Raw genomic sequence first — 144,179 nt, forward strand, 5'->3', positions numbered from 1 at the left:
TGTCCCTTTTAGTGAATCTGTCAAGAATCTTGGTATTTACTTTGATTCCACTCTATCTTGGAGGTACCAAGTGACCGAGGTTAGCAGGAAGATGTTCGCTGCTTCTGCGTCGCTTCGAAGACTTAGAAACTTTCTACCTACAGCCACTAAAATTTCTCTAGCTCAATCCCTCCTACTCCCTATCCTTGACTATGCAGATGTCGCTTATCCAGATCTAAATATTGATATGCTAAATAAATTAGAACGACTTCAAAACCTCTGCATACGATTTGTTTTTGGTCTGCGCAAATTTGATCATGTATCGCACTATCGCTCTCAGCTTAAGTGGCTTCCCATACGCCGGCGAAGAGATTTACATACCCTCTCTTTGTTACATAATATTCTTTTTAACCCTGGTGCACCTGCCTATCTTAAAGAACGTTTTAAATTCATCTCCTCTACCTATACTTTAACATTACGTTCTTCCGAAAACCTTTCCCTTATGACACCTGCTCATTCCACTAAATTTTATCACAATTCCTTCACTGTTTCTAGCATTAGGTTATGGAATTCATTGCCTGTTGTTATTAGAAGTACAAAATCCATTGATTCTTTCAAACGACAAGTGAAAGATTATCTTTTCTCTATCTGATTTTTCTTCATTTAAAAAATTGGCATTCTTTATTTATGTATTTATATAATTATTTATTTTATGATAGTTTGTTTTCCTTGTGCCTATAATTATTAATATGTATCTTAGCATTGGGTACATATTTGACATATATGCATGGGATAGGTATATGTATGTGTGTATGTATATATGTATGTGTATGTATATGTATGCGTGTGTATGTGTATGTATATATTTGTATGTGTATATGTATGTATATATGTATATAATTTTTATATATTTTTAATTTGCAAAAGATGCTTTTTTTAATTATAAAGCACTATTATACCTACTTGTACAACAATTAGTCCATTACCTTAAGGTTGTCTTGAAAAGATTGCTCTCAGCAATAAGACCGCCTTACTGTACTTATACAATCGTATCGTTATGTTTGTAAATTGTCTTGTTTATTTCCTATATTGTATAATGCAAATAAAGTATACTCATTCATTCATTCATTCATAAAAGTCCAAAGGAATAATATTTTCATATTTTTAATGTTTTTAAACGGTAAGTATTATGTAATTTTAACATCAAATTCGTGTTTCGTTCGGTTCCGAAATTTCGGAAAACATTTCATGGTAGGCCCTCAGATTTTAAGTTAGACCTTAAAGAATACAAGTGTAAAAACAGCATTCAATATTGTGCAGAAGTTTTCGCGTATACCCGAACAAACATCGTCCAGTTGCAATTTACAAATCGCTGGCGGGGCACCAGTGAGAGATGATAGGCGCGGATGAAAAGACAAGTCACTTAGCCCATAGTGATGAATACACCTGGAATTCAGCACGATAGTTTCCAGGGGGAACCACGTGGAGGTCGACCTAATATTGCTAGTAACGGGACTGCTAATCCGCATTACTAATAATCCCTTGCCTCCAATTTTATTATATTATTAAAATTGTTCTATCTATTGTTCGTGTGTAAAATTGTTTTATCAGGTAGATTGATGATACAATTAAATTATAAATAAACATAAACTACCTTTTAAACAATTTATAAACCCACCCACAACTATAAAACGTGATAGAGTAAAAAAACCTTGCATTTTACACGACGATTTGCAAGTTCGCGTGCAAGTAACACCGCGTGATATAAAGTTAGGATCGTAAAATTCTCACTTGAAGGCTCTAATGAAATAACATGTGAGATGTTAACTACAGTCACTGCCAGCTGTAACTTTCTATGTGCTGACTTAGATTTTTACCTATTCAACCGACTTTAAAAGAAGGAGGTTCTTAGTTTTATTTATTTATTTTATTAACTCTTTATTGCACCATAAATAAAAATATACAATGACAAGTGAATAATTCAAGTGAAATACAGTAACATAAATACATATTAAAATATACACATAAAGGTACAAAAGGCGGTATTATCGCTAGGGCAATCTCTTACAGACAACCTTTGGTTAAAGGAGAATGGATAGAATGTTTTGTTATCTCATAATTCCGTCACTTATAAACAGATTTAGAAAGATGTTTTTATCTAAAAAGATATACTTACAGAGGTTTTATCAAAATTAGTTTAGCAGTTAACTTTTAATATCAAAGTTTAGCTACAATTAAAGTCGGTTTTTTGTGGGACTAAATTTAGTCATCTTTTTTTTATAAAACTTTAAATGGCGAACAAACTGACGGCCCACCTGATGGAAAGTGGTAGCCGTCGCCTATAGACATGAGCAGTACCATGGACATAACAGAGTATACTGTTTCGCCCATTATACCCCCCATGCGTTGTCATTCCTGAGGACTCAGGTGTTATTCCTCTGGACCCTGTAAATTCACTGCCATATCTCACAACTATGCAAACACAACTACTTCACGGTAGATACATGAATGGGACCGAGGTGCCCAAGAAAACGACTTTAGTACAAAGTCTCCCTCTGATATATACCCTTAATATAATTTTTTCTTGAATATTTCCATTGTACAGACATCGTTTAATTACAATTTTACTATATTAATAAAATTTAGACAGTGGCTAATAAATTTCATTCGTTCCCTTCATTCGATTCGATTGTCGAATGTCAATTTGACGTTTACGTAACTAATCGTTAAATCGCATTAACTATTGACAGCCACCCGTTTAATAATTGACAGCTATTTGACAATTAAATATTGATTCTATTAATTAATTTGGGTTACAAGTAATGGACGTGGTTAGAACCATAGATAAACTTATACCGGTAGCAAAGAGTACTTCTCTTTGCTCACGTTCGATTAAAAAAAAATATTGCGGGATTATCAAGTATCATGAACTTTTTTTTTATACAACTTAGAATGGCAAACAAGCTGACGGCCCACCTGATGGAAAGTGGTAACCATCGCGAGTAGTACCATGGACATAACAGAGTTGACTGTTACGCCCATGATACCCCCCATGCATTGCCATGACGTAGTGGTTTATTATCCCGTCTGGACTCCAAAGGTCGTGAGTTCGAATTTGATTAATATTTTTTTGTGAGACATAGAATGGCTAAAAAATGACCGCTCACCTAATAGAAAGTGATTTTTTTATAACACAACGGGAAAACGACCATGCGGCTCGCCTGATGGTAAGTGACTACCACCGCACATTGTCACCCATAATACCAATGGCATTACAAGTGTGTAAGGAATACGCTCTTTTCTTGATATTCATGATGTCCCATCGATTCGGAAACACCGCCGCTGGAAGTTGATTCCAAAGAGATTTAATCAGGGTCGGCAACGCGCGGGTAATACCCCTGGTATTACAGGCGTTCATAGGCTACGGTAACCGCTTACCATCAGGTGGACCGTATGCTTGTTTGCCGTTTCAGTGGTATAAAAAAAAGAGTAAGTAAATCTATCATCAATTCGTTCACACGTCCCGAAAGAAAGTCCAGATCGTATCCAGGATATCCTAAATATAACAGTATCCCCAAGAATGTGGGGTGACGAGGCGTATCGGTTTCCTGATGCGCCGACCGGATCCCCGACCGTACAGGTGGTGAAGGACAGACGGTCACACAATAGGGCGTTAAGGAAACCTGCGGTCAGACGGGGAACACAACGTTTTTGCATACATAGCACGAACAATACACTCTACAGTGATGCATGTGCTTAATAATCTTTTGGATATGGTATTTAATACATCACTAATATTAGAGAACTCGAAATAGTGGATTTTGTATTCGATTACCAGAGGGAGACTTTGTACAAAAGTCGATTGCTTGAGGTACCCACCTTTATCTCATTCGTGTTTGTACCGTGAAGCAGTTGTGTTTGCATCACTGTGTTTCGGTTTGAAGGGTGGGATATGCCGTGAATTTACTGGGTACAGAGGAATAACACCTGAGTCCTCAGGAATGGCAACGCCTGGGGGGTATCATTGGCGAAACAGTATACTCTGTTATGTCCATGGTACTGCTCATGTCTATAGGCGACGGTTACCACTTTCCATCAGGTGGGCCGTCAGTTTGTTCGCCATTTTAAGTTGTATAAAAAACAAATTTGTTTGCACACCTCACCTCCAATATTGTAAACCACATAGTTCCCAAAATAAGATTTGTTTCTTTCAAACTTTCTCGTATTTCTGCCGCTGAGCAGCTGTGCTCGTATTGCCGTGTTATGGTTTTAAGCTCACCATTAAATATAGCAGTGAATTTACGAAGTACTAGTACTTTATCCTCAAAAACAACAATCCATGAAGTCCAAAAGTATCACAGCGTATTTTGTAATGTTTATAATATACTAGCCACATCCCTCAGCTTTACCCGGGTGAATCAGTATATAAATCATATAAAATATATGTTAAATGAAGCTATATTTTATTCATATATCAAATTTTATTCAAACCCATTTAGTAGTTTAAATAAATGAAATAGATAGATAGATAGACACTCTTTATTGCTTCCTCCAAAAGATAACAATAGTAAACGTATTATAGATACAAACGATTACAAGAAATAATCACAGTGAGAAAACAATGGACGGTGTCATTGCTAAGAGCGATCTTTTCTAGGCAACCTTTGGATGGAGAGGAGTAATTATAAACAGTTTGATTGGAGGCACGAAACTCTGTTCGTTTTTTAAATACACATAGAGATATACATTTGTACAATAGTATGAATATACTTTATTTTTTAATATATACTAAAGAGTAAGCAAGGCAATTAATAAAAGTTACGATACAATTGCGTAGAATTATTTTTTGCGTAACAGAGTAACAAATTTTCATCCACTCGTCCATCTTGTACAAACTTTAGTATTTATAACATAATAATACGATAAACCCAGACTTTACCAGAGGGAGACTTTGTACAAAAGTTGATTGCTTGGGTACCTCTGTCCAGTTCGTGTTTCAACCGTAAAGCAGTTGTGTTTGCATGGCCGTGTTTCGGTTTGAAGGGTGGGATATGGCGTGAATTTACTGGGTACAGATAAATAACACCTGAGTCCTCAGGAATGGCAACGCATGGTGGGTATCATGGGCGAAACAGTATACTCTGTTATGTCCATGTCTATAGGCGACGGTTACTACTTTCCATCAGGTGGGCCGTCAGTTTTTTTGCCATTCTAAGTAGTACAAAAAAAACACATGGCTTCATTCGCATAAATCGGTCTATAAATTATTCTATATGTTAAGTAAGAATATAACTTATTCGTGTATCAAATTTCATTAAAAACCCTTCAGTTTTTTTGCGTAACAGACTGATAAACATGCACCTAAACACTTTCGATTTGTCACTGTCCATCAGACAAACCGTTAGCTTGTATACAAAAAAAAAAAAAACAAATAAAAATAATAATACGAATAATAAATCAAATAATTTATTTGTTATCGACAACGCAACAAAAATAACTACCAGAAAACAGTGTACAATCATCTTTTCCGACAAACACGTGTTTGCATTTAACTGATGTACCTACATACGAACGCAGTAACTATCATATTTTATTACCTACACGACAAAGGGTTCATAAAATAAACAGTTGACGATCAAAAATGCGGCCGCCCCCGTGCTTGTGGCACGTTAAAATTTTACACGGACAAAAATATTTCATCAAAATGCATAATAATATATATTTGCATTACGACCACTGACTTTTTATTTAAAACTCAATATTTCTTGTTAAAGCGCGCTCAAGTTGTTAAATATAATCTGGTTCGGTAGAAGTTACCGAATTTGATGGACAGCAGCGTCCTTCTTAAAACATCTCTTAAAGTCTTTTTTTTTACAACTTAGAATGGCAAAACCAGCTGACGGCCCACCTGATGGAAATGGGTAACCGTCGCCTATAGACATGAGCAGTACTATGGATATAACAGAGTATACTGTTTCGTCCATGATACCCCCATGCGTTGCCATTCCTGAAGACTCAGGGGTTATTCCTCCGTACCCAGTAAATTCACGCCATATCCCACCCTTCAAACCGAAACACAGTCATGCAAACACAGCTGCTTCACGGTTGAAACACGAATGGGACAGAGGTACCAAGCAATCGACTTTTGTACAAAGTCTCCCTCTAATCTAACTGCGGTTGCTAAACCGCCTGCTAAACGTGGCAACTACTGGCAAAACTCCCCTTATGGGGAAGGCTTATGTTCAGCAGTGGACAGTTAACGGCTGAAATAATAATAATTACAAAATTTAGTTCAAGTTAGTGGTAACTTTTATGTAAGTAACTATGGATAATTCCCAGCAACAATATTTGCGATTTTTTTTTTTATTTAATGGGAGATAATGAAATAATAACCCTACCTGGGCTATGGGTATACGCTGGAAGGACACCAGTGAGAGATGATAGGTGAGGATGAAGCAGGTCAGTTGACCCGTCGTGACGAAATTCACAAGAATTCATTCAAATCATCTTTTTGCATGAAAGACTAACAAACAAACGAATCATACATACAGATCCATTTATATCCATTTATTTAATAGTAAAATATGAAAGAATTTATTAGTTTATTAAATTGTTTGTGACCTCTTGAAATAATTTACTGAATTAGGTATTATTTTGCTGAAGTCCATATCACTGTTTATTTCATTACAATTATTTTGTTTAATTCCGCCAGCATTAGTATGTGTGTGACTGCCAACACTCGAAGATTGACCACCACTATTATTACCACAAGTTCCACAACCTTCAATATCAGCCATCAATCTCCGACTGCCACTTTGTTCACGCACGTTTTGCGCCCCATGAATCACCTCTAAACGAGGCATCTTCAGGCAAATTATTAGATCACAGCTCGAAACTTACTGTTAAGCATTCGCCACCCAAACTGCAACACATGTTGCAAAACATGCGTGAACAAAGTGACAGTCAGAGACTGATGGCCACCTCGTGACATATAAAAATAGGGGGGAAAGGATTGTTAGTAATGCGGATTATCAGTCCCATTGCTAGCAATATCCCCTATCAGGTCGACCTCCACGCGGTCCCCCTGGAAACTATCGTGCTGAATTCTAGGTGTATTCATCACGGTGGACTAACTGACCTACCCTTTCATCTTCACCTGTCATCCCTCACTGGTGCTCCGCCAGCGTATACCGATAGCATAGGCGGGGTTACCATTTCATTATCATCCATTGAGAAAAAAAAAACATATAAAAATAGACTCCAAGAGCTGATAGCTAACCTTCACTAGTTGAGGGGGAAGGGATTGTTAGTAATGCGAACTACCAGTCCCATTGCTGACAATACAATCTGTCAGATTGACGTGGTCGTGATTCCTGGTGTATCCATCACGATGGGCCAACTGACTTGCCTTTTCATCTCACCCATCATCTCTCACTGGTGCCCCGCCAGCATATACCGTTAACACTGGCAGGGTTATCATTCCATTATCATCCATTAAAAAAACCTTTTAATTGGAGATGCACTATAAAGAGGAAGTATAAAAAGCGAATGGAATTACCTCCATTCGTTTAATATATCCATGTATTGTACGATATATGTATAACAGAAAGCTATAATATGATGTTCTGTCAATTATTACTAATCGCCAGCACTCTGGCTGCGAGCCAGGAGTAGGAAAAACATATTTGTGTGTCAATATATAATTTATATGCTTGTAATAAAGTGATATACCTACGTCACGTTCCACTGTGTTTAAATGCATTTTATTTATTTATCCTTGTAATGGTCACCTTTGAAAACAATAATTGTGTTTACTTTTTTAAACTTTCAAATTATAATAAATTTTTAATTTAATCGACGGTTCGATCCGCGTACAATACAAACATTTGTATTCATGAGACATCTGTTTGTATTATGTATTATACATATGGTTGTTTCTATGTATAGTATATTATGTGGTTACATAAAAATATATTTAAGTAAGCGTGGGTAATAGGGGGGAAAGGGATTGTTAGTAATGGAGACTCAGAATCTCATTGCTAGCAATATACCCAACCAGGTCGACCTCCTCGCGATTCTCCTTGGAAACTATCATGGTTAATTCCTGATGAATTCATCATGATGGGCTAACTGGCCTGTTTTCATTCTCATCTATCACCCTTCACTGGTGCTCCGCCAGTGTATCCCGTTAGCGCAGGCGGGGTTATCATACCATTTTCACCCATCAAAAAAAAAACATGGGTAATATGGATACCGATCCAATATCTATAATATTGGGTTTTTCTGAACACTGATGGCGGGAAAAAGGTAATTACCCATTTCGATACCGCCCATATCGGTAGAATATCTGTTTTCGAATATGTGTAAAAGTCTGTTTCAACCGTGAAGCAGTTGTGTTTGCATGGCTGTGTTTCGGTTTGAAGGATGGGCATATGGCAGTGAATTTACAGGGTACAGAGGAATAACACCTGAGTTCACAGGAATGGCAACGCATGGCAGGTATCACAGGCGAATGACTGACGACTGACTGACTGACGGCCCACCTGATGGAAATGGGTAACCGTCGCCTATAGACGTGAGCAGTACCATGGACATAACAGAGTATATGTCCATGGTACTGCTCATGTCTATAGGCGACGGCTACCACTTTCCATCAGGTGGGCCGTCAGCTTGTTAGCCATTCTAAGTTGCATAAAAAAAATTGCTTTTTGTCTCGCCTATATTTTTGTAACTACTGTGCGTTACTTACGCACACAACAAAATTCGTACTACGACTGTGGTTTTGACGCATTGTATACACCGAATCTAAATATAATTTCGTAAACACCTTATCAGCCATGTTTAAAGACCTCTACGAAAAGTCATCAGTACAACGATGTAGTAAACGATGTATCTGATATAGTAAAACACGCTAATGATAAATATAAATAATCAGTAACACAATGACCCGCAATGACTGGCCAATGACTCGACCTCAAAGTGTAATGATCGTAAAATATAGCGATAGGTATAAACATATATTTACTAAATAGTAACAACCAAGTTAAATGCGGTTTAAATCTTCAGACGACAGTCAAGCGTGGTACAGGGTGTTTATGTCTTGTTCTCTTAGAGTTAGGCAGACATTTTAAGTTTCCGGAAGGAACCCTTATGACGCAACTTTGTCTGTCCGTATATCACAAAGTTGATCTCAAAAATTACTAACGTGGCTAGTTTCACATATCATTTGCCAGCACATGTTGCAATTAACATAATTAAAAAAAATCTTTTCTAGGGGTCCGAAACGGACCTCTCACTTAAAATTTCAAAATTGCTCCACTATGCCAAGTGGGATATTATATTAAAGATTATCATTTTTATATTATAAAAGTGAACTTTATTTATTTTTATACTACGTAGTGCCTGAACCAGCCCCTCCCCTCACAGCTATCTTCAAAGTTTCTAAAGCGAAACATCTGAAATAATTATAGGTTATATGTGAATATTACAGGAAAAATAAAACAATGTTTCTAACATCGTATTTGAGAAATTATCAAAAAACTTCCAAAAACAAATTTAGTTACCTATTTAGTTTGATATATATTTCAATGTATTGTTTAATATGTATTTCAGTTTAATTAGTAGTGATTTACCAGAAAGAAATTTTGTACAAAAGACGTTTGCTTGGGTACCTCTATCCCATCCGTTTTATTACCATGAAGAAGTTGTATTTGCATGGCTGTGTTTCAGTTTGAAAGGCCCACCGTTTCACTGTCATATCCCAATATGGCAGTGAATTTACAGGGTACAGAGGAATAACCCTTAGTCCTTAGGAATAGTAACGCATGGGGATAACATGGGCGAAACAGTATCTGTTATGTCCATGGTACTGTTCACGTCTATACGCGACGGTTACCACTTTCCATCAGGTGGGCCGTCAGCTTGTTTGCCATTCTAAGTTGCATAAAAAAAATAGGAAATGGAGTAAAAATATTAGGTAAGTATGCATGATATTTTCATCCTCAAGAATGGTTACGTATGACATCTTATCACTTTCCATCAGGCGGGCCGTCAGCTTGCATTAAAGGGCCTACATACAAAGTTATGAATTAAGGCCAGTTAAAAGAATATTCTAGTCGTTTCTTGCATTGAAAAGCACTTTCGTAGAATCAGGAAACTGGCATATGACGATGTCGCTTCTCAGACAATGCGCCAAGAGCTTTCGTTTATAAAAATATATATAAATACACAGTACTATGCGAGGCCAATTTAAACGTAATCAATTACATACAATATCTCATTTCACAAAGAGCATGTCTTATTAAAACTTGTGTTTATTTTATTTTTTAATTAAATAAATAAATAAAAATAATTTTTATTCAAGTAAACTTTATAATAAGTATTTTTTTTTTTTTTTATACAACTTAGAATGGCAAACAAGCTGACGGCCCACCTGATGGAAAGTGGTAACCGTCGCCTATAGACACGAGCAGTACCATGGACATAACAGAGTATACTGTTTCACCCATGATACCGCCCATGCGTTGCCATTCCTGAGGACTCCGGTGTTATTCCTCTGTACCCAGTAAATTCACGCCATTCAGTATTTTTGAATAGTCGTTTTAATAATCAATTATAAATAATAAACCATTTTATAATCATAATTTTTATTTCAGATAACTAGGATCTATGCTGCTAGAATGTGGAATTCTCTTCCCATATCTGCCTGTGAGAGTCAATCCCTTAATATTTTTAAGAGTAGACTTAAATAGCATCTTCTATCTATGCATATACTTATATATATATATATGCATATACTTATACACACATATACATATACTATATTGTATGTATATGTATATGTGTGTATAAGTATATGCATAGATGTAGGTATATATTTATGTATATGTGTATTTGTAAGTTAAAATATAATGTAATTAATTTAATTTTGTTTAAAAATTGTACACTACTGTATCCGCTGACATTGACGCTCCTTTCCACTTTGGGTGTTGCTGGAAGAGAACTCTATCAGAGTTAAGCTCGCCTTTGTACTTTTGTTTACTTCTGTCATATTTTTATAACTAATGTGTACAATAAAGTATTAAATAAATAAAAAAAAATCTATTTTTGTTAATAATAATAATAATTTGATTTAACTAGTAAAGTGTACTTTGTGAAAAAACGCAATGAAGACGCGTAGAATAAAAATCCTGCTGGAACAGACCCTTCCATATGTTAAGGTTTCTTCGAGGTCGGCGGTTGCACGTGACACCCCTTGTGTTCCTGGCGTCCATAGGCTACAGTGACCATTTACCATAAGACGGATTGTATGCTTATATGCGTTTCCGTGGTCATCATCTTCCTACCCTTATCCCAATGGGAGAGAAAGGATTATTAGTAATGAAGATAAGCAATCCTATTGCTAGCAATATACCGTACCAGGTCGACCTCCACGCGGTTCCCCCTGGAAACCATCGTACTTGATTTATTGTTGAATTCATTACGATGAACCAATTGACCTGCTTCATCATCATCTAAAATTCCTAATTGGTACCCCACCAGTGTATACTGTGCCTGCCAATAGCGCAGGCGAGGATTTCATTCTATTATCCCCCATTAAAAAACCCTTATTCCAATTATTATTTGGAGTCGGCATAATTTGTTATTTATCCATATTACAAAAAGATTTGGCTTATAGTTTTACGACCGGCCGCCCTGTTTGGGAATGCATTTGTTGGTGGTCTCCACCACCTACGGTTTGGAGGAGAGGATTGAAGAAAAAATAAAGGGAACGTTGAAATTGCGTAAAGGAAATTAGTAATTTTTTTTTATACAACTTAGAATGGCAAACAAGCTGACGACCCACCTGATGGAAAATGGTAACCGTCGCCTATAGACATGAGCAGTACCATGGTTATACAGAGTATACTGTTTCGCCCATGATACCCCCCATGTGTTGCCATTCCTGAGGACTCAGGTGTTATTCCTCTGTACCCAGTAAATTCACGCCAAATTCACGAAGTGATTATTGTATACACAAATTATGTATCACTTCCACCTAGTACATTGTTACGGTACAGGTTTTTCGATATTTACGATTTTATTATTGTAGGTATATATATATATATATATATATATATATATATATATATATACATATATTCTTCTCGTCTCGCTGTCTGTAACCGAAATTCAAAGCGTTATATTTTTACGATGTGCACACTTGCGGAGTTTTCCATTATCGGCGCTGTTTTGATGGCACATAAACTGGACGCAGCTGCGACGTATATATGCCTCAGCCCAATAGGCCTTGTTCCTAAAGATTCTTGCGATATTTATCAATTAATAAACCATTTTTCTTTTATATTTGTTAATTTAATTCACTTATAATCGTATTTTCTGATATTGCTCACAACTCAGGTTACATGTTTATTTCTATAACTAATAACGCAACTTTTAAAATATTTGTACTCTAGTGTTATTTAATTCCTTAATATTGTTTACTTCATTTCGTACTGTATAATTATGTTAAAGCAAATGCTGTGAATACCTTTAATAGGATTGTAAGCAATGGAGTTTGACAGCCCCATTGCTAGCAATATGCCTTATTAAGTCGACCTCCACGTGGTTCCCCCTGTAAACCATCGTGAACAATTCTTATTGAATTCGTCACGATGGGCTAACTGATCCGCTTCATCCTCAGCTATCATCCTTCCCTGGTGCCCCGCCGGTATCGTATACCGATAGCGCAGGTGGGGTTACCATTTCATTTTCATCCATTAAAAAAAATACACAATCGGTACTTAACGCGATTATATTTAATTTATTATTATAATTAAATTCATTATATCCTTCTCTATCCTATATCCTTATAATACTATATCTAATAATAATTAGTCAATCAGTTTAGGTGTTATAAGGTAACAAACAAACAAACTCACATTTATAATATCAGTAAGAGTCAAGTGCAAATACCTCACATGATATTTGCGTACCATATAAAAGCGGTATACTGAAATATTTGTCCGCAACACGAAGAAAACAAAACAGGAAGCAGAAACAAAACCTACGCGGCCAAGTCAAAAGCGATACGTTTATAAATACGACACTCTCACACTCTCACCTTCGGTTGTTGTCCAAAATTATCACGTCGCCGGCTGCGGTCTGTTTGACTGGCGACAGCGGACATGTTGAGCAAGGTCAAGGTTTTTTTCTATTTATAATATCAAGATATTTTCTTCTCCATTGGCTATTGATTGTTCGAGCTGTATAAACGATTTGTTCATGACCACTCCAGCTTGCTTATCCTGGGCTTTATCTGTCACTTTAGTTCTTCTGCAGAACTGGCTTGTAATTTGGCAAAATGTGTATAAGCTTATACTTAGTGTCGTGATGAATAACGCGAAGTTATAAATATATCACCACTCCTTTTCAGCGGGACGATGTCGCAATAAACAAACATAATGTGCCAATGGGAAGAAAGGAGGACAGAAAATTAAATTTTATACCAATTCAATTTTCTACCTATCCTACGTAATGTAGTAAGTAGGAGAAGGAATTGCTAATAATGGGGACTGGCAACCCCATAACTAGCAATACACCCTGCAGAGCTCCTCATGCTTCCTCTGAAAACCATCGCGCTAAATTCCAAGTGAATTCATCATGAAGTGCTAAGTAACATTTTCATCCTCACCTATCATCTCTCATTGGCACGCGTTTTATTTATTTATTTATTTAACTCTTTATTGCACCATAAATAAAAATATACAATGAATAATTCAAGTGAAATACAGTAACATAAATACAGATTGAATTATAAACATAAAGGTACAAAAGGCGGTCTTATCGCTAGGGCAATCTCTTACAGACAACCATTGATTAAAGGAGAATAGATAGAAATGGGCAGGAGGCGCAAGAGTGAATTAATAATTTTTCGTGCATAAAATCAAAAATACAGTTTTACTGTTAGGGCAAGTGGAATTACCATTCCATTATCACCCATTAAAAAAAAATCCTCCTTTCAGTCAGCGAGACCTACACATGACAATGAGTAATGGAATATTTATGGGTTGATAGGTATTATAAACATATTCATTTAAACTTCGTCATTCCTTATCTATGTCTTAAAAATACCTACTGCTATCTCCTTTGTTCGCTGATCAATGCTATCTAATGACAAAGTGTGGTTACAAGCAAGCACGACAGCGGTTAACGTATATTCCATGATTTAACAACCAAAATTCGGTAATTTAGGGTAAATTTTTCGGTACAGTTTATAAAATGATTTCTCTTGTTTGCACAACTCTTTACTTTTGGCAGGATCCTGTGTATTTCCAAATTACTTCAAAAAAAGAAGTCGGTTCTCAATTCATTTGTATTTGTTTCTTCGGAACTCCGTCATTTAAAATCGATTTGTTTTACCTGATATTTAACGACTGATATGTCAATGATAATTAATAAACTGTACAATTTTTTTTTCAGTTCGTGATATTTTAATTCATTATTTTCTTTATTTATATATTTATGTTTTTAACGCTACCGCCTGTGCCTTGTGGCACGGCAAAAGTGCAACATACTGCGCGTTGTGGCCCTGACTGGGGTAAGGCCAATCCCCCGAGTGTACGAGTATGTACTCCGGCCGCCGCACAGGAGCTATTACTCATAATGCTACTTTTTTTTTTATAAAACTTAGAATGGCAAACAAGCTGACGGCCCATCTGATGGAAAGTGGTAACCGTCGCCTATAGACATGAGCAGTACCATGGACATAATAGAGTATACCGTTTTACCCATGATATCCCCCATACGTTGCCATACCTGAGGACTCAGGTGTTATTCCTTTGTACCCTGTAAATTCACGCCATATTCCACCCTTCAAACCGAAATACAGCCATGCAAACACAACTGTTTTACGGTTGAAACACGAATGGGACAGTGGTACCCAAGCAAACGACTTTTGTACAAAGTCTGGTAAATTTGCATTTCTTAGATCTGTTAGTATTATACTTATTAATATCATTCTTTTCTCCTACATTCTTCACGACTCTGGAACGCGCTTCCTGATGCCATTAAAAGACTACCGACTAAACCGTCTTTCAAAAAAAAAACGTTTACGCTCACTTTTTTACTTTATCCGAGCAGTAAGTGCTTTATATTATTCTCAATTTTGTGCATAATATAGTATATGTCATATATGTGTAAGTATATTTGTTATTCATATATATTTATTCGTTTATATATGTAATTTTAGTATGTATGTATATCAATAATTACTAGTACCGCATTCGAGTATTCTGACACTTCCCTATGGTTGACTGGGAGAGAATGCTTTAAGCATTAAGTCCACCACATACACATATATGTACTAATGAATAAATACATAAATAATATTATAATTTTGAAAGTCTGTTTGTTTGTTAATACCCTATTTGCGCCTTAACAGCTTAACCAATTACTATGATATACTATACAAGTAATATATGGTATGGAAAAGGACATAGGACACTTTTATCCCGGTTACTGGACCCCGGTGATACGGACGAAGTCGCGGTTAAAAGCTAGTAATAAAAAATAAATATTGTATATTACCCCTCATTTTACCACGAGTGTCATAAGAGACGACTAAAGGAATTTCATGGTGGTGAGATGGACAGCAACATCCCTCTTCAAACATCACCAAAAGCCAAACTGCGGTTGCCAACTCACCTATCAAGCGTGGCAACTACTGGTAAAATCCCCTTTGTGGGGGAGGCTATGTACAATCCGCCCTGGTTCCCATGAGTAGACAAATAGGAAAAAAACATAGTATTTTAAATTATCTTTGTTAGACAAATTTTTCATACCTTTAATAATATTATTGTAATTTTCAGTCGCCTCTCACGACACCCATGGGCAAGGATAAAGCCTATTCTATGCCGGGACCTACACGCCTACATACTACACATTAAAACGATAAAACGCCCATACGATACAAATCATAAAAAAAAACTACCATTTAGTAAAATTTACGTGCGAAAATGCATTCAAATTGGTGATATTTCTTCGCATGTTAACAACTGTACAATCTCACTGCACCTGTGCAGACGAGCAACTTTCAAGCGACTTCAAAAATAAGAGAATCTTTTAATGTTTGTAAACCCCATAACTCCTTGGGGGGAAAGGGATTGTTTGTAATGGGGTCAAATAGCCCCAATACTAGCAATAACCCTATCAGGTCGACCTCCACGTGGATCCCCCTGGAAACCATCGTGAACAATTCTTGTTGAATTCGTTCCTACCTCATCCTCACCTATCACCCGGTGTATACCGATAGCGCGGGTGGGGTTATTATTCCATTAGCATCCATTAAAAAAAACCCATAACTCCATCAATTTGGGACAGATTTGGATTTTTTTTTATCTGAAAGGATATACTTACAGTTTGATTCAGTTGAAATTTTATCCGAATCGGTTTAGTAGTTTTGTTTTTTAATCAAAATATTTAGTTTCGCCACAATTTATTCGCTTTAATATTTTGAAAATTATTCACTTGTATAATATAAATATATTTTTATTATTAAAAATTTTCATTACTTACTTTGTACTTCTGACAGCAAATAAAGCTATCGTCTGGTAATGTCAGAGGCATATCACTAATTTAGGGAACTTCTTTATTAAATAGTAAAGGCCTTATATACGTAGAATATTGGATATAAGTAAATGATGAAATATATATATATAAATATATATATAATGAAATTGTCTATTGATTTAATTTGAACTATAGCAGTATCTCGACGACGAAGAACCGACAACCGATTGGGAAGAACGATTCTAGAGCAGCGACCCCGTACGGGCAAACACAGTATAGGACGACTCCCCCTCTCCTCTCCACTAGATAGAGTAACGATCAAATCACTGTCATCAAATGCACTGCAGCGAGTCAGGGGATGCAGGTAGCTCGGGACCATTTCTTATGGCAGTTTATGGGGGAAGCCTATATTCAGCAGTGGACAGATAATGGCTGAAATGATGATAATGATAATACAGTATACATTCTCATGTGTTTAACAGCATACTCTGTTATGTCCATGGTACTGCTCATGTCTATAGGCGACGGTTACCACTTTCCATCGAGTGGACCGTCAGCTTGTTTGCCAATCTAAGTTGCATAAAAAAAAATTGTCGTTGTCAAAATGTCGCTCGTCTACAAAGCCCCAAATGGAGTACATTAAACCATGCATCACAAAAGGTAAGAAATATTGAGGATATTGCACTATCACGTAATTAGCATATATTATCGAGGACCAGCTAAAGTGCAAGGTGCGTCCTTGACTGCACACTTACGCGTCTGCATCGGCAAGCACTCTATATGTACAGATACATAGATGTAAACTGACATAGATGTAGCATGTGCATTTAGTATTTTGCGTGCCCAGATACAGATAGATGTAGATGTCGCAGGCGTGGTGTGTATTTTACGTGCCAATTTTTAACTGTACTATAATGCATTGTTGCAAAGTATAGCTTTATATAAGATGAGATTTAACCTACTATGCTTTTATCAAAATTAAAGTTTTTATTTTTTATTTTTACGTAGATTTTTTACGTAGACCACATTTCCAGAAGTAAAGATTACCAATCAGTTTATGAAGTAAAAAAACCAATATGGACTCCGTCCGAAATTTCTAAACAGAATTTATATAAAAAACATAAGTACTTTTGAAAGAGTTTGCCATGCAAACGAATTATGGAATGATAAGACACGTTTACTTTTAAAGCGTTTTTAAACACTTGCGCCATCTATATTCAAGTATACCTATGGTAGGTATACCGTGACTCATTTATATTACTATAGAATATTACTCCGACTTAAGACTTGTGGCATTCATGATCACTACCGAGAATTGAAAGCAAACTAACGATATAATTAATCGTAAGGGGTAACTCCCCACTGCAACCTCCTCATGGAAACCATCATGCTGAATTCCATGGTATTCATTGCGATGGGCTAAACGATCTGCCCTTTCATCTCTCACTAGTGCCCCGCCAGCATATGGCATAGTTACTCCGCCTGCGCTATCGGTATACACTGACGGGGCACCAGTGAGAGGTGATATGTGAGCATGAAAAGCAGGTCAGTTAGCCCATCGTAACGAATTCAACGATAAATTAGTTGCGATAGTTTCCAGGGGGAAATGCGTGGAGGTCATACTGATAGGGTAGGTTTACCATTTCATCTTCACCCATTAAAAGAAACTAAAATAAGGGGAGGAAGGTTGTAAATAATGGGAATTAGCAGCCCCATAATAACAAACAGATCCTGATAAATCGACGTTTTCACATTTCGTCTGAAAATCACTGTGGCAAATTTCTATGTGATATTGTACATAATGGGCCAACTGCCTTTAGTTAATTCTGTCGATTCGTCCTACTAGTAACCTGCCATTGGATACCAATAGACGGATACACCATTTCATCTCCATCAATTTATCATGGGGAGTGCTCTGAGGAATTGTTCGGATTGATACCTGCTGCTGATTTTCACCATCGTACAATACGCCATAAACTAAAATTTCATCCTAACCATCTGGACGAGTGGCGGTCCTCCACCGTGCGTTTTTCAAGGCACTTTCTTCCACGCACAATCACTCTTTGGAATCAACTTCCAGCAGCAGTATTTCCGAACCGATACGACAACATAACCTTCAAGAAAAGAGCATATTCCTGTTTTAAAAGGCCGGCAGCACACCTACAATGCCGTTAGTGTTGTGGGTGATAATGGGTGGCGGTAGTCACTTACCACCAGGTGAGCCGCATGCTCGTTTGCCCCGTGTTGTAAAAAAAAATTAAATAAACTAATATAATTTAGGCGAGAAACAAAAAAAAAACTACATAAAAACTTAATTTAGTTTTAACAATAAGTACAATACCCGATCAAGCGAAGGAAAATTCCTATTCCAATACTCAAATCTCTCTATTTTCCTCTAAACTGCATTAGGACTCAACTCTTTTATGCACCATTTCAGAACATCAACGGAATCGTCCAATAAAGGCGCCCCATCATCATTACGTCCACACATTACCATAAAAAAATCCAATCTCCTAAAGAGTTCGCAGCGCCATTCAAAAACATCAACACTGCAAATAGTCTAGAAGAAAAAGCAATTCTCCGATATTGACTTAATTTCCTTCCCATTAAGTTTAATTACCACAGTGTAACGTCCTATTGTCCCTGGGGCGGTGGGCTCTATGAAAAAGTTGTCGCGTCATTTCAACTGAAACGGAAATAAGGCTGCCTTGACTTTAGCGAACGCTAAGATCTAGACTATATTTACGTGTAGATGGAACATCTCAATAAAAACGCTTTGCCCAAAACAGCCCAAAGTTTTCGTCGTACGCATGTACTCGTAATTGGAGAAACAAGAAAGTGAATTTGCTCATTAGTAGGAAAAAATTGTTTATAAATTTTCAGCTTTGTCTTTAAAAAAATGGTAGACAAAGCATCACGATTTCATTATTACATGTATTTACATTATACAATATGTATCCTGTGTCTTCATTTACCCGTGCACCCAGTATATAAAATATCCTATGTGCTAAGTTAGGATAAAGCCTAGCCATGTACCCAATTTAATTCTAATCCGTTCAATAGTTTTTGCGTGAAAGAGTAACAAACATCTATCTATTCATCCCTCTATTTATCATTATAAATTTCATATTTATAACATTAATACAATATAAACTTTATTTATGTGTTACGTGAAAAAAAAGAAGGATTCAAGCTATATTGAAAAATTCAGCTAAAGTTGAGAATTTTGCATCAAATTTCTTGCAACAAGAAACAATGACGTGCATTGTATAGTTTCAAAAATTACTTATTAAACAAAAACTACAATCGGCTAATCGATTATTAGGGGGGGAAAGGGATTGTTAGTAATGGAGACTGAGAATCCCATTGCTAGCAATATACCCAACCAGGTCGACCTCCTCGCGGTTCCCCCTGGAAACTATCATGGTTAATTCCTGATGAATTCATCATGATGGGCTAACTGGCCTGTTTTCATTCTTATCTATCACCCTTCACTGGTGCTCCGCCAGCGTATACCGTTAGCGCCTTTTTCCCCGACTGTGATTCAGTTTGACCAGTAAGACTGTATTGTAAAAATCTTAATTGTACATAATTTACATTGGACATGGATCTGTCCACTGCTGGACATAGGCCTCCCCCATAGACTGCCATAAGCCACCTGCATCCACTGACTCCCTGCAATGCATTTGAAGTCGTAACTCCATTAAGAAAAAAAAAATCGAAACTTAATTCCCAAGCCACGAACTGCCGTTACTTAGAAATAAATAAAAAAAAAAAACACCAAATTCGTGCCGCAAACTATAAAATACAAGTGTCAATTCGCGTTCAAGTATGCGCTTCCATTTCATACGAACATAAACACGAATTATTAGCGTACAAAACGATAAATGGTTTTTCGCGAAGCACACATAAGTACAAACAGCCTTTCTTGTCGTTCGGTTTGTTGTTTTTTCGGAATTCTATGCATTTATATGTTTGCATAGGGCCATCGAGCGTTATGTGGCAACTAATCTATTATTTAAAGGCGCACCGTCACGCGAGCTATGAACAAAATTACCGTTCGTTATTCTCCATCTATGTGTCACTGTTTTAAATTGCAGTTTTTTTTTTTTTTAGTCGGTACATTATGAGGTATAGAGGTTTGGCGTGTTCGGCTATGGTGTTATTAAAATTGCTTAAAATATTGCAAGAGGTTGCATGGTTTTGTACGAATGCTCATTTGTGTACATTTAATAAATGTACCTATTCTTGTTATGATAATATAAAACGTTAATCGACTTCAGAAAAGGAGGTTCTTTTGAACAATTTTATAAGTATATACGTACTAGAAAAAAATTCAAACGAATTCATAATCATAAAATATCAACTAAAAAGATGTTTGGGTGTTTTACACCGTGGTAAGAATTTACACTTGGCGCGAAACGCCCCAACACCCTTCACGCGTTCAACCCCAAGTTTATATACCATTCGACTGAGCAAGCTAATAAATAGTTACATTAAAACGAACCGATGCAACATACAACTCTGCTTAATTAACCGTAAATTTAATACTTACAGTTTACGTTACAGTGAATATTAACTATTTCACAGCAATGAAACCTATTCAAACATAATATAGTTATCTTTCATTAAAATTTAATAACAAAATTTATAGCGTATTAGCTCGGAATGAAATGTTGAAAGCATTCCGAATATTTTCATTAAACCAAAAGCAAATATGTGGGTATTTTACAATCGGAAAGTCCCTTTGATACGAAATAAATTGCATATTTCATATGGATTACGACTCTCAAATAGAGATTTAACGGTATTATATTATTGGGAGCATACCTTTTGGGTTTTTATGTAATTTTTTATTGGTATACAAGGAATTCCTGGTTTATATTGACGTTAAAAGATTTTTTTTTAAATGGCAATCGTATTTAACCTGATTGAAGAAGGTTAAATACGCCTATAGACAGGAACAGCAGTGACGCTGTTTTATGTTTGTTACATATTTTCTTGGGTTGCCCCATTGTGTTTCAATTTAATATTAAAAGAACTCGAGTATTTAATGAGTACTCCTTTATTTAATCAGCTGATGTGAATTACAAATCCTGCTGTGTTAAGAACAATTGCTATTTTCCTTTCATGACTCTGTTCTGACAGTCCCGTTGCGGTTAGGTACAATGCAAACTGCTGTCTACATTTTTTTAAAATTTGCCCCCTCTCCTGTCAATATTAGACATCGCGGGGGTCTGATGCCTTCCATTCTGGTATTTTACCAGTACCTTATTGGCAAATGTGCACCAAATTGTTTATAATTACTCCTCTCCATCCAAAGGTTGCCTGGAAGAGATCGCTATTAGCGATAAGGTCGCCCATTGTTATCTCACTGTGATTATTTCTTGTAATTATTTATATTTATAATAAGTTTACTATTGTAATATTTTGGAGGAAACAATAAAGAGTATCTATCTATCTATTTATCACACTGCAGTTTATACTGCATATAGCTATTTTTAAGACAAATATGCATTTGATAATTGTCACAATGGCGGTTTCTGCACAAAGCTATTTTAGTATAAATAGACACAGTTTGTATGTTTTCACGAAGCATTTATGATTACAGACTATATTTTGTTCCTTTTCACCTGACACCATGTTCTATATAACAGGGCAGACAGAATGATTTTTATAATGATTATTTAAAATGAAACACAAAGTAATTGATGAGCGTCCATATGTAATCTTTTTATTTTTAAAAGTGTTGCCATCTACAATTACAATTTCCAACTAAATGAAATAGTGATGCCATATATACAACAATATGAGACAAGAGATATCATAAAACAAACGTCAAAAATGACATTACTAAAGGATCGTTTACGAAGCGCATTTTTTCATAAAGAAAAAGAACTCAGCCATGCAAATAAAGTTGTTTACTAACAAAGTTGTTTATCAGAGGGAGATTTTGTACAAAAGTAGTTTGCTTGGGTACCTCTGTCCCATTCGTGTTTCTACCGTGAATCAGTTATGTTTGCATGGCTGTATTTCAGTTTGAAAAGTAGGATATGGCCTGAATTTACAGGGTACAGAGGAATAACACCTGAGTCCTCAGCAATGGCAACGCATGGGGGATATCATGGGCGAAACAGTATACTCTGTTATGTTCATGGTACTGCTCATGTCTATAGGCGACGGTTACAACTTTCCATCAGGTGGGCCGTCAGCTTGTTTGCCATTCTAAGTTGTATAAAAAAAAAACTTCATCAGTTGTAAACCGTTTTGAAAATTAATTTTTTTATCCTCATTAGTTGAAGTCGATTAAAAATGTTTTAATTCAAATTTACTTTAATAAAAATATTTCCTTCTTTGTTTTTTAAAACCTTTGTGTCATTTAAGTATAATTAAGTAATAAACATCCAAACATAACTTTCAATTTATAATATAAGTAAATTATTTATTAAAAAAATTATTTATTCATTAGTACAAATATGTGTGCATGGCGGACTTAATGCTAAAAGCATTCTCTCCCAGTCAACCATAGGGAAGTGTCAGAATACTCGAATGCGGTACTAGTAATTATTGATATACATACATACTAAAATTACATATATTAATTTAGATTTTAAGCCATGAAAATGCATAGCGAGCTGGTTTTGTGACCACTATGTGCACTACACAAGAGTGCATATATAGTTCGACAAAATGCGGTAATACATCGAACTCGTGATTGATTTTGCCTACGAGAATTGTGGTTTGTGCATTCGAATTTTGCTCATATACTTTTTGTGTTCCCAACATAGTATGCGGCTTTGAATTCCATATAATCAGCTATATGTCTAACGGGTTTGTTGTATAACCGATTTATTTCGAACTAGGCAATGTAATCGTGTGAATTAAAGACAATAATAAATGCTTTATTTTCTATTTTACTGTTTCGATGAAAGATTACAATAGTAAGCTTATTATAAATACAAACAATTACAAGAAGAGATTAGACTGTGAAAACAATGGGCGGCCTTATCGCTAAAATGGATCTCTTCCAGGCAACCTTTGGATGGAGAGGAGTAATTATAAACAATTTGACCGAATGCATGAATCTATTCGTTTTTTTATTAAACACATATAGAGATATACTTAGATTATATAGATAGAGTGTCCCCATACAAATGCTTCGAGAAAAGCGGGTCAACTTTTTCATACAATTTTGCGTGACAAATAGTTATGAGTGTTTCCTTTATAATTTCTATGTTTATTTTATTTTAAACATTCTACACCTTTTTAATTATGTGCGTAAATATAGAGAATGTATAATTATATAGAGTATAAATGTATATTTTAACTTACTAATATTTTTAAATACTTTAAAAAATCTTTAATATTTGTTTAATTATTTGTAATTTTTGGTCGGTAACTACAAATATATTGCATGTTATTTTTTACGTTTATTATTGTTAATTGTCCAATGCCAAATATAGGCATCTGTCATAAAGGATTTTCCCAGTAGTTGCCACACTTGGCAGGCAGGTTGGCAACTGCATTTAGGCTTTGGTGGTGTTTTAAAAGGAACGTCACTGCTCACCCCACGACCATTAATTTCCCTTAGTCCCCATTCTATGATGGGACATTAATTTTTTAAAATCGATTGAGTAGTTATTGAGTTTGTATGTTACAAACGAACAATCAAATCTTTATAATATTAGTATAAAAAAAATACCTATTAACTTTAACACATTAAATTGATATAATAAATTCTTATTCCCCCCAACACCTATCAGCATTAAGATAAGCAAACACATCATAAGACACCATAATTCAAAGTGTGATCGCCACAAGTAAATCTTCCGTGCACTTTTGGCAATAACGTGCAGATTTTCAGCCAAAACATATGAAAAAATCAAAAGCGACCGCGGCCACCCCGTGATATATGGATGGGGCTTATTATTTTTGCCCATTAAAATTACAAATGGCCAAATTTTTTGTACACATTCGACATTTTTGGCGGTGTGCCGATTTTTGCTCGGCCCTATACGATTTTATTCCGACCGCCCCACCGCACATTGGGTGGTAAATCAATTTTTGCATTAAGTAATTGAATTTATGAGCTGTTTATTGCCACGGGAAATTGTTGTTAAGCGACTATTATTTTATTTTGATTCATACTGCTTTTTGTGGGCCATTGGTGCGTGTCTAGCACAGATAAAGTTCGGTCCACTCTTTATATTTCTTTATTGTATGCATTTCATTCAATACAGTGTTATTTAAATCAGATACAATGTACTGTATGAAACAAAAAGACTGTGTATTATCGGAACTATTTATTCGACAGTCAAAAAATGAAAGGTAACGTGTATATTGCCGTGTGGTCCCAGCATAGAATGGGCCACCCCTTTTTTTTGTACAGAAGGGAAAGGGATTGTTAGCAATGGAGTTTGACAGCCACATTGCTAGCATTATACCTTATTAGGTCGACCTCCACGTGGTTCCCCCTGGAAACCATCGTGAACAATTCTTATTGAATTCGTCACGATGGGCTAACTGACCTGCTTCATCCTTAGCTATCATCCTTCACTGGTGCCCCGCCGGTGTATACTGATAGCGCGGGTGGGGTTACCATTCCATTATGATTCATTAAAAAAAAACCCTTTTTGTACCGTGGGTGTCGTAAGGGACGACTAAGGGAATTTAACACTCGATGGATGGGCAGCAGCGTCCCTCTTAAAACATCTCCAAAGCTTAACTGCGGTTGCCAATTCCCCTGCTAAGCGTGGTAACTACTCCCCTAGGGGGAAGCGTATGTTAAACAGTGGTCAGTTAAAGGCTGATATGAAATGAATAGGTATTAGTAGATGACGAGGGGGGGGGGGAGTGATTGTTAGTAATCCGAACTACCAATCTCATTGCTAGTAATATACCCTGTCAGCTCGACCTCCTCGTGGTTCCCCCTGGAAACCATCGCACTGAATTCCAGCTGTATTTATTACGATGTAGCCCATCGTGATAAATACAGCCGGAACTGTCTAAATACAACTGACCTGCTATCATCTCTCACTGATGCCCCACCAGCGTATACCGATAGCGCAGGCGGGGTTACCATTCCATTATCATGCATTAACAAAAAAAATAAAAAAAAAGCAGATGACGGGTGTAAGGACAAAAGGGATTGTTGCTAACGGAAACTAGGTACTCGTGAATTCGTTAAAGTTTATTCATTCATTTATTTATACAACAACTGCAAAATTATGTTTTACATAACAAATATATTACCTGAAGCACTATGAAATGGCAGATGAGACAAAATCTGAGAGGAATAATGTTTAAATAATGATAGAGCGCTTGCTGTTTTGTGATAACGCATCTTAACGTATAATGCATTTTTAGTATTTACTTTATATAGCATAATTAGACTTTTTATTATTTATATTATTCCAATATTGAATACTCGAATGCGGTACTAGTAATTATTGATATACATACATACTAAAATTATATATATAAACGAATAGATATATACAAATAACAAATATACTTACACATATATGATATATACTATATTATACACGAAATTGAGAATAATTAACTTACTGCTCGGATAAAGTTAAAAAAGTGAGCATGAATGTGTGTTACCATTCTATTTTCACTTATTAAAAAATAGTTACTAACAATCTCCCACCCTCTTTTGTTACTGTAAGTCAATATAACATATAAGTAAAGTCAAATATGACAACAAGGTTGCATAGAAAAAGTTCACGTCGAAAACTAAAAACGTCGGACTCATCACTCGGCATACGAGCACAAAATATTCGAAACACGCGCCTTCATAACTTGCGAATGTAAAATGGTATTCAAAGGAATAATAAATCAGTTTATTTCAGTGCATAGGCCCTGAGTGTCGTTGGCAGTTCGTTCAATGGCCACGGGTCTTTGCCCTAATTTTTATGACAGACGCCCACGGCTATGCAGAGGCATGTTAGTGACGCAAGGAGTGATTATTGTAAAAAGCGACACTGCGAGATTTGTCTCCGCTTTCGTTTCTGTGTATGCGTGAATTTTTTTTTTATTATCATTAATTACAGCATAGGAAATAGTGTGTAAGTCTTAAATTATTGAAATAACAATAGAAACTAAATTGTCATAGGTCATTGTCTTACGTCGACTATTCAGATCAAAGCCACAAGGGTATTTACAGAATCTCTGGCAGGAGATTTGTGTATTTAAAATTAAAAATAATATTACTTCACTAGCTTTTACCCGCGACTTCGTCCTCGTGAACGATATATATTTTAATGGATAAAAATGGAATGGTTTAATGGATGAAAATGGAAAGGTTTACGCTAACAAGACGACACTGAGAGGCAGTAGGTGAAGATGTAAGCAAGTAAATTAACCCATCAGGTCGAATTCCATAGTAATTAATCAAGACCTAATTTGGTAACAAGAATGTGTTTTTTTTTTTTTTACATAATTATACAATACAAAAATATAAAGACAAAAATTATCAAATTACATTTAATCACAAAATAATCAACAAAAACTAGTCTAAGTCTCGATTCTAGCGACATCTAGTGTTTCGTGTCCAAAGTTGTTTAGTGACCGACCACTTTAAATCGCCAGACGTAACAAACAAACTCACTGTCACTCTTATAAAATTAACATATCGTACACATCCTAAGCGTCATTGGCAGGTCAATCAACATCGTCGGGTCTTTGCCCTAATTTTTATGACAGTCTCACTATGCATCGAGCATACTGTAAGCATGTAAGCGACGTATGTAAATAATTACTCCCCTTCAGTTTGTTTATGCGTGTACTTGGCATTTTTTTTTTATTTTAATTACTATACGGATTGATTATGACGTAATCTGCAAGCTATCGAATTTTGCATAAATTCGAGAACAAGTTCAATTTATTTTAAATGACATCTATAAGCAGATGTCTATAGGCAACGGTTACCATTTTCCATTAGGTGGGCCGACAGCTTGTTTGCCATTGTAAGTTGTATAAAAAAAAATCTTTATTAATTTAATTTAATAGTTATTAGATAGATAGATATATATATTTTTTTTATTTTGCATTACTTACACCAGTTAAATAACAACGGACAGATAAAAGAATACATATACAAAAAAAAATACATAAAAATGCGTGTCAGTAATTAGTAACACAAAATGGTCACAACTCAGTTTATTGCTTTGCCCTCAAAAGAGCAAAACACTGATATTCTATTTATGGGCCATTTACCATACAATATCTATTTGAATTTTTTTTTCAACTATTTCGTTTTATTCGCCTCAAGCTGCGGTGTTGAAACTTAAAAAAGATTTATTTTTGAAAAATAAATTTTAAAATTAGTATATTTCTTAGAAATATAAACATAGAACTGTTACTGTGGACAACATAGTGCTTTATGTATGGCTCTTAATTTTTACTAACATAATAAATATTTAAATAAATGATATTTATATATGGGAGATATTTAAGAATAATTTATATTTTTTTTATACAACTTAGAATGGCAAACAAGATGACGGCCCACCTGATGGAAATTGGTAACCGTCGCCTACAGACATGAGCAGTATCATGGACATAATAGAGTATACTGTTTCACCCATGATACCCTCCATGCGTTGCCATTCCTGAGGACTCAGATGTTATTCCTTTGTACTCAGTAAATTCACGCCATATGAATAGTCTTGATAAGAGCAATAGAAAAAAAAACAACAATTTCAAAAAAATTCATTTCTCTATCTAGATAATTGTATAATAGTTTACGTCAGCGGTGTTCTTCTCTAGAAATCTGTCCGATTCTAGAATAAGGGTATACGGGTATTCGACCCCGACCTCCCGAGCCGCTGCAATGTTTCAGTCTTTTCTGCAACTGCAGTGTCCCCCCCTTCCTTTTCCACATAAATCCCTTATTCCTCTCGTTTACTAATTTCCTTTACGCATTTCCAACGTTTCCTTTCTTTTCCAAACCGTATCTGGTGGAAACCACCAACAAATGCATTCCCAAAGAGGGTTGACGTCAGGCAGGCGGCCGGTCGTAAAACTATAAGATAAATCCTTTAGTAATATATATAAAACCATATTACGCCGACCCCAAATAATAATTGGGATAAGGGTAGGAAGATGATGATATCTGGATAATTGTTCTGGAATCCTGCAAAAATAATTAACAACTAAAAAAATCTAACTTAAAATCTGACATATGTTTTGTCTCATAACGCCATCTAGAGGTGATCTATGTAATTAGTTTTCCTACTCATAAAATACGCACGTATGAAGTAGCGAGTAAAAAGTTATTCATAAATATAAATTATTAAATTAACATTCTTTGATAACACTACGATTTATTTTCATATAAAACAATATTAATTGCACCAAAAAAAGGTCACCATTCCTATTCTAGACTGTATTGCAAAGTAATAGAGATCAAAGTTTGTAGTGAAATGTCATTCTTACTCCGTTACAACACGGATATTAAAACAAACATACATAAGTGTATATTTCTGAAAGATTTTCATGTATAATTTAATATCGCATCTTGATGATTCGCCCCTTAATTAGCTCGAGACGTTGAAAGATAAAAATGATCGTCCGCCACTTGCCGCGTGAAGAAGTGTTCGGAAATAAATTCTTTTTGATGTTTGCATTTTGTAATTTCTTTATGTAAATTGTACGTAACACGGTTTGTTTAATATAATGTTTTTTTCTCTTATATTCCGCTTATACTTTATTGCTTTTAAAAAAATATATATATATAGGTAGAAAAATTCCGTACATCACTACGTTCGTTGACATTAATCATATTATTTATTTATTTATTTACAAGAAACATGGTAAGTGTATAGATGTTACAATAAGTAACATAATAAGTCCTTATATTTCGCCATAATTAGACATGCAAATATTAAAACTTAAAAAGAATAAATTTTAAATGAGTCATTAAAATTCGAAATGTTATATAAAAAAAATACATCAAAAATGTCAGACACTTGTCAACAATAAATAAAAATCGGTAAAAAAACTTTTAAGTTAAACGGTTTTATTTTATGTGCACTGAAAACTACAAAATAAATAAATAGTTACTTACCTATCAACCTACGTAGGTGATCTCGGTCATTAATATCTCTGATGGTAGTGGTTGTCATAACATGAACCATGTCAGCGGCCGAAAGGCAGTTCATGAGAGAACACTAACACCAGGGTTTGCTTGGTAGGTAAACTAAGCAGCCCACACTATAACAAGTAGGTATTTTGACCTTCTAGTTCAGAAATATTTTAGTACTAGGCAGAATAGCTTTTAGGCATATTAGACTAAAATAAAAACGTGGGGCCCATTAACTATTTCTGTATTACTTTCTACTATACTAAGTGTGGATTGCATCGACTTATTATAATCGTCATCATCATCATCCTAGCGGTTTATCCCGGTCGCATCCGAAACCTCATAGCTCCGGAGTCCAGGGTTCGCTGAATCGACTTACTATAATCGTAACTGGAGGGTTTGACCATCAATAACCAGCCGTTACGGCTTCACCAGCGAACGCCGAGCTCATGATCTACCAAAGTATAAGATATGCTCTGCTATAGGCATGATTTCAGAGGGGCCTACTTGTTATAGTGTGAGCTGCTTAGTTTACCTACCAAGCAAACCCTGGTGTTAGTGTTCTCTCATGAACTGCCTTTCGGCCGCTGACATGGTTCATGTTATGACAACCACTACCATCAGAGATATTAATGACCGAGATCACCTACGTAGGTTGATAGGTAAGTAACTATTTATTTATTTTGTAGTTTTCAGTGCACATAAAATAAAACCGTTTAACTTAAAAGTTTTTTTACCGATTTTTATTTTCTTGTTTTTAGTATTTAGTGGAATTGTTTACCGAATATTCCTCATTCTATTTAATTCACTCAGTGCATCATTATTACATGGTTTCTTACCTGATAATTTAGTGCAAACTAATTCCTCAATACATAGCCCTTCCAGAGACTTGACTCGACTTAGAGCCACGTATGCTTGTCCTTCCTCAAACCATTTTGAGCCCAAATATACTACTGCATGGTCGACGGTGCTGCCCTGCATTTTATGGACGGTGAATGCTCATGACAAAACTAAGGGCAACATCCTTTTTTCAGCCGTACCATAATTGAATTTTGCTGGAAACTGTATGGCTTTAGGGTAAATAACGTGCATGCCGTCTGTGCCAAAGTCAATTAAAACTGATGATATATCTGTTTCGTACATTTGGGTTCGACGAAACTGAGGCCAAAAAATTTCTGTAATGTGGCCTATAGCGTCATTTACCAATCCTTTTGTAACGTCAATGTTGGACCGCACCATTACTTTTGCACCTACAAATATTTCAAGTACTGATGGTAAGCCTCCAGTCTTATTTATATTTGTTGGTATTTTTTGTTTATTGTTACCATGTTGTTCCCACGATTAAGGGGCATTTTGACGGTCGACCCCCCCCCCCCCCCGCAGTCCAGTAAAGGGGCAAGGCTTAATATACAACAAGATGCGCCCAATCTTGAGGGGGAAGCGCTTACGACATTACATTTTTATCCACCCTAATGTTATACAGTCCTCGGCACGTTTTACCTATTACCTTAACTTGGGTGGTATAACTACCACTTACTAACGAGGTATCTAATTACCTATTTTTTTTATCTGCCCCTCTAACGTCACATAGTCTTAGACGCAACTGTTCTCGATACGACTAATCATGCCCCCACCTAATACGCCATTTTGTAACAGCGTCCATCTTGAATTTGAAATTTTGACATAATGACAGTATTCTGCAGTGTAGTCCTATTATTTGATACCCATATTGTGGTGGTTGTGGAAAAATATGTACCTAGTCCGCCATATTGGAACGGCGTCCATCTTGAATTTTAAATTTTGACATAATCATCGTGTTTTACTAGTGTAGCCCTTTCATTTGATACCCATATTGAGGGGGTTAAGGAAAAATATGTAATCCGCCATTTTGTATCGGCGGCCATCTTAGATTTATAATGTTATTGATTTTATTATATTGTATTGTCATCTAAATTAAATGTGTGTACCAAATTTCAGATCAATCTGACAACGGGAAGGTGCTTAAATTCCAATTTCAAATTTTGACCCAAATAAATAAATACCGTACGGGTCGAGGTAAATAAAACCGTTTAATAAAGAAAGAAATGTCACTGTCAAATCATGGAATATTGATAACAGCTGCATTGTAACACGATAGGTAATTCAAGTAGGTTGTTTACCTTTTTGTATCAAAAACTCTTGCACACTGTAAAAGGACTCCTCAACAAGCCAATGTTTTAAAGAATCTTTAAATTTTCTAAATGGGAGTTCTCGTATACTTTTTGGTATTTTATTATAAATTTTGATTGTCATTGAGTAACAACTTTTATGGTAAAGTGTGCTTCTACAGGGTGGTACCTCCAATTTTGTTGGGTCTCATAAAAACTATTCAGCTGTTTTTAAATGATTTTTTTTATAATTATTGCTTACTCCATCTTAATATATAGATAGATACTATTTATTGTTTCCTCTAAAAGATTACAATAGTATACTTATTATAAATATAAACAGTTACAAGAAATAATCACAATGAAAAAACAATGAAGATGGGATAGTTTTTATCCAAGTAAGTCATCAGTTATGTTTAACTACCTAAAAATTATTTTCCAATGAACCCAAAGCGTAAACGAGACATGAATTTCTAGGGAGTAGTCTATAGCGTACAATAAAAAAAAACGGTATCTACACTATAATTACCTGGGGGGAAGGGATTGTTAAGATCTGACAGCTCCATTACTAACAAACTAACAATATACCTTATCATGTCGACCTTCACGTGGTTCCCCCTGAAAACCATCGTGGTTAATTCTTGTGAAATTTGTTACGATGGGCTAACTGACCTGCTTTCATCCTCATCTGTCACCCTTCACTGGTGCTCCGCCAGCGTATCCCGTTAGCGCAGGCGAAGTTACCATACCATTTTCACATACCAAAATATATATATATATATATATATATATATATATATATATATATATATATATATATATATATATATTCTTTATTGCACTTTTGGTGACGTTTCAAGAGGTACGCTGCTGTTCATTCTTCGACCATTAAGTTCTCTTAGTCGCCTCTTATAACCCCCACGGGAAAAGAAGGGGTAGCCTATTCTATGCTAAGACCATACGAAGTACTTGTTCATTTATTGAACTTAAATCTTATTTTTTATCAGCTACATTATCAACGAGTAATATAGGCTATGAATTATTTTCGAAAACACTATCTACCCGTGCGAAGTCGGGTTGAGTCGCTAATGTGTCACAAACCTGCCTGAGCATACTTGAGCCGGACCAGCCATAAATTAGTTGCGCCCCACTTATTATAACGCGAACAAAACATTGTTCTTTGACACAGAAACCCTTTGTTTGAATGCATTTTTCCGCGAATAAAATGACAAAGTAAGATGAGGCGAGCGAGCCTAATTAAGTGTTTGAACATACGGGAGCCAATTTTGTGCAGTGTCGTCGAATTCAAAATTTGGCGTCAGTGATACGTATCAATTAAACGGCAATTTGAAGATTTTATTGTTTAACCGATTTTTTTAATTATTGTATAATTTATGTGTATTTTATATTGTTATAAAAAAAGTTTTTTTTTTTTAAATTAGGGATTCGTTGTTTCGATTTATAAACAAAGGGGGGGGGGGGGGGGGATAAAAAAAGAAATATCGAAAAAATTTAACCCTCTTGTAATTATGATATACACAATTTTCTTATTTCACTTTATAGTCCAAAATATCTCATCATTATTAAAAGAATTATAAAAAGTATATTTTAAGATTTTGAATCTTAACAATCAGCTCTTTATATGTAACAACCTAATAACTAATCTAACAACTAACAAATTAACCTTGCCATCGTCTGATAAGACATGTGAGAAAACTTTGTATACAACGTATGTGGCCGAGAAACTCTTGATACCAGATATATGGCATCATCGCTCAGAGAACAAAGGAATTGTCAGTAGTAGGATTCAACAATTCCATTGCTAATAATATACCTTATCTGGTCGACCTCCACATCCTTCTGGAAATCAGCATGGTTAATTCTCGTGAGATTTGTTACGTTGAGCTAACTGGCCTGCTTTCATCCTCGCATATTTCACTGGTGCCACGCCAGCATGTACCGATAGCGCAAGCAGAGTTACTATTCCATTTTCACGCATTAAAAAAGCCACAATCAACCAAGTAATTATGATACCAGCTTATTTTCTGGCGTATAAATTTGCCACCAGAGGGAGCCACCCTCGCACGAGCAATAGTAGCGCGCGCCTGTTCATTTTCTCTAACCGTACGTTTTCAGAAGTAAACTGATGTGATATTCAGGATATGACAATGCAGTTTCGAGAATCTTCCCAATGCAACTGGGCTGTAAAATCGGCTGGACGCTTTCAGATCATTAAATGTTTTATTGTTTTGATGTTGTCTTTGTGAAATGCGACTTTCAAGAGAAATATCGTAAATACATATTTATGAAGCATTTATTTATAGAAAAATATCAATTTTATTATAGAATATATTGTAAAATGTATATATAAATTATACTGAATTGAATTTAAATCGACTTATGCAGATATTTCGTGTGGTGATTGATGGAAAGATGTATTTATGCTCAGAATAATATTAAAGGCAACTGAAGAACATATAACCATACGAACATACAGCAGAGAAGAAGAAAGAAAATTCAATATAAAACTATTAGTAGAATAATAATAGTCGGTTACATAATATTATTTCTTACTAATTTTTTTTGTTTGTTCGTAAGGTGGGATATGGCGTGTATTTACAGGGTACAGGGGAATAACACCTGAGTCCTCAGCAATGGCAACGCGTGGGAGGTATCATGGGCGAAACAGTATACACTGTTATGTTCATGGTACTGCTCATGTCTATAGGCGACGGTTACCACTTTCCATCAGGTGGGCCGTCAGCTTGTTTGCCATTCTAAGTTGTATAAAAAAAACTTTCTTCTTGGGATTGGGCAACTCCTTTATTTCCCATGGATATCGTAAGGGGCAACTAAGAGTACTTCATGGTCGAGAGATGGGTAGCTGCATCCTTCTTAAAGCGTGACAACAATTAGCAAAACCCCCCCAATAGAAGGAGACCTATGTTCAGCAGATATATTTATATATTTTACTCTAAGCCTAATTTTCTTATTAATAAAATATATACAAATATAAAGAGACATACATATATACAGACTATGTCCTACAAGCATTCTCATCGTCTTATTAGCCTTTAACCGTCCACTGCTGAACCTAAGCCTCCTGTAAATATTTTTGGGAATCGAACCCACAACTGACGAAAGGTGAGTCATAATGTCAAACCACTATACTATCAACGGAGGTCATTAGATCATATAAATGATACCGATTGTACGGTCATACATAATCTACATTAATTAACATACAAAAATAATGCATACGCTTACCAAACACTAGATAATATTAATACCACTTAAACTGCGCAGTCGGGTATATAAGTTACATATATCTTTCTATTGAAGTTATCAATTCCTATTGTTCTATAAAGAATGCATAATTTCAGTTATGAATTTTAAATAAACAATAAAGGTCAATTTAGACGGACGGACTTCGTTTGAAAATAATTATAAAGTAGTGTCCGACCGAAACGGGTTTTACAGTCAAAACTGAAACCGACAGAATTTCATAAAAATCGGTAAAGCCGTTTCGGAGGAGTTTGGTAACAAACACCGCGACACGAGAATTTTATATATTAGATATTATAAATAAAAATAAATAATACTGTGTGACTTTAAAAGTGGATGGTTGTCTCTGTAAATCGCGATTCCCCTACAGGGTATCCTGTGTCTTATGTACTTACTTATTATAATAACTAATTTGTACCACGTGGCATGCGAATTAATAATAAATAAATAAACTATTTTCTCTTATTTATTTTATTTATTTATTTACAAGAAACATGGTAAGTGTATAGATGTTACAACAAGTATAAGTCCTCATATTTCGCCATAATTAGGCATGCAAATATTAAAACATAAAAAGAATAAATGTTAAATGAGTCATTAAAATTCGAAATGTTATATAAAAAAAATACATCAAAAATGTCAGACACTTGTCAGCAATAAAAAAAGAAAGAAATGTCACTGTCAAATCATGGTCTATTGATAGCAGCTGCATTGTAACACGATAGGTAATTCAAGTAGGTTGTTTACCTTTTTGTATCAAAAACTCTTGCACACTGTAAAAGGACTCCTCAACAAGCCAATGTTTTAATGAATCTTTAAATTTTCTAAATGGGAGTTCTCGTATACTTTTTGGTATTTTATTATAAATTTTAATTGTCATTGAATAACAATTTTTATGGTAATGTTAATGCTTCTACAGGATGGTACCTCCAATTTTGTTGGATTTCTTGATACTAATTTATTACGATAAGCTACTTTTGTTGTAAATAGTTGCGGCTGTGTCTGTACGAATATTCCACATTCCATTATATAAATAAAAGCTACTGTCAAAATTTTTAGTTTTTTAAAATACGGTCTACAACTATCCAAGGGTCCTATCCTACTTATACTCCTTATACATTTTTTCTGTGCAATAAATACTTTATCTATGTCAGTTGAATTTCCCCAGAGTAAAATACCATACCTCAATACTGATCCTACATATCGATAATAAGTTGTAATTAGCGCATCAACAAAACTATGAATTCTTGAACATTAATTTTTAATATGTGCTCTTAAAAAAATTTCTATTTCTTATGGAAAATAAATAAATAAAACAGACAAAACCGTTTGATTTAAATTGATCCTTAATAGGGCCGGAGGTGATATGAACTAATTCAAGGATGTAACCCCGCTTCAATCCTGAACTTTGACATTTATGATTTATTAAGTATAGACACTATCTAATATATAAAATTCTCGTGTCACGGTGTTTGTTACCAAACTCCTCCGAAATGGCTTTACCGATATTTATGAAATTTTGTGTGCATATTGGGTAGGCCTGAGAATCGGCCAACATCTATTTTTAATACCCCTCAATGATAAGGGTGACCCACCCCTAAAAATTTTATTTTTATTTTTTTGACAAACTTTTTTATTTTTATTTTAATATGATTTAGCATTGAAAAATACATAAAACTTTAAATTTTCATCGTTTTACAATCAACCCCTATATTTTAATCGTGATTTTTATATTTCGCAATAAGTAGTAAAACAACGTTTACGGGGTCAGCTAGTAACTATATAAAATTGAGTTAATAATGCGCGTGACAGGGGAAGAGGATTGTCAAAAAGAAAGGAGATTGTTAGCAATGTAGTCTATCTATGCCATTTCTAGTAATATACTCCACGTAGTCTAACTGGAAACCATCTAAACCACGTTTATCTGTTAATTTTTTATATGCATAGAATGGCAAACAAACTGACGGCCCACCTGAAGAAAAACAGTATCCGTCGCCTATAGACATGAACAGTACCATGGACATAATAGAGTACGGACTGAATGGCAACTCATGGTATCTATTTTGCCCATGATACCCCCATGCGTTGCCATTTTTCACAACTAAGGTGTTATACCTCTGTACTCTGTGAATTGACTGCCATATCCCACCCTTCAAACTGAAACACAGCTATGCAAACATAACTGCTTCACGGTAGAAACACGAATGGGACAGAAGTACTCAAGCAAACGAGTTTTGTACAAAGTCTCTCTCTCTGATAAAATTCATCGTGATGAGCTAATTGATCTGCTTCGGGGGAAAAGGATTGTTAGTAATGGAGACTGAGGATCCCATTGCTAGCAATATACCCAACCAGGTCGACCTCCTCGCGGTTCCCCCTGGAAACTATCATGGTTAATTCCTAATGAATTCATCATGATGGGCTAACTGGCCTGTTTTCATTCTCATCTATCACCCTTCACTGGTGCTCCGCCAGCGTATCCCGTTAGCGCAGGCGGGGTTACCATACCATTTTCGCCCATAAAAAAAAAAACATTGATCTGCTTCATCCTCCGCTATCATCCCTCTGGTGCTCCGCCAGCGTACACTGACAGCGTAGACAGGCATTCCATTTTCATCCATAAAAAAAAAACAGTGATTTTCTTAATTCTTTAAGTTATCGTAAACAATAAAAAAAAAAAAAACATAGTCGCATTATGAATTTTCTGTTTGAAGTCGCTTAATAAATATATAACATCATTAGCATACCTTTGATGGACAGTGATTCCAAATGTACGTGGTGTTTTTCCATGTATTTTTTTTTCTTTTTTATTAAAAAAAAAAATACATTTACAAATACTAACATTGGTAATAAGAAAATTGGCAATATCCGATTTATATATACACCGATATATAGATCCATAAACACTTAAATTACATCCAAAGAACCTTTGATCTTATCGCGGCGTACCCGTGAATTATTCATCCCAACGTACTATGTCGTCGTATTATGTTTTATTTATCTCTATCGGGCCTTTTTTTTTTATTTGTTGCCCAAATATTTTGTGTTTACGCACGTTTGTTAAGTACTCTCTTTTACTAAGGCACCTTGTAACAAACCGAATTGTTTTTGTTCACCTATCATCTACAATTTAGATATTGTTGACTGTTACTTGTTTGATGCAACATGTAATAGCAGATGGTAGCTGATGGTGGGGGAAGGGATTGTTTAGTAATGGGGAGGTTAGTTCCCATTGCTATCAATATACCCTATCAGGTCAACCTCCACGCGGTTCCCCCTGGAAACTATCGTGACAAATTTATCATTGAATTCGTCACAACTAGCTGACTGACCTGCCTTTTCATCCTCACCTATCAATTCTCACTGGTACCCCGCCAGTGTATACCGATAGCACAGGTGGGATTACCATTCTATTTTCAACCATAAAAAAAAACAGTATCTGATGGTAAGACGATTTCCGTGATGAAGCGGTGGGCCCGTTGCTTGGCGTAAATAGGGCCGATTCTAAAGCACCATTTCTGTAAATTCCTATCTATGTTCAGCAATGGACAGGTACTGGCTGTATCAACCATCATTTTTTTTTATTTATTTATTCATTAGTACAAATATGTGTACATGGCGGACTTAATGCTAAAAGCATTCTCTCCCAGTCAACCATAGGGAAGTGTCAGAATACTCGAATGCGGTACTAGTAATTATTGATATACATACATACTAAAATTACATATATAAACGAATAGATATATACGAATAACAAATATACTTACATATATATGACATATACTATATTATACACGAAATTAAGTATAATATTAAGTACTTACTTAAGTACTGCTCGGATAAAGTAAAAAAGTGAGCTTGAACGTTTTTTTTTTTTTAAATCAACCATCATCATCTGCTGAACAAAGGCCTCCCCCATAAAGGGGGGGTTTTGTCAATAGTTGCCACGCTGGCAGGTTGACAACTGCAGTTAGGATTTGAAGATGTTTTAATACAGACGCTGCTGCCCATCCCTCGACCGCTAAGTTCCCTTGGTCGCCTTTTACGACAACCGCGGAAAAGAATGGGTGGGTCTATGCCATGATCACGCGGCAGATTGACACATATTCATCATCATTTCAGCCATTATCCATCCACTGCTGGTCATAAACCTCTCCCATAGACTGCCATGAAGAACGGTCCTGAGCCACCTGCATCCACTGACTCCCTGCAATGCATTTCAGGTCGTCACTCCATCTATTGGGGATCGTCCTACACTGCGTGTACATATCGTCATAGTCGTAGAATACTGACGGATCTGACAAAGATTACATATAAAGATCCGTCAGTATTCTACGACTATGACGATATTACTTTAAGAAAAATATTCAATTTCAATAATAGAATACTAGATTGTATCTATCCACCTTGTAGTAAGTACTCTGAACTACTTGAGTGAGAATTGTGTGTTCAACCGAAAAATTACAAGTTTATGTGCATTTATTTGACTTTATATTTTAACTTAATAGACTTTGTATAAGCTAGTTTAAAGTCTGAATAGTTCGAATTTAAATATTCCTATTTAAATACATATGAAAATAAATTGCCTCAAACTTAAAACATACGTACGTATTATATCTTTATTTTTATACCAAACAGAGTTTCGTGCCTCCAGTCAAACTGTTTATATTTACTCTTCTCCGTCCAAAAGTTGCATGAAGAGATCGTCCTTAGCGATAAGGCCTCAGTGTAATATTTTCTTGTAATTGTTTTGTATTTATAATAAGTTTACTATTGTAATCTTTTGGAGGAAACAATAAAGAGTATCTATCTATCTATAGCGCTGTGGCCTGTGGCAGACGGATAGACAGACAGATAGGGTTCCTTTGTGACTTTTTGGCACGTAACCTTAGGGTTTTTAGAAACAATTACTAATTCATTATCATTCCAATCGTTCAACAACATTATCCATAAAATTAATTCAACATATCCAATACAAAGCGTACTCCTCTATAATTGACTCGCTCATAATAAAATTAGGTACTCATTTCACACGTCGGCTCACCCTGAACGATCCTTTATGTACCTGCGTGCGAATAACAATAGACATTGTATGTTATTACAATGGTATAAGATACAAATTTGATTGCGACCAATCAAGTTGTAAAGTTAGCACTGTACAAAGGGGAAACAGATGTGAAACTGATTTGTAGGAATGGGTAATTCGGATCTATTGTACTTATTTATTGACACGCGTTACGACGGGAAATAAGAACGGAAAGGCTTTGAAATGGACATTAAATCTGTTCATTCGTCATTAAGAGATATTTATAAGGTGTAAGTTGGTTTTTATTTAGTTTTATTGTGAAAAAATAGTCGGTTTTATAGTATGTGCGTCATAGCTGGATTTGGAACAGAGATGATATTATAGATTCAACATATTTCAAAAAAGGAATTTTTCAATTAGTTTTTTTTTTTATATTTGTTAACTTATAATTATGTCTTTTATAAACCGATTTGAAACATTCCTTTTTTTAACTGTAAGGATATACTTTCAGATTGCTTCCGTAGTAAGTTTTATCTTAATTGGTTTAATAGTTTAGTTATTAAATCCAAATAATGAAGTCACGATTGAAATCTGAGATTTTTGAAACAAACACTGTAATTATTTTCAGAGTAAAATATTTCTCATCATCATCACCATGTCAGCCTTTATCTGTCCACTACTGAACATAAGCCACCCCCTTTTTTCCAGTACCATACTTAACAGACGGATTGGCAACCGCAGTTAGGCTTTGGAGATGTTTTAAGAGGAACGCTGCTGCCCATCCCTCGCCCTTCTCAGTCGCCTCTTACGACACCCACGGGAAAGGAAGGGATGGCCTATGCTGAGACCATACAGCAAACAAAATCTACTTGTTGAAAATTCTTGATGCATTCAATAATGTTTAATCCCACTTTGGGCTGGTTTTTTTTTACATCAATATTTTTTTCTTTTAAATGTTATATTATATTAATAATATTAACATACAAATACTTCGCCAAAAACAGGTCAACTTTTTAATCCATGTTTATGTAAATAGGTTTACCACAATTTATATTTATTACTCTGCACATGGGATAAATTAGATTAAAAAATTAAAAATAAAAAAAAAAGAGAACAATACAAAATTATTCAAAATATATTTGAAAGAACAAAGTAAACAGTACATAAATATTTGTACAGATGCTTATCTTTGTATAATTACTTTGATTTATATTAAAGCATAGACGTAACATAAATTTTTGGTTTTTAAAACATTAAAAATGGCCGCTTTTTTTTATTTATACACGTATGTTAATTTATAAGCAATGTTAATTTGTTAGAAAAAAAACTTTCCAATTTAAATTTAAAAAATCTGTTTTGGGAAATGTTTAATCCAATTACTTGCAACACTGAAAAAATGGCGCTTTAAAAAAAATAGTGTCAATTTAAGTCGGCTAAATTTTCATTTCATTGTCAGTCAGCCAGACTCATTTGACACAACTGTTTGACCGTTGACTTGTTTTTGATGCTGAATGCTATATTTCTTCTAAGTTCTATATTTAAATAGATATAATCCAAGGTTTACTATATTTAGATATTTTCCATAGGTCATCATCCTCATCATACCAGCCGTTAACTGTCCACTGCTGGACATAGGCCTCCTCGATAGAAGGCGTTCTGACAGTAGTTGCGACGCTTGCTGTCGTTTGCTATCGTCGTTCATAATGTCACTTATGGGCACCACAGAATATCAGCGCTGTAGCAATTCAATTGCCGCAGCACATGCTGAGTGGTGACCGCGTTGGCAATAATAAATGTGAAGTTTTTTTGTTTTTTAATTCATAATTTATGTAACTTTTTGTTGTTGTCAATAAATGTTTTCTTTCTTTCTTTTTTGACAGACGGGTTGGAAACCGAAGGTAGTTTTTAGTATTGTTTTTAAAGGGACGCTGCTGTTCATCTCTCGACTATTAAGTTACGACACCAACGAGAACTGAAGGGGTTGCCATTTCTATGCCGGGACCACATGCAATGGTGGGATAAGGAATTAGAATTACGTAGTCAAAATATCTAAGTCCTCGGGAATGACATCGCATAATGACTTTTTTTAATCGTTTCACAATCATATGAAATCGAGAAAGGAAGAGGTGACCTATTCTATACAGGCAACGGCAACTTCTATAGATATTTCATTTTTCATCAGGCTCACCTGATGGTAAGTGACTACCGCCGCCCATAATCACAACACCAACAGCATTTCAGATGTATAAAAAGGAATATGCTCTTTTCTTAAAAGTTATGATGTCGTATCAGTTCGGAAATACTGCTGCTGGAAGTTGATTCCAAAGAGTGGTCGTGCGTGGAAGAATGTGCCTTGAAAAATGCACGGTGGAAGACCGCCACTCGTCCAAATGGTTAGGATGAAACTTTAGTTTATAGCCGGTTGTACGGTGGTGAAAATCAGCAGCAGCACTCCCCATGATAAATTCGGTAGAATATGCACAGAGATGCAAAATCTCTACGCAGTTTCAGTGGATCGAGTCGGACAGTAAGGCGGTGATCATCAATAATTCGAGCCGCCCGATTTTGTAATTTTGTATCAATAAATAAAAATAAAACCATACAAAATTTAGATAAATTTATATGACACAAATGAATTATGTTTATCGAATTTGATTGACACACGCATTAAAATGGAAGGCATGCTTACATTGAAATGTAGTGTAACAGACAGATATTTAGATCGTGGGCGTGGCCGAGCTCGATATATTTCCGAATATGTTTCACAAGTCAAATATAATGTAATAAAAACGTAACAGATTCTATTATATCAGATATATCCCAAAATATAATGTGTCATTAATCTATATATATATAGATTAATGACACATTATATATATATATATATATATATATATATATATATATATATATATATATATATATATATATATATATATATATATTCCAGAATTAACGTACACGAAGTCGCAGGTGAAAGCTAGTAACAAAAATAATCAATAAAATAACTTAATGCCAAAAAGTTTTGGTTGAATAATTTAAGAACCAATATCTCAAGTACCTATCTCACATATTTTAAAAGCTACTCAAATATAGTTAAACATTAATTATATACAATACAATCATATACATTTGTTATCGAATAGCATAGATTCACAAGTATTTACTTTCGCTTAAAATCAATATATCATTTTCGCATATTATTTGTTGTGGCGATTCGCTACCGAGCTTGTAAACTCATATAAAAGCTATTAACTATAAGCAAGTCATACACACAAGGGATGGGACGGTATAGTGAAATAAGCAATAAATAATATCGATACCGGAACATCGATAGACTAAAACGTTTAAAATAAACGTAAAATAAAAATTATAATTAAAAAAAAAAAGTTCTTTACTGGCAACTTCGTACATATGTATATTGTATACCACGTGTCAATAATATCACAAACTTTCAAATTTTTATACGACTTAAAAAAAAAAAGAATATTATGTGTGTACTTTATACGAAATCTTAATTATTTCTATGACTATCACCAGAGGGAGACTGTACAAAAGTCGATTGCTTGGATACCTCTGTCCCATTCGTGTTTCTACCGTGAGGCAGTTGTGTTTGCATGGCTATGTTTCGATTTGAAAGGTAGGATATGGCGTGAATTTACAGGGTACAGAGGAATAACACCTGAGTCCTTAGGAATGGCAACGCATGGGAGGTATCATGGGCGAAACAGTATACTCTGTTATGTCCATGATACTGCTCATGTCTATAGGCGACGGTTACCACTTTCCATCAGGTGAGCCGTCAGCTTGTTTGCCATTCTAAGTTGTATAAAAAAAAAATATATTTTGATGTTTAAGGTTTAATTCCGTGTTGGTCACTTATTAATTTTGTGGTGATGAAAGTCGCTTTATTGTTAAAAAAAAATATATAAAAATACAATGTAGCGTCACTTCTTTTGTTGGTTAATTCCGTTAAAGCTCTAAATCTCTGAATGCCATTTCGTCCACGTACGTTTTGTGCCACGTGTTTCACCTCGAGGCATCTTTAGACAAATTAATAAATCGCTGTTCGGAAACTAATGTTAACTGTTAGGCATTCAAACTGCGAATCTAATATATTACTTCTAGTAGTTTGTCTCTATTGTCTTACATAAATAAATAATATTCTTGTAAAACGAGTAGTGATTTAAAATTAAACTTTTATCGATATTTAATCGCATCACTAGTAAAGTGGTCCACGATAGCTTCCTACGCACGTCTCGAGCGCAGGTCATCCGTGGGTTTGTTTGCGCATCGATAAATTTATCAACCGACTTCAAACGAGGCGTATTGTGTTTATCTTAATCTTTATGAAGTGGTTATGAGCGTACTTGTATGATTGATTAACTTTTTTGTCTCTTCCATCGTTTTTTGGGTTGCGTAAATTGAAACTCTAATGAGATGCTTTTCTCTTCATTTTTCAAGTTAACATAGAAACAAACAATACAAAAATACTTTAGGGAGGAAGGGATCGTTAGTAATGTGTCAGTTAGTCAGGTCGACCTCCACGCGGTTCCCCCTGGAAACCATCGTTCTGTGTTCCAGGCGTATTCATCACGATGGGCTGACTGACCTACTTTTTTCATTATTCACCTATCACCCCTTACTGGTGCCCCGCCAGTGTATACCGATAGCGTAGGCGAGGTTACCATTCTATTATCATCCATTAAAAAAAAACCTTTTCTTTCCACACAAAAAAACCGACTTCATTTGTGGCAAAACCAGATATTTTGATTTAAAACCTAAACTGCTGAACCGATTCTAGTTAAAATTCTATGAAATCAATCTGAAAGCATCTCCTGTAGGATAAAGAAAAAAAAAAATACCAAACCGGTTTTTAATAAACGCAGTTACAAACAAATGTAAAAACAATACAACCGAATCGAGAGCCTCCTTTTTTGAAGTCGGTTAAACATCTATTTTATGCAAAATCTATTTTCTGTAAAGCAGAAAACGACCAGAAAATGGATGAGCGCATCGGAATGATGAGTTGCAAGATAATATTTGTAACAGCGCACGCGCACCGCACCAACGTCAGCGCGACCTTGGATGCGTTTTAATGCGGAAACTCGTGTGCATGTTTACTCGTATTACCCTTGTAAATTTAAATGGTCACAGATCTACGCGTAATGGAAATGACAGATCTACTATCACATCAAAATTGCAAACGTAGAAAATAAAAAAAAAACCTACTGTCTACCTAATAACTACTGTAAGATCTAGAACTTTAGTACTAGTAAATAAGCTTTTTAATTTTTTTTTTACAACAGGGGGCAAACTAGCATGCGGCTCACCTGATAGTAAGTGACTACCGCCGCCCATGATCACCCACAACACCAACGGCATTGCAGTAGTGCTGACGGCCTTTTAAAAAGGAATATATTATGGTCACAGATGTACGCATAATGGAAATGACAGAAAAACCTACTATCTCATCAAAATTACCGTTTTAAATACTAGTGAACAAGCAAAAACTATATTAAAGACAAACTTACATACATAAAAAAAACTTACATAAAATATATATATTCTTTATTGCACTTAAATAAAAGATACAGCGATTAGTTTACTTGTTAGCAAGAGTGGGCTTATCTCTAAAAGAGATCTCTTCCAGCCAACTCAGTGCAGTTAGAGAGAAAGTATTTAATTGTTTTTTTTTACCAACTTTATTTATTCACTCCAAAGTCCTCCATCAATTTTGGATTCTTTTCCCTATTTATACCATAGGTGACAATAACAACCAAAATACATTGTCAAGGACAATCCTTGTGCAGTGTAGAGCAGCACTAGATGAAGTGACGACCTCAAATGCATTGCAAGGTGTCAGTGGAGTGTTACCAGAGGGAGACTTTGTACAAAAGTCGATTGCTTGGATACCTCTGTCCCATTAGTGTTTCTACCGTGAAGCAGTTGTGTATTTTCATGGCTGTGTTTTGGCTTGAACGGTGGGATATGGCGTGAATTTACAGGGTACAGAGGAATAACTCTTGAGTCCTCAGGAATGGCAACGCATGGGGCTATCATGGGCGAAACAGTATACTCTGTTATGTCCATGGTACTGCTCATGTCTATAGGCGACGGTTACCACTTTCCGTCAGGTGGGCCGTCAGCTTGTTTGCCATTCTAAGTTGCATAAAAAAAAAACCTTAATACGTCCTTGAAGAATATTAAATTGTAGTTACTTATTAAAAATATAACGAATTACACGCAAAATTTAAATTCGTTTTCAATGTCATACCATTGTTTTTTTTTTTTCAATTCCACCATTGCATCATAAAAAAAAAATAATAAATAAACAGACCAAATGTCATTTTGAAGTTGCTTAATGAAACAAAACAGCGTTTTTCATTGAATTTTTTATCCTTCACCTTATTACCTGATTACGAGACAGAAAATGCAACTACTTTACGAATAAATTCTTTCACTAATGTATTTTTAAGTAACATTCTTTTTTTTTATTTACTGTTACGTAAAAATATAAATATTGTGATAATTTATCAATTGTTTACTAAAATATTAACTGAGTATACTGTTTCGCCCTTGATATCCCCCCATGCGTTGCCATTCCCGAGGACTCAGGTGTTATTCCTCTGTACCCAGTAAATTCACGCCATATCCCACCCTTCAAACTAAAACACAGCCATGCAAACACAGTTGCTTCACGGTAGAAACATGAATGGGACAGAGGTACCCAAGCAAACGACTTTTGTACAAAATCTCCCTCTAGTAAAGTAAGGTGAATAAGGTTTCTTCAAGTTATTTAATTAGAATTATTTTGTTTATTTTGTTGGTTTGATTTTTTAGATTTTTTGAAATACATTAAGTCTAGGATGAAAGAAGAATTACGAAAGAGATATATCGAGCAAGAATGAATGGAGATGTCAGTAGGGGCCGCCCTAGACAAGCGTATGTCGACCAAATAGGCGACGTGCTGAAGAAGGACCAAATTAAAAGTACCGGCGACCGTGTATGAAAAGATTGATGAATGTGAAGGAAGCGAAAGAGGTTTGTTTGAATCGAAGCATTTGGCGTTCCATTGTTTCTGTCTACCCTAATGGGAGACAGGCGTGACAGATATGTATTTATGTATTAGGTCTACCTAATTAGGAATAGACTTTTCTAGAATGTGATACAGATAATACTCTTGAGACATATTTGGTATCGAATGTCAAAATGTTGGAAACAACACAACCAAGTTTCAAGGAGTTGTGAATGCATTTATCTGTCTGGAGTTTCGGTAGGTAAAGAGTGGGGGACACATCTATATCAGCTTATAGAAATGAGCAGTACCATAGACACAGAGTATACTGTTTCGCTCATGATACCCCTATGCGTTGTCATTCCTGAGGACTCGGGTATTATTCCTCTGTACCCTGTAAATTCACTGCCACATCCCACCCTTCAAACCGAAACACAGCCATGCAAACACAACTGCTTCACGGTAGAATCACGAACAGGACAGAAATGCCCAACCAAACGACTTTTGTACAAACTCGGGAGATCTGAATCTTACTACTACATTAACATTGTAACATTGGAGCCTCAAAAACGGTTCATATTGTCACGTTCATCATTGTCACACCAGTCTCCAACTGTCCACTGCTGAACGCAGGCCTCTCTCTTTTGGGGGGTGTAACAGTAGTTGCCACGCTTAACAGCAACCGCAATTAGGCTTCAGTCATGTTTAAAGAGAGCCCATCCCTCGACCAATAAGTTCCTTCTACGACACACAGGCTAGGAACAGGTAGTTCCAATAAACTGGTTCTGGGGAGGAAGGGATTGTTAGTAATGGAGACTAAGAATCCCATTGCTAGCAATATACCCAACCAGGTCGCCTTCCTCGCGGTTCCCCCTGGAAATTATCATGGTTAATTCCTGATGAATTCATCATGATGGGCTAACTGGCCTGTTTTCATTCTCATCAATCACCCTTCACTGGTGCTCTGCCAGCGTATCCCGTTAGCGCAGGCAGGGTTACCATTCCTTTTTACCCATAAAAAAAAAATAAGCTAGTTCTAAATAAAAATTACAAATGCTCGATCCAATGTTCGTCATTCTACGCGTCCGTATATCACGGCGACGGTGTGAGTGACCCGACAGCCTATTCTGCACTAGCCGTTCACCCGGCGCGCGGCGAGACGACCTGTTACACAGCTCAGTTGGCATTGATGTTTATACATACTGTCGTTGGCTTCAGGATAGTCTTGCTTATATGTTTGTTGCAAGTACTGTTTGTTATATAGTATATATATATATATATATATATATATATATATATATATATATATATATATATATATATATATGTAGGGTTTCTGGTAGACTTTCGTGTTACGTGTAAGCGTAAAATTTTGCACAAAGTCATTTAAGATTGTTTACTTGATCAGTTTTAAATGGCTAGACTGATTTGCATGATATTTTTTTTATATCACTGAGGTAGCAAACAAGCATACGGCCCACCTGATGGTAAGTGGTTGCCGTAGCCTATGAACACCTGCAATACCAGAGGTATTACGCGAGCGTTGCCGACCCTGAAGAAACCTCTTTACCCCCCTTTTGAAGAACCCCATGCTGTAGTCTCTTGGGAAAACCTCGGCAGGGAGCTCTTTTTTTTATACAACTTAGAATGGTAAAGAAGCTGACGGCCCACCTGATGGAAAGTGGTAACCGTCGCCTATAGACATGAGCAGTACTATGGACATAACAGAGTATACTGTCGCCCATAATACCCCCCATGCGTTGCCATTCCTGAGGACTCAGGTGTTATTCCTCTGTACCCTGTAAATTCACGCCAAACGACTGTACACTTTGTACAGTCATCTGGTCTTGGCTAATTCTCTCCCACTTGTGTTTCTACCATGAAAAAATTGTGTTTACACGGATTTCTTTTGGTTTTTGAAGTAAGAGATATGTCAGTAAAATTACAAGATACATAGTACCATACTTAATAGAAATAGCAACACATGAGGGGCATTCAGGGCGTCACAGTATATTCTATGATATCCTTTGCTTTTCATGTCTACAGGCAACGGTAACCACTTTAGATACTACCACTTTCTTCACTTTTTAGCATAACCATCACCAAATACCAGAGGGCGCCACTATCATATAAATAGTAGTAATGTTAGTGAGATAGATTTATTCTAATTTACAAGAGAACCCGCGGCTTACAACTAGTAACATTATAAAGCAAACCAATTTCATTCATACTCAATATGTACTCAAATACAGTATAGATTTCCGAAATATATTTTCCAATAGAAATAATATTACAAACGTATTGACTCCAAGCATTCGAGGCGTTGGAAATCGATGAATATCTATGAGAGGAAACAGACAATGTATTTTCAATTGTGTTTCGAACTATTTTCACAATAAAACTGAATACGTGTAACCAAATATGTTGTGAACTAAATTCGTAGTTATAAGCCTAGAAAACATCCAAAATCTAATAACACACTTTTTAATTTTCTCATTTGGAAGTCGCCGTTGACTGCAATCAAGAGTCGGCACCGCATTCATGTTGACGAAATTGAAAATTAATCTATGCAGCCATATAAAAACATAAACATAATAAAATAAACGAATATGTATAGTGTTTTTTATAGATGATAATGAAATGGTAACTCCGCCTGCGCTATCGGTATGCACTGGCGGGGCATTAATGAGGGATGATAAGTGAGAATGAAGCAGGTCAGTTAGTCCACCGTGACGAATCTAACAATAAATTAATCACGATGATTTCCAGGGGGAACCACGAGGAGGTCGACCTGATAGGGTATATTGCTAACAATGGAGCTACTGATCCCCATTACTTACAATCCCTTTCCCCTCTATGTATAGTGTTGTACAAGTATATAATTTGCCTGTGTTAAAAATATTATTATCGATATTTAAAAGACAACCATCTTATTTTTTTATGTCGGTAAAAAATATAACGTTCATTGTATTGCGCTGAGCGTTGATATGTCAGCAATTTACCCTTTTATATATAATAATACGTATTATATCTAAGTGACAAAACAAAATGTGTCCCTGAATATTTGGGTCACCCGAGGGACAAGTAAAATATTTTCAGGGATAAGCCTCTAAGCCATAGATAATCTACATAAATGTTTTAGAATTTTAAAAATATAATATTTTTTTTTATTTGGCGCGCGATTTAGTGACGAGACATTATTATTAAGTATATTCTTTTTTTTATTTGAGGACACGCCTTTGGGAAAAAGCATATAAGCCATAAAGAATTTTACTAGAGGAAGACTTTGTACAAAAGTCGATTGATTGGGTACCTCTGTCCCATTCGTGTTTCTACCGTGAAGCAGTTATGTTTGCATGGATGTGTTTCGGTTTGAAGGGTGGAATATGGCGTGAATTTACAGGGTACAAAGGAATAACACCTGAGTTCTCAGGAATAGCAACGCATGGGGGGTATCATGTGCGAAACAGTATACTCTGTTATGTCCATGGTACTGCTCATGTCTATAGGCGACGGTTACCACTTTCCATCAGGTGGGCCGTCAGCTTGTTTGCCATTCTAAGTTGTATAAAAAAAAAGAATCTATATTAATGTTTTAGTAATTAAAAAGTTTAGTGTTATCCATTTGGCGCGCGATTAGTGACAATATTATTATTTTTTTAATTGGTACACTTACGTGCCTTCGGGAATAAGGCTGTAAGCCATAGATAATCTGCATAAATGTTTTATAAATTAAAACGTGTAATATTGTTTTATTCAGCGCTCAAATTAGTGACAGTATTTTTTTTAAATGGTACACCTCTGCGTCTTTGGGAATAAGGCTCTAAGCCATAGACAATCTACATAAATGTTTTAGAAATTAAAATGTAAAGTATTTGTTATTTAGTGCGTGATTTGATGACATTATTATGTTTTGATTCGATATGTACTTACATACTTTTGGAAATAAGCTTCTAAGCTATAGATAATCTATATAAATATTTTATAAATTAAAGATAGTAATATTTTCTAATTAGCGCGAAATTTTGTAATATCATTATTAGACTTTTTGTATATACTTGATAATGCACCCATGAAGGAAAACTCCTTAAATTCCTTCAAATTCGCATAAATGCTTAAAAATATTGAATAAGTAAAATATTTTTCGATCTCTTCTTTAATTTATGACTATTTTTTATTTTATTATATTACGCGTTTTTTGTCAGTCTTATGTTTTATAGATTTATTTCAATGTCATATCAATAATCTTTGCTAGATATTTGATGACGATAGTTCGTGATTGGTAAGAAAAAATATATTAGAAAAAAAGGTTCAGTTAATTCAATTATACATAGGACATTATATTCATCCTAAGTAGAATAATTAACCTAAATAAACGAGTAGTCATTATATAAATAGTGCGTTGCAGAACGACCACTTGAATGCAATTAAAACAAATGTATTTATTAAGATTCACTGGAACAATACATATGTATAATATTTACATAGCCACACTACGACGGAAATATAATAACTGAATAGCAAATAAAATGCCCTTTGTTACCTTCCGTGTGTTCGTTGTTGATACATAAATTAGAACATGGCGCGAACAAAGACTCGAAAGTTGTAACTGACTCATCTTTGTTAATTATGGCGATGTAATTAAGGAAATAATGTGTCCAGATGGATACACAGAATAATGGAGGCACACGATTTGATAGTTTGACACTTATTTGTGAATTATGACTCCTTAATGTAAGCGAGTGCGTCATTTCAATCATGACAGACTGACGCGGTGTGTCATTTATGTATATTTGGGTAGATTATTAGGGATTTATATTGAAAATTGTAAAACCAAAAAGTATATTAGTTTTTTTTTTTTTATTAGATAAATACAGTACTTTTTTTTAATGGGCGAAAAGAGAATAGTAACTCTGCCATTGCTATCTATGATAGAATGATAGGTGAAGATGAAGCAGCTCAGTTAGGCAATCGTGTGCTTGTTTGCATTCAAGCACGTTAGTTGGGGGAAGAGATTGTTAGTAATGGGGAGGTTAGTCCCCATTGCTATCAATATAACCTATCAGGTCGACCTCCTGGTAACTATCGTGACTAATTTATCGTTCAATACGTCAAGATGGGCTAACTGATCTGCATTTTTTCTTCCTTCTGCCTGCCATTCTAAGGTTGCCTGGAGATCGCATTTATAGAAGGCAAAAGAAAAAGGAAAAGACATGGGGCAAATAAAGGAAAAACTAGGTGTCATGCCATATAGGGAGGTAGCAAGCATATACCCTTCATGCGTTGCCGTTCATATATATATATGATATATGTTTAAATTTCTGTTTTGCCCTACTTCTGCCCATTCAGTACTTCCTATGCCACTGTGTTAGGTCGACTGGAAGAGATCTGTTTTAGAGATAAATTCACCTTTGTTTACATTGTTTCTAATTGTTATTATAACTGTATGTTTTACCGCAACAAATGATATTATAATGTATTCATCATGATTATTATCGTCATCATATCAGCCCTTAATCATCCACTGCTGAACATAAGCCTCTCCCTTGGGGAGTTTTGCCAGAAGCTGCCAGGCTTGGTATTCGCATTCACGCTTTAGAGATGTTTTAAGAGGGACGCTGCTGTCCATACCTCGCCGTCCCTTAGTCGCCTCTTACGACACACACGGGAAAGGAAGCGGTGGCCTATTCTATGCCGGGACCACACGGCCATTTTGAAGTATGGCAACAAAAAACTATACAAGTAAATAACATAATACATATCTGGTGACGTCAGTTTGAAATTAAAAATTTAATTTATATTAATATTTGTGTGTTCTCGCTTTTCGTTATTATACTGTTTAGGGATATAGTTTCAAATATATACACAGTTAATAAGCTATACGTTTTAATGCCGGCAACAGACTGACAAATCCCGGTTGAGAGGTAGGTACACATTTACAAGTGTCACACATTAATGATGTACCCACAAATATCACGGTTATATATAAGGGATAGGTACTTTGCATGCTCGCAATTTTAGTAGTATTCTATAGGCTATGGACTGATCGTGTCTGATCTTCGTCGGTGCTGCCCTCTCGCGTCAATCGCTCCTTCTGTTTCGAACTTCGTATGAGTAACCGCGACTGGCCGCTGTCCTACAAATTAATCAATGAACAATATATTCCCGTTGTGTTTCGTGTCCTCTTTCTGACCATCAGAACACCGGATCCTGTAGAGAGCTGCTGGAAACGTTCGCAGGTGAGTAGCTATCCTACTTTTTAAATTACGAAAAGCGAGGTAAAAACCAGCCGGCGACCCGGCTCAAATATTGAAAGGAATAATTGTGATTAAGTTGTGTCACCAATAAACCGTCTTTCAAAAAAAGCATTCACGCTCACTTTTTATCTTTATTCGAGCAGTAAGTACTTTATATTATTCCCAAATTCGTGTATAATATAGTATATATCATATATGTGTAAGTATATTTGTTAGTTATGTATATATTTATTCGTTTTAATATATAATTTTAGTATGTATGTATATCAATAATTAGTAGTACCGCATTCGAGTATTCTGACACCTCCCTATGGTTGACTGGGAGAGAATGCTTTTAGCATTAAGTCCGCCATGTACACATATTTGTACTAATGAATAAATAAATAAATATCCTTTGTTACAAAACAACAATGTTTCGCCCCACTTTAAATTTACAAACTGCGCAGAAGCGTCGCTGTTGTATTTTTCAACAATTGACAACAATGCGCATTAGTTGCACTGATTCATACTTCAGTGTTGTCTGCAAATGTTTATTTAAGATGTCGACTGTCTACTAAATGGATATCCAAAATAAGCTTAAACAACGATTGTTACTATTTGGAACCGACTTCTAAAAGAGGGGGGTCCAAAATAGCTTGTATTTTTCTTTATATTCGTTAACACAATTGTTGTTAATAAAATTAATAATTATAAATTGTATATCAAACCCTAAAATTGTTTAAAACCAGACCTCAAAAAACTATATTTTTTCATTGTTTTATACAGACAATTGTGGAAGGCCTCTTAACAATAATAATTTCAAAGTCACTCGTCATCTTTACACATTGCAACGTTACGTTCGCAGTCGGGAAAGACTTTTTGCGACCATCCTGTGAAACGTTCCTCCTAACAATTAGACCTGGGGGAAAAGGATTGTTAGTAATGGAGACTGAGAATCCCATTGCTAGCAATATACCCAACCAGGTCGACCTCGTCACAGTTCTCCCTGGAAACTATCATGGTTAATTCCTGATGAATTCATCATGATGGGCTAACTGGCCTGTTTTCATTCTCATCTATCACCCTTCACTGGTGCTCCGCCAGCGTACCCCGTTAGCGCAGGCGGGGTTACCATACCATTTTCACAAACCAATTAGACCTGGGGAAAAGAAATTGTTAGTAATGAGATCTAATACCCTCATTTCTGTATATCCTCTCAGACTTTGTACAAAAGTCGTTTGCTTGGGTACCTCTGTCCCATTCGTGTTTCTACCATAAAGCAGTTGTGTTTGCATGGCTGTGTTTCGGTTTGAAGGGTGGGGTATAGCGTGAATTTACTTCATTCATCACAGTGGGCCAGTTGACTTGCATTCATTCTCACCTATCATCTCCCACTGATGCCTCGTCAGTGTATACCGATAGCGCTAACGGGGTTACCATTCCATTTTTACCCATTAAAAAATAATAATTAGACCAGGTACTGCACTTACGTGTGTTTCCACAATAAACATAAATTTTCCTTTGTCCATGACCTGGATATGGCGCTGGTTAATATATTCCAGGTGACTCACTGCACTCATGTATAAGGGTACAATATGCTAACATAATTTCATAATATGACTCACAAAAAAATTAAGTTGGTATTTTTTCAATCGATTTAAAACAAGCACATGAGGGAGACTTTGTACAAAAATCGATTGCTTGGGTACCTCTGATTTCCAATTTGAAAGCCAAGAAAGATCTTTATTTAATTTTTTTATTATTACGTCAACAGTTATCCGTCCACAACTGAACATAGGCCATAAGGAGCCATATGAGAGACATAAGAGGGGTTTTGCCAGTAGTTGCCACATTTGGCAGGAGTATATACAGGTGCCACCCATTTGAAGTCAATTTCCCAACAAGAAATAATATACAAATCTTTAATATATATAATTATACAACTTAGAATAGCAAACAAGCTGACGGCCCACCTGATGGAAAGTGGTAACCGTCGCCTATAGACATGAGCTGTACCATGGACATAACAGAGTTATACTGTTTCGACCATGATACCCCCCATACGTTGCCATTCCTGAGGACTCAGGTGTTATTTCTCTATACCCAGTAAATTCACGCCATATCCCACCCTTCAAACTGAAACACAGCCATGCAAACACAACTGCTTTATGGTAGAAACACGAATGGTGATGTAATCGAGAAATGATGATGATTATTCCACTTTACAGAATTAACATATCGTAAATACACATATGCTGGGACGTTAAAATAAATTCCTGACCTTTAATACGTCGCAAGTCATTACAATAAATTCAAATATGTTCGATAATAAATTATCATTGTTCAAGTAAATTGGGCTATCATTTACTTTCGCTGACATTCGTCACGCCACGGGAATCGAACCCGTTGCAGCTGCTTAACCTGTCATTTTACCACGAGACAATAATGAGAAACTCAAACTAGTATTGTAGTTTAATAATTAAATTGTAAATTCCGATATCGATATAGAAATATTTTATTTTAATTGAAATGTCATACGATCAGAAAGATAAGTTCACTCGTGTTTTAAAATGTTATGAAAAATCAGACAGCTGACATTGAGTAATATAGCCCAATTAAATTAATTTAATAAGCAATATTTTTTGAAAAAAAGAATCTGTACTATATTTAATGAATGAATGAGTTTACTTTATTTGCATTATACAATATAGGAAATAAGCAAGACTATTTACAAACACAACGATACATTTGTATAAGTACAGTGAGGCGGTCTTATTGCTGAGAGCAATCTTTTCAAGACAACCTATATTTAATATATATATATATATATATATATATATATATATATATATATATATATATATATATATATATATATATATATATATATATATATATATATATATATATATGTGTGTGTGTGTGTGTGTGTGTATGTATATATATATATATATATAATTTTTATATATTTTTAATTTGCAAAAGATGCTTTTCTAATTATAAAGCACTATCATACCTACTTGTACAAAAATTAGTCCATTACCCTAAGGTTGTATTATCAGTAAATTATGCATTGTTAATGCATTTATAAATATTGTGAGCAAGGGTGGACTTATCTCTGACAGAGATCTCTTCCAGTCAACCCAGTGCAGTTGGGGGGAAAGGGATTGTTAGCAATGGACTTCGACATTGCTAGCAATATGCCCTATCAGGTCGACCTCCACGTGGTTCCCCCTGGAAACCATCGTGAACAATTCTTGTTGAATTCGTCTCGATGGGCTAACTGACCTGCTTCATCCTCACCTATCATCCTTCACTGGTACCCCGCCGGTGCATACCAATAGCGCGGGTGGGGTTACCATTCCATTATCACCCATTAAAAAAAAAACCCTATGCAGTTAGAAAACATGTTGTTAGCGGGCAGCTGAAGTGCTACAACTATTAATATTTAGAGTACATAAACAAATATACAGTTAAATAAAATATTAAGATACATAATAAAATATTACATAAATACATATATCTGTATTTCTGTCATTAATTCACTCATCCACAAACGTTCGTACCTACAAAGACTGTGCATCCATAAATATTGTGAGTTGATGTGGCACTAGAGTACCACAGTTTTATGGTGTATTTATAAGTAAATGGACTTTACTAATGAGACACCATGTCTAGACAGGGCACCATAAATGCCACGACATACATTTTTCACTTCCAAACATGCACCTATTCATCTTTTTTTACCACTATAGAACCTAATTGTTTATATATTGCATTTAACAAGATAATATTTCTACTTTTAACTGACAGGAGAGCAGGTCTCATTTTAGCTGTATTTACGTGTATATACGTACTAGCTTTTACTCGTGACTTCGTCTGTGATCAGGATATGTTTACTGACTGTGATAAAAAGTCCTTGTCCGTCCTTTATAGCACGTGTACCAGCAATATTTTGTAAACATTCCTGGACACTATAGTAACAGTTACTAGCCATTTATGCAGTTCTTTTTTTAAATTTATTACAATTTACATTTTAAAATTTGTTAGCAGTTTGTTATATATTCTAACTGCCATGGAATAATGATTATAATATTAGTAAAGATGTATATTTTACGCTTAAATTATATAGACAGAGCGTCTCCATAAAAATGCTTCAAAAAAAGCGGGTCAACTTTTTCATACAATTTTGCGTGATAGATATGAATGATTCCTTTATCATTTCTATATTTATTTTCTCTTATAAATTCAGATTTTTTTTAATACGTAAAAACTCATTTTATTTATTAAATAATTAAATATATGTAGATACGTTAAGATACATTATGTACCTAAGTATCTATAGAACATTAATAAAAAAAACGAGTCAGCCATACATACATACATACATACATATCTGTCACGCCTGTCTCCCATTAGGGTAGGCAGAAACAATGGAACGCCAAATGCTTCGATTCAAACAAACCTCTTTCGCTTTTGATTTGACAATTAGCTAATGAAAAGTTGACCCGTTTTTGAAACTCAATGCTTTATTTATTTTGCTAATACTAAACCGATATTGATAACTATTTTTGCAAAAAAATTAAGTTTAAATAGTAGTTTTAAACAGTATACTCTGTTATGTCCTTGGTACTGCTCATGTGTATAGGCGACGGTTACCGCTTTCCATCAGGTGGGCCGTCAGCTTGTTTGCCATTCTAAGTTGTATAAAAAAAAAGTTTATTCAACATGAGAGTAAACTTTGATATGGAAATATATTATTGATTTAAGTTCAAATAAATAATTACCTAAATGAATATTTTGTTAAATATTGGACCGGGACCACACGGCAACTATATTACTCTAATGTAATTAAACTGGAATAGCATATTTGACAGATAGATAGATAAATTATTTATTAACCATTACAAGCACATAATTCATGAATTTATAAGCGAAACAAAAAAAATTGGTGGTTTTATGTTTTTTTCTACGGTGAAAACGCAACCAACTCAGTATTAAGTTGCGGAGTACCCGTAGCGCTGTTTTTCTGCTGGTATTTTGTGCCTTTTATCTGTTACTTGTTTGATTGTTTGAACCTACTAATCTCCAAAGCTATTTTATTATTTAATAGTTTATTTCTTGAGGAATATTATAGGCTTCTAAATATCAGAAGCATACCTCTTAAATCATCATCAAAACCTAATTGCGTTTGCCTACCAACTAACAACTACTGGCAAAATACTCCAATAGATGAAGGCCTATATTTAGCAGTAGACAGTATATAGCCGATATAGTAATATATATATATATATATATATGTACCCATAACCGGCGAGCGTGTATGAAAAGATTGATGAATGTGGAAGAAGCGAAAGAGATTTGTTTGAATCGAAGCATTTGGCGTTCCATTGTTTCTGCCTACCCTAATGGGAGACAGGCGTGACAGGTATGTATATATATATATATATATATATATATATATATATATATATATATATATATATATATATATATATATATATATATATATATATATATATATATATATAACTCTATAGCATAAAGTAATACAGTAATACAGTCAAGTTAGCACAGAATTTCCAACTGATAGCAAACAAACATTGGCTGAACTTTATAGCTTGGGGTTTGTTCGATCTTGCTTGCGGTTTGGCAACTTATGGAAGATTTGAACCATTAATCTATAACACATTTATACGTAACTCTCTGATTGATTATTACAAATTAATTCTTGAATGATTATTTGAAAAGATCTAATATCTCCATAAATATTATTTAAAAAAAATATCGTCAAACTGTTCATAATTACTCCTCTCCATCCAAAGGTTACCTGGAAGAGATCACTCTTAGCGATAAGGTCGCCCATTGTTTTCTCATTGTGATTATTTCTTGTAATTGTTTATATTTATAATAAGTTTACTATTGTAATCTTTTGGAGGAAAAAATAAAGAGTATCTATCTATTTATAATATTAATCTTTTTTTTTTATTCAACTTGGAGTGGCAAACAAGCTGACGGCCCACCTGATGGAAAGTGGTAACCGTCGCCTATAGACATGAGCACTTAAATCTATGACCTATCATCTAAATACATATTTTGCTACTACTTTTCATATTCTGTTTTCTCGTTATTCAAAATATTTTATATAACCCACATACAATTTTAAAATATATAAATAATTAATCAGAAACACTATACTGTCTTTAACTGTCTATCTACAACAATTTTTTATTTTTCACCGCATAATTACATTTCTGTTTTGCCAAAGGTCGACTGCGAGAGAATGCTATGTAGCATTAAGTCCGCCTTTTGTACCAGACACTTTTTGTAATGTAATCAATAAAGTATAAATAAAAAAAAATTATAAAAAAAAGAAATCGAGTGAACTTTGTTATGAACATGGGATGCTCTTTTAAAATGTTCGTTCATATAATACTAGCTTTTCCCCGCGACTTCGTTCACGTAATTAGAATATGTTTACTGATCGGAACGAAAAGTAACCTATATCTTTCTCCATCCAAGATAGTATAGTATGTGTATCCCAATTTCTTGTAATTGGTTACCCATTTAGGTAATAAGAGGTAATAAACAAACAAACTCAATTTGAAGTAACATTTTGTGATTCACTCTTTAAAATAATAAGTCAATATTCGTAATACGTTGATGGTCGTTTCAATTCAGATGAAAACAAAATGTTATTTAAAAGAAAATATGAAACGAAAAATAAAACACGTAAAATTAAAACTGTCATTTATTTAAAAATGGAAAATCGAGATAAATACTTTAAATAATAAAATATTTTAGTCAATGGCACTACACTAACGCAAAATTTTATTTAAAAGAAAATACGGAAAAACAAAATGTAATTTATTTAAAAATGGAATAACAATAAATTTAAATAAAGAGCAGTTACAATGAAGAAAATAATTTCCAGCCAGAAATATAATATGCCTTCAGGAGAGCTATTAATACGAAATGAGTAAAATTATTGATATGGCGGACTTACGTAGGTTTAATTTTTATGAATGTACTAAAAACAACATTATCACGCATATGAACACTTAATTTGATGATTTGTTAGAATTCAAAGTTTATTATTAGGTAGTTACAGGTGATGTGTGAGAATGGTATGGTAACTCCACCTGCGCTAACGGGATACGCTGGCGGAGCACCAGTGAAGGGTGATAGATGAGAATGAAAACAGGCCAGTTAGCCCATCATGATGAATTCATCAGGAATTAACCATGATAGTTTCCAGGGGGAACCGCGAGGAGGTCGACCTGTTAGGGTATATTGCTAGTAATAGTTCTGTTGGAATCAATCGACTTTTGTACAAAGTCTCCCTCTGGTAAGGTAGGTAGGTAGTGGTGGGAAGTACTCGTCTTTTGGGGGGAAAGAGATTGTTACTAATGGGGTCTAACTGTGACCCATTGCCAGCAATATACCCTAACATGTCGACCTCCATGCGGTTCCAAGAGGGAGGGTCGTTTTCTTCGGTACCTCTGTCCCATTCGTGTTTCTACCGTGAAGCAGTTGTGTTTGCATGGCTATGTTTCGGTTTTAAGGGTGGGATATGGCGTGAATTTACTGGGTACAGAGGAATAACATCTGAGTCCTCAGGACTGGCAACGCATGGAGGGAGGGGGGTATCATGGGCGAAACAGTATACTCTGTTATGTCCATGGTACTGCTCATGTCTATAGGCGACTGTTACCACTTTCCATCAGATGAGCCGTCAGCTTGTTTGCCATTCTAAGTTGTATAAAAAAAAATGAATACATATAGTAAAAACATACACGCCACACAGCAATCTATTGTGGAATGCTCTCTCTCAGCTGTGAACGGAAGTAAAATAAATAAATAAATAAAATAAATAAATAGATGGAGACGTATTGCGAGGACCTCAATCGCCTCAAGAGGCTCATTGACAATCCATTATAATCATAAAAAAACAACGACCTATCTATCTTTCAAGAGTGTACAACTAAAGAGAGAGAGATATAGCAAAAGCTGGCATAACACAACGACAAACGGCCACTTTAAAATGTAAATATGAATACTATAAAAGTTTACCGCGGACTTTTACCGTCCGCTGCCGGCCGCGCATAAAGTGAACTCGTAAAAAACCATTATAAAACATTCAGCTTTCATACAAAACAATAGACTGTATAATTATCTCGCGATACCCCATAAAGCGTTGTGGCCGATTCACACTGACAAAATGGTACGACATTTTTGTTATGCTTAATTCTGTGGCATGGGGGGAAGGTATTGTTAATAATATGTTAGTCCGTATTGCTGACAATATACCCTGCCAGGTCGACTTTCACACGGTCGACTTATCGTGGTTAGTTTCTGGATAATTTTTTTTAAAACTTATGTTAATTTTTGTTCAATTTATATATATTTTTTTTATTTACAATTTACTTTAAATTTAGTTTATTTTTCTAGTAAATTCACTACAGTGGGCCAACTGATCTACCTTCAACCTCATCGTTGTATCCTCCACTGGTGCTCCGCCAACACATATTGTTAGCACAGGCGAAGTTACCATTTCATTGGGAGTCTAACAATGACAATGGAGTCTAACAACCCCATTTGGAGGAAAGGGATTGTTAGTAATGAGGATTTACCAATTCCATTTCTAACAGGTCTACTCTACCCTACTGCTACCCTATCAGGTATTACCCTATAGTTCTCAGGGGAGACCTCCACGCGGTCTCCCCTGAGAACTATTGTGTTTAATTTCTAGTAAATTCATCATGATGCGTCAACTAACCTGCTTCATCCTTCACCTATCATCCTTCTAATAATAGAGAATAATAGAGTAAAAACAAAAAGTGCTAATAAATGTAACAATATATTTGTAAAGCAGTCTTATTACTGTAAGCAACCTTTGAAGACAAAATTCGTCGTCATATCCGTCGTTAACTGGCCACTACCGAACATAATACCTCTATTAGGATTTTGCCAATAGTTGCCACATTTGGCAGGCAACCGCAGCTAGGTTTTAGTGATGTTTACATAAGGAATGCGATGTCCATCACACGATCATCGAGTGCCTTTAGTCGCATTTTGCATTACCCACGAAAAAGGAACTTACGATACACATGGCATGATAGGTTGAAGGAATTGTTAGTAATAGAAATTAGCAATCCCATTGCTAGCAATATACCCTATCAGATCGATCTCCACACAGTTCCCCCTGAAAAACATCGTGATTGATTTTTTGTGGAATTCGTCACTATGGGTCAACTGATCTGCTTCTGATCATTTGTAATCCCTCACTGGTGTCCCGCCGGTGTATACCAACAGCGCAGATAGAGTAACCATTCCAATATCATCCATTACAAAAAAGAAAGATCACACGGCACAGAAACAAATTATTGTCGTACAAATCGTTCAGTGTAAAACACCCACACGATACCATCTAATATTTTGCACCTACATAAACAGGGACTATGAAAAACATCTCATATACTTGAAATATAACCATTCCGTGTCCACCCCCGTACCAAAAGGTATTTGATGCGAGTCGGACAGTTGTAAAACGCCAATGGATACGGTAGTGGCGTCATTAGTGATGTATGCATGCGCCTAAGGGAGCGGTTTTATTACGGCACCGTTTTATAGTTCCGCCGCCGTGGTCGCAGCTAGTTGCAAGTTTTAGGGAATTAGGTGAAGGCCATGAAAACAGCGGATTATTTGTTTATTTCACATCATACCATCGTATCGGCCATTAACTGTCCACTGTTGGACATAGGCCTTCCACTTGGAGGTTTTCCAGTTGTTGTCATACTAGGCATACGGGATGGCATCCACAGTTAAGCTTTTGGTGACGTATTAAGGGCGCTGCTGCCTATTCCTGAACCATTAAGTTCCCTTAGAACTCCCACGGGAAAGGCGGGTGTAGTCCATTCTATTCTGGGACCATACGACGTATTTGATCATTTATTGAACTTAAAGGTTATTTTTTAAACTTATATTATTACATATATAATAATTGGAAATGTTATGAACTTCCTATGTTTATAGTTTCCGACAATTATTTCGACTACATCCGGAAGTCTTCTTCAGGGAGCGTATAGCGCTTTGCGTCACGGCGTCTCGTTTCGTACTGCACTTTGCAAGCTTACACTTTGCAAGAGGAATTGTTCGGATTGATACCTGCTGTTGATTTTCACCACCGTACAACTCGCCATAAACTAAAGTTTTATCCCAACCATCTGGACGAATGGTGGTCTTCCACCAAACGATTTTCAAGGCACTTCTTCCACGCACAACCACTCTTTAGAATCAACTTCCAGCAGCAGTATTTCCGAACCGATACGACATCATAACCTTTAAGAAAAGCGCATATTCCTTTTTAAAAGGCCGGCAGCGCACCTACAATGCCTTTGGTGTTGTGGGTGATCGTGGGCGGCGGTAGTCACTTACCATCTGGTGAGTCGCACGCTCGTTTGCCCCCTGTGTTGTAAAAAAATATAAATATGGACAGGCGGCTCATTGCCGCTGGTTGTGTGGCCGCGCCGTGAGTGAGAGTGTGTCCGCCCCTTAATCCGGCTGTTTTACGACCCTCCTTTTGTCGCTCACTGAATTCCTAGCCATTTTCATTTATCGCCGCGTATTGTACCCATGTCCTTTATAGTGGCCGATTTGCTTTACTACGTCACGCATACCGATTTGATATAAACATATATATTTTTTTCTCATACCTTTTCTATCGATTGCGACATATTCAATAGATATCGGATCCTAAATGATCTATGTAAGTATATTTATTTACGAGAAGGAAATATTGTACCCATAAATAAATATATAACACTGGTATGTACAGAAATATATATTCGTTTAGTTATACAACGCCATCTAGTTCGAAATTTAAAAATCATGTACTCTGAGACATACTTTTTTTTCTTAATGGGTGATAATGGAATGAATGGTAAGCTCGCCCGCGTTATCTGTATACGCTGCCGTGGCACCAGTTAAGGACGATTGGTGATGATAAAAGCAGGTCAGTTAGCCTATTGTAACGCATTCCACTAGAATTGACCACGATGATTTTCAAAGGGAACGGCGTGGAGGTCGACCTAATAGGGCGTATTGCTAGCAATGGGTCACAGTTAGACTAAACTTACAATATTTAATTGCTAGTTAAACTAACAATGTCTACCACTATCACCCATGAAGCAACAGAAGACCACGCCACACCGAAAGAACTGAAAAGAACTGGCTTCAATCCAATGACCCAGAGATAGTTGCCCTCAAAATTGAAGCCGGAGTAAAGAAGAATTTCCCAAGGCCCCCACTAACCCATCCCCAAGGTCTTGAAGACCATAATTAATATTTTTTTTATTCTGTTTGTTACATCTTATCTCCTTAACCGGTCAACCAGTCCTCGTGAAATTTTGTATACATATAGTATTTGGGATGAAAAAGGACACAGACTTTTTATCCCTGTTAATCAATATATCTTGGTTACGCAGACGAAGTCGCGAGTAAAAACTTGTCTTCTTTTATGTACCTTGTAATGGCAAATAAGCTGAAGGCCCACCTAATGGAAACCGTCGCCTATAGACGTGTATACTGTGTCGCCTGTGATACCCTTCAATCGTTGCCATTCCTGAGGACTAAGATGTTATGCCTCTGTACCCTGTAGTTTTATTGCCATATCGCACCCTTCAAACCGAAATATAGCCATGCAAACACAACTGCTTCACGGCAGAAACACAAATGAGACAGAGGTACCCATCCAGACGACTTTTGTACAAAGTTTCCCTCTGGTAATAAATAAATAGGAAAGTTTGTGAGAACTTTTGGATGGATGTATGTTTGTAACTCTTTCATACAATAACTACTGAATACACAAAAAAATACGTATTTGAATAATGCACGGATAGGTGTAGCTGATTCAGAGCATATACATAGAGAAAAAGAGATAGAGCGATACAACTCCTATATTCGCGGCTTAAGATTACTTTATTCGCGGATCTAATTGGTACAATATTAATAAAAAGGATTCGGTATCCTTTGTAAACGTGTCGGCAAAGGGAATAATAAAAAATTAAAACAGACCTTATTACAACTACACCTAAAGTACGTTGTCAAATGTTGTCGCCACTGTATAAGTGGTTCAGCTTTCTATATTCACGGTTTCTATATTTGCGGTGTATTCACCCCGCGAATAAAGAACTTTTACTGTATATAATTTCACATTCAAAATAATTGTAGCGATAAAACAAAGCAATCTTATCTGTCTCTTAACCAACCTCATTCGTCACAATCCATCAAACTTGAGACATATTTGTGTGTAAAAAACAATCCACTTCTTTTGTTGCCAGTCATGTAAATAGCCTCTCTTTTAATATTACAACACTATAATAGATTGGCAATGAAATAGTGACTCCCATAATATATTCTGAATGAACATTTCCGCCTCGTTTTAGAGAGATACATATCTCAGTCAGGATTACGTCCAAGGTCAAACGCGTTCCACTCTCTATATAACCCTATCCGGGCTGAATAATAATTCCCATGGAAAATGTTCCAATGGGGACTAGTGTTCTTAGTTATATTAGAAATGTTACAATGAGTTTGTTTGTTATTTATTTTATTTATTTAACTTTTTATTGCACCAAAAACATAATAGTATACAATGACAAATAAACAATTCAAGTGAAATACAGTAGCTTAAAGTACAGATCAATATATATGTATAAAGGAACAAAAGACAGTGTTATCACTAGGGAAATATCTTTTTTTCTATAACACTGAGGCAAACGAGCATGCGGCTAACCTGATGGTAAGTGACTATCGCTACCAATGATCACCCACAACACTGGAGACATTGCAGGTTTCATCCTTTTAAAAAGGAATACGCTCTTATATCTTATAGAGAACCTTTGGTTAAAGGAGAACATATAGATGTGGGTAGGTGGTGCAAGATTGAATTAACACTATGAAATTTAGTATATATGTATATATATAATAATGCATCACCTATCCTTTATCTTTTTCTCGATGTCCTCTTCCTAAAGCTTGTCTGAAAGAAATTGCTCAGCGATAAGGCCGCCTTTTGTATCACTTCTCATTAAAATTAACTGTATTTATAGGTATAGAAATAAGGAAAGATTAAAAAAATATATAATTATAGTAAGATATAGCTATTAAACTAACAAATAAAATATAAAAAATGCGTCAATATCTACTGTATTTATTATTTTATAAATGGTGCAATAAAGTGTAAATAAATAAAATAATAAATAAGTCAGCCAAAACTTAATATTGGCTGACTGCTTTTCTTTAAGTACACGGCTCCCTATCTGATGTATCTAGATAGTAAAAAAAATATCTAAATAATAATAAACAATTAGATAATCCATTCATCGTCAGATTCGATAAAACTCGTCACACCCTACGAAGAGATCTCGTTTCGCTTCCAGGTCCGTAACCTCGTCTCAGCCAAGTGTATTGCGAACATTAAAACATCCTCGGGATATTTATCTGTGGAGCAGTTAGCGCCGATTATCGGGACGGTTACGACAGATTTATCTTGACAATAAAAGTAAACACCGGGTGCTCTCAACCGCGCCCCATTAGTGAGAAGGATTCCTAGTGGCCGGTGGTGCAAGAGATCGGAGAACGCGTTTATGAAATTAAAAAAGTTCTATACGACACCAACAACTTTAATTTTATCTTAACAATAAAATACATCTTCTTGGCTTGAATCATTTAAATCTTTAATTGTAAAAAACTAGTTATATCGATTTAAAAACCAAATCACTGACAAGATTTTGAAATCCACAAATCTGAAAGTTTTAGATAAAAAGAGGATTTTACAAATCGATTTATTAATAGCAGGCACCCAAAGCAATGGCATAAACCCGAATCTATTAGCTTTCCGATGTGAGTGCGTTTGTGATTACTTCACTGAAAAATAACTTTAGTAAATCTTTTAAAAACTTACCCTCAATAGGACTATGTCCCGTTGGATCATCAAACTATGAGATGGGTAGTTATTTCAAATAAAAAACGTCCAATATTTTTTTTTTTTTATTATTAATTTCGCTATATTAATAGTTAGCTGGTAGAGAATACCATATAGCACCAAGCTCGCCATTTGTACAAAATTTTATTGTGCAATAAATAATAAATTAATTAATGAAGCTAATACTTCTTCAATTTAATCAATTAAAATATTAAATAATACAATACACTTCTTATAATAAGAAGCTTAAATATGTCAGAAAAGGCTGTTGAAAATAAATAGCTATGGCTACCAGTGAATGTACTTATGCTCAGAAGGGGTATTTTACAGTGAACGAAAATATAACCAGGTGGAACACAAAGTTGCGCTGTGGTTGCATTATAAATTAAAAAATAATAGGGTTATAATACAGCAATATCCCCACCAGAAACAACTTATTCTAATAACAAGCTTGATTACCAGACTTCGTTAGAGAAAATATTAGTAACTAAAAAATTTTATATAAGGCTTGATAATTCACGTGATAATTTTAATTCTACGGACATAACAATGACATCAGATCTTTCTTCAAGAACATATGAGAAGTACCATAGAGTATATTCGTCACACAGTATAGTCTTTGATGTGCGTGGTAAATTTCATTTGTTTTCGACAGTTACCACTTACTTAGGTGGTCAACAGCTTGTTTGTAATTCTATGTATGTTATAAATGTGTATGTATATAAAAAAAATTATTGTGACATCTAGATACCTCGAGATCAAAGACAACAATTTCCAACCCTTATAAATAACTTTTTAAATAAATCCGCTATCTCTTCTCGCTTACACCAGTTACGTATTAGTTGATGGGAGGGTCAGAGGTTCGGGAAAATGTTTTCAACTTACGCCCTGAAAGCTCAAACGCTTTGATTGTCAGTGAAAATGGAAAAGAGCGGAAACTAAAAACAAAATAGGGATACAGATGAGTTCGGCGCCCGAGTGTTTTGTGTCGGTACGAATTATACTCGATCCTGGCTACATTCGTATTTTGTACCTTTATTTTTTTTACACCTGCCCAAGTGTATAAGTTCATATAGACATGAAAATGTAGATAGGTTCATACGAAAATATTTTCATATTCCAACAATACTTATCAATTGGAAAAAAATATGTTTCCAAACGGGAAATTTTGAATTTTGTATTTAAATTTACGAAAGGATCCAAAATAGCTATTACGTAAACTGTAGCTTAAATTTAAGTTTTATATTTGCAATATGCCTATACAAAATCAAAGACAAAACATGTATATTGATAATATAAACCAAAGGGAGACTTTGTACAAAAGTCGATTGCTTGGGCACCTCTGTCCCATTCGTGTTTCAACCGTGAAGCAGTTGTGTTTGCATGGCTGTGTTTCGGTTTGAAGGGTGAGATATGGCGTGAATTTACTGGGTACAGAGGAATAACACCTGAGTCCTCAGGAATGGCAACGCATGGGGGGTATCATGGGCGAAACAGTATACTCTGTTATATCCATGGTGCTCATGTCTATAGGCGACGGTTACCACTTTCCATCAGGTGGACTGTTAACTTGTTTGTCATTTTAAGTTGCATAAAAAAATAAATGACACCTATAAATGATAAAAAAATTCAATATATATAACTGGCTGGAAAAGAATACATGAGTTAGTTGCCCCGACAAGAGCAAACTCCTAAATAATATTTAACAAAAATTCACGTAACGTCCTCTTTCTCAATATATTTAACCCCTTATTTATAAGAACTAAAACCTTTTACAAACCTATCTTATTACAGTGTTTGTCATTATCACTCTCTTTCAAATTGGAAATTTAGTGTAAAAGGAAGGGACAAAACAATTAAACAAAGATTTATAAGAAGTTTGATGATTTTGTGAATAAGGAAGTTAGACTTATTTAGAGATATTAAGGTGACAAGTAAAATCACCTTACCATTAAATATTTTATACTCTAATTCTCTATTAAATTTCACTTATAAAAAACACTATTTTACATACTGAAGAGCAATCTTTACGCAATCAGTCTTTAGTACCTGAAAGAAATCTATTAAATACTAAATACAAGATAAAAGAGAAAAGAACAATGATAAAAATGACACGGGTAAGATTAAACAAACCAACATTAAAATACAATGCCTCCAGTTGGGTCCGGAAGACCCGAGTTGCTGTATTGTATTGCAAAATTGTGACATCTTAGCTCATTACTTATTAATCATCAGACAACCGAACCTAAAGCTGAGTATTCACCAGACACTTTCGCGTGTAATATAACTATTATATAATTATCATGCACTTATTGTATACAACATGGAATATAAAATTTACTGGATACTGTTTCAAATCCACTGAAAATTTGATGATGTCATGTCACATGGTCACCATAATGTCATATACGGCCACCATAACACGCTACAGTCCCAGTCGCTTCGATATCACTGACGCTTATATATATATTTCTGTTCTTTTTTACCAATACAAGTTTAATAATACAAGTTTCGTTCAATAATTATAATAATCGAATCAAAAAACGATATTTATTATTTTGTGAAAAAATATGATACATTAATCATAATATTTACTTATACTTACTTATATTTACTTTACTTGTCGGATCAGTTGTAAATTTACAAATTTAAGTAAAAACATTAATTGAACAATAATATTAAAATTGAAAATAAAAAGAAATGGAAAAGATCTAAAATAAGAGCTCATTAAAGCCTGCCAACGCTACAGCAATACGCATTAGAATGCTTAATTCTAGTGCGTTACTAATCTACATTAATTACATTGATTTAAATAATTAAACATTTCATTTTATAGTATTTAAAACAAGTTCATTACACGAGTTACAACAAAATGGATATCATAAAATATTTACCATAAAAAATACACCATCCATTTTGTATTCTATTATAGATAGATAGATACTCTTTATTATTTCGTCCAAAAGATTACAATAGTAAACTTATTATAAATATAAACAATTACATTATATTACACTACATTATATTACAATATCACATTACATTACACGAACATGCCGCTAGTCAGTAGACACCTTTAGCGTCTCATAAGAATCAAAAGCGAAAGTATTGAAATTAATCAGTTTGCAAAATCACGGACCCTTCATGGATTCAGTTGAAGATATTATGACAGCACGCAGTCATAATTTGGAATTATGTAACTTGAATTATGTATTGTTGTAGTAATTTAAAAATTTTATGCTTATCCTTACTAATATTGTAAATGTGAAAGTGAGTTTGTTTATTACATTTTGGGGTATTAAGGGCTCAATCAAAATTTCATTGGGAAAAGGGATTTTTAATAATGGGGTCTAATAGCCCCATAGCTGGGGGGAAAGGAATTGTTAGTAATGGGGTCAAATAGCCCTAATACTAGCAATATACCCTGTCAGGTCGACCTCCACGTGGTTCCCCCTGGAAACCATCGTGACTAATTCTAGTTTAATTCGTCATGATGGGCTAACTGACCTACTTTCATCTTCATCTGTCATCCCTCACTGGTGCCCCGCCAGTGTATACCAATAGCGCAGACGGGGTTACCATACCATAATCACCCATTAAAAAAATAGCCCCGTTGCTAGCAATATACCCTGATAGGTCGACGTGATTCTGCCTGGAAACCATCATGGTTAACTCTTGTGGAATTCGTCACTATGGGCTAACTGACCTGCTTTCATCTTCACCTATCATATCTCTGGTGCAAACATATACCGATAATTGGTACTAGACCAGCAGTAGACGGTGAAAAGCTGATATGATGATGATGATGATAGATATTATGAACAATATATATATATATTGCTATATATTTATTTATATACGTACATATATTATATCTGATGAGCTTTACAGATTTACCAATGTACTCACTCACACTTCACCAGAGGGAGACTTTGTACAAAAGTAGATTGCTTGTGTACCTCTGTCCCATTCGTGTTTCAACCGTGAAGCAGTTGTGTTTGCATGGTTGTGTTTCGGTTTGAAGAGTGGGATATGGTGTGAATTTACTGGGTACAGAGGAATAACACCCGAGTCCTCAGGAATGGCAACGCATGGGGGGTATCATGGGCGAAACAGTATACTCTGTTATGTCCATGGTACTGCTCATGTCTATAAGCGACGGTTACCACTTTCCATCAGGTGGGCCGTCAGCTTGTTTGCCAAACATTATAATAATACCTACAATAAGGAAAAACAAAAATAAAAAAAAAATCTAATTATGCTGTAAAAAATAAATACTAAAAAAATCATTTGTTACCGCTCTACGAAACTCTGTGGCAGTACAGTGAAAAATGTCCAGTTCAGAACTCACTACTATCTCATTGAGCAGACGTAGCGCCCTCGTGAGTGATATTTTTTTTTAATGGGTGATAATGGAATGGTAACTCCACCCGCGCTATCGGTATATACCGGCGGGGCACCAGTGAAGGATGATAGGTGAGGATGAAGCAGGTCAGTTAGCCCATCGTGACGAATTCAACAAGAATTGTTCACTATGATTTCCAGAGAGAACCACTTGGAGGTTGACCATATATATATATATATATATATATATATATATATATATATAATAGGGCATATTGCTAGCAATGTGGCTGTCAAACTCCATTACTAACAATCCCTTCTCCTCCCCCGGGAGATATCACCCTTCCCTAGTCGATATCCAGTAGCAAAGATGTCTAAAAATATCTGATAATATCATGAATATACGCTACATCATTATCCCGAAGCTCCTATTTTACGGCTCAAGTCGTTACGCCCAACCCCAACCGACTTGATGGTTAAAATTTAACTATCCAAGTTCTAGTTTACTGTCCGTCCCGCAATTTAGGTGTATGCAAGCCAAGTCGTAAACTATATCACAGTTTTACGCTAAAGTTAACTGTTATGGTTTTGAACGTTTTAATATGTGGTCAAATGTGCAGAGTTATCCGTTTATTTTCTTATATTCGATTAAGATTAAAGTACCTTACTGCAGCGGCCAGCAACTGAGGCATTGATGGACGAACGTGCAAATGTGGGCCGAGGCGTAGCCGAGGCACACATACGTGAGTCTTCATGTTCATTTTTAAGTTCAACGACGAATAACGAACAGTAATAATTTTTTACACGCCATAATGTACCTTTGTTTTTTTTTCAATAAACAGCTTTCTATTTGCAAGCCAGTTCGAAATTTAAATAAAATCTTTTATTAGTTACCTCCTTGATAGCCATGTTTTGAAGTAAAAGATCATTCCATTTTTAAATTACAGGACAGATATGAGTTTACATAGTAATTTATCTGGCCGCAAAACACGACAGATATAGATTTTCATACAACTTTTGCCGGCCGCTGCCCGCATGTATTTGGCCAGTACGGCAATTTTGATTTATCTCGTAGAAGATTGTCAAAATAATGCTCACATTTCTAAGCATGTTTGAGAATAAATACATTTTCACCAAAGGAAGACTTTGTGCAATAGTCGTCTACTTGGGTACTCTATATATATATATATATATATATAGAGAGAGAGAGAGAGAGAGAGAGAGAGAGAAAGTAATATCAAATTTATATCATCTTTATTCAAATAGACTTTTTTACAAATACATTTAAATCGTCATTTTTTTGCTCTCAACTCTCAACAGTTACTCTTTTAAATCTCTGTTAACATTATGTGTATTTATTTAAATGTACTGTCTGAAATTACATGGTCATTAAAAAGCCCGTGCATTGATCGACTAACACCATGCACGCTTGATATTCAGGTAATAGTTTAGAGTGTAATAAGCTTCGTTCAATAAGTGTTTTTAACAGTTTTAAATTAATTAAAAGGTAGATCAAAAATATTCTTCAGGTTCATTCCCATACCCATTCACAGACCTATTAACTTTTTCTAAATCCACCCTTCAAGTCAAAACAACTATTTCACGGCATACACACGAATGGGGCTATAAGTGTCCAAGCAAATGACTTTAACGTATACAATGAAATTACCTCTCTCTTTTCATTTAAGAGTTTCCTCTTGTCGGTGCAACTAATTCATACATCTTCCTCCAGCCAGTTCTATCCCAGGCCATATCCTTAACCTCCCTATACGACATGACACCTAGTGTTTCTTTTATCTGTTCCATGTAGTTATTTCTCAGTCTTCCTCTTCCTCTTTTGCCCTCTATCTTTCCTTCTACTATGCTCTTAAAAAAAATCGTCATGTCGTATAAGGTGGCTCAGCATTTTGCCTACCTATCTGTCCCTATTTGTAAACTTGCATTTTAAGGTTTTACATACGAGAGTGCATGAGGCGAGATGGTGCCCATAAAGTTACGTACGGGTACAAACTTTCTCCCTCGATACCGAGGGTCACGTATGGTCATTGTAAATAAAAGTTATGAAGACAGTTATGACCCAAATAAACAAACTTATTGTTAACAGCTGCTTTAGAGAAATGTCCCTGTACAAATATATTTTATAAAAGAATTAAAAAAACTACTTCAATTGTGGTGAAACTAGTTATTTTTATTTAAAAACTAAACTAAACCGATTTTGATAAAATTTCTTTAGAACTAATCTAAGGTTAACCTGTCAGATAAAAAAAGAATTATCCAAATCGGTGTATAAATGGCGAAGTTATGAGATAAGAATACTGTTCTCACCTATTTGCAGGAGCGCCACAGTACCACCAGCTCCTTCCGTTGGACCGCATCCAAAGTCGAACGTCTTGAATTAGTGACAATCGGCGCCTTACTATCCGACTCGATCCACTGAAACTGCGTAAAGATGTTGCATCTCTGTGTATTTATTACCAAATTTATCACGGGGAGTGCTCTGAGGAATTGTTCGAATTGATACCTGATGCTGATTTACCACTGTACAACCCACCACAAACTAAAGTTCCATCCCAACTATCTGAATGAATGGCGGTTTTCCACCGTGTTTTTCAAAGCACTTTCTTCCACGCACAACCACTCTTTGGAGTCAACTTCCAGCTGCAGTATTTCCGAACCGATACGACATCATAACCTTCAAGAAAAGAGCATATTCCTTTTTAAAAGGCCGGCAGCACACCTGCAATGCCTCTGGTATTGCGGGTGATCATGGGCGGCGGTAGTCACTTACCATCAGGTGAGCCGAATGCCCGTTTGCCCCCTGTGTTGTAAAAAAAAAGGAACAATAAAAAAATTTATCGAATTAACAGCGATCTTCAAACATAACAGCAAACACCAACTAACAATACGATGGTTCGTAGACATCCATACCTCCTGATTAATGTTATAAACGTTAGCATCTGCGCTAACAGTATACGCTGGTGTTTCGGTTTGAAGGGTGGGATATGGCGTGAATTTACTGGGTACAGAGGAATAACACCTGAGTCCTCAGGAATGGCAACGCATGGGGGGTATCATGGGCGAAACAGTATACTCTGTTATGTCCATGGTACTGCTCATGTCTATAGGCGACCGTTACCACTTTCCATCAGGTGGGCCGTCAGCTTGTTTGCCATTCTAAGTTGTATAAAAAAAATTAAAAGACAAGTCAGTTAGCCGACCTTGATAAATAAACAAACAAACTCTCAGTTTTATAATATTAGTAGGGATTGAGGTAAACGAAGCAGAAGGTACAGCTAGTTTCATAGCATAAGAGAATAAAACACTCTTTTTACATTAAGAAAAGTAATCCTCAATGTTGAGCGCTCGTAAGGGTATTAGTTTGTTGTTAGCTTTAGTAGATCGTAATGGAACGGTGGCGGTAATCTAGACTAGAATCCAGGCAAAACGGAATTAGTTCAGACAATCAGATTAATTAAATACCCCTATTTATTTTTAAGTTCAGAGAACAGAAAGAAACTACAGTTAGATTCAATTGAACTTAATAAACATTTTTTTTAAACAACTCAGAATGGCAAACAAGCTGACGGCCCATCTGATGGAAAGTGGTAACCGTCGCCTATAGACATGAGCAGTACCATGGACATAACAGAGTATACTGTTTCGCCCATGATACCCCCCATGCGTTGCCATTCCTGAGGATTCTGGTGTTATTCCTCTGTAGCCAGTAAATTTACGCCATATCCCACCCTTCAAACCGAAACACAGCCATGCAAACACAACTGCTTCACGGTTGAAACACAAATGGGACAGACGTACCCAAGCAATCGACTTTTGTACAAAGTCTCCCTCTGATAAGTGATGATAATAATGAGAGCAAAACAAGCTAAATCACTTTCCAAAATTACCATTCCCAACAAGTCAAGAGTGAATCATCACGAAAGGCGACCTATTAAGAGCAATTAATACCAGATACTAGTTTGAAATAGTTACATAACTTTATTACGTTTACTTACCACCCCACAAAGAGCACCCTATATATGTATAATATATTATTTGTAATACCCAAAACTAACATGCCATTGGAACGAATTAAACATCCCAATGAAATTAAATTGAATAGTGAACTTTGTGGAGTAACGCTGAATGGTAGCTGCCGACATTGAGTTTATATATTAGTTCGACAAATTGCTCAGCTAAGAGCTTCCTATTAGGACGAGACGATTCTGAATCGATAATCATTTCAGCCATTATCCGTCCACTGTTGGACATAGACCTCCTCCTTTGACTGCCATAAAGAACGGCCCTGAGCCACCTGCATCCACTGACTCCCTGCAATGCATTTCAGGTCGTCACTCCATCTAACCCCACTAGGCAATATAGGATTACATTGCGTTTACTCGCACGGAGTTTTCACTCAAGAACCTTTCTTCCCTATTGGTTGACGGTTCTTCGAGCTGTGTCACCAGCCCATTGCCACTTCAGCTTGATTATCCTTCCGGCTATGTCGATTGATCGATAATATATTTTTTTTATTATTATATTAGTAGTTGCCACGGTTGACAGATAGATTGGGAATCGCAGTTAAGCTTTGATGATGTTTTAAGAGGGACTCCGCTGCCCATCCCTCGACTATTAAGTTCCCTCAGTCGCCTTTTACGACAGTAACTAAGCTATCCTTAATATTAAGAATATGTAATAAATTTTGCATGCTTGTCTGGCATTTGTATAATTTGATTTTAATTATTCTTTGTTATAAAATTAATTATATTACTAAATATAATTAATATAATAAAGATATATTTTTTGTGATTCTGTGAAATATATTAGTTTTATATGTATATATATCATAGATTATGTAAGTAAATAAGTTTATCGTGATTAATTATTAATTAGTTTAGCCAATGTACTAAATATAATTAATATTATTTTGTTTAATTCCGCTACCATATAATTCCGCTAACGGTAGCGGAAATGAACAAAATAATTTTAATCAAACAACCTGTATTTCCAAATAATTTATGTTTAATTCCAATTATATAACATTTGACAGTATGGAAATCTTCTGATATAATTGCTGATTACCTGTTCTAAAATTGTTGCATGCCCGATAGGATACAACTGCTAATACTAATATCAAATTTCAAGCAATAATTATTGTTATATATACACAGATAGAAATAAAATTCTATTATATTTTATTTATTTATTTTTTTAATATATTTTTTTTGCGTATCGTTTCCATAATATATTAGTCATAATCAAAAAAACTTATGCAGTTTTCCTGATTAATACTAATTATTACATATTCTTCCATTTAAACACGTTTATTCCTGATATTTTACTTTTAATATCACGTATTTTGACACTACTTTCATAATAAAGTCTTAAATAAAAGTAATTTTCTATTAATTGAATTTAACCACACTTCGTCTCGTCTCGATTTTATTATCGGACTTCGTTATAATCCCACTTGCGTATTCAAGTCCCAACAGTGGACGCCGCTTCAAAGGGCACACAAACTTGGCCGTTCGATAACGCTATTGATGTTAAAAGCTTGAAATCCCTTTCAGCTAGCCTTTGACAATATTTCATGGAAATAAGTCGGGGGCAACATTGAAATGCTATAAAATATTCATAAGGCCATTTCAAAATTTTACACTGCCTTACACTCTTGTAGTGTAATATTTTGAATTATTACAATACATTAACTGTTAAAAGTGGATATAATTTAAGGTTATGTTTAAAAAAAAAACCGACTTCAATTGTGGAATAACCAATTATTTTGTCCCATTCGTGTATCAGAGGAAGACTTTGTACAAAAGTCGATTGCTTGGGTACCTCTGCCCCATTCGGATTTCAACCGTGAAGCAGTTGTGTTTGCATGGCCGTGTTTCAGTTTGAAGAGTGGGATATGGCGTGAATTTTCAGGGTACAGAGGAATAACACCTGAGTTCTCAGGAATGGCAACGCATGGGAAGTATCATGGGCGAAACAGTATACGAAGTTGTATCCATGGTGCTGCTCATATCTATAGGCGACGGTTACCACTCTCCATCAGGTGGGCCGTCAGCTTGCAGCAGCTAAAAAAAAAAGCGATCGAGTTGAGAACTTGCTTCTTTTTGAAGTCGGGTAACAATCATGAAATGTTACGTCCCTGTTTAATAATTCAATGTGAAGTTTCCCACCTGAATCAACTGCCGTACATATAAACAATCACTGTTTGAAAGTATTTCAATGACAGATAGATCGATAGTATCCTACTCCGATAACATGGATAGACCAACAGATTATCTCAGTGATACAATAAACGTCTCACAATTGCTAGAAGTGGGGCCGATAGTCCCCAATACTAACAGTCACTTCTCCTACCACTACACACAATTTTTTTTTTTGATAATAATGGAATAGTCACCCCGCCTGCGGTATACGCTGGCGGGGCACCAGTGAGGGATGATAGGTGAGGATGAAAAGGCAGGTCAGTTAGCACATTGTGATGAATACACCTGGAATTTAACACGATGGTTTCCATTGACAACCTGACAGGATATATTGCTAGCAATTTGACTGATAGTTTGCATGAACAACTAACAATCCCTTCCCCTCAGTACACACATGTTTTTTTTTGATGGGTGAAAATGGTATGGTAACCCCGCCTGCTCTAACGGGATACGCTGGCGGAGCACCACTGAAGGGTGATCGATGAGAATGAAAACAGGCCAGTTAGCCCATCGTGATGAATTCATCAGGAATTAACCATGATAGTTTCTAGGGAAAACCGCGAGGAGGTCGACGTGGTTGGGTATATTGCTAGCAATGGTATTCTCAGTCTCCATTAGTAACAATCCCTTCCGCCCACTACACACATGTTTGTACCATCGACAAAACCTTATCTTCACTTCTCCAGTAGACAAAAACAGGAAACCATAAACTTTTCAACACAATAACACGGCACAATAAGTAAGAAATGTTTTCATCCACAATCCCATGGGATTACAGTGTACCGGGAGTGCTTACATTATGTAGGTTAAGGGATGACCCCACGCGACCGTGTGCTCGCAAAATTTGCTGCTGGATACGTTGTGTTGATTACATAATCCTTAATTCACTTCTCCAACTTTAGTTTTGCTCTTTTCCTGTCCTTTCTAATACTCTCGGTCTACCATGGAAACTTTCGGAAGTTTCAGAGACGAAATAAGAATTACATGGTAAAATAATGAGAATAAAAAAAAATTGGTATTCCCATGATAAACCAGGTCAGTTGGGGGAAAAGGGATTGTTAGTAATGGAGACTGAGAATCCCATTGCTAGCAATATACCCAACCAGGTCGACCTCCTCGCGGTTCCCCCTGGAAACTATCATGGTTAATTCCTGATGAATTCATCATGATGGTCTAACTGGCCTGTTTTCATTCTCATCTATCACCCTTCACTGGTGCTCCGCCAGCGTATCCTGTTAGCGCAGGCGGGGTTACCATACCATTTTCATCCATAAAAAAAAAACCAGGTCAGTTAGCCCATTACGATGGATTCAACATAAATTAACCACTATGGTATCCAGGGGAAATCGCGTGAAGATCGACATAACAGAGTATATTGCTAACAATGCAGATGAACGCTCCTATTACGATACCTCCTCCCCCCTCCCCACGCCCATGACACCCTATCGATAATTGTTATCAAAATCCATTCAGAATTTGCAAGGTCAATATACAACATTAGGGGAAAGGGATTGTTAGTAATGCGGACTACCAATCCCATTGTCAACAATATACCCTGTCAGATCGACCACCACGTGGTTCCCAATGGAAACGCCGCGTGGAGGTTGACCTAATAAGGTATATTGACAGCAATGGGGACTGACTTCACCATTATTAACAATCCCTTTCCCCACGCAGGCGGGTTTTTTTTTTTAGTGATAATGGAATGGTAACCCCATCCTCGCTATCGGTATACACCGGCAGGGCACTAGTGAAGCTTGATAGGAGAGAATGAAGCGGGTCAGTTAGCCCATCGTGACGAATTCAACAAGAATTGTTCACGATGGTTTCCAGGGGGAACCACGTTCAGGTCGCCCTAATAGGGCTATTTGCTAGCAACGGGGCTGTCAAACTCCATTGCTAATAATCCCTTACCCCCACGCAGGCAGGGTTACCATTCCATTAACATCCACTAAAAAAACATACGACACTATCAGACGAGATTATCAAATCTTTTCTTTTTTTAAAAAACAACACCCATCACATAAAGCACGTCATGCACCTCCAAACCATAAATTCATTTCTAAATTATCTCCATTCGACACACTGGGGTACAGTCAGGCGCAAAATAAAGTCACCGTTGATATACTAATCTCGAGTTATTTGGAGGAAAATTTGAATAACACGCTGACGCAGCATGACGCGTCAAAACGTGACGCGGCGCGGAATTACAAATTGGTAGAAGTGATTGGATTAGGTAATATTGTTATTTTTTTTAATAGGTGATAATGGAATGGTCACCTCGCCTGCGCTATCGGTATACAGGACAGGTGAGAATGAAAAGGCAGGTCAGTTAGTCCATTGTGATAAGTACACTTGAAGTTCAGCACGATGGTTCTTTCGGTTTTGAGGGAGTCAAATAACAGAATATATAGGATTTTTTTTATACAAATTAGAATGGCAAACAAGCTGATGGCTCACCTAATGGAAAGTGGTAACCGTCGTCTATAGACATGAGCAGTACAATGGACATAACAGAGTATACTGTTTCGCCCATGATACCCCCCATGCGTTGCCATTCCTGAGGACTCAGATGTTAATCCTCTGTACCCAGTAAATTCACGCCATATCCCACCCTTCAAACTGAAACACAGCCATGCAAACACAACTGTGACATGTTTCCGTGAGTTACGTATCTAGGACCTACTGAAAATCAGTGCCGTAGCTTTAGATATGAAACTTCGACATATGCTGAGTTAGGTCTTTTGCACAAACACTGCTACGTTCATTTTGTTTTTTTTTTTTATATGTTTTTCTTTTTATTTAGAATAAAATTTCAAAGTAAAATAGTAATGTTATTATATAATTGTATAATCTTCGTTATTATGTTGTTTTCTCATATGTAACATGTATAATTTATATTACTTTTCTTAAAGAGCGATCGTATCTAATTAATGATGTTATTTAAATTGCCGCAGCACATGCTGAGTGGTGACCACGTTGGCAATAATAAATGTGAAGTTTTTTTTTTGTTTTTTAATTCATAATTTATGTAACTTTTTGTTGTTGTCAATAAATGTTTTCTTTCTTTGTTTCTTTCTTTCTATTTAAATAAAAAGTTTGTTTAATGTATGTGTAAATAATATAAATAAATAAATAATACACAAAAACATAGCAAGTGTCACATCCATTAAACTAGCGTGAATGCTCGGATACATAGGCCATCGCGTTCGCCTGTCGCCACGCTGTTCTACGGCGAGGTAATTTCACAGCTGCGTTGACTTTAAAGGCGTTTGAATTTTGATACCGACCTGAGCTTGATTGCGAATAGCTTGCACTTTCTTTTGTAGTTTGCGTTCTAATATTAAGAATTAGTCGAATATGTTTATTGTTCATATTTCCAAAAAATGTGAATTATTGATACTTTTAATTTCAGTTTTCAATACAGAGTTTGCCATAGACAAGTGACGGTATTCATGAACAAATGGTCCTAAGAAAAAAACATAAATATTGTTTTTATGTTTTATATTAAACACACAGAAGGAGACTGTACAAATTTCGTCTGCTTGGGTACCTTTGTCCCACCCTGTCTATCATGAAGCAATTGTGTTTAAATGACTGTGTCTGTTTGAAGAGGATATAGCAATGAAATTACAGGGTACAGAGGCATAACACCTTAGTCCTCAGGAATGGCAATACATGAAGGGTATCGCGGGCGACACAGTATACTCTGTTATGTGCATAGTACTGTTCATGTCTACAGGCTATGGTTATTTTCCATCAGACAGATCGGCAGTTTTTTGCCATTATTGATTGCATAAAAAAAATACTATTATGAACGTGAAAGTTTATAAGAATGTATCTATGGATGTTGCTCTTTCAGACAAAAACTACTGACCAAAGTTCTATTTAATTTATTACACGGATAGGCTATATCATCATCATCATCATCATCATCTCAGCCATTACTGAACATAGGCCTCCCCCATAGACTGCCATAAAAGTCCTGAGCCACCTACATCCACTGACTCCCTGCAATATGCAATCCCTACATAGTATAAAACAAGTCGCTGTCGCTGTCTGTCCGTCCCTATGTATGCTTAAATCTTTAAAGCTACGCACCAGATTTTAAAGCGGTTTTTTTAATAGATAAAGTAATTTAAGAGGAAGGTTTATATGTATAATATATGCATAATATTGCAGAGAAACACTGATAAATTTAGAGGTTTCTAATTTGATGTCGTAAATAAACACTTTTTTTTGCGTTTACATTGCAAACGCAGGCTGAATCCCAAGAGATAAATCAAAATAATGTACTACATTGTATTGTATGTAATAATGTACTACAATGTATTGTACACCTTGAAAAGGTCAACCAAAAAGTTCGCAATGGTATATGTCTATCTCTTAGGGATAACTGTGGGTTCAATATTGTACCCGTGCAAAGCCGGGGCGGGTCGCTAGTAAATAATAAATTAACTGTATAATTCAAAAATAGAAAGTATCCAAGTATTTTATTTTCTTAGAATAAATACATCACGAAACAAAAATTATTAAAAAAAAAAGCAAACTCATAAATTTAATAGCCTATTAATTTATTTTCAATGTAAAAAAAATAATATATATATATATATATATATATATATATATATATATATATATATATATATATATATTTGTACTTTAGGCGTCGAGTTCAAAGCTTCATAACCGATCCGTATTTATGTCTTCCCAAGTCGAGTCGTTTATTATATTTACAAGAAGTGCGATAAAAAAAAATATATATATTTTCAGAACGCGTAAATATGGAAGGCCCATATATTCCGACTATAGGTGAAAATGTAACATCTTTTAAGAAATAAAGTATTATTGAAACATAAATCGCTTCTTATTAGCACAGCGCGAGTGCAAATGATTACCGACCTTGCTCAACGGACAGAAGGTGTTTTGAGAATAGACCGTACGTCATTTGTCTTACTGCTGGAGCGAAAGCGATTTATAGTTAGTATAAAAACTTGTCAGCTGTCCTTCTATCCAGCCCGTAAGGTAATCCTACTAGTATAATAAACGTAAAAGTATGTAAAGATATTTAATTGTTTGTTACTCAATCATGCATAAAAACTGAATGAATGAATGCATTTTTATTTAGCAGATCTCAAAATTAATTACAATTGTTCAGCAATCTTTACTATTACAAAGGTATGTAAATGTTTTTTTACAATTACTAAAATAATACAGTCATAATTATATTAATAAAATTAATTACTTTAAATTACAATTATGAATAATATGTCTATGTTATGTTTTTACAGTGTCAATCAGTATCATAAATTACAATAATTTAAAAAATCTTTTACAGAATAGAAACATTTACTAATTCGGTAGTCATATATATTATCATAGCTAAATAGATTTATATAAAATTCGACACATGAGTAAGTTATATAACTAATTTAACATATGGAATATTTTATACACTAAGTCACGCAAGCAAATATAGATTAAAATATAATAAATATTAAAAAGGTGTTGCTAAACGTAAGTTTAGTTATATGAAGAATAAATAAAGAATAATAAAAAAAATTTGCTCATGTAAGTATGCGACGGTTACCACTTCCCATCAGCTTGTCAGTTTGTTTGTCATTCTATGTTCCATAAAAAATCTTATCAACCAAAAATCAGTGCAGATGTAGAATAGAGAGCACCTAAAATGGACGTACGTCAACTGAATAGGAGTAATTGTAGAAGGGCTGAATTAAAAGTAATTATATGGTGAATTTATATGAATAAGTATTTGTATGAAATTTGTATGTATATTTATATATGTGAATAATGTTGATACTTGTAAATGTATTCTTGTAAATATATTTAATGTAACTAAAATACGAGATACATATTATATATGCAAAATGTCTTGTTATAACGGAGTGAAAGATTAACGAATATATGCGAAATTTGAATAATTGTAATCTAAATTTACCAGGTTATCTGTAACAGATTGCTTTTAGTGATAAAGCCGCTTTTTGTATATGCACATTTCATATAAATACTTCTCGTATAAATCTCTTTTGTACTCAATAAAGAATTATTATTGTATACCCTCTTAATTGTATACCATTTTTTTTAAAAGAGCCAGATGATCACTCCAATCCTCTCCTAGCTAGGATACTCTAAAAGATTTGAAACCAGCAACGAACATTTAGGTTTCTGAAGCGCAACCCAGTACATCCAGACCCAGAAAAGGTCATTTTCTAAATTGGCCCTACCAGGATTCGAAACTGAGACCTCATTTACGCAAAACAAATTGTTTACCACTGCACCACGAAGGTCGTTAATAATAATTTTATATTGAATATTAGCGCGTTATTGTGTTAGATATTGGTTTAACGTTACTTTGATTTTGCAACAGAGGAAGCCTTACGGAAATCAATTCAGTCAATTTTGTGTTCTGACTCCACTATAATATTTCGGCGACAAGTAAATTAGTTCGCCATTTTCAATAACGCTTGAAACCTATAAAATAAGCTTTGAAATTGCTTTGAAGTAAATACATCGTACCTATTAATATAGAAAATATTACACTAGCTGTACCCGTGACTTCTTTCCCATGATCGGACTTATGAATAAATAAATGAGTGAAAATAAAAAGTTTTGTATGTCCTTCTTCATGAAAAATAATTATACCTATTCTAAACATACGTAAAATAACTATCATTGTTGTTTTATAAAATAAAAAAAACCATAGATATTTAAATAGGGGGAATGGATAATGTTGAGTGTTTTGCATGGGAACCGGATGTCACCGCTCATCTGTCATATGACAGGTGTCAACTTCACACAATTCTTCAATCTAGGGATTAGACAGCATTGACATTAATCTACAACTTGATATCGACATACATCGGATACCGGATATACGGATACATCGGATATGTCGATATCGAGCCCGCGTAATTATAATATCTACAAAATGCTTATTAATATAATTCTTCTTTATATTTGAAAAATCTATATTTCTTTATTAATATCATGAAGTTAAGTTACACTCTGAGCCCCGTTCAAATAGATTTTAATATCGTAACATTCAGACTCGATATATATGTATATATATATATATATATATATATGTAAAGGAGGGTAAAATACCCGTAACCGGCAAGCGTGTATGAAAAGATTGATGAATATGGAGAAAGCATTCTTGAGCATATATATATATATATATATATATATATATATATATATATATATATATATATATATATATATATATATATATATATATATATATATATATATATATATATATATATATATATATATATATATATATATATATATATATATATATATATATATATATATATATATATATATATATATATATATATATATATATATATATATATATATATATATATATATATATATATATATATATATATATATATATATATATATATATATATATATATATATATATATATATATATATATATATATATATATATATATATATATATATATATATATATATATATATATATATATATATATATATATATATATATATATATATATATATATATATATATATATATATATATATATATATATATATATATATATATATATATATATATATATATATATATATATATATATATATATATATATATATATATATATATATATATATATATATATATATATATATATATATGCCGATCCTTAATAAGGTAATCAGAGGCATTCATTGAATATCACGTTTATGGTATATCCGGATATCTGTGAATCGCTGAACGCCGTCACTGAGGCAAACGCTCAGACCGTGATATTTTTGTGAAAGTCACTCCCCGCGCACATTTCGTCGCCAAACTTTGTTTTATGGCGGTTAATGAGAATGTATGGCGGTGATGACAGGCTAAACTGTTCATTGTTTAGGCTCGTATGTTCCGTTTTGTGAGCTACATGAACTCCGTCGAGTATATTTTGCAGTTTTGTTCCGTTTAATGCGCTAATGAGCTTACGGAGTGGAGATTCATTTTGGGATTCGGTACTGACTAAGAAGGTAAAGGAACCCGTATGGTATGACTTCGTACAGTCCATTTGTAAATTACAGAGCTGTATTTCAGTGATTATTAATTGATTATTATTATTAATATCGATTTATAATTAGAAGATATTTATAGACATTTTTTTTTTTTACTTAAAATTCGAGCCGTTTAAAGTTCTTCGATAATAAATTTTATTTATTTGTTTTATATAACTCGACGACATTTTTGTTAGTAAGTTTATTTAAAAACTATGAATTCGAATATTGAATAAATAAAAATTCCTGAAAAATGACTGAATTAAATACCTGATGAAACTGAATATTTTTTTTTATTATAATTTAAGTAAATATAAACAACTAAAATAATTACAAAAAATATAAAATGGTAATTAACAAAAGTAAAACAAAACAAATTATGTAATAATTTATTTTTTACTTTTAAGTACTCGTATAAACGTCGATTAAGCTGATGTTACAAAAACAGAAATCAAATCTTTGCTAAATTAGATTTTTGTAAATTTCTCTGTAACTGATAAACTCAAGAACTACTTAACCGATAAAAGTCATTTTCATCACCAATAGAAAAATACATAATCATACACTGTATTTAAAAGAACTCCGTGTGAGTCCAGAGCGTAGACTTTTGCAAGTACTTGCCACGCTTGGCAGACAGATTGGGCGGATTGACGGATTTTGCATTGACCGAAGTTTGGATTTTGGTGATATTTTAAGAGGGACGCTGCTGACTATCCCTTGACCATTAAGTTCCATTAGTCCACTTACGACACCCACGGGGAAGGTAAGAGTGGCCCATTCTATGCCGGAACAAGACGGTATAGAATGAGCCGAGAAAAGTCGCTAGTCATTAAAAAAAGTAAACTTTTGAAAAAAAACATAATTATTACTATTTAATTAAATAAACAAAAATTTAATATAAAATTAAATATAACAATAAAACATATTATGCTATTATACATTGGCGTGAATTTACTGGGTACAGAGGAATAACACCTGAGTCCTCAGGAATGGCAACGCTGTTATTTACGTGGTACTGCTCATGTCTATAGGTGACGGTTACCACTTTCCATCAGGTGGGCCGTCAGCTTGTTTGCCATTTTAAGTTGTATAAAAAAAAATACATATATGTATTATGCAATCAAGTCAGTGGATGCAGGTAGCTTAGGACCGTTCCTCGTGTCAGTCTATGGGGAAGGCCGGGAGGCAGTGGACGGATAATGGCTGAGATGATGATGATCTTATCCTATCACTATTACATCCAAACAAGACTTATCACCACCGAATCGCCTCTATGCAAAAAGCAGATTAATTCAAAAAAATTTTAAACTTTAACCATTCTTTGCATTATGGTGAAAATTTCCATCATAACATTGAATGCTCAAAAATTATTTAAAAGAACAAGTTCACTTTAAATTGATCGTGTCTGGATAACTTTTTAATGTCCATTGCAGATAAAAAAAAGTAGATGTCAAATTTATTTTTTAACCGTTTTTCCCTTTTTTTTACTTTTTATTTTTTTATACAACATAGAATGGCAAACAAGCTGACGGCCCACCTGATGGAAAGTGGTAACCGTCGCCTATAGACATGAGCAGTACCATGGACATAACAGAGTATACTGTTTCGCTCATGATACCCCCCATGCGTTGCCATTCCTGAGGACTCAGGTGTTATTTCTCTGTACCCAGTAAATTCACGCCATATCCCACCCTTCAAACTGAAACACAGCCATGCAAACACAACTGCTTCACGGTTGAAACACGAATGTGACAGAGGTACCCAAGCAATCGACTTTTGTACAAAGTCTCCCTCTGGTAACTTTTCTTTAATTTTGAACATGAATTAAATCACCTTGATTTATATAACCAATAAAAAAAAATCATGCAAAGAATGGTTAACACGAGTCTAGACGTGTAAAACCGCTGGCAGTAGTGGCGCTCGCCAAAACAACGGATATGCCGCGATGCCCCTTATCTTTATTGCCTAAGTCGCTCGTAACTTGTAATATAATACTTCACACGTAGATAGCGTTCGCAAATAAATACCCTGGTCGACGCAAACCACTTTCCCGGTTCTAATGGTACTTTTACTCGACTGCCAAAAAAGGAGAGAATACCCTAATTGATCGGGATACAAAGCCTATAGTTAATTTTAAATTTTTGCATTGTTTACACGTATTTTGTAGCCGTGTGGTCCCGCAATAGAATAGGCCAGTCTTTCCTTTCCCACGGATGTCGTAAGAGCCGACTAAGTGAGTAAGGATGAGCAGCAGCGTCCCTCTTAAAACATCTCTAAAGCCTGATTGCTAATCCTCCTGCTAAGCATGGCAACTAGTGGCAAAACCCCCCAAGGGGATATTTATGTTCAACAATGACATGAAAGGTATCGCAGACATAACAGAGTATACTGTTACACTCATGACACCCCCATGCGTTGCTATTCCTGAGGACCAGGTGTTATCCTCTGTACCCTGTAAATTCACTGCCATGTCCCACCCTTCAAACCGAAACACAGCCATGCAAACACAATTGCTTCACGATAGAAACACGAATGGGACAGAAATGTCCAAGAAAACCACTTTTGTACAAAGTCTCCTCTCTCCACTCTCAATGACAATCTATGTATTTTTCATTTTGCAAAATGTAAAATAAAGTACCATTGTGATTGAAATAAATATTTATTATTATTATTATTTCACATCTCTTATGAATTCCGCTGTTATTTCTCACTGTAACCTTAAAACTGTTAACATTTTAAAGCGACCATTCTAAGCAGGGTTGTGTAAAATGTTCATAAGGTAATAGGCAGTCTATTAATGAGTCAAGTTATTGTGCCTGAGGGACGAATACCCAGCTCCCATGTGGCACACCCCTATTAAGAACCTAGACTTGTAAATGCCAAGGCGCTATGCTTCCTTCACACGTACTAGTTACTATCCAATAATTATTAAATTTATTAAATGCTCTATTTTTTTTAATTTATTTCTTCTTGTTACGTGTAAATGACCCTGAATATTGTTTGAATAGTAAGTCAGTTGATAGCTCTGCAATACTGCAATACACCCTATCAGGTCGACCTCCACGCGGTTCCCCCTGGAAACTATCGTGGTTAATTATAGTGGATTTTGTCACGATGGGCTGGCAAACCTTCATTATCACCTATCACTCCTCACTGGTGCCCCGCCAGCGTATACCGATAGCACAAGTGGGGTTACCATTTCATTATCACCCATTAGGAAAAAAAGCTCTGCATCATTAAATTACCAGAGGGAGACTTTGTACACAAGTCGTTTGCTTAGGTACCTCTGTCCCATTCGTGTTTCTACCGCGAAGCAGTTGTGTTTGCATGGCTGTATTTGGGTTTGAAGGGTGGGCAATGGTGTGAATTTACAGGATACAGAGGAATAACATCTGAGTCCTCAGGAACGGCTACGCATGGGGGGTATCATAAGCAAAACAGTATACTCTGTTATGTCCATGGTACTGCTAATGTCCATAGGCGACGGTTACCACTTTCCATCAGGTGGGCCGTCAGCTTGTTTGCCATTCTAAGTTATATAACAAAAAGCAGTAAATAAATATACATTCGACTATAATTCCTAATAGAATTCATCAATCATGTTCCGCTGTTCTATATGCCTGGATATTTTAATATTAATAGATTAAAAATTAAAATTATTAATATTTATTTTAGTAATAAAATCAATACACTACATGTATCTAAAGTTTACACTCCTCTATATCCATAAAAAAAACACAAATTATACTACCATAAATAAATAAATAAATATAATAAATAACTAACATTAAAAAATATTAAATTGTGCGCGTGCGTACGTGCGAGCATGCATGCGAGAGTGCGAGCGTGCGTGCGTGCGTGCGTGCGTGCATGCGTGTGTGTGTGTGTGTGTAAGTATGTGCGTGCGAGCGAGCGTGTGTTTTTGTGTGTGTGTGTGAGAGTACGTACATGATATGTACATACAATTCTTTACACAATACTTTTTAGTATTATGTACTAAAAAAATAACTTATTAACATTTTATATACCTTATTGCAATAGTACTTACGTCGCAATTTTATGATTTAGTTCTATTTTAATAGATCCAAACGAAGCATTTTGAAGTTGTGGATTGTAAGATAAATATTAAATTCATACTTGATTTAATTGCTTGTTTTTGAGTTGACAAAAATAATTATATTGCTTTAATATTAAAATTGTAATACATTTGAGCCGTTTATTCGAAGTTAGAAGAAATTTAATTTAATTTGTAATGTGATTCTGAACCCTATTTATTAATGCCTAAATTATTATTTTGTTTGTAATTGGATAACTAATATTCCAAAAATAAACAATTAGTGTAATCATTTCGAAAATAGAAGGACAAAAGATCAAGATTTGTCAAATTAATACGAAGTATCTACAACAAGGCATGTCGGGTAGGTAGACTATATCTTCTTATATAATACTTAGTATGACAAACAAGCTGACGGCCCACCTGATGGAAAGTAATAACCGTTGCTTATAGACATGAGCAGTACCATGAACATAACAGAATATACCATGCCTGTATGATAATTTACCATGTGGTCCCAGCATAGACTAGGACCTCCTTTCCCGTAGGTGTCGTAAGAGCTAACTAAGCGAGTTTAATGATCGAAGAATGAACAGTAACGTTCTTTTTAAAACATCACCAAAAAACTTCATAATTAGCCGTTAACTGTCCACTGCTGAATATAGGCCTCCTCCATGAGCGGAGTTTTACCAGTAGTTGCCAGGCTTGGCAAGCAGATTGGCAACCGCAGTTAAGTTTTGGTGATGTTTTATGAGGAACACTACTGCCCAACTCTCGACTATTAGGTTCCCTAGTCGGAATTAAAAGGAATGGATGGCCTATTTATGCCAGGATCACACAGCTGACTTAGCTCGCTCAGTTAAAATTTATAACAAAAAAATCTCCCCATTCCAAGTCGGTAAAGAGCCGCAAGCAAAGCCGAAATAAACACATCATTTCACTACACAACACGAGTATGTCCAATTAACAAATTTTAATTGTCAAAGTCCAAAGTGAATGTCTGAACTGAATTTGTCTCAGGGCCTTTTAAAAAATTATCATGTTCCCTCTTCATTATTGTTTAAAGTTCCAACGCAAAAATATTAAAGAGCAAACACGGGCAATGAAGTATATCAAATTAGCCTCTAGGCTCTAAGGGAGGTTGGGGAGGCAAAGTTTATTTGCTCATAATGCCTTTTAAAGAGTTCCGCGGGTAAATGACAAAAACGGAAACTTTTAATTTCGTTATCTGCGACGCAACATGGAGTGCTGTTGGATACGTATTCGTACATTTAGATGGTTCAGTAGTAATTATATAGATGCACAGATTTCAGCTCATTAAGGATATTTTATTTGTATGTTCATGCTATAGATTGTTGGCACTTAACAAAATTTGGAATTTACTTAACACAGTCGACAATAGATGGCGTAAAATAGTAAAAATGTGAAAAAACTATAAAATCGTGTACTATGCACAATAACAAATTCACCGTCATAGCTGATCGTTTATAAATGAGAACATTTGTAAAACAGATGGTAGAGTACAAGTATCTAATATTATAATTATTGCTCTTGGGCCTAAGCAACAATCAGCTATTAAATTTGATGGCATTGACATAAAAATAATCTCGTGTCGCCCTTCTCGCTTTCTTTGCCTCTAGGCTATAGCATCTTATGGGCTCTGCAGACAGTAAAACAGTTTGAGTTAAGCATGCATCTATTGCTGCTTTTAAAACGAAGAACGCTGAGCAGTTCTGTTGCTGTCAGATGTGTACTGAAACCGCATCCGCAAAGAAATTATTTAGCAAAACAACCCTAATATTGCTGCATTGTTCGAAGCCAAAGATACATATGTGGCTATGGCTCGACTGACCTAATATCCATAGAAAGTAAGCCGACAAAAGTTTGGGACGGTCCATTGACTTAAAGAACTTCGTATTTTCTTGTCCAAAATCTAGTTAGTGGTATCTGTCGTAAAACAAGTTTCTTGTATGTTTCATTATTTTTCTTTTGTGTGTGTTACAATTTTCTGTCATATCTTATTCTTGGAACCAGAATTTGAAGTTTTCCAATCTCGATTCGAAGGGTCATGGGATGTACTCATGTCACAAGAACAAGCGGCGCGTGAGTGATAGTGTTGTCAATGGTGTTGCAAGAGTACATAGTCTATGGTGTTTGCTTACCGTATAAATATGACTCGTATAAATATATACATATATCGTCATATAAAAAAAATTAGGTAGATCGTATAATATCTGAGGAAACACTCTATAGCTTCTGAAACCGACGTGTATGTACGAAATGATTTTTTTAAACTGGATGAAATATGTATACAGGAACAGAGACCTCTGGCGTTTGGTTAACTCTGCTTATCTCGCAAAAGACCTGGCGCGAAAATTAGACACAAATACGTTCTAAATTAAATGCATCCTCTAAAAAGATATTTGTCATCTGATTCTACTAACGAAAGCTATCCTAATATCAAAACCAGGAATATTCTGCATCGGTACTCGTATTATTACAATGAGCGGTAACTTAGTAGGAAAGGGGGGAAGGGATTGTTAGTTATGCGGGCCACCAGTCCCATTGTTAGCAATATACCCTATCAGGTCAACTTTCACGCGATTCCCCCTGGAAACCATCGTGCTGAATTCCAGATGTATTCATCACGATGGGCTAATTTGCTTTTTCATTATCCACCTATCATCCCTTACTAGTGCCCAGCCGGCTTATACCGTAAGCGCAGGCGCGGTTATTATTCCATTTTCGTCCATTAAAAAATAACTTAGTAGGAAAACACTTGACTGCAGTCCCGAAATCCCAAGATCGAAACCCAATATAAATGCAAATAATAGTCGCTTGCTTCAAGCATCAGAGGACACGTAAACCCATCATCCGGTAAGCCACGTCAGAGACCTAGAAACTTCCTCACAAGAGTAGTACAGTGGAATTATTATAAATTATCGTATAAATTAACTTTGTATCCGCCTTCAAAAAGATCACTATTAGAAATAATTTCACTATACAATTTCTAAGATACAATTATCGGCTAAGAACAGTCTCGGCACAGACACGAGAGTGTAATGAAGGTGTAAACATAAATTATCCAATCAAGTGTTGCCGTTACACGCCGCTAGGTGGCGCCAACTGTCATTAGCGGGCGTCTGCGCGGGCGCACGGACTTTCACCGCGCGTGTCAAATGTGCGGCGGTTATACCCACTGTGTTATATACATTGACGTATTAGTTCCGTCTTATTTAAAAATCTTACAAATATTATAAATTTATTTAGTAAAAAAATATTTATTTCTGAAAAATAATAACATTTTATAAAAATGTATAGATATTTATTTAAACTATTGCATACATTAAAATATGTCTACAATGCCTATTGGCATTCTCTACCAGTCAACCGTTACGCCAAACAGAGAGAGAAAATGGCGGTGCATTGATTAAAAAAAAATTATAATTAAATATTAGCGTATATTTTTAATGGATGATAATGGAATGGTAACCCCGCCTGCGCTAACAGTATACGCTAGCGGGGCACCAGTGAAGGATAAGTGAGAATAAAAAGGAAACTCAGTTAGCCCATCGTGATTAATACACCTGGAATGCAGCACGATGGTTTCTAGGGGGGACCACGGGGAGATCGACCTGATAGGGTATATTGCTAGCAATGGGATTAGTAGTCCACATTACTAACAATCCCTTTCCCCCAAATATTAGCCTATGGCCTGTTTAGCAAATGTCATATTTTGGTAGAAACTGATCAATTTGTGCATCGACAACATTAACTATACCAGATATTTATCTATTCCTTTTTAAATAATTCATCTATCGAGTAAAAGCTTTTATGTAACCATTTATATTTTTTTTTGTCGGTGTTTTGACGTGGATTGCGCCACGTCGTGATCACGAGAGGACTGTGTAATGTATTTAAAATTGGTGTCCCGATAGTCATTTATATACTCACTAGCTTTTACATGGACTTCGTCTACGTGACCAGAGTCTATTTACTTACCGAGATAAGAAATAACCTAAATCCTTCTCCATCCGATATATCACCAGACTTTGTACAAAAGTCATTTGCTTGGGTACCTCTGTCCTATTCGTGTTTCAACCGTAAATCAGTTGTATTTGCATGACTGTTTTTCGGTTTGAAGGGTGGAATATGGCGTGAATTTATAGGGATAGAGGAATAACACCTGATTCCTCAGGAATGACAACGCATGGGGGTATCATGGGCGAAACAATATACTCTGTTATGTCCATGGTATTGCACATGTCTATAGGCGACGGTTACCACTTTCCATCAGGTGGGCTGTCAGCTTGTTTGTCATTCTAAGTTGTATAAAAAAATGTACATGTATACCAAGTTTTATAGTAATTGGTTAAGCCATTAAAGCCTTATAAGGTATGTCATTATCTTATTTTTAATTACAAGTTTTGAAAGACTCATAAAACTAATTTAACCATTCTTCAGATCCTAGTAAGTAATATAAAAAAACCTAACTAAAACATTACCTCTTTTTCTTTAGCAATGAGGTAAATAAAAGGCATCAATGTACAGCATCCAAGCCACAACGAACACTCATAAAGGATGTAGGGCAAGATAACCTCTGTGCCGCCGTTAACTTGTCACCTTGACTTACACAGGCATCGAACCCATGCAGGTCACCCCCTTTCCTGGATAGTGTGTTTATAATGAAATGTATGGAGTAAGAATGACCATGTATCGTCTGTCGCGGCACGTGCCTTAAGTTTTTGTATGTTCTATGACATATTCTAAAGTGCTATTTCTTAAACCTTATTTATCCTCTATTTGTCCTCTATTTCTTAAGTACAGTCTCGTCAAGCAGAGAAGAGAATGAGGTTGTCATTCCATCTAGTGGAGGGTTGTCCTACATTGCGTTTGCCCATACGGGGGCGTAACTGAAGAACCTTTCTTATTTATTTATTTATTCATTAGTACAAATATATGTACATGGCGGACTTAATGCTAAAAGCATTCTCTCCCAGTCAACCATAGGGAAGTGTCAGAGTACTCGAATGCGGTACTACTAATTATTGATATACATACATACTAAAATTACATATATAAACGAATAAATATATATATAAATAACAAATATATGACATATATTATACACAAAGTTGAGAATAATATTAAGTACTTACTTTCTTCCCCATCAATTATAGATTCTTCGATCTACCTGAGCAGCCTATTGCCAATTCAGCTTGTTTACCCTTCAGACTATATCGGTCACCTTGGTCCCTTTGGGGATATCCTCATCTCGGATTCTGTCATGCAAACTCTGAGCATAGCCCTGACCATAGCTCCCTGAGTAACTTGAAACTTGTGCATACGGGCAACTGCAAATTAAATATTAATATTTGGGGGAAAGGGATTGTTAGTAATGGAGACTGAGAATCCCATTGCTAGCAATATACCCAACCAGGTCGAACTCCTCGCGGTTCTCCCTGGAAACTATCATGGTTAATTCCTGAATTCATCATGATGGGCTAACTGGCCTGTTTTCATTCTCATCTATCACCATTCACTGGTGCTCCGCCAGCGTATCCCGTTAGCGCAGGCGGGGTTACTATACTATTTTCATCCATTAAAAAACAATGAAAAAAAAAATAATATTTATCAATTTTAATCAATTCTCATTTTTTCATCAATAGAATAGGCTTTCTTTTTCGTGGATGTCATAAGAATCGACTAAGGGACGGCGAGGGATAGGCAGCAGCGTCCCTCTTAACACATCTCTAAAAATCTAACTACGGTTGCCATCCCGCCAAGTGTGACAACTATTGACAATACTACCCTTGAGAAGGCTTATGTCCAGTAGTGGACAGTTAACGGCTAAAATAATAATTCATCAATTTTAACCATAGACATGCCAGCTTAATTCTTTTTCACCGCATATTGGAGAAATTGTCTATGGACAACATTTAGTATAGTTTATCTAATAACTTAATAAGTACCTATGGAATTCAACTAAATGCTTAATTGACCGTAAAATCTCTCTAGGAGGCGAGTAATTTAATAAATACACTACTCAACTGAGATGTTCGGATTCGGACACGTTTAGTTACTAAATCACTACTTTTTTTTATATCACTGAGGTGGCAAACAAGCATACGGCCCACCTGATGGTAAGTGGTTACCGTAGTGTATTCCTGCAATTCCGGGGTCAAATGCGTCATGGACCCTGAAGAAGTGTTTAGGTTTAGATTAAACAAACATACTGCCTACCTTACATTAGGTAAATAGACCATCGAGTCTCAAAAACGGCTAACTTTTTGTCAGCTATATTGTCAAATTAGCTGATTCGTACATAATGTATCTTGGCGTATCTATATTTAATTACTTAATAAATAAAATGAGTTCTTCACTTATTAATCTTTTTAATGCATAAATTAAAAGACAAAATAAACATAGAAGTTATAAAGGAATCACTCATAACTATTTATCACGCAAAATTGTATGAAAAAGTTGATCCACTTTTCTCGACGCATTTGTATGGAGACACTCTATCTATATACTCTAAATTAATCTAAAATAAAAAAAACACACACACACACATAAAAATTGTATTTACCGCCTCCTCCTTTTTGAAGTCACTTAAAAATTCAGCAGCAACCTGAAAACAATTTGGTTACAACTTATTAAATTCAACAACCTGTTACATGGAAGACAAATCTTTCGAATCAGCTGATTTCAGTCAGCGAAATCAAAGAGTAACAGCAGCGGTCGATATGCCACCGATATTAGATAGTTAGAATTGTCATTGGCCTATAGTTATCAGACTTAATTATTTACCAGGGAAAGATTTTGTATAAAAATCGTCTACAAGTACCTACCTCTGTCCCACACGTGCTCATGCCGTGATACAGCTGTGCTTTCATGGTTGTGTTTCGATTTGTAGATTGGGATAAGGCAGTGGCATTACAGGATATATAAAAAAAAAACAAAAATAAATAAAAAAAGATAAACCCTCCAATAGAGGTAGACATATTTTTTTTTTATTTTGTTTTTAAATATAATAATAATTTCAAAGAATCAAAGGCAGAACATTGTAGTCTTCAGAAATGGCAACGAATGAGGAATACTATGGGCATTATAGTGTATTCTATAATGTCCAAGGTGCTGTTCATGTCTATAAGTGAAGGTTACCATTATTCATTTAGTGCCTTTTGTTTATTTGTCAATCTAAATAGATAATATATATGTAAAAAAAAATCATATGAAATTTAATTGACCCACTGCACTGTCAAGTTGTTTTCCACATCTGTATTATATATTTAAACGAACACGTGTCACGCATGCGCGTCAGTTCCAGTGGCTTGACTCCTTCATCATTATAAATAATGTCCGTTCTAAACTGTCATCTCAGTGCATCATAAATTACTTGGTATGCAGTCCACGCGTCTCTCTGAGCACTATGACGGCGCTCGCAAAAAATTGAATTCGTTTTTATCAAGCGAACGGCGTGTGAACATCCCAATATTTTATAGGACACGTTGGGTCTGCAGCGACATTTTAGAGGACATCTGAAAATATTTGAGTTAAACTATTGTACCTACATATCGTTCATTTGTAACTAGTTGAACAACTACCAGAGGGAGATAATACTAAAGCATGGGAACTCTGTCGCAAAAGCAGCTAGCCTTAGATGACTGTGTTTCGGTTCCTTAAGTTTTTTTTTTTTTGTTAATGGATGGTAATGGAATGGTAACTCCGCCTGCGCTAACGGTATACACTGGTGGAGCACCAGTGAGGAATGATAAGTGAGAATAAAAAGGCAGGTCAGTTAGTCCATCGTGACGAATTCTACTAGAAGTAATCACGACGGTTTCCAGGGGGAATCGCGTGGAGGTCGACTAGATAGGGTGTATTGCTAAGAATGAGTCAAATAGACCCAATTACTAACAATCCTTTTACCCCCGGTTTGATAGGTTAAGACAGGGCTTCCTAAACTTTGAAGATGACGGAACGCCCACCAAAAATTTTTTTATTTTTTGGAATCTCATATCAAACAATAATGCAAGTGAAAACATTAATCAAAATGCAATGATGTCTGAAGATCGGAGATTGTGGTGTAAAGACAATCGGAACGTGTTTTCATGTTGGCGATAAGGTCATGATTAAGCCACCTCACGTCCTAACACTGGATGTCGCTGCCAACTCTTTCTGAGCCGTGCCTTATCTCACTTTGGATTCCACTTGAAAAGAATTTATATAAAACGTATTTACAAGTTCTGCTCTCAGCTTTTGGGAGATTTCAACAAAACCTGGGATTTACGAATGTTTTTCAAATCTTAGCTTTGAAATTTGAGGAGTGTTTCTTTTATAAATTTATAATTTTTTAAAATACTTATGTTAGGTCTTTATAGATTCAGTTTCAGATTCAATGGAAGTTAATGATAATGTAAACAAATGAATATTTGACCCGATCATAAGACAGTCTGCTGGTTAGACATGGATACCGATCTAATATCTATATGTTAAGTTTCTCTGGACATTGATGGCAGAGAAAAGGTCATCGCCCATTTAGATATCACCTATATATATATATATATATATATATATATATATATATATATATATATATATATATATATATATATATATATATATATATATATATATATAAACCCACCCCTGCTATTGCCAATATAACAAATAGTAAACCATTTAATTGTCTGAATGTTCTAAGTTATTACTAACTAATTGTTTATCGTGGCATTGCTCGCGTGAGTATATATGTAAATCGATTTTTTTATTGAAAGGAGCAGATTCTGGAACGTAATTTTTTTTATAAATCTCTTATTTTTTTATTTGAATACTCTGCAAAATTACTATTTAGTGGCTCATCATAAACTGAAATTACTATAATTTCGACTTATATATATAAGTTCATATTGGATACAATAGAGACCTTACAATAAAGAATTTGCGATATCAAATTGAAATTTTAGTTTTAAAGATATGACGCCTCAGAATCGATTGCATTATTAATAAATATTACTAATTTAATTAAAAGAGCATATCTGTGATAATTTTTTTAATAAATTCTGTTATAATAAACGGAATTAATAATACATATTTATCCAAGTTACCAGTATGTTCTGTGTAATCCCGGCGTAAAATTGACCACCCCTTCCTTTCCCATGGATGTCGTGGCTACTGGCAAAATTTCCCGTTGGGAGGTTTTGGCCGTTGTAACCAAGCTTAGCAGGTTGGCAACCGCAGTTAAGTTTTGGTGATATTTTAAAACGAGGGAATATACTCTAAAATCCCCAAAATATATCATCAATACAAATACTAAGAAAGATAGAAACATTCCGAAATGTTTTAAACATTCGTGTTTAAAAGACAATCTAACAATAGTTAGTCCTCGTTTAAGTAAATTGTACATAATCCACAGAACAGTCGTTAAAACTATTAAACCATTTTAAGGAGAATTACTGTCTTTAACACAAAAGACTGCGCTTAAAAAAAAAACTATCTAACTCTTTCGATTCTTTCATTAAGCAATACAAAGAGTTCCACAATCAATTTCGATGCACGCTACGCCTTACTTGGGTATGTTTTTCATGTGGAATAACCCTTATTTCGAGCGCGATAAGGTTCAAAATGGATATTATTTAATATAAGACGCCTCGTACTCGAATCCTGACCATTCATTGTAGGGAGCATAGATTGATGGTCGCGGTTGGCAGAGCTAGGTGGTTCCCCGCGAAGTTTGAGACCTCTTGCACCTTACGATTTGGGTGTTTTTTTTTTATTTTATTTTTATACAACTTAGAATGGCAAACAAGCTGACGGCCCACCTGATGGAAAGTGGTAACCGTCGCCTATAGACATGAGCAGTACCCTGGACATAACAGAGTATAGTGTTAAAATTGTTTTTAAGAATGTTTAAAAGAAATTACTTTGCTCTAATTTTTTTTATAATTTTTTTACACTTACCCCCTATTCATAAAAACAAAAACCGTCTACAAACCTATTTTAACTATTACACTGTTTTGTCACATTCTTGCTAATTCAAAATTTAGTGGAAAAAAAGAGACATAATAGTTCAATAGCTAAAATAGTGTTATGAAAGTTTTGACGTTTTTATGAGTAAGGAGGTTAAATTGTGTAGATGAAGCATCAAGTGTTTTTTTGTTATACCACTGAGGTAGCAAACAAGCATACGGCCCACCTGATAGTAAGCGGTTACCGTAGCCTAGTATAGTATTATATTATCTGTACCGTAGCCTATGAACGCCTGCAAAACCAGGGGTATTTTTTTTAATGGATGATGAATGGAGTGATAACAGTATACACTGGCGGGGCACCAGTGAGGGATGATAGGTGAATAATGAAAACAGCAGGTCAGTCAGCCCATCGTGATGTATACACCTGGAACTCAGCACGATGGTTTCCAGGGGGAACCGCGCGGAGGTCGACCTGACAGGGTATATTGCTAGCAATGGAACGGGTAGCCCGCATTACTAACGATCCCTTCCCCTCTACCAGGGGTATTACGCGCGCGTTGCCAACCCTGAAGAAATCTCTTCACTCCGTTTTTGAAGAATAAGATAGCATAGGGCTTTAGTCTTAAGAGACTATGCGGTTCTTCCAAGGAAAAACCTCGATAGAGAGCTCATTCCGTAACCTGAGCGTTTGTGGGAGATAACATGTTTGAAACCGCGCTGTATGCGACCATCTATACTCTAAGGTATGAGGGTATATATGCTACGTACTATGAAGTATGGCTGTTATATCCCAAAAATTGTCAACAAATTAGTGACACCTCTGGTATTGCATGAGGCACATTAGTCACATACCATCAGTCAGACCGTATGCTTAATTAAAACAGAAGGAATACACCTTGAACAATATTATAATCGTGTCGTAAGACGAAAATGTCTCAGACAATATCCGATTACAATGTGAGAGTTAAGTTGATGGATAGAAGATGCCTCCAGAAGCGAGCAATGGATAAATGTCGTTTTCCTCGTTCACTGCAAAGGCATTCGCATTATGGGTCGATTCGACCGAAGAACACTCGTATAGCTGATTATAAATATATTATTATTATTATTTCAGCCTTTAACTGTCCACTGCTGGACATAAACCTTCGCCATAACGGAAGGTTTGCCAGTAGTTGCCATGCCATGCTTGGCAGGCGGGTTGACAACCGCAGTTTTTTTTAATGGATGAAAATAGAATGGTAACCTCGCGCGCGCTATCGGTATACACCGACGAGGCACCAGTGGAATGTGAGAATGAATGCAGGTCAGTTGGCCCACCATGATGAATTCGACAAGAATTAACCATGATGGTTTCCAGGGGGAACCGCGTGGAGGTCGACCTGAGAGGGTCAATTGCTAGCAACGGGGCTATTAGACCTCTTTACTAACAATCCCTTTCACCCCTGACAACCGCAGTTAGAGATGTTTTAAGAGGGACGATGCTGCCAATCCCTCGCCCTCCCTTATTTGCGTCTTATGACACCCACGGGAAAGGAAGGGGCAGCTCGTTCTATGCTGGGGCATACACGGCGTATGGCTGAGTAACCACGTAATTCTTTGAAAGGGATATCAATAGTATGGTAACCTCGCCAGCGTTACGGTTTACTGGCGGGGTACCAGTGAATAATGATAGGTGAGGGTGAAGTCGGAACAGTTGGTCCACAGTTATGATTTTTTTTTATAATAGATCAATATGTAATGTTACAACCAATGCATACAGATGCAAGATTTGGTACACAATGTATTGTACCAAATTGGATGCGGTTTTCACGGTTGTTTCCTTGAAAGTCTTACTTAAAAATTTTCATGTTTCGTCTTGATACGCCATCTAGACGTAGTCTATTTCATTGCTTTAACTACTTCTGAAATTTACACGAGTAAATACGTACGCACGTAGAAAGGGACATATTATTATATATTATATTTAAATATGTGTATAAGCGAATTGTACAAAATATAATCATATACTTATATATGTATATAAGCGACTGATACAAAATATGGTCATATACTTCCATATGTGTATAAGCGACTGATACAAAATATGGTCATATACTTACATATGTGTATAAGCGACTGATACAAAATATGGTCATATACTTACATATGTGTATAAGCGACTTGTATCAAATATGATCATATGTTTATATATGTATATAAGTGACATGTACAAAATATGGTCATGTAATTAAATATGTCTATAAGCGACTTCCAGAAGTAAAAGTTTTGCCTGAAGTTATCTCGAAATTAAAACAGCGACTTATATCGTATGGCAACAAAATTAATATGAGACCAAGATGGAAGTAACTTTATCAATTTCAAAAATAATTATATAAACCGACTAGCTCTAGCCCGCGACTTCGTACTCGTTGATTTTTGTAAGTAAACTTTTATAGCCGTTAGCTGTCCACTACTGAAAATAAGCCCTCCCCATTTACTCCAGTCTGACTGTGGTTGCCAATCCGCCAGCCAAGCGTAGCAACTACTGGCAAAACCCTCCAAGGGAGAGGCTTATGTTCAACAGTGGACAGAAAAAAGCTGATATGATGATGATGATGATAGACACAAAAAGTGATCAACAACACAAAAAGATTGGGAGGAAAGGGATTATTAGCAATGGTGTTTAACGGCTGTTAAACACTATTCTGATCTGATAGGGGCTATTGCTAGCAATGTACCCTATCAGATCGACCTCCACGTGGTTCCTCCTGGAAACCATAGTGAATAATTCTTGTTAAATTCGTCACGATGGGCTAACTGACCTGCTTCATCCTCACATATCATCTCTCACTGGTGCCCCACCAGTGTATACCGATAGCGGTGACAGGATACCATTTCATTATCACCCATTTAAAAAAAAATTCCTCCATATTGGAATCACTTAAAAAAATCAGCAAAATCAAAAATATAAGATTATTTTGCAAATGTAAATTGTAATAATTCTTAAAATTAATAAAAAAACTTAATGAAACTTGAATATTTTTGATTTGAAGGATGGGATATGGCGTGAATTTACTGGGTATAGAGGAATAACACCTGAGACCTCAGGAATGGCAACGCATGGGAGGTATCATGGGCGAAACAGTATACTCTGTTATGTCTATGGTACTGCTCATGTCTATAGGCGACGGTTACTACTTTCCATTAGGTGGGCCGTCAGCTTGTTTGCCATTCTAAGTTGTATAAAAAAAAAATTATTAACAATAAAATTAAACTCATGTAATATTATTAAAAACATACACTTTAGTAATACAGTGTTCACTTTTAATGTAGTGTTATGTTATAATATTATATGTATATGACTTTCTATACGTATAATATAATTCATATTCGTCGAGCGTTAAGGTTCAAATTTGCATATATTTTATTATTCACAAGTGTAAACATAAGTTGGCATGTAAAAAGTTGCTGGCTTGGCAGGGTTGCCAACAGGGGTGGTCACTCGAGAATTGTTTAGTTGGCTAGTCTGCATTCAGACTTGTAGTGTTCAACCCTGCGGCAAACGAATTTACTGCGTTGTATGCATTACATTGCCGTTTTCTATATCGTAAATTATTTACTAAATTTACTTATAAAAAATATTATCTTTATACACTTTAAATATATTAGATAGATAGACATGAGATTTTTATGGATGATTTTTTGCCCTACTTAATGCAAACTGTATACTGGGTCGGAGATCGGGGCCTAGATTCCTGAGGTACAGATCTTACATATCATAATGTTATGCAATATTATTATTAATATAAAGTCTTCTTTTTATTCAAGAGTTTCTTCTTGTCGGTGCAACTAATTCATGCATCTTCCTCCAGCCAGCTCTATCCCAAGCCATATCTTTGACCACCCTATACGACATGACATGTGTTATGCTTTTTTCTCCTTCTCTACACTTTGCTATATGTTTTCTCGGCCTAGATGAGTTAAAGGACTAAAGGTTGTGATACAAAATTACCAAAATTAAGAAAATAACAAATCTACATAAGTACAATCAACTTTAATAGAAAACCAAGAAAAACAAACTGTACAAAACAAGTGGTATTCTATGTTAACAACACTTCAGCTGTATTAACTTTAAAACTTTTACAGCTTAACATGAGAGTTCTATTACATTATATAAAAAAAAGAAAAAAGGGTCCTGGAGATGAGGAGATTTAAAAAAAAAGAAAGTTATACTATTTACTAGAGACAAAGAGGTATAAAAGTAAGGGTCTGAGGCCGATAAGTCTAGTATTGATATATATATATGCTATTATATGACAAACGCATCACCTAGTGTTTCCTTTATCTCTTCTATATTTATTTATTCCTCGGTCTTCCCCATCCTCTTTCGCCCTCTATTTTTCTTTCTACTATGCTCTTTAAAAATCGATGAAAATAAATAGACAAAACCGGCAATGTATTCGGTACGTGAACGCGTCGCTCGCCGCGTCGTACCTGTGAATGGGCCGCAGTAACAGAAGTGCCAATTTACGCCAATTCACCCGGCAATATTGAAGAAACTATGCGATTCTGAATTTTTTTCAATGCACCTCCCATGCACTCGTAGAGGGAAGCGATGAAATAAACGACGCTGGAAACGATGATAATAAAAATTATACAAATTGTGTGTGTTTGTGTATAAAAAAATCTTACTAATATAACAAACTATAAAATAATATTGATAGGTAGCTAATATACATGCATTAAAGTCAATTTAGATTAAATAAAATAAACAACAATTTAAAATATAAAAATAATGAGAAGTCAGTCTAGTTATTGAGGTATATAATGATATATAATGAAATATAAAGACAGGGCACAGTGAGGAAACACATTTTTTTTGAAATAATTATGTAATAAGTAAATGAAATAAGTTTCAGCTTCTTATTTAATTTACTTATTACTGTTTTTTACTTCTAAATGTAAGTTTTCAATTTGATTGTATTATTTTTTATGTTTGTTACCTCATAACCCTGTCGATTATTAACTAATTTGGAAAAATTCTTATTTAATCTGAAAGGATATTTTACAAATTGGATATTACAAATTTTATCAAAATAAGTTACATAGGTTGATTTTTAAATCAAAACTGATTTTACCACAGATAAAGTGTGTTTTTTTTGTGACACAGAATTTTGACTTGAATTATCTTTTCTTACTGACTTTGTAATTGTTAAAAGGTATTATTATTATTTATCAACATATACTAACAGCCGTGTGGTCCCAGCATAGAATAGGCCACCCGTTCCTTTCCTGTTGTTGTCGTAAGTGGCGACTAAGGGAATTTAGTAGTCGAGAGATAGGTAGCAGTGTCTCTCTCTTAAAACATCACCAAAACCTAACTGTTGTTGCCAACCCACCTGCCAAGGGTGGCAACTACTGACAAAGCCCTAATTAGTGGGGGGAAAGGGATTGTCAGTAATAGGATCTAATAGCCCCATTACTAGCAATATACTCTCTCAGGTCGACCTCCACGCGGTTCTCCCTGGAATTCTTGTCGAATTCATCATGGTGGGCCAACTGACCTGCATTCATTCTCACCTATCATCTTCCACTGGTGCCTCGTCGGTGTATACCAATAGCGAGGGCGGGGTTAACATTCCATTTTCACCCATTAAAAAAACCCTAATTAGAGAATACCTATGTTCAACAGTGGATAGTTAACGACTGACATGTTAACTAACCCATAGTAAAACACCCCTAGGGGGAGGCTTATGTCCACTAGTGGACAATTGACGACTGACACGATGATGATGATAACTAAGATATACACAAATTATATTTACAGGAATGGCAACGCATGGGGGGTATCATGGGCGAAACAGTATACTCTGTTATATCCATGGTACTGCTCACGTCTATAGGCGACGGTTACCACTTTCCATCAGGTGGGTCGTCAGCTTGTTTGCCATTCTAAGTTGTATAAAAAAAAATGTCCAGCAGTGGGCAGTTAACGGCTAATATAACGATGATTATTTTTTTTATTACTACATATTATTCACTGGCTATTAAAATACTTATTAAACCTATGTCCTCAGAAATGGCAACGCATGGGATTTATCATGGGTGAAACAGTATAGTCTGGTTTGTCTATGGTACTGCTCATGTCTATAGGCGACGGTTACCACTTTCCATCAGGTGGGCCGTCAGCTTGTTTGCCATTTTAAGTTGCATAAATATATATATATATATACGAATATTAACTTTCTGTATTATTGATGTCCATTCCGTATTGTTATATTTCTACGTCGCATACAGCCAACACAGCGCCGGTATGTCAATGAAAAAATGTTACCGAATGAATCCGGCATGCCCATTGTATGTTCCAAATTGGTCAGATATTTTGTGAAGTATGAAACTGCAATCGACGTGTAACTGGTTACGCCTTTTGAAAGTAACGTTCGCTCGTGCGAACGTAATGTTTTAATCTAAAAAGTTAATCAGTTAAATTTAACTTGTATTTTCATATATTCACTAAGGTTTTTTTTATACAACTTAGAATGGCAAACAAGCTGACGGCCCACCTGATGGAAAGTGGTAACCGTCGCGTATAGACATGAGCAGTACCATGGACATAACAGAGTATACTGTTTCGCCCATGATACTCCCCATGCGTTGCTGTTCCTGAGGACTCAGGTGTTATTCCTCTGTACCCTGTAAATTCACGCCATATCCCACCCTTCAAACCGAAACACAGCCATGCAAACACAACTGCTTCACGGTTGAAACACGAATGGGACAGAGGCACCCAAGCAATCGACTTTTGTACAAAGTCTCCCTTTAATACTTGATTCACGCGAGAAACACTGCAGAATATAGCTAGTCTTTTATATAAATAAAAACACTGCTGAGTTCAAAATATTGTTATCTACTAAGAAAAACTGCAAGCAACCCGACAGAAAAAAAAACAACAAAACAAAAGAGTTGCGGGTCTTATATACAAAATAATTTTACATTTTTGTCTAAACACGGGTAATATTGATACCGATTCGGTATCTATATATTGGGTTTCTCTGGACATTGATGGCGACAATGACGTCAGTAACTATTTCGATATCGCCCATATCATTCGAATATATTAAAAATCTGCCATCCAATATTATTTCTAGCATAACAGATTTTTAACATATTATTTATTGAATCAATATATACATATTGCTATATACTTTATTTATTTATTTATTGATTTAAGGAACACCAACAGCATATTGCATTATAACATATAGGTATAACAAACATCAAATACAATACAATATTAATATACTAGTATTATTTACCTAATTTTTAACTCAATGTCACGAAACATAGATAATAATTATAACGATTGTGACAAACTGTATAAACGTCACATTTGCGTGTGTCAGTGAGTCAGATTCGCTGTTCTATAGCAGTCACGCAGTTATACAAGGCCTTCCTTACACTAATAACGATTACGCATAGTAAACTATGTAGCACTTACTATAATCACTTTCCATAGAATTAAAATTTCATAAAACTGGAATACCATGGCATTTCGATGTGCTCTGGTTACAGGGATTAGATATTTGTTATCTCTCTCTCTCTCTGTCTCTCTCTCTCTCTTCGTCCACTTCAGTACTGAAGGTGGTGTCCTTAAAAATGTGTGTTGCCTCTCTTATGCTGATACTCCATTTCGCACGGTCTTGAGCCTCTCGCAGGGCAGCTTTTTTTTTATACAACTTAGAATGGCAAACAAGCTGACGGCCCACCTGATGGAAAGTGGTAACCGTCGCCTATAGACATGAGCAGTACCATGGACATAACAGAGTATACTGTTTCGCCCATGATACTAGCCATGCGTTGCCATTCCTGAGGACTCGGGTGTTATTCCTCTGTACCCAGTATAGTGAAATTTATGTATATAGGTGATAGTTACCATTTTTGTATAATAGACAATGGACAACACTTAGAATGAACCCTTTTTTTAGAATACATTAAAATAGAATAAAAAATATTTATTGCTGGAAATACACATAGATACAACAGAAAAAACAAACAGAAATATTATAAGTAGCGTCTCATATTAGACAAAAGGAACCGGCTCAGCTGATGCTGCGAGTGTCTCAGTGCAATGTGTGCAGCTACACAGGGCTGGTTTTCAGCCAGTACCTCTCTTAATAAAATACAACAAAAATGCAAACAGGTAAAATTACAATTGCATGAAAGTTGAAGAAAGAATGTTGCTTTTTTTTGGAATGGAATAGAAATCCCGCCTGCGCTATCGGTATACACCGGCGGAGCACCAGTGAGGGATGATAAGTGAAAATAAAAAAGCTAGTCAGTTAAGCCCATCGTGATAAATACACCTGGAGGGGGGAAAGGGATTGTTAGTAATGGAGACTGAGAATCCTATTGCTAGTAATATACCCAACCAGGTCGACCTCCTCGCGGTTCTCCCTGGAAATTATCATGGTTAATTCCTGATGAATTCATCATGATGGGCTAACTGACCTGTTTTCATTCTCATCTATCGCCCTTCACTGGTGCTCCGCCAGCGTATCCCGTTAGCGCAGGCGGGGTTACCATACCATTTTCACCCATAAAAAAATACACCTGGAATTCAGCATGATGGTTCCCAGGTCAACCTGTCAGGGTATATTGCTAGCAATAGGACCGGTAGTCCAGTAGTTTCTAACAACCCCCCTCCCCAGAATGTGCAGAATGTCAATATGATATTTAACACCATACAATCAGAATGTGACATTATAACAAAAAAAAACAAATCTGTTAATAAAATATAATTTGAAAAAAAATCCGGCATTTTTCCGTGGAAATTTTTCCTAAGGGAACTTAATTGTCAAGAGATGAGCGGCAGCATCAACATTAAAAGATCACCAAAGCCTAAATGCGGTTGTCAACTCGCCTGCCAAACGTGGCAACTACTGGCAAAACCCCCAAGGGAGAGGCTTATAAATTAATGAATGAATGAGTATACTTTATTTGCATTATACAATATAGGAAATAAGCAAGACAATTAATAAATGTAACGATACAGTTGTATAAGTACAGTAAGGCGGTCTTATTGCTGAGAGCAATCTTTTCAACACAACCTTAGGGTAATGGTTTGCCGAGGTTCTCCCAAGAGACTACAGCATGGGGTTCTTCAAAAGGGGGGTAAAGAGGTTTCTTCAGGGTCGGCAACGCGCGCGTAATACCTATGGTATTACAGGCGTTCATAGGCTACGGTAACCGCTTACCATCAGGTGGGCCATATGCTTGTTTGCCACCTCAGTGGTATACAAAAAAAAAAACATTTGGCTTATGTTCAGCAGTGGACAGTTAAAGACTGATACGATGATTCAATCATTAAGTCCACATGCTAAATAATTAAGGTGTCACCACACATATGATCAATAAAACAATGTCAGTGGCCAAACTAAATGAATTTATTAACACTACACGGTCGACACGACCTTGGTAACCTTGATTGTCTAGCCCACAACATCCTATGGTCACGAGTTCGATTCCCACATAATACAAACATTTATATTCATAAGTATATCTCTCTGTGTTTTTTTTATGGGTGAAAATGATATGGTAACCCCGCCTGCGCTAACGGGATACGCTGGCGGAGCACCAGTGAAGGGTGATAGATGAGAATGAAAACAGGCCAGTTAGCCCATCATGATGAATTCATCAGGAATTAACCATGATAGTTTCCAGGGGGAACCGCGAGGAGGTCGACCAGGTTGGATATATTGAAAGCAATGGGATTTTCAGTCTCCATTACTAACAATCCCTTTCCCCCCTATCTCTCTATGTTGGTCTAAAATTAATTAAAAGTAACGTTATCGTAATTCACCAAAGGGAGCCTTTGTACAAAATCTGTTTGTCTCTGTCTCATTCGTGTTTTTAACGTGAAACAGTTGTGCTTTTTTTTTAATAGATGAAAATGGAATGGTAACCCCGCCCGCGCTATCGGTATACACCGACGGGGCACCAGTGGAAGATGATAGCTGCGAATGAATGCAGGTCAGTGAATTCGACAAGAATTATACATGATGGTTTCCAGGGGGAACAGCGTGGAGTTTGACCTGAGAGGGTATATTGCTAGTAATGGAGCTATTAGACCCCATTACTAACAAACCCTTTTCCCCCAACAGTTGTGTTTACACGGGGGATGGTGATGATGGTGAAATATGGCAGTGAATTTACTGGGTACAGAGGAATAACACCTGAGTCCTCAGGAATGGCAACGCATGGGGGGTATCATGGGCGAAACAGTATACTCTGTTATGTCCATGGTACTGCTGATGTCTATAGGCGACGGTTACCACTTTCCATCAGGTGGGCCGTCAGCTTGTTCGCCATTCTAAGTTGTATAAAAAAAGGGAATTATCCATATTTATTTAATTGATCAAACTTTATAACGTGTAGTACGCATATTGCCTCCCTAATGGAATGACTCAGAGCCCGCGGTGTGACTAACGCGGTTAAATTGCCCTGTCTATTTTAAACTTAAGCGGAGTTCCACCGCACGTGTGCTTAAGACAACTGTACACAACGCTATAATGACTGGCATATCGTACGTGTCAACGATATAATAATAACATACACACATACATACATACATACATAAAATATTAAACACTTAGTTTTCTCTCAGTCGGTTTATTTAGTAAACAATCTTCGCGTATCTTCGTCTAAACGCTCGGGGGAATTTAAATTATTGTTCATTTTATAAAAAACTTGGATTATATAGATAGAGCATCGATCATAATAAACAGGTCGACTTTTTGTCTAATTTGACAATTAGCTGATACTTTTTTTTTATCAGTGTTCTATATACTTACGCATAAAATGTATCTTGACGTTTTACCATATTTAATAAATAAAATGAATAAATGAATGAATGAAAATTTATTTCAATAAACCATAACACTTACATATACTTAGATTATAAGTAATAACAACATAAAAATAAATAAATAAAATATAGAAAAAAAAGTTTACATTTATATATAAAGAGTAGTAGAAATCAGTCAGTGTTATAGTAAAGAAAAAGGATGCTAATTCAGCTTAAGGTTCCTGCAAAAGCAGCAACGCTGATTTTCAATTAGCACCTCTCAAATGAGTGTTTACGCATTAAAACGATGCAGAAATTGTGATACACAATATATATAGAAGTTATAAAGGAATCACTCGTAACTATTTATCACGCAAAATTGTATGAAAAAGTTGACCCGCTTTTCTCGAAGTATTTGTATGGGGACACTCTATCTATGTAATCTAAGATAATAAGGTACAAGTTATTAGTATAACCGAGAAGAAGATTTTTGTATCAATAATATTGTAGAATGGCTATGGCCAAACCAGCCTTCAATAATAAAAAAAAATCTTTTACAAACTAGAATAGCGAATGACAATAGAAAGCGACTTATCTGGAGCTGTATCTGGAATATAGCTTCGTATGAATGTGAGACGTGGACATACGGAGACCGACTACATACTCATTTGTTACGGTCTCCGGCCGTTCATTTACCATCCTTGTGCTCTTCAAATATTGCGTCTAAATTACCGCACCATGCACCCTCTTCTATGGGTATTCTGTCACCCGTATCCAATCTAGCGAGGACAGGATGCCTAAAATACTGTACCGTAAACCATAAAAAAAAGATACTCCCCAATCTTTTTTTTTTATACAACTTAGAATGGCAAACAAGCTGACGGTCCACCTGATGGAAAGTGGTAACCGTCGCCTATAGACATCAGCAGTACCATGGACATAACAGAGTATGCTATATCGCCCATGATACCCCCCCCATGCGTTGCCATTCCTGAGGACTCAGGTGTTATTCCTCCGTAGCCAGTAAATTTACACCATATCCCACCCTTCAAACCGCAACACAGTCATACAAACACAACTGCTTTACGGTTGAAACACGAACGGGACAGAATGAGACTCCCTAATCTCCAGTAACTCCTATGAAGTGACAAATTTTAATAACGTCTAACTGATGGCAAATGTATACAGTTCTTTATAATAGCTGTCATATGTTTTAGACTAGAACAAAATCTACAATATCAGGCAGTCTTGACCTTGATGATCTATGTTCATACGATGATTCAATAGGGGATTGTTCTTTTTTTTCTTTGGTCAATTTATATTCACTTTGCATCGTTATTTTGTTTTATAAAGACATAAACTGGCTAGTAGATATATAAATCTATCATATGTAATAAATTTCGTGCATCGCATATGTATATATATTTATTATATAAATATTAATTTACTATATATATATATATATATATATATATATATATATATATATATATATATATATATATATATATATATTATATAAAATAAATTTAACATATTAATATGTTAAATTTCTTTTGATTCCTCACGGCGTGTTTTTTCAGAACCTAAGTAAACTATAACAGACGAAGGGATTGTTAGTAATGGAGAGGTTAGACCCCATTGCTACCAATATTCCCCATCACGTCGACCTCCACTAGATTCCCCCTGGAAACCATCGTGATCGTGACTAATTTATCGTTGAATTCGTCACGATGTGCTAACTGTCCTGACTTTTCATTCTCACCTATCACCCCTCACTGGTGCCCCTCCAGCGTATACCGATAGCGCAGGCGGGGTTACCATTCCATTATCTATTCATTAACACGTTGAGCGCCACGCGTATTTCTACAGCAATCCCGTTCAGGCCACGCGCGCCGCTTCGAAGTGCTGGTACTGCAGGAACTGGTGTTTCCTATCGTAGTAGAAGGTAGTTTACGTTTGGAACGTGATTCCTATAAATTTTAAATAAATTTTCTGTAATTCCGTAAAATAGTGTAAAATTGTATAGTTCTCATGTTACACGCTGTCATACACCGATGGCTGACGCGGCCTAAACGGAAAGTCTAGTGTCAGCCACCGATGGCTGACATGGCACTCAACGTGTTAAAAGAAAAAATCAAACCTAGCAAACAATATTTCTAAATCTTACACCTTCAAGAAAAAAAAACACAAAGTTGCCTAAAAGGTCGCAGTAAAGAGGTATTTAATTCATTAATCTCAGCCATTAACTGCCCACTGGTGAACATAGGCCTCCCCCATAAGGGAAGTTTTGCCCGTAGTTCCCGGGCACATCAGGCGCGTTGGCAACCGCAGTTGGCTTTGGTGATGTTTCAAGAAGGAATCTGCTGCCCATCGCTCGATGGCAAATATTTATTGCGTTTACATACTAATTTATCCCTTGTGTAATAAAAAAAAAAACATATATAATACCTCATATTCAATAAAGTTCATAAAATAAAATGACCGGCAATTTTTTTCCTTACAATTTTCTATTCACCGTCTAAACGCTATTTCAAAATGGCGACGTGGGAGAATATTTTAAATAAACTCCGAGAGACAGTGTCTTGGCTTATAACTTAGTTCATGATTTAGGTACGTAGAATGAAAATATATTTCGAGCTAAACCCGGCGCTATATTGTTGTAGAAATATCGACTTTATCGCCGTACCCGGAGGGATTATTTTATCATTAGTGTTTTTCTATATTACCTGATAACATCTTACTGGGAATTGTTTTATAACTATCACACGTGCTTGGTGTCTACTTACTTCGTTCGAAAAATAACAGAAAAAGTATCTTTAAATCGATAAGTTTTTATTTTGCTCTATTTGGAATAATTCCAATGTGGATTTTTGTATTATATAAATAATACAAAAATCCACAGCGTTTAAAAAAATACTTATATGCTACGTCTCTTATCATGATGCCATCATTTCAACCTTTAACTGTCCACTGCTGGTCCTGTCATAGAATAGGCCACCCCTTCCTTTCCCGTGGGTGTCGTAAGAGGCGACTAAGGGAGGGCGAGGGATGGGCAGCAGCGTCCTTTTTAAAACATCTATTAAGCCTAACTGCGGTTGCCAATCCGCTTGATAAGTGTGGCAACTACTGGCAAAACCACCTAAGAGGGAGGCTTATGTTCAACAGTGGAGAATCAAAGGCTGATATGACGACGATGATGATTAAATGGTAATCTCTCTCTCTCACTTCGTCTACTTCATTACTGTAGGTCGTGTCCTTGAAAGGTGTCTGTTGCCTCTCTTATGATGTTATTCCATTTTGCACGGTCTTCAGCCTCTCGCAGGGCAGCTGTAATTGACAGTCCCATAACGGCGGTCACTTGGTCCGACCATCGATTAGGCGATCGTCCGCGTGGTCTTTTCCCCTCTATCTTGCCTACAACCATTAGTTTGTCCAGATTGTCGGACTGTCGACGAGCTATATGACCGAAGTATCCAAGAATCCTCCGATAGCAGACTGTCGAGAGCCTATCTTTTATGCGGAGTTGCGTCAGTATATTCGTGTGCTTTGCTGTCCAGGTAATTCGCAGCATCCTTGGCCAGCACATGGTAATGGCATAGTAAATGGTAATATATCTACTTAAAAAGTAAAATATCTCGCAATAGTAATGTTTTCTCGGTAGCGCCATCTACCAATCTCTAAACAATCACAGGAAAAAAGCGTTTAATTCTATGAATGCTTTACACTTAGCTGAGTGGCGACCATTATGATTACATATTATACGGAATATTTAACGTCATCATCATCATTCCAGCCATTATCCGTCCACTGCTGGACATAAGCCTCCACCATAGACTGCCATAAAGAACGGTCCTGAGCCACGTGCATCTAGACTCCCTACAATGCATTTCTGGTCGTCACTCCATCTATTGAGGAGTCGTCCTACATTACGTTTCTACGTACAGAGTCGCCACTCAAGAATCTTTCTTCCCCTATCGGTTGTCGGTTCTTCGAGCTATGTGACCAGCCCATTGCATATTTGATATATTTCTATGTATTTATGTGTGACCCTCATACAATTTCTCTTGAATGTCTCCTATATATATTTTTTTTAATGGGTGATAATGGAATGGTAACCCCACCCGCGCTATCGGTATACACCGACGGGGCACCAGTGAAGGCTGATAGGTGAGACTGAAGCAGGTCAGTTAGCCCAACGTGACGAATTCAACAAGAATTGTTCACGATAGTTCCAGAGAGAACCACATGGAGGTCGACCTAATAAGGCATATTGCTAACAATGGGGCTGTCAAACTCCATTGCTAACAATGCCTTTCCCCCCAATCTCCTATATACTAACATAACATCCGAGCAGTAAGTGCTTTATATTATTCCCAAATTCGTGTATAATATAGTATATATCATATATGTGTAAGTATATTTGTTATTCATATATATTTATTCGTTTATATATGTAATTTTAGTATGTATGTATATCAATAATTAGTAGTACCGTATTCGAGTATTCTGACACTTCCCTATGGTTGACTGGGAGAGAATGCTTTTAGCATAAAGTCCGCCATGTACACATATTTGTACTAATGAATAAATAAATAAATAACAATTTTATTAACCGACTATTAGTAAGATATTATGTTATCTTTTCACATCAGTTTTAACATGTGTTAACCATAAAAACTAGGATGCAAAGGTTTTTCACCTCGCTCGGTGCAATCAACTGCACATAGTAGGTAGCCGCCGACTCATCAATTTATCACCCTGTATAAGTTTATTGACCTTTAAACAATGTGTAATGTACTGGGAAATTATTAAATGCAGTTGCAAATATAGGTAGCACTAAGACGTGTACACATGATAACGTGATTTTTTTATAACCTGGCGATTCACTTTATTTATTTAACTCTTTATTGCAACAGAAACATAAAAATAAACAATGACATATAAACAATTAAAATGAAATATATTAGGGGGGAAAGGGATTGTTAGTAATGGAGTTTGACAGCCCCATTGCTAGCTATATGCTCTATTAAGTCGACCTTCACGTGGTTCCCCCTGGAAACCATCGTGAACAATTCTTGTTGAATTCGTCACGATGGGCTAACTGACCTGTTTCATCCTCACCTATCATGCTTCACTGGTGCCCCGCCGGTGTATACCGATAGCGTGGGTGGGGTTACCATTCCATTATCACCTATAAAAAAAACACAGTAGCATAAAGTACAGATTAAAATACATACATAAAGGTACAAAAGGCGGTCTTATCGGTAGATCAATCTCTTACAAACAACCTTTGGTTAAAGGAGAACATAGAGAAGGGAGTATTTTTTGAAATGGATGACAATGGAATGGCAACCTCGCCTGCGCTAACAGTATACGCTGGCGGGGCACCAGTGAATGATGAGAGGTGAGGATGAAAAGGCAGGTCAGTTAGCCCATTGTGATGAATTCAGTTAAAATTGAAAACGATGGTTTCCAAAAGGAACCGCGAGGAGGTCGACCTGACTGGGCGTATTGCTAGCAATGGGGCTACTAGTCCCCATTACTAACAATCCCTTCTCCCCCTATAGAAGAGGGTAGGTGGCGCAAGAGTGAATTAATATTTTTTACGTGCACAAAATACAAAAACTTATAATGCACGAAAACGTCAGATACGTATTATTTGTTTATTAAGCTACTTATTTATTGTAAGTTGTAATTTGGCTGTAATTTGGTTGTAAGTTGGCTGATTTATCAAGAACATAGTATGTTACTTCAACCGTTAACCGTCCACTGCTGAACATTCCTTCCCCATGACGAGATTTTTGCCAGTAGTTGCCACGCTTGGCAGGCGGGTTGGTAACCGCAGTTAGGCTTTTAGAGATGTTTTAAGAGGAACGCTGCTGCCCATCCCTCGCCTTCCCTTGGTCGCCTCTTACGACAGTCACGAGAAAGGAAGGGGTGGCTTATTCTATATCGGGACCTACACAGCATGTATATATGTAAACATTATTTATAAATTTATTTAAATAAATAAAAAAAAAGACATTTTGTTCTATGTATTGTAATAATGTAGTCTTACACACAGGCTTTGTTCCGTACAGAATTACAGCTCACCGGCTAAACAACTATGCCAATATTGACATACAACAAATCGCTTTGTTCATTAAGTACATTGCACCATATTTTAGTCGGTTCGTTTGCCTAGGGCTTTTTGATAACGGAGCATTTTGTGACTCATTATTTTGCACGTAATTGATAGGCTGCAAGCGTTTTTATCGTTTAAACTATTTACATAGGGGGGAAGGGGATTGTTAGTCATGGGGAGGTTAGTCCCCATTGCTATCAATATACCATATCAGGTCGATCTCCACGCGGTTCCCCCTGGAAACTATCGTGAGTAATTTGTCGTTGAATTCGTCACGATGGTCTAACTGACCTGCCTTTTCATTCCAACCATTCACTGGTACTCCGCCAGTGTATACCGATAGCGCAGGCGGGGTACCCATGCCATTTTCACCCATTAAAAAAACTATTAACCTACTACCACTGTCTATTAAAGGCCACTAAACGAAATTGGACATGAAATACTGGACTTCATCAGACGAGGATGAAGTCAGGTGTAGTATGATAATCCTACATTGATGTTCCGCCATTTTATATTATTAATATAGGCAGACGCTCCCTTACATTATAGTCCATAAAAAATATACAAATTAGTCCATTTTTTATATATTTTATATAAAAAAGACTAATATCTATTATTAGATATTTAAATATTATTATAGCAATAACCCTGTGATATCCAGAAGCCGTGTTGTCCTGCCATAGAATAGGCCACCCTTTTCTATCCCGTGGGTGACGTAAGAACCGACTAAGAAGGGCGAAGGATGCGCAGCAGGGTCCCTCTTTAAATATCCCTAAAACCTCACTATAATTATCAATCCACCTTTTACCTGAGGGAGACTTTGTACAAAAGTCGATTGCTTGGGTACCTCTGTCCCATTCGTGTTTCTGTCGTGAAGCAGTTGTGTTTGCATGGCTGTGTTTCGGTTTGAAGGATGGGATATGGTGTGAATTTACTGGGTATAGAGGAATAACACCTGAGTCCTCAGGAATGGCAACGTATCATGGGCGAAACAGTATACTCTGTTATGTCCATGGTACTGTTCAAGTCTATAGGCGACGATTACCAATTTCCATCAGGTGGGCCGTTAGCTTATTTGCCATTCTAAGTTATATAAAAAAAAACCTGACAGGCGTGCCAACTGCACTACCTGCACTAGCAAAACCCCCCAAGGAGGAAACTTAGGTTCAGCAGTGGATAGTTAAAGCTTGATATAATGATCCAGAAAGATAGTAAAACCGTCTCGAATACATTACAAAGGTTTCAGTTAACTACTTAACTACAAAAGCTTAAAAATATGTACAATTTATTTATCTTTCCGCCGCCGCCTGTCAATTGATAATCGAGTATTTTAGCAATTAGTTAAAAGGTGTGTGTTCAGCAGAATAATTGTGGATATAAATTATTAACACGTAAACGATCAATTTTATTTATATTATATATATATATATATATATATATTTTTTTTATATAATTTATGACTACTTCTAATTAGAACTATTCATAATTACTATTTAAAAACTGTTTCTTGCACTATTACAAAGTATAAACTCAACATTCTAATTTCAAATAATTTGAGAGTTTGTTCCATTACAAAAAAAGCTGGCTTCGATCATAGAAAAATTAGTTTTTTTTTTTACATTTTCTTTAGAAATAAACTACTCAGCCGATTTTGATAATATTTATATGATACCAATTTATGTAGAATATAATATCAACTGAAGGCAAATATAATGGACACATACAATGCAGTTTATTTATATATATATTTTTTATATTGTAAATTTTTAATGAAAAGTTTCGCGACTGACTCTTGGCCACAGCAGAATATCAGTGTTTTGCTCTTTTAAGGGCAAAGCAATAAACTGAGCTGTGACCATTTTGTGTTACTATGGCACACGCATGAAGGAATGGTAACAAAGGAGATTGTTAGATTATATATTTTGTTTTTGTATTTTTTTTTTTTTATTTGTGCTTTTTTTATTTTTATTCTTTTGTCTCTTTTGCTGTGTATTACGTGTATGTTTTTTTTTTTATTGTAATTTGTGTGCTGTAAGTAATGTAAATAAATTATCTATCTATCTATCTATCTACCAATCTGTAAATATATAAATAAAGTGCAGATAAATAAAGAATTTTCCAAATCGGTTTATAAATAAAGGAATTCTGGAGTAACAGAAACAATTCATGATTTTGATCCACAAAAAAAACTGACTTTACTTGTGACTAAACCAAATATTTAGAATTAAAAACTAAACAATTAAAGTGATTTTAACAATATTTCTATGACCTTATAGTTAAAATAATAAAACGAATTTTCCAAATCCGCTTATAACAACGTTATGAAGTTATAAACATAAAAAAAAATATACAACCGAATCGAAAACATCTTTCTTTTTGAAGTCGATTTAAAGTTTTTTTTAATATAATTTTTTTTAAAATAAAATGGCAAACAAACTGACGGCCCACCTGATGGAAAGTGGTAACCGTCGCCTATACACATGAACAGTACCATGGACATAACAGAGTATACTGTTTCGCCCATGATACCGCTATGCGTTGCCATTCCTGATGACTCAGGTGTTATTCCTCTGTACCCTGTAAAACCACTGCCATATCCCACCCTTCAAACCGAACACACAGCCATGCAAACACAACTGCTTCACGGTAGAATGCATTCGTGTGAATGTGACAGAGGTGGCCAAGTAAACGACTTTTGTACAGTCTTCCTCTTGTACTTGTACAAAAGTCGTTTGCTTGGCCACCTCTGTCACATGAAGCTACTGCTCATGTCTATAGGCGACGGTTACCACTTTCCATCGAGTGGACCGTCAGCTTGTTTGCCATTCTAAGTTGTATAAAATAAAAAAAAATCTAAGTTTCCCTCAGGTAAGTATAAACAAATCAAGAACTACGTTCCTATTGAGTTCACTTTATTCTTGCCTGACAATTATTGTTATTATTTATTTAAATGTATTTAAAATTAAAATATAATGACGATTAATTGTATAAGATTGACTTGATGTATAATTTTGGACTGTGTGTATAACTACATGTTGTTGTATGGCGTTCAGGCTAAACATGTCGAACGATATTTTTTTTAATGGGTGATAATGGTATGGTAACCCCGTCTGCGCTATCGGTATACACTGGCGGGGCACCAGTGATAGATGCCTGATGAGGACGAAAGTAGGTCAGTTAGCCCATCCTGACGAATTTAACTAGTGTTAGCCACGATGGTTTCCAGGGAGAACCATGTGGAGGTCAACCCGACAGGTATATTGCTAGTAATAGGGCTATTTTACCCCATTACTAACAATCCCTTTCCCCCTGTCGAACGATATTGTATTTTTTTTGATGGAGTAAAAATGGTATGGTAACGGTAACTCCGCCTGCGCTAACGGGATACGCTAGCGGAGCACCAGTGAAGGGTGATAGATGAGAATGAAAACAGGCCAGTTAGCCCATCATGATGAATTCATCAGGAATTAACCATGATAGTTTACAGGGGGAACCGCGAGGAGGTCGACCTGGTTGGATATATTGCTAGCAATGGGATTCTCAATCTCCATTACTAACAATCCCTTTCCCCCCAACGATATTATATTGTCAACATCTGCATGTATTTATACGTATGTTTTACAAATAAATAATCTTCAATCATGAATCACTGAATTGTAGAGGGCCAGTAAAAAGGAATTAATTGTTGCACCACCCTCATTATTCACCATTAAGGTAAGGAATACTTGATAAGTTCTTGCCTATTACGAAGACAGAGCAATTTTACTTTCCAAGTACAGAGACTATATATTTGCTTTCGTTTCATTTAATCGTAGCCAGTGGCTACTTAATTATTTATCCTTTACTAGTCTTCGCCCGCGATTTTGACCACGTAACCAGGGTATATTTACTGACCGGGATAAAAAGTAACTTATATCCTTCTCCATCCCATCCCATTTCATCCCATCAATACATAAAATCGTAACTGGTCGCTGTCTGTACAATGAAGATATATAAGAAAAACTGTTATAACTGTTATAAACTGACATGAGCAGTACCATGGACATAACAGAGTATACTGTCTCTCCCATGATACCCCCCATGCGTTGCCATTCTTGAGGACTCAGGTGTTATTAATCTGTACTCTGTAAATTCACGCCATATCCCACCCTTCAAACTGAAACACAGCCATGTAAACACAACTGCTTCACGGTAGAAACACGAATGGGACAGAGGTACCCAAGTAATTAACTTTTGTACAAATAAACAATAAAATAAACTAGATAAATTAACTAAATTCTAATCATTTAAACAGTTAAATGTGAAGCATGCACAAGAGTATCTGTTACGAGCTAACTAGAAATTTTACATTTAACTACGTTAAAATATAATAGTTACTAACTTCGGTTAAAATTAATACAAAACAATATCAATTAAGTATTATTTTACGAATAACTTTAAGCACATCCCATCAATACTTATAAGAATCAACAAGCCGTGAAATTAAGAACGGATTACTAAGAAACGATTTATGTACAACTTTAGTTTACCTCGACGTTTTTTGGGGAAACAAGGTATTCATACATCTGCGCTGTGCATTTTCTAAATTAATATTATAGAGGGGAAAGATTTGATTTTTTTTTTTGTATGTTTCTTTGTAATGGATAAACTCAAAACTACATAACAGATTTTAATAATTTGCTCATTAATAAAAAAAACACCTGATCGTCCACAGTGTGTGATGCCAATGGTATCCGATTTCCTAAAACTATAGTATTATCTCTCATACCCTGTAAAGCAGTTCCACTTGGAAACCATTGTAAGTATTTTTTATTGAAATAACCACGAAAGGCTAACTGACCAGCTTTCATCCTCACCAGTCATCTCTCACTGGTCCCTCGCCAGTGTATACCGATAACACAAAACGGGAAATAACATAAAAAAAAACCGGGAATCGAACCTGAGACTCAAAACGAGGCACTAGCACTGCATCATGCAGATCGTCGTTGTAATATTAACAACCTGTTTAATTTAAACGAAAAACCTAAATCTCAAAGGTCAAGACCGTAACAACTCTTGATATGAATAGTAGATACCCGAATACAAAGTTGAGCACCTAATTATCGAATTATCCATACAAATGGTTTCATCACATTTCTTGGAATAACTATATCCACTCGCCATTTAAAATAATGATCTCATTGTGGGGCAAAAAAAAGGCAATAAACTTCACGCGCCGTAAACAGTTATTTAAATTGTTGCAATAAAATTGTATTGGTATTAAACATAAACGAATGAAATGCCTATTTTTTGGAGCTGAGAAATCTTGGAAGTTTTTTCATGCAAACATAACTGCTTTACGGTTGAAACACGAATGGGACAGAGGTACCCAAGCAATCGACTTTTGTACAAAGTCTACCTCTGGTTAATTAATGGTGTGTAATTAATATGTATGTATGTAGTTTGTATTATTCTTTGTACATACTTATCTTACGTATACATTTATGCAAAGTACACAAATCGTATGGCTGCCTATTTTTATTTTTAAATACAATTCAATTCGCTTGAAAAGGTTTGCTGGAAGAAATCTCTTATAAGAGATAAGCTCGCCTTTGTGCATTACGTTTAAAACTAATTTTTTTTTTTTTTTTTCATTTATTCAAATAATTTATTTAAATTAATCTTAACATTATGTTTGTGTACAATAAAGAATAGCATAGCATTGCATTTTTACTTCGTTCTCAAACGACTTCAAAAAAAGGGGGTATTCGATTCGTTTATATTTTTTTATATGTGTTGTTTTTCGACTTTGTCAGTTCGAAACCGATTTGGAACATTCTTTTTTTTTATCTGAAAATATATATTTACAGATTCAAAATCACTTTTAGTAGCTTGATTTTTAGACCAAAGGTTTTGTCACTATTGAAATCGGTATTTTTGTGGGACACAAATTCTATTATAAGTGTAGATAATTTATTGGTTCAGAACCCTAAAAAGAAGGCAGAAGAAGGGATTGTTAGTTATGCAGACTACTAGTTCTATTGCTAGTAATATACCCTGTCAGGTCGACCTCCACGTGGTCCCCCCTGGAAACTATCATTGCTGAATTTTTTTTTATACAATTACTTTTTAGAATGGCAAACACGCTGACGGCCCACCTGATGGAAAGTGGTAACCGTCGCTTATAGACATGAGCAGTACCATGGGCATAACAGAGTATACTGTTTCGAAATTCCAGGTGTATTCATCACGATGGGCTAACTGGCCTGTCTTTTCATTCTCACTTATCATCCCTCACTGGTGCCCCGTCGGCGTATACCGTTAGCGCAGGCGGAGCTATCATTGCACTATCATTCATTAAAAAAAAACCCTAAAAAGAACTATAGCAAATACCGTATATTATATATCTTTTAACACATTAACTAAAGTAACAATGTTATAAATCGATTTACGTCCGCGCCGAATGTGACGTTAATAAATAAACTGCAAGTATGCGCCGCACAAATACGTTTGATCTTTTTTATGGCGGACCCCGTGTGTAATTTTGTAATGTATCCGACTCGTTCGAATGTTACACGCCATTTCTTACTTTACTAATTTAAAAAATGACAGTTTGTATGAATCATTGTTAATGTAATTCAAAATGATTTTCCCACAAGTAGATTTTGTTCTACGATAAAAAAAAACACCGACTTCTCTTTAGAAGCAAAATGAATTATTTTGATTTAAAAACTAAATTACTGAATCGATTTTGATAAAATTTCTACAGGTACAGTCTAAAAGTACATCCTTACAAAAAAAAGAAAGAATTTTCTTCAAAAAAGGTATAAAGAGGTATTCTATAAGGTCGCCACCGCACGCGTAATACCCCTGGTATTGCAGGCGGTCATTGACTGCGGTGACCGCTTACCATCAGGTGGGTCGTATGTATGCCACCTCAGTGGCAAACATACATACGACCTCCTCTTTGAAAATCGATCGACAAAAATAAATCGATATGATTATTGACAAAATTTCAATTCTGAACTGTAAGAACTGTAAAATAGAATTCAATATACTATGTCATTAAGCAAACGACTTAATTTCATCATTTTTGAGTGAAATATAACTATTTGAAGCGATTTAATCATCATCATCTTCCTACCCTTATCCCAATCATTTCGGGTCAGCGTAATAAGATTTTATCCATATTACAAAAAGATTTGGTTTTTTAGTTTTACGACCGGCCACCTGCCTGACGTCAACCCTCTTCGGGAATGCATTTGTTGGTGCTAGGTATCCACCTACGGCATGGAGGAAAGAATTGAGGAAAAAAGGAAGGGAACGTTGGAAATGCGTAAAGGGAATTGGTGAATGAGGGGGATAAGGGACTTATGTGGAAAAGGAAGGGGGGGGGGACACTGCAGTTGCGGAAATGACTGGGACACTGCAGCGGCTCGGGAGGCCGGGATTGCATACCCGTATGCCCTTATTCTAGAGTCGGACAGATTTCTAGAGAACACCCCTGACGCGATTTAATAAAGGTGGGAATCTGGATTCGTCTGTATTTATATTTTTTTCTTTGTCTATATTCAGCGATATCTCCATTAACAGTACAATATACTAAATAAAAATATTTCACTATTAACAAATTGCTCTGATATAAATGTTCACTTTACCTTAAACTAGTATTTTTCTACGCTACTTCGTACGCTTGAAGTGGGAAAACCAATTTTTTCTTATACCACAAAAGTGGTAAACAAATTTCCAACCCATCAGATGATAAACTGTCACTGTAGCCTTTTGGTGTCTCCATCACTAAAGGACCTGCGCATTGCCAACCCTCAAGAAAACTTATTATACCATTTTTAATGGACCCCATACTTATACCAATGAAATAAACGTCTTCTAAATGTCCTATAAAAATGTAACTCACACCAAATTTTAGTTAGACCTCCAGGATTAATCTTTTTAGGATGTAACTTACATCAGATTTTAAGTAAGAACTTAAAAATACTTAACTTACTCTTCAGAGTAAATCAAATCGAGTCCAATTTGGTCCAATTTGGAGATAAAAACAAAGAGACAGACAAAGTTTTCTAAAAATTATGGTCTTGGCATCTATTGGGGCCTTATTTTATTCCTATTCTATCTTTTAAGTCCCTCATATTATTTTTTTCATTAACAGACATCGTCTATTTGCAATTTTATTATATTTTAGTAAATTTATTTAGTTCTCCACATGACTTATTGCCTCTATTTTTAAGGTATACCCTAGACTTGCATCCAAGAATGCTTTAACGACATGTAATTTGGTACAACGAAACGAAATCTGAACGGTAACAACCCATGTCTTGCATTACACTGTAAGAAATTGTCCCATCGTGTTTTACAACAATAACTTACTTGTTTTTGCCATACCTTTATTTTGTCCTGCAGTGTAAAATATTGCAAGTCGTACACTGTCGCGCACTGAAATGTTGTAAGTGATTAATACGTCGCTTTAATGTTTTGCATACCGTTGCAGCCAAATGACAATTTTGTTGTTTATGCATGACTTTTTATGAGCCGTTCCATCATATTCATGTTGCATTACTTTAGTTTTGCATCTTTCTGGGGTCAAAGCTCACAGGTTTCATTTAAGGAGACTGGTTTTTTTTTACACTGGCGGATCATATTGGCTTCAAAGTCACTTGATGGTATGTAATTATAAAATCTACCTGCAAAAATAAGATCTGTAAATTTTTAAACGACGCTTAAAACTGTGCGTGAAAGCGTGCGTGTGTGCGTGCATGCGTGTGTGTGTGTGTGTGTATGTGTATGTGTATGCGTGCATGTGTGTACGTGTGCGAGTCGTGTACATGTGCGTGTGCGTGTGTGTTTATGTATTTTTTGCGATATCTCTTAACTTTATTTATTTCTTACGTTCACTTCAACTTTCAAATAAAACTGTTTAATATGAAATAACAATTACCAAATAATGACGAGGTTCATGAACAATATTTTCATCGTTTGAGGACGCTGTCAAAAATTTTGCCCAGTGTCGCCAATTATGGTAAGACCGGCCCTAATTACCCTACTTACCTTCGCATGCCTTATTACGCTTGTATTATCCTTAAAAATGACTATAAGACAATCCTAATAATATTATAAAAGCGAAAATTTTTGTAAAGACAGATTAATGAATATTTGTTACTCTTTCACACACAAAACTACTGAATGGATTTCAGTGAAATTTGGAACATGGTTAGGTTATATCCTAACTACAAACAAAGGATACTTTATATACTACCTGATTCATGAGAGCAAAACCGTGAGATATAACTAGTCCAAAATACCTAAGATAATGTAATATACCAATTTAAGAGATAGAAAATTTACATTTACTGAGCCATTAAACTGCCAAGAAGTAACATACAAACAAACTCACTTTCACAGGGGGAAAAGGGATTGTTAGCAATGGAGTTTGTCAGCCCCATTGCTAGTAATATGCCTTATTAGGTCGACCTCCACGTGGTTCCCCCTGGAAACTATCGTGAACTATTCTTGTTGAATTCGTCACGATGGGCTAACTGACCTGCTTCATCCTCACCTATCATCCTTCACTGGTGCCCGCCGGTGTATACAGATAGCGCGGGCGGGGCTACCATTCCATTATCATCCATTAAAAAAAACGCACTTTCACATTTATAATATTAGTAAGGTTGTTACGTTAAAATTATAAATAACTAAAATCCTAAAGCTCCTAATTATTTGAAATGAGCAAGTAAAATTTCTAACACGTATGCCTTACTAAAATGCGCAGGAGTTTGGCAGATTATTGTAAAAAAAAGTTATTAATATTAAAAACTCCAAATTATCCTGCTACTATAATAAACCTCACTGCGATTGCTAATCCGCCTACCAAATCTGGCAACTACTGGCAAAACTCCCCTTATGGCGTTCAACGGTGAACAGTTAACGGGTGAAAAGATGAAATAAAAATTCAATAAAACTACCTAAAATTTTTTAAAGACGTATAAATGTTTGTTACTCTTTCATGCAAAAGCTTATGAACAAATTTGAATTGGTTACGTGTCAACTCACAGGATCTTTTATAACACAATTCACAAAACTTCAACAAACAAATCGATTACCAGCAGCAGTATTTCCGAACCGATATGACGTCGTAACCTTCAAGAAAACTGCATATTCCCTTTTTAAAAGACCGGCAGCACACCTGCAATGCCGTTGGTGTTGTGGATGATCATGGGCGGCGGTAGTCACTTACCATCAGGTGAGCCGCATGCTTGTTTGCCCCCTGTGTTGTAAAAAAACCTAAAAACAATAAATCTTAAACTTACAGAGCAAGTAAATAGTAATCCATTTAAGAGGCTACAGTGACCGTTTACCATCAGATGGGCTGTATATTTGTTTGTCACCTTTGTTTAATAAAATAAGTCAGCACTGCCTTTATATTAACACCACTCAATTCATAGGGAGGAGGGGATTGTTAGTAATGGGGATTACTAGTCCCATTGCTAGTAGTATACTCTGTCAGGTCGACCTCCACGTGGTCCTGGAAACCGTCATGCTGAATTACAGGTATATTCATCACGATGCGCTGACTTGCCTTTTCATTTTTTTTAAGTACATTCGTTCCGTTGTGGAACAGGCTAAGGTCGAAGACCATGCTGCCTAGTCTTCAATATGAGAAATAGTCTGGAATATTTTGCCTTTTCATTCTTACCTGTTATCCCTCTCTGATGCCCCGCCTGCATATACAGTTAGCACAGGTGAGGTTACTATCCCATTGAGTGTTTTTTTTTAATAAATGATATTAAAAAAAACACACTCAATTCATTACTCGCATAGTTTTCATACATAAATTTTTTGTTAGTTACTTTTAAGCCACGATTCATACGCACAACAGCCCAAATGAGAGGCTAAGCGCGGAAAAGAAAGTCAAAATTACATTACATTACTTTTTTTATTCGAAAGGGAACTCACAGACAACATGAAGTATCAGTTACAGTATGTATCTATGGCAAGTTCTAAGAACAGCAGCACATTCTAAACCGTCAAAAAGAGCAAAAACAAACTAAATTCAATGCAAAGAGAATTCCTAACAAGGACGTTACGTATAGCGATAGAAAATTATTAACAACGTATATATAAATCTTGTTGCAAGTATGAACCAATTTGTGGTGCTTTATGAAGCTACTTTAAAACAGTCAGGTCACAGATTACATCGCATTTTTACTGTGTACACCGTAGATGTAGAATAAAAGTACACCTACTTTAGAAAAAAACAAGTACTGTTTACTATTTTACCAAGGGTTTTATATATTCTTATTCTAAAATAAAATTGCGCGATAAAATAACCAAGGAGTTTATAGACTTATTTAAAAAAAACACGCAGTAAAATAAAAGACAGTAATGACGTGATATTGATTTAAATTTAGAATTACAAAATCAAATTCACGAATCTAATTTCAAATTAATTAAAGAACTATCATAGCCAATAAAAAATGCGACTATGGTTTTCGCGCGCAAAGCTATTGCGCACATTTTTATTTATTTATGTTTATTTTTGTTGCCGTGCCAGTACCAACTTTTTTATAGGATTTCTTTGTGCAAAACTTAATATTTCAAATGTTTACATTTTTAAAGATTTCAATCAGCAAATGGAATTTTGCTTATAATAGCTTAGAAGATTAAACGTAAAAGGAGTCTTATAAAAATATCCCCAGAATTAAAATACAATTTTATTTAAATATTAAACGTTTAAATGTAGAATTTATATAATTCTATTTCTCTGAGAGTATTTCTTCGAATTTTTTATTCATTCATATTTACTTTAATAATCTTATCTTACCTTCATCAGACGGATAATCTTCTTTAGTGGTACTCGCGGTCGCGTCGCGTCGAGCAATATGATAATAAAGGCTGTTCGTGGAAAATCTAGCATAGCTTTCCCCCAGCGATAGACTTAAAATCCTTCTTAAATTATTATATTATTTAAAAATCTGTATAAATCATAAACTTACAGGATAGTAGGTGAGGCTATTTTTATAAAAAAATGTAATTATTGTTTTTATTTTTGTGTGTGGCAACATTATTCTATTTCCCGCGTTTTTTACTCTGCTGTCATTATACTTATTTTTTATTGCGTGTATAAACTATAGACGTATTGAAAGTAAATTATAAAAAAAAATATTAATTGTTAATTATTCCTAACAGCTATTTGTTTAATATTGTTAGAAGTTTTTTTTTTATATTATTACGAGTTGTGTCTAAAACTGGTAATAAAAGATTATCGCATATTACGTGCGTGATACGTTTAACAAAATTCTAAAGTTACTTCATTTGGAATGTTGTTTAATTGATTGTTCGTTACTCAATCAAGCTTGAACATAGATAAGTAAATATTTATTTTCTATTTCAACAAATTATCGTCCAGTAAATCGAAATTTCTTTTGAGTAAATAAGCTTAAGCATTATAACAAATTACCCGTGCATGCATAAAGTACTTAGTATTAAGAAAAATAAACGTTCTCCGTGCAACGCTCGTGGCTAATCTACGGAACGGGTTTCTTTTAGTTGAAATAAAATTTAAAAATATTTATGAAATGCGCGAAACATTCAAATACGCTTAAAGGTGTAATTAGAAGATTTTAAAGGTGGTTTTATTATAATAAAAAGATTATTCAGTGGTATATTTGCGTGTAGGCTGTTTTTTTTTTTATGAGTGATAATGGAGTGGTAACCCCACCCGCGCTATCGGTATACACTGGCGGGGCACCAGTGAAGGATGATAGGTGAGGATGAAGCAGGTCAGTTAGCCCATCGTGACGAATTCAACAAGAATTGTTCACGGTGGTTTCCAGGGGACACTACGTGGAGGTCGACCTGATAGGGCATATTGCTAGCAATGGGGCTGTCAAACTCCATTGCTAACAACCCCTTTCCCCCCGCGTGTAGACAGGTAGTCAATGATATTCACTACCCGGAGCTTTAATCTTAAAATTGCTTTTCAATATTTTACAGAAGGAAAATGTATTACGATTCTTGACTCGTTTATGTCACGATTACGTTCTCGATTACTCGAAAAATTTTGATAATAATTTTACAATTATTAAAATTATTATCCAAGACTTGGGAGACTTTGTACAAAAGTCGATTGCTTGGGTACCTCTGTCCCATTCGTGTTTCAACCGTAAACCAGTTGTGTTTGCATGGCTGTGTTTCGGTTTGAAGGGTGGAATATGGCGTGTTTTACTGGGTACGGAGGAATAACACCCGAGTCCTCAGGAATGGCAACGCATGAGGGGTATCATGGGTGAAACAGTATACTCTGTTATGTCCATGGTACTGCTCATGTCTATAGGCGACGGTTACCACTTTCCATCAGGTGGGCCGTCAGCTTGTTTGCCATTCTAAGTTGTATAAAAAAAATACTATTATTACGCCTTGACCAGACACAATTTTGATTATTCCTCTCCATCCTAAGATTGCCTGGAGAAGATCACTTTTTAATGATAAGACCGCCCATTGTTACCTCTTCATCTTGCTTCTATATAAGTAATTAAGTTTTCAAAATTAACTATTGTTAATATTCTTTTTGTGTACATATTGTTGAACTTTATAATTTGTACCATTATTTAAAGGAAAAAATAAAGAGTTTTTTTATTTATTCAACCCTATATAATATGCTACTCGTGTTTCTGTCAGTTAAATCGTTCTCCACATAGCCCCCTCTAGAAACCATCGTGATTAATTTCTGGTGAATTCATAACCAGTAGGCCAATTGACTTCATCCCAATGTACTATCACTTACTTGTAGGTGACTTGTTATTGTATACCGGTAGCGCAGACGGGGTTTTTTTTTTGATGGGTGAAAATGGTATGGTAACTCTGCCTGCGCTAACGGGATACGCTGGCGGAGCACCAGTGAAGGGTGATAGGTGAGAATGAAAACAGGCCAGTTAGCCCATAACGATGAATTCATCAAGAATTAACTATGATAGTTTCCAGGGGGAATCGCGAGGAGGTCGATCTGGTTGGGTATATTGCTAGCAATGGGATTCTCAGTCTCCATTACTAACAATCCCTTTCCCCCACCGGGGTTACCATTCCGTATTCATTCATTAAAAAAAAGATATATATTTAATAGTAACAAATAAATAGTGTAATAAGTAACGGTAGTAAATAAGTATACAAGTACATAAAAATAAATAAATAAATAAATAAATACCTTTTTTGACACAACTCAGCACAAAGCTCTCATGTCAGAATAGCTATATCAATTTTAATGGAATTCTAACGTTGAAAAGAAATTAAAACACTAAACCGGTACTAGCAATATGCAGTAGCGAGAAAAATCAATCAGAGCGACGGGCGACGCGACTTCGCGTGAGGCACGTGCTTGCTAAACTTTACATTCACTGCACTTTATACTTACACTCGTTGTTTGAACGTTATTATTATTCTTATTTTTTTGGCATGTGGTCCCAGCATAGAATGAATCACACTTTCCTCTCCCGTAAGTGTCATAAGAGGCATCTAAGGGAAACTAATGTTTGAGGAATGGAACAAAAGTATGTTCTACAATATTGAAGAAAATATCAATAACTACAAAAAACTTCGCGATACTATATGTCCAACTATTATCGTTATGTCGCAATGACCACTTTTTAAAATGTTGTAAAAATGTCCACCCGTGCGAAGCCGGGACTTGTCGTTAGTCTACACTAATATTATAAAGAGGAAAACTTTGTTTGTTTGTTTGTTTGTTTGTAATGAATAGGCTCAAAACCTACTGGACCGATTTCAAAAATACTTTCACCAATTGATAGCTACATCCTTTGTGAGTGCCATAGGCTATATATTATATCTATATGTTATATTTACCGAACTGTGACCATTTATATCGAGCAAGTCGGCAGAAAAATTTTATAAAATTCGCTTATCTTGCGCGCACTGACTAAATAGTTGCTTATAATGAAAAACAATGTTCTACGTTTTTAAAGTACTCATTGAGATCTACAAATAAGTCCGCGACAGCATATGTCTAACTATTACGGTTAGGTCACAATAATCACTTTTTTTCTAAAATTACGAATAACCACGCTGATCGCCGTCTGAGTGGTATTTTCATACTCCAGTATTAATCCTTATCCAAATAAATCTATCGAGTTATTTATAGGCACGCGGGCGAAGCCGCGGGCGAAAGCTAGTTAGTAATAATGTAATGAACACGAATACATATTAAAAAAATATTATTGTGTTTTAATTTCACTGTGTACATTTTCATCGTGAACGCGTTTAAAAGTAACGAATAACATTTGCACTGAAAGTTAATTATAAAACAAAAAAAAATGGCGTGACCACATCACGGTATGTATAATAGATTACGCTCGCCACCCGGTTAGTGCTTCGTAAACATATAAATTGGTTGAAAAAATATGGCCGACTGTACACAAACCTCATTCAGTAAACACCGTATTTGGTATTTAGAACGTAAACTATTTTAAGTTTGACCAATCTAAGATGTCTACATACATTTACCAGAGGGAGACTTTGTACAAAAGTCGTTTGCTTGGGTACCTCTGTCCCATTCGTGTTTCAACCGTAAAGCAGTTGTGTTTGCATGGCTGTGTTTCGGTTTGAAGGGTGGGATATGTCGTGAATTTACAGGGTACAGAGGAATAACACCTAAGTCCTCAGGAATGACAACACATGCGGGGTATCATAGGCGAAACAGTATACTCTGTTATGTCCATGGTACTGCTCATGTCTATAGGCGACGGTTACCACTTTCCATCAGGTGGGCCGTCAGCTTGTTTGCCATTCTAAGTTGTATAAAAAAAGCCTTTAACTGTCCACTGCTGAACATAAGCCTATTCCTTGGGGCGTTTTGCCAGGAGTTTCACGCTTGGTAGGCGAATTGGCAAGCGCAGTTAGGCTTTAGAGATGTTTTAAGAGGGACGCTGCTGCCCATCCCTCGCCCTCCCTTAGTCGCCTCTTACGACAGTCACGGGAAAGGAAGGGGTGGCCTATTCTATGCCGGGACCACACGGCCAAACCAGTACTTGTACCCTACAAATACTGGTTACTTGATCAGATTTTTTTTGTTTAGTTCCTTTTCCATTATTATATGTGTGACTGGTAACACTCGAAGATTTACCACCACTATTACAGAAGTTCCACAACCTTCCACATTAGCCGTCAATCTCCGACTGCCATTTTGTTCACGCACGTTTTGCGACACGTGTTTCACCTCTAAACGAGACATCTTCAAGATAATTATTAGATCGCTACTCGGAACCTAATGTTAAATGTTCGGCACCCAAACAAAACAGGACTGGGTACTTTCGTCCCCTCTTATGCATGGGTAAGCGGACGACATTTAATATCGTGCCTACGTCGAGACAGTATCAATTGATTACTACACTAATCACCAGCATTTCGCCGCTGCCATCGAACCGGCAATGGAATTTGAACAATTCTCTCCAATTAAGTCACGCACTGTCGTGTGGGTATGTGAGTTGGGTTGGGTACAGAGATAGGTTAATAATGGACATTCTTTAGTTACTTCAGTACCGTCTGTGTCTCAATATAAAGATTATTTTCAAGTTAACTTACTTAACTGGGTAGTTGATTGAAATTATATTGAATCGACTTCAAAAAAGGGAATTCTCAATTCGGTTGTATTTTTATTTATATTTGTTACATCATAACTCAATCAGTAATAAACCAATTTGGATTTTATTTTTATCTAAAAAGATGTACTTACAGATTCATCATATCAGCCTTTTTTTTTTTGATAGGTGAAAATGGAATGGTAACCCCTACGCTAACGGGATACGCTGGCGGAGCACCAGTGATGGGTGATAGATGAGAATGAAAACAGGCCAGTTAGCCCATCATGATGAATTCATCTGGAATTAACCATGATAGTTTACAAGGATAACCGCGAGGAGGTCGACCTGGTTGGGTATATTGCTAGCAATGGGATTCTCAGTCTCCATTACTAATAATCCCTTCCCCCCGTATCAGTCGTTAACTGTCCAATGCTGAATGTAAATTTTGCTCATGGACTGCCTTTACCATTGCAGGGCATTGCCAGTAGTTGCCACCCTTAGCAGACGGACTTACAGACTTACAGATTAGTTCCACAGAAATTTCATCAAAATTGGTTTAGTAATTTAGTTTTGAAATTTAACTGGTTTTGCCACTTAGCATATTATGTTTTTTTAATTTTAATTTACAGGGTACAGAGGAATAACATCTGAATCGTCAGGGATACGCATGAAGGGTATCTTTTTAATGGATGATAATGGAATAGCAACCCCACCTGTGCTATCGGTATACGCCGGCGGGGCACGAGTGAAGGATGATAGGTGAGGATGAAGCAGGTCAGTTAGCCCATCGTGACGGATTCAACAAGAACTTTTCACAATGGTTTCCAAGGGGAACCACGTGGAAGTCGACCTAATAAGGCATGTTGCTAGCAATGGGGCTGTCAAACTCGATTGCTAATAATCCCTTTTCCGCATGGGGGGTATTGTAGGCGAAATGTTCATGGTACTGCTCATGTCTATAGGCGACGGTTACCACTTTCCATCAGGTGGGTCGTCAGCTTGTTTGCCATTTTAAGTTGCATAAAAAAAATCTACTCATCGACAAAGTTCTATGTTTAATACAAGTATTTTCTTATTTTCAAAAATCTGTAACAATCAAAGCGCCTATCAGATATTTATAGCAATAATACTGTTATGTATTTAAAGCCTTACTTATGGTATATTACACATGTGAAAGTGAGTTTGTTTATTTACAAGTATTCCATTTTTTAAATAAATTACATTACGTTTTTTCATATTTTCTTTTAAATATAATTTTGCGTTAGTTGCCATGACGTAAAATGGAAGTATTTATATTGATATTCCATTTTTAAATAAATGTCAGTTTTGCTTTTTCATTATTTATTTTTTGTTTCGTATTTACTTTTAAATACAATTTCGTTTTTATCTGAATTGAAACGAACATCAGCGAATATTTATTTATTACTTGAATCAGTGGACATCTCATTACTAATAATAATAATTGATTGGTTAGTAGTTAACCAATCACTATGGAATTTGGTGTACATCTTAGGTTATATAGATAGAGCATCGAGTCTCAAAAACGGGTTAACTTTTTGTCAGCTAGCTATTGTTCTATATGGTTGACCTAATAGGGCATATTGGGGGGAAAGAGATTGTTGGTAATGGAGACTGAGAATCCCATTGCTAGCTATATATACAACCAGGTCGACCTCCTCGCGGTTCTCCCTGAAAACTATCATGGTTATATCCAGATGAATTCATCATGATGGGCTAACTGGCCTGCTTTCATTCTCATCTATCACCCTTCACTGGTGCTCCGCCAGCGTATCCCGTTAGCGCAGGCGGGGTTACCATACCAATTTCACTCATCAAAAAAAAATAGGGCATATTGCTAGCAATGGAGACATCAAACTCCATAGCTGACAGTCTCTTCCCCCCCCCCCTCCCCCCAGTATACTCTGTTATGTCCATGGTACTGCTGTTATCTATAGGCGACAGTTACCTACCACTTTTTATCAGGTGGGCCGTCAGCTTGTTTGCCATTCTAAGTTGTATATAAAAAAGCAGCTAAATTAGTCAATTTAATATCTACCTAGTTGTCAAATTGACTTAGGGCGGAGTTGCAATTTAAAAACGCGCCAACTCCCCGCAGGTTGCGGCTACGGTAGCGTCAGCAAATGTATACGTCTGACTATCGGCCACTCACCGCCGTGGATTTGTCAGACTGCAGCCGGGGAGTTGCGACGTGCTCGCTCACTAAGGTACGGTCGGCACAACAAGTTGACGCATTTTTTATTTTTAAATTTTAATTAACTTTTTTTGTGATTTTTTGCGTGTAGTATATAAAGTATCCTATATGTTGAGTGAGAATATAACCTGCCTGCGTGTTAAATTTCATTCAATTCCGTTCAGCCGTTTATGCGTAATTGAGAATAGACATCCTAACATTTTTCTTTTATAAACTTAATAGGATAACGTTACAGTAACTTGAGTTTTGAATATATTCGAAACTTTAGAGTTATATTTTGTGTTAGCACCTCTGATAATACAAAAACTATATGATTACAATACTCTAATATATATTTTTTTTATACAATTTAGAATGGCAAGGAAGCTGACGGCCCACCTAACGTGAAAGTGATCACCGACATCTATAAACATTAACAGTATCATAGACATAACAGAGTATACTGTTTCGCCTATGATACCCACCATGCGTTGCCATTCCTGAGGACTCAGGTGTTATTCCTCTGTACCCTGTAAATTCACTGCCATATCCCACCCTTCAAACCGAAACACAGCCATTCAAATATAAATGTTTCACGGTAGAAACGCGAATGAGACAGAATATTCATAGTACATACTTTAATATTACAATATTTAATATAATCATCGTCATCATATCAGCCTTTAACTGCCCACTGCTGAACATAAGCCTCCCTCTTGGGGGATTTGCCAGTAGTTTCGCTTAGCAGACGGGTTGGCAACTGCAGTTAGGCTTTAGAGATGTTTTAAGAGGGACGCTGCTGCCCATCCCTCGCCCTCCCTTAGTCGCCTCTTACGACATTTTCTATGCCGGAACCTATTCGACAATCTAATATAATATAATTCGACAATAATAATAAAACGCTTCGTTATCTATTCTAGCCTCTAGCTAATATAAAATTTAGAGGGGAGAAAGGGATTGTTAGCGATGGGGCTTAACAGCCCTAATGCCAGCAATGTTATTAATCAGATCGACCTCCACGTGGTTCTCCCTGGAAACCATCGTGGTTACTTCTCGTGGAATTCTTCACGATAAGCTAACTGACCTAACTGCTTTCATCGTCATCTATCATCCCTTAATGGTGCCCTGCCAGCGTATACCGATAGCGCAGGCAGGTTACCATTCCATTGTCACACATTAAAAATATATATAAAATTTAGAAGCATGACACACATGTGAATTTACATCGCAATCGTTGTCAAAATTCATAATGACAAACTTATTCTATAAATTATATAAACAATTTAAAAAAAAAAAGAAAAATAGTGTCTTACAAGAAAAACGACTACAATTGTGATAAAACTAGTTATTTTGGTCTAAAAGTTAAACTACTGAATCGATTTTGATAAAGTTTCTACGAGACTAACTTATGAAGAAGTAGCGAAGTTATGAGGTAACAGACATAAAAAAGTAACGAAATCGAGAACCTCCTTTTTTTATACAACTTAGAATGGCAAACAAGCTGATGACCCATCTGAAGGAAAGTGGTAACCGTCGCTTACAGACATGAGCAGTACCATGGACTTAACAGAGTATACTATTTCGCCCATGATACCCCCTATGCGTTGCCATTCCTGAGGACTCAGATGTTATTCCTCTGTACCCTGTAAATTCACGCCATATCCCACCCTTCAAACCGAAACACAACTGCTTTACGGTTGAAACACCAATGGGACAGAGGTACCCAAGCAAACGATTTTTGTACAGTCTCCCTCCTTGTTTCTGAAGTCGGATGAAAAAGAATATATCCACAGAGCGATAATATCAAAACTACATATCACACGGCGAGCTCATAAATATCTGTGACACGTTTTAAGGCCAACATTAAAACAGCGATAAAATACTCGTTCCGTTCTCATTTGTATGCGGACCGTACTAGCAACTGTAGAGCTTGCTAGATCCCCTTTCGTTCAGGAAATTGAGTGAATGTTTTCCAATTTAATCGCATCTGCTCTGATACTTCAGATCGGGACAGTCTCTGTTTTTCGTCTAGTTGTAGACACCCTACGTGCTGCAGCGCTTTTTAAGGATAATTGACTTGATATTTTTGTATATCATACATACACATACTTTACATACATTTATTTATTTATTTAAACTTTAGTAAAATTCTATGTACATTTGAGCGGACTTAACACCGAACGGTGTTCTCTACCAGTCAACCATTGGGCGAACAGAGAAATACGTAGGCGATGCATTTTTGAATAGAGAAAAAAAATAAAGCAATATTTGACAAGTTCATATATAATAAACATGCACATAATATATTAAATAAATAAATATATACATACAATAAATACATACAATATTACTATACAAACAAACATTTCACGTATCTCCGTCTATTTTTACGTTTATAGAAAATTTTAATTTAGTTAGAATTTAATTTAATGTAATTAGTTGAGTTCTTGGTAATATAAAATGCATTGTCTTTACTTCAATTTTGATAATAAAATTAGATATAAATAATATATAATATCAATTACAGGGTACAGAGGAATAACACCTGAGTCCTCAGGAATGGCAACGCATGGGGGGTATCATGGGCGAAACAGTATACTCTGTTATGTCCATGGTACTGCTCATGTCTATAGGCGACGGTTACCACTTTCCATCAGGTGGGCCGTCAGCTTGTTTGCCATTCTAATTTGTATAAAAAAAAATATATATAAGATAGTGCCAAGACAAGGTTCAAACCTCCAAACGGCACTCAAATTAAACTATAAGGCGAATGGAATTGTTAGTAATGTGGTATAACTGCCCCTTTTCTACTAATATACCCTGTCAGGTCGACCCTCACGCGGTTTTTCCTGGAATCTATCGTGGTTAATTATTGATGAATTAATCACTGTGAGCAAAACTGACCTGACTCATCCTCACCTATCATCTCTCATAATTTTATTATTTATATATATATATATATATATATATATATATATATATATATATATATATATATATATATATATATATATATATATACTTTTTAATTGACTACCCACATACACACTAAGAAATTCATATGAATAATTTAAATGGACTCACGAACTCACATACTAGAGGTAATATGAATTAAATAGACAGAACATGTTATTTATATAGAGTGCATAATACCGTGTTTTAAATAAAATCTCTATTTTCAACCGATTTCAGATAAAACAACAAGGTTCTAGTATTTTTTTTTATATTTTTTTTTTCTGAAAGTATATACTTTCAGATCTGTTCTACAGAAATTTTCATTAAAATCGATGGAATCGAATTAAAATCGATTCCACGCTTTTGATCCGCCATCGATTCACGCCATATCCAACCCTTCAAACTGAAACACAGCTATGCAAACACAACTGCTTCTCAGTTGAAACACGAATGGGACAGAGGTACCCAAGCAAACGACTTTTGTACAAAGTATCCCTCTGGTAAGTACTGGTATATGTAGTAATAACATCTCTATAAATATCCGTACAAGGCTAATGTTGTTATACAAAACATGGGAAAATGCAGGCATGCATCCAGACAATTGTGAATGCAGCATACCTGGTACGTTTGTAAGTTATAATAGTAATGTAATACAATAACGGAATTATGCGACGAGTCCAGGAACTGGAAACAGTATGCTAGTATATTTTATTTTTTTTCATAATGGGTAATAATTGAATGGTAACCCCACCCGCGCTGTCGGTATACACTGGCGGGGCACCATTGAAGGATGATAGGTGAAGATGAAACAGGTCAGTTCGCCCATCGTGACGAATTCAACAAGAATTGTTCACGATGGTTTCCAGGGGGAATCACGTGGAGGTCGACCTAATAGAGCATATTGCTAGCAATGAGGCTGATAAACTCCATTGCTAACAATCCCTTTCCCCCCTATGCTAGTATATTCATAATGGGTAAAAATGAGATAGTAACCCCGCCTGCGCTATCGGTATACACTGGCGGGGGCACTAGTGAAGGGCGATAAGGTGAGGATGAAGCAGTTCAGTTGGCCGATCGTTAAAAATCGTATCATGGGCGACACAGTACACTCTGTTATGTCCATGGTACTGTTCGTGTCTACCACTTTCCCTTACCTGGTTACCACTTTCCCTTAGATGGGCCGTCAGTTTGTTTGTCATTCTAAATTATATAAAAAAAGATAAAATTTTATTTTATACATACGTCAATAATAATTATATTAGCCTTTAACTGTCCACTGCTGAACATAAGCCCCCCCCTTGGGGGGTCTTGCCAGTAGCTGCCACGCTTGGCAGGCGGATTAGCAACCGCAGTTAGGCTTTGGAGGTATTTTAAGAGGAACGCTGTTGCCCATCCCTCGCCCTCTCTTAGTCGGTCTTACGACACCCACGGGATAGGAAGGCGTAGACTATTCTATGCCGGAACCTTACGGTATAAATAATTTTTTTTTCCTAAACAATAGAAAATATATATGTGCATGTGTATATATATATATATATATATATATATATATATATATATATATATATATATATATATATATATATATATATATATATATATATATATATATATCTCTTTTTAATGCAATTTAAAACAACAAACAAGCTGACGGCCTACCTAATGGAGAATTTAAGTCATGAATGCAATATATATAAAAAAAAAAAAACCACTTATTAAAAGCTCAAGAGGCTTGGTATTACGAGTACTTCAAACAACATTATATTCATTTCAAACGAGACTCCGTGGAATGCTTTATTTACCTGATCGCCACCTTTGTAAATCAAATTGAACAATTTAATGGGGGACAGAGTCCTATTTAAATATCAAAAGGAGGGTTAATTTAATAGAAACCGAACGAACCCTCCGGCCGACTCAGGTGTTTAGGGTCGTTTTGACCTATCCGCAAATTTCGCAAAATACACAGAGACTTGAGATGAGCCGATAAATATATTTTAGAGAGTTGTTTTCTATTAGACACGGTGATTTTATATACAAACGGCGTCATTTAGATACGAGTCATTAACATATTTTATATATATATATATATATATTTAATGGGTGATAATGGCATGGTAACCCCACCCGCGCTATCGGTATACACCGGCGGGGCACCAGTGAAGGATGATAGGTGAGGATGAAGCAGGTCAGTTAGCCCATCGTGACGAATTCAATAAGAATTGTTCAGGATGGTTTCCAGGGGGAACCACGTGGAGATCAACCTAATAGGGTATATTGCTAACAATAGGGGTGTCAATCTCCATTCCTAACAATCCCTTTCCCCCCTTTATATATATACTAGCAGCCCGTCCCGGCGTCGCACGGGAGACATTTTTACAATTTAAAAAGTGGCCATTAAGACTGCACACGCGACGGAGGCTTAAAAATGGAGTAACTTCTCCTCTATTCCCAACATTTCCCTTCACTGATCTGCTCCTATTCATCGTAACGTGATGAAAAGTATACTATAACCTGCCCAGGAGTATGAAGAATAATTGTACCAAGTTTCGTTAAAATCCGCCGAGTAGTTTTTGTTTCTATAACGAACATACAGACAGACAGACAAAAATTTTACTGATTGCATTTTTGCATTACATCAATATCGATCACTAATCACCCCCCGGGTAGCCCGTTCTATGCCGGGACCATACGACAACAGAGAAGTAGTAAGTCGACTCGACAGATTATATTGCTAGCAATAGGATTGGTAGTCCGCATTACTATCAATCCTTCAAAGCCCCCCCCCCCCCACCCCCGGTGGAATACCATTGAGCAATGATAGACAAAGTAGTGAGAAGCGACAAGTAATAAATATTTTTAGCAGTCACTGACAAAGTAGTAGCAGTCAAAGAAGTAAAATAGGTAGTTGTATAACCAAGAATCAAATATACAGGTCGTCAAAGTATTACAAAGTCCACTAGCTTTCCTGGTTTACCACGTACATAAAGAGAGGTGAAACTGTACGCAAGTTATTCAGATTTGAAGTTAGATTAAGTATGGAGAAGCGTTAGTTATCGCAGCATTATATATACTTTGGAGCGGCAGACTGAGGAACTTCCGGCGCCGACCGCCAAAATATGGCTTACGTATGCAGGTGTACTGCAAAGCGCAATAGTGTACATTTTAAATTAAATGTTCAATTGTAATAAATATTTTGTACATAATCATTTGTAATAATAAAATTTATGAATTTAATTATTAATTTTGTAGTGTCCCTCTTAAAAAGTCTCTAAAGTCTAACCGCGGTTGCCAACCCGCCTTCCAAGTTTGGCAACTAATGGCACAGTCTCCCAAGAGAGAGATCTGTGTTTAACAATGGAATTTTTTTTTTTCTATTTTATTTTACAAGGCTTAGTTTCATAGATATTTTAATTAAAGAAAATTGTCGATTTTAAAGGAGTATTATTTTAAAAGATTTAAACTCAACTATACACGTAACGTACGTACTGCTCATGTCTATAGGCGACGGTTACCACTTTCCATCAGGTGGGCCGTCAGCTTGTTTGCCATTCTAATTTGAATAAAAACAAATAAATAAATTTACTGCAGAAAATTTATAGCAAAGACTAACTACAATTGCCAACTCATCTGACAAGCATGGCAACTACTGACAACCCCTCCCTCCCCTTATAGGAGAGGCCTATGTTCAGCAGTGAACAGTTAACGGCTGGTATCATGATGATAATGGTTGTATCATCGCACATCTTAACTAAACTATAAATAATTGGATTAATTAAGTATTCAAACAATTATTGTTGTTTATTATTGATTAATAATGATTAATTAAAACAGAAACATACTAAAAAAATAATTAAAGTTTGCCGGAAGAGAAACCTTACAGAGTTAAGCTCGCCTGATGTACATCTTCATTTAATCTGTTTTATATTTGAAAAAATGTAAATAATCAGATTGTATAAATTTATTTATTAATTTACGTGTGTCATAAATGGCTAAAATAAAGTGTTTATCTATCTATTTAATATAAATTATAACAATGTAATTTTTGTGTTGTACACAAAGTATAAATAAATAAATTAATCAACACTTTTGTACGCGAATGTCTCAAATAGATAATGTGCGATAAATAAAAATGCAAGCGAGGTGCTAACACTAGTCGAATCATACCGGCGGTATTTATGGGTGATAACTTCACTGTTCTGATCTTAAACTATATGGTTACTTTAAATTCTATGTGGTTAACTTATTACTTTCAAGTATTCTCCCTCTTAAAAGACAAAGTATCGATGACTTTGTATAAAGTCGCCCGAATGGATATTACTGTCTTTCTATTTCTAATTCTTTTTCTATTTTACTAGAGGGAGACTTTGTATAAAAGTCGTTTACTTGGGTACCTCTGTCCCATTCATGTTTCAACCGTGAAGCAGTTGTGTTTGCATGGCTGTGTTTCGGTTTGAAGGGTGAGATATGGCGTGAATTTACTGGGTACAGAGGAATAACACCTGAGTCCTCAGGAATGGCAACGCATGGGGGGGTAGTTCCGAATTAATGGAACATCGTGCAATAATGTAACATAATAAGTGTGATACGTCGTATTCTTGTTCATGTAAACGTGTGATATAATGTATTCTTGTACAATCACCATTATATTTCATGCTTTATCATTTCAGCCATTATCCGTCCACTGCTGGACATAAGCCTCCCCCATAGACTGCCATAAAGAACGGTCCTGAGCCACCTGTATTAACTGACTCCCTGCAATTCATTTCAGGTCGTCACTCTATCTAATGGGAGGTCGTCCTGCGTTTGCCTGTACGCGGTCGCCACTCAAGAACCTCTCTTCCCCATCGGTTGTCGTCATTTGACGTCACCCTGTCTTACATCTTTCTTCACTGGGATGGATTTCGTACTTTATTTCTATACTTGGATAGACATCGTAGCCTTACTCTACATACACTTCAATACTTCACTTTATCTATGCTTTAGTAAAATTGTTCATCTGTGATAACTGAATAAAAATAAATGTTTTATATAAATTAATGCTACTAAAAGGCTTATGTTAATTTTTATAAGCATGTATTTGGTAATACGAATTCTATTTCTTACAGGGCAGGCTCAGCCTAGTCTCAGAAGTCAATTATAAATTTTGTTCCTATACAAACATACTTTGATAATAAATACGTTTTTACTTTTTTTTTCACTATTTTACTTCTTCGAATCGATTTTAATGAGATACTGTGAATATTTTATTTATTTAATCACCTCATTTAACTTGGAGATGTAAAACAGTGATAATAAATGTCCTAGAATACAATGTATCACCATTTCTTCTTTCCAGAATACCAAAAAAGAAGAGAAGGATAACTCGAAAAAAAATACTATACCCCATTGTCTGGTTAGTTGGTTAGCCATTGATTTTCTGTCTTGTTTTTTTTTTTTACAACAATCGAGCCACAGCAATAACTGCGGAATAAGATGTCCATATTTTTTTTTTTGTTACTCAGGGGCACGTCGTACCCAAAAATGA

The sequence above is a fragment of the Galleria mellonella genome, unplaced genomic scaffold (genome assembly GCF_026898425.1).
Source record: "Galleria mellonella isolate WM207_F2 unplaced genomic scaffold, CSIRO_AGI_GalMel_v1 utg63, whole genome shotgun sequence".
Lineage (NCBI taxonomy): Eukaryota > Metazoa > Arthropoda > Insecta > Lepidoptera > Pyralidae > Galleria > Galleria mellonella.